Below are 144,179 nucleotides of genomic sequence, written 5' to 3'. Positions count from 1 at the left end.
TCTTTTTTTTTTTTTTTTTTGAATCGCAAGAAGAGGAACAAAGTGTTAAAAAGGAAGGCTGTCGGTCTGTTTCTTTTGGACTTGCCTTTCCTCATTTTTAACATTTCAGAAAGTACACTTTGTCTTGTCTTTATAGGTGGTTATTTAAATTGAAAGCAGCTGTGGAAGGCAAGAATCCTCTCTATTTGGTATGTCTACTGCCATGAAACAGTAATTTTTTAATATACTGTTGTTTTAGCCAGATACAGAGTTTATTGGTATGTTGCAGAATAATTCAGGAAAACTTTATACCATATAATTCCAGGCATGGTATAATAAGTGCCTTTTGCTGGAATGAGTGCACATACAGAAGCTGAAACTGTTTAGAAATAATTTTTAGAAGTCATTTAGGAGTGAGTTGATGGTATATGGATCCTATATGGTGATTCTCTGTGGTCAGTCTATATGATAACATGGATATAGTTCCTTAATCTTTCATATTCATGTGAAACTTCCCCAAAGCACCTGAGATTCCTAGGGAAAGCAGAGAACAGATAGGACAGTTTTAGGCACAGGTGAGAAGCTCTCCTGGTTTTTCCTGTCATTGGAGACAGGTGACCACCCAAAAGACTACTATGATCACTCAACCTCACAGAGGCAAAGGGTCCTATCTTGGCATCCTTCCCTGTTGGCCTGTGGTTCTAAGGATAGAAGAGGATTAATCCCTAGTGATCAGTCGTATAGCTAGGCACAACCATCTGACTCACTCTCCCCAAACTCCCGTTGAAATGCTCAATGGGGGCATACACATGTATGTCCAGAAAGCAGTTATGATAAATGCCAAAGGGGAAGAAAATTAGAACTGATGGCATGATCCCAGTGGCTTGATCTCCTAATTTAAAAAAGTTTTTCTGTAATAAACAAGTGTTTGTTTGCTTTTGTAGGTAAAAAGGTGTTATTTTAAAAAGATAAAGAAGAGGCACCCGAGGCTACTTTTTGTCTTGCTTAGAATAAAAGAGTAGGCTCCTCTACCACAGTCTGCCCATCCACCCTGAAGCAGGCACCCTATTGGCCATGTAGAACTTTCCAGAGAAAGATAACCCTGGACACAGGCTAATGCTGGGGGTGTTCAGACATCTGCTGGGCAAGGGCTTTCTCCTCCTCAGCCAATCAGCACTGATGACTAGGAGTCTGTTGTTTTGCGGTCACCTTATAGGATCATTTGTTTCTCTTTGGTTCTTCTTCAAAGAAAATGTGGCAATACCTATTTCATCTTGACTTGTTCCTTTCCCCTCCTTAGCTTACTGAAAACTACCAGAAAGCTAAATGAGCAAATGATGTGTCTTATATACTTTTTAATTTTTTTTGTAAAGCAGATTTCTAAAGAGATTAATTTCGTTTGGAAAGCATTCCATAGAAAGGACAGTTTCCTGAAAGAACACATATATTTGAAACCATTAGCTCTTGTGTAGAAATTCTTGCTTCCTTAATAGGTGAATGGCAGGATTCACGTAGCTTCCTTGAGCTACTATTGACAAGAGCTTCCTTATTTTATAGGGTTAGCCACTGTTCTTAGGGTTGAGAGTCTCTCTACTTGCAGCATAGCCCACTTTACACAGAGAGACTTTCTGCCTGGGAAGGGGTCCTGGGTCACAACTTGGATTGGTGACTTTAGACATGTTACTAAGAGTCCTTCTGTGTCTTTCTGCTCCAACTCGGATCCTATCCAGATCAGGGAGAGGTTGAGGGGATCAAGACTGACATGTTCACTAAGGAACTCCAGTCACCCTGTCCATCCCATCTTAACTGCCCTTGTCTCCCACTCTGCCAACACAGACACACTTCCAGGTAACTCTTTGTTCCACCTTAGTATCTTCAGGCCATCGTCAAATTAGTCTTCCTCTTGCTCTACCTCCCTCGAGTAGGGAGCACCTGGCCCCTTGGAGAATGTTGATGTCTTAGAAGTGACCACTAAAGTTCCACCAAGAATACAGATCTTGTTGCATCCTACTATTTATTTTATTTTATGTTGCTTTTATTTATTTTAAAATGAAGCTTTTGAAGAATATCATAAAACAGAACTTTCTTTTTGACATTATGTTCCAACACAACGTTGGATTCTGTCCTTCTAAAATTTGAACAAACATGTTAAAACCCAGTACTTTTGTTTTAATAGAATTTGCTTGGACTATTTTATCATATTCTTGGTTGCAGAATCTGCTATACCTTATAGAAAGAGCATGACCTAATGAGAGAGTGGATATAAAGTGCTTAGCCTAGCATAAGGAAACCCATAGGAAACCCTCGGTAGGCTATACAGTTGTCATATGCAATATAAATGTGTGTTGTCATATGCAACATAATGAGTTCTCAGATGTCACCTATGCCCATCTTCTTTTCTCTTTGAGGGCTGATTTTGGCCAGAAGAGGGCACTGTTGGATGTGTGGTGTCCACCCCCCCCACCTTGAAGTGGCAGCCCCAGGGGGCCAAAGCTCTTGATTAAATGACAGGTATTTTTGGAATGCTTGACTTGATTCAGATTTTCCAGTGTATGCCTAAAATGGCCAGCGCAAGAAGGCTACAAAGGCAAAGGTGAGGTAGACCTTCAGAAGTCTGTGATCTGACAAGGGCAGTGAGCATGCCGCCAGTGCTGGTACTGGGTGTGTGCTGTGTGACTACCTCTGGAGTGCATGTGGACGTTATGCACAATTGGAGGCCTTGTGGAAAGTAGCTGGAGGCAGACCTGCAGAACATTATAGGATCAAGACCAGCCCTCCAGGAGGAAGGAAGAACATGGCAGAGGCTCAGAGATGAGAAAACAAACAAGGCAGCCAGGAGCCTGGTTGCTTTGGGCATGAAGTGTCTGAACAGAGGGATGAAAAAGATTGGTGACGTCATCTGGGTCCAATCACAGAGGTTAAGGACTTTAAGAGATCGAACTCTCTCTTAATAATGGCTAACATCTAGTGAATGAAGGAGTCTTAGTCTATTGGGAATGCTGTAACAAAAATCCCACAGACTAAGGGCTTGTAAACAACAGCAGTGTGTCTCTCTTGGTTGTGGAGGCTGAAGTCAGAGATCAGGGCCCAGTCAGGTGAGGAGCCTCTTCGGAGTCATACATTCATCATGTCCTCATGAGGCAGGGGTGAGGGAGCTCTCAGGCCACTTTTATAAGGACCTCAGTCCCATTCATGAGGCTCCTGTCCCCAAGACCTAATCACCCCCAAAGGCCCCACCTACCAGTACTATCACCTTGGGCATTAGGATTTCAACATAGGAATTTTGGAGAGGATACAAACATTGAAACCCTAGCATGGGTATGGTTCTCAGCACTTTCAAGGATTTCGGGGTTTTACTTGTAAACAACCCGATGAGCTTGGTACCGTGACCATCCCACTGCACACATGAGGACGGTAAGTGTTGCAGGCTGGGCTCCTTTGGCAAGCAGATTCTGAGCTGAGAGTAGTAGGTAGGAAGGTGTTTTTAGAGATTTTGTTGTTATTTTTTTTAATGCCTATTTATTATTTTTGAGAAAGAGAGAGACTGAGTGCAACTTGGGGGAGGGGCAGAGAGAGGGGGAGACACAGAACTCGAAGCAGCTCTAGGCTCCTTGTTGTCAGCACAGAGCCCATTGTGGGGCTTGAACCCATGAACTGCAAGATCATGACCTGAGCCAAAGTCAGATGCTTAACTGACTGAGCCACCCAGGCGCCCCTAGAGAAGATTCTTTTAGGTTGCTTCTGGGGCAGGGGCAGGGGCGGGAAGGAGTGGGAAGCACAGGTCCAGGCAGACAGAGCTCGACTGCAGTGGGTGGGGTGCTTTGAGGCAGAGTTCCCTCAGCCATGTTCCAGGTTGGGGTGTGCGTCCTGGCCTTCAAACCCTCTTGTCAACCAGGCATTGAATGTGGGTCCCCAGGAAGGAGGTGTGGCCTCAGGTACGGTGGCTTTTTTAAGGCAGCAGAGGGACTTTCTGGAGAGACTCAGTGGAAGGCTGTCAACCAGCAGCCCTCCAGGAAGCAGGGGAATTGGTCCCTCAGTCCCTAAGTGGCGTTGGCTGGTGTAGCCTTCTATCGCCGTCATAGTTCTCAGAATGAAGGTCCTTCTCCTAATTGGTTAAATGTATTTCTAAGTATTTTATTTTCTTTGATGCATTTGTAAGTGGGATTGTTTTATTTCCCTTTCTGCTCTTTCATTATTAGTGTACCAAAACACCACAAATTTCTGTGTATTGATTTTGTATCCTGCAACTTTACTGATTTATAAGATCTAATAGGTTTTAGGGGGAACTTTAAGGTTCTCTATAGTGTCATGTCATTTGCAAATAGTGATACTTCTTCTTTACCAATTTGGATACCTTTTGTTTTTCTTGTCTGACTGCTGTGGTTAGGATTTCCAGAACTATGATGAATTAAAGTTCCACTAGTGTGTTGAGAGTGGACATTGATCTCAGGGGAAAAACTTTCAGCTTTCACCATTGAGTTTGATGTTAATTATGTGTGGGTTATATATAGCCTTTACTGTGTTAAAGTATGTTATTTCTATACCTATGTTCTTGAGAGTTTTTATTATGAGGAACTGTTGAATTTTGTCAAATGCTTTTTCTGCATGTATTGAAATGATCATATGGTTTTATCCTGCATTTTGTTAATGCGATCTAGCGCATTGGTCAGTTTGGACTTATTGAACCATCTTTACATCCCTGAAATAAATCTCACATAATTATAGTTAATGATCCTTTTAAGGTATTGTTGAGTGTGGTTTGCTAATATTTTGTTGAAGGTTTCTGCATCTACGTTCATCAGAGATATTGGTCTGTGATTTTCTTGTTGTTGTTGTGTCTTTGTCTTGTTTAGGTATCAGGGTTAACTGGCTTCATGGAACGTATTTGGAAGCTTTTCTGCCTCTCCTACTTTCTGCAAGTTTGCAAAGGATAGGTATTAACTATCCTTTAAATGTTGCTAGACTTCACATGTGAAGCCATCTGGCCTGGAATTTGTTGGGAATTTTTTGATTACCCATTGAATTTTGTTTCTAGTAATTAGTCTGTTCAGATTTTCTGTTTCTTCCTGATTCAGTCTTGGAAGATTTTATGTTTCTTGGAATTTATCCCTTTTTTTCTAAGTTGTCCAATTTGTTGGCATAGAGTTTTTATACTGATCTCTTAGAATCCTTTGTATTTCTATGATAACAATTTGTAACTTCTTTTTCATTTCTGATTTTGAGTCCACTCTTTTTTTTTCTTGATTAGTCTGGCTAAAGGTTTATCAAGTTTGCCTTTGCACAAAACCAGCTCTTATTCTCACTGATATTTTCTATTTTATTTTTAGTCTTTCATTTATTTCTAGTCTAATCTGTATTATTTTCTTCCTTCCACTAACTTTGGCTTTGTTGTTGTTGTTCTTTTTTTCTGGCTCATTTAGGTGTAAGGTTAGATTTTTTGAGACTTCTCTTGCTTTTTGAGAAAGGCTTGTATCATTATAAACCTCCTTCCTAGAACTGCTTTTGCTATATTCCAAAGATTTGGGGACATTGGTTTTCATTTTGTCTCTAGGTGTTTCTTGATTTCATCTTTAATTTTTTTTAATTGACCCACTGATTGCTTAGTAGCGTGTTGTTTAGCCTCCATGTGTTTATGGTTTTTTCCAGTTTTTTTCCTTATGCAATTCATTTCTAGTTTCATCCCATGGTAGTCAGAAAAGATGTTTGATATGATATCAGTCTTCTTAAATTTATTGAGACTTGTTTTGTGGCCCTAACATGTGATCTATCTGGGAGAATCTTCCATGTGCATTTGAAATAATGTGTTTCAGTCATTTGGGGGGTGGAACATTCTACATAGATCTGTTAAGTCCATCTGGTTGAATGTATCATTCAAAGCCACTGATTTCTTACTGATATTCTGTCTGAATGATCTATCTATTGATGTAAGTGGGGGTGTTAAAGTGTTCTATTATTGTATTACTGTCAATTTCTCCCTTCATGTGTGTTATTATTTGCTTTATGTATTTGGGTGCTCCTATGTTGGACCCTTAGATATTTACAATGGTTATATTCTCTTGTTGGACTGATTTCTTTATCATTATGTAATGACCTTTTCTGTCTCTTGTTAGTTTTTGTTTTAAAATCTTGTTTTTCTCAATATAAATATTGCTATCCCTGTCTCTTTTTTTGCTTTCATTTATATGAAGTAGTTTTTTTCATTCACATTCAATCTGCATGTGTCTTTAGGTGTGAAGTTAGTTTCATGTAAGTAGCACATAGATGTTTTGTTTTTCTGGTTTTTTAAATCCATTTGGTTACATATGTCTTGATTGGAGCATTTAGTCCATTTACATTTAAAATAATAATTCTTCTTCTTCTTAAGGTTTGTTTATTTTTGAAAGAGAGAGAGGCAGAGAGACAGAGTGTGAGCAGGCTAGGGGCAGAGAGAAAGGAAGACACAGAATCCAAAGCAGTCTCCAGGCTCTGAGCTGACAGCACAAAGCCTGACACGGGACTCAAACTCATGAAGCCTGAGATCATGACCTGAGCCAAAGTCATATGCTTAACCGACTGAGCCACCCATATGCCCCAACATTTAAAGTAATTATTGATAGGTATATACTTATTGTCATTTTTGTTCATTGTTTTCTGGTTGTTTTATAGTTCTGTTTCTTTCTCTTTTGCTCTCTTGCCTTGTGGGTTGATGGTTTTCTTTAGAGTTATGTATGGATTCCTTTCTCTTTATTTATTTTTGTGTGTGTATCTATTACAGGTTTTTGTTTGTGGTTACCATGGAGTTCACATATAACATCTTATGTGTAGAGCAAACTTAAGTTTCTAGTCACTGAAGTTTGAACCCATTCTAAAAGCACTCAATTTTTACTGCCCCTTCCGTACTTTACATCTTTTTACTTTGTTTATCCCTTGACCAATTTTTGTAGATTTCATTTCATTAGTAAGTTTGTGTGTTAACCTCCATACTGCCTTTATAAGTGATTAATCTATTATTTTTACTATGTGTTTGCTTTAACCTATGAAATATTTTCATCTCATACCTTTTTTCTAGTTATGGTGTTCCCTCCCACGTCACTTAAATAAACTTGTCAAGTAGAGTATTCTTTGCTATAGGTTTTTGGCTTTCATTGAATATATTGTGCCGCTCCCTTCCGGCTTGCAAAGTTTCTGCTGATAAATCACATGATAGCTTCAAGGAGTTTCTCTTGTGTGTTACTATTTTTTCTTCTCCCTCCTTTTAAGTTTTTCTCTTTATATTTAATCTTTGTCATTTTAATTATTGTGTGTCTTGGTGTGGACCTCACTGAGTTCATCTTATTAGGGGTGGTCTGTGTTTCCTGGACCTGGATGTCTGTTTCCTACCCTTGATTAGGAAAATTTGTAGCTATTATTTCTTCAAATAGGTTTTCTGCTCCTTGGTCTCTCTTTATTCTCCTTGTGGGACCCCTAAAATGGGAATGTTACTATGCTTGCTGATGTCACAAGATGTCTCTTTAACCCGTCTTCATTTGTAATATTCTTTTACGCTTTTATTTTAATTCCAGTTAACATACAGTGTAATGTTAGTTTCTGGTATACAATATAGTGATACAACTTATCACAAGAAGTCCACTCCTTGATCCACATCACCTATTTTAACATATCCCAACCCCTCTACCCCTCACCTTCTCCCTGGTAATCATCAGTTTGTTTTCAGTAGTTAAGAGTCTGTTTCTTAGTTTGACTCTTCCTTTTTGCTTGTTTCTTTTCTTAAATTACACATGAGTAAAATCATATGGTACTTGCCTTTCTGTGACTGACTTATTTTGCTTAGCTTAATACTCTCTAGCTCCATCTATGTTGGTACAAATGGCAAGATTTCATTCCTTTTTATGGTGGAATAATATTCAATCGTATATGTATATATATCACATCTACTTTATTCATTAATCAATCGATAGACACATGGGCTGCTTCCAAATCTTGGCGTTTGCAAACAGTACTGCTATAAACACAGGGTGCACGTATCCCTTTGAACTGGTGTTCTTATATTGTTGTTGTTGTTTTTAATGTTTATTTTCGAGAGAGAGGGAGCGCAAGTGGAGGAGGGGTAGAGAGAAAGATGGACAGAAGATCCAAAGCAGGCTCTGCACTGACAGTGAGCCCAGTGCAGGACTCAAACTCACAATCTGTGAGATCATGACCTGAGCTGAAGTTGGATTCTCAACTGACCTAGCCACCCAGGTGCCCTCGCGTTCTTGTATTCTCTGGGTAAATACCCAGTAGTGTGATTACTGGATCATAAGGTAGTTCTATTTTCAACATTTTGAGGAACTTCCATACTGTTTTTCGCAGTGGCTGCACCGGTTTGCATTCTCAGCAATAGTGCAAGACGGTTCCTTTTTCCACATTCTCACCGATACCTGTTGTTTCTTGTGTTGTTAATTTTAGCCACTCTGGCAGGTGTGCAGTGATATTGTTTTGATTTGCATTTCCCTAATAAGTGATGGACATTTTTTCATGTGTCTTTTGGCCATCTGAATGTCGTCTTTGGAGAAATGTCTGTTCATGTCTCTTGCACGTTTTTAATTGAATTATTTGTTTTTGACGTGTTAAATTGTATCAGTTCTTCATATTTTTTGGATACTAACCCTTTATCGGATATGTCATTTGCAAATATCTTCTCCCATTCTGTAGGTTGCCTTTTAGTTTTGTTTTCCTTTGCTGTGTAGAAGCTTCTTATTTTGATGTAGTCCCAATAGTTTATTTTTGCTTTTGTTTCCCTTGCCGCAGGAGATCTATCTAAAAAAAGTTGCAGTGGCCAGTATCAGAGAAGTTACTGCCTGTGCTCCCTTCTAGGATTTTTATGGTTTCAGGTCTCACATTTAGGTCTTTCATCCATTTTGAACTTATTTTTGAGTATAGTATAAGAAAGTGGTCCAGTTTCATCCTTTTGCATGTTGTTGTCTAGTTTTCCCAGCACCATTTTTGAAGAGAGTTTTTTTCCCCTTTGGGTATTCTTTTGTACTTTGCAGAAGATTAATTAACCATGTAATTGTGTTTATGTTTGGTTTTCTTTTGTGTTCTGTTGATCTGTGTGTCTATTTTTGTGCCACTACCACACTGTTTTGATTTACTACAGCTTTATAATGAAACTGGAAGTCTGGAATTGTCATGTCTCTAGTTTTGCTTTTTCAATATTGCTTTGGCTGTTTGGGGTCTTATGTGGTTCCATACACATTTTAGGATTGTTTGTTCTGGCTCTGTGAAAAATGCTGGTGGCATTTTGATAGGCTTCCATTGAATATGTAGATTACTTTGGGTAGTATAGACATTTTAACAATAGTTGTTCTTCCAATCCATGAGCATAGACTATCTTCCCATTTCTTTGTGTCTTCAGTTTCTTTCATTAGTATTTTATAGTTTGCAGTGTACAGGTCTGTCACCTCTCTGGTTAGGTTTATTCCTAGGTATCTTATTGTTTCTGGTGCAATTGTAGTTGGCATTGATTCCTTAATTGTTCTTTCTGCTGCTTCATTATTGGTATATAGAAATGCAACAGATTTATGTACATTTATTTTGTATTCTGTAGCTTCACTGAATTCATTTATCAGTTCAGTAGTTTTTTGGTGGAGTCTTTGGGGTTTTCTATATGTAGTATAATGTCATATGCAAATAATGAAAGTTTTACTTCTTCCTTGCTGAATTGGATGTCCCTTATTTCTTTATGTTGTCTGATTGCTGTTTTGGGACTTTCAGTACTATGGATAAAAGTGATGAGAATCAACATCCTTGTCTTGTTCCTGACCTTTGGGTGAAAGCTGTCCCTTTTTTCCCATTTAGGATGGTATTAGTTATGGGATTTTGCTGTATGTTGAGGTATATTTCCTCTAAGCCTACTTTGTTGAAAGTTTTTATCATGAAAGGATGTACTTTGTCAAGTAATTTTTCTGCATTTATTGAAATGATCTTATCCTGTCTCTTACCTATGTAATGTATCATGTTGATTGATTTACGAGTATTGAACCAACCTTGCAACCCAGGGGTGAATTCCACTTGATCATGATGAATGGTTTTTATTAATGCATTGTATTCAGTTTGCTAGTATTTTGTTAAGGATTTTTCATCTATGTTCATCAGAGATATTGGCCTGTAGTTATCTTTTTTTAGTGAAGTCTTTATCTGGTTTTGGTACTGGGTTGATGCTGGCCTCAAGGAATTCAGAAGTTTTACTTCCATTTCTATTTTTTGAATAGTTTGAGAAGAGTAGATATTAACTCTTCTTTAAATATTTGGTGGAATTTTCCTGTGAAGCCATCTGGTTCTAGAATTTTGTTGGAAATTTTTTGATTCCTGATTGAATTTCTTTGCTGGTTATCAGTCTGTTCAAACTTTCTATATTTCTAGTAATTTATCCATTTCTTCTTGGTTGTCCAATTTGTTGGCATATGGTTTCTGATAATACTCTCTTATAACTGTTTGTATTTCTGTGGTGTTGATTGTTATTTCCTTTCTCTCTTTTATAATTACATTTATTTGAGTCCTTTCTATTTTTTTCCTGCTAAGTATGGCTTAAAGCTTTATCAATTTTATTGATTTTTTCAAAGAACGATCTCCTGGTTTCATTGATCTTTTATTTTTTTTAAAGTTTCTATTTCATTTATTTCTGCTCTAATCTTTATTATTTCCTGCCTTCTGTTCACTTTAGGCTTTGTTGTTCTTTCTCTAGCTCCTTTAGGTGTAACTTTAGATTGTTTGAGATTTTCCTTCTTCTTGAGGTAGGCTTGTATTGCTATAAACTTCCCTCTGCACTACTTTTGCTGCATATCAAAGGTGTGAACCATTTTGTTTTCATTGTCATTTGTTTCCATGTACTTTTTATTCTATTATTTACTGGCTGACTTATTCATTGTTTAATGAATGTAGCATTTATTTGTGGTCTTCCCAGAGTTTTTCATGTGGTTGGCTTGTAGTTTCATAACATTGTGGTCAGAAGAGATACATGGTATGATTTCAATCATCTTGAATTTGTTGAGGGTTGTTTTGAGGGCTAATATGTGGTCTCTTCTGGAGAATATTCCATATGTACTTGAATAGGATATACACTCTGTTTTAGGATGGAATGTTCTAAATATATCTGTTAAGCCCATCTGGTCCAGTGTGTCATTCAAAGCCATTGTGTCCTTACTGATTTTTTGTTTAGATGATCTATTAATTTAGGTTGGCTGTTAAGATTCCCTAATATTATTGTATTTTATTAGTCCCTTTGTTATTAACTGTTTTATGTATTTGGGTCCTTCTATGTTTGATGCATGATTATTTACAATTGTTTTATCTTCTTGTTGGAGTGTCCCCTTTATTATTATATACTGTCGTTCTTTGTTTCTTGGTATAGTCTTTGTTTTAAAGTCTGTTTGGACTGATGGAGTATTGCTGCTCTGGCTTTGATATCTCTTTGCATGATGGGCTTTCTCCATTTCCTCACTTTTAATTTGTAGGTGTCTTTAGGTCTAAAATGAGTCGCTTATAGTCAGCATATAGATGGGACTTTTATTTATTTTTAAATTTTTTAGTTTTTAATATTCATTCATTCATTCATTCATTCATTCATTCATTTAGAGTGAGAGAGTGAGCATGAGTGGGAGAAAGGCAGAGGGAGAGCAAGAGACAAAATCTTAAGCAAGGTCCAGCTTAGTGTGGGGCTTGATCTCATAGCTGTGAGATCATGACCTGAGTAGAAATAAAGTGTTGGATGCTTAACAACTGAGCCACTCAGGCGCTTCAAGATGGGTCTTTTATTTTTTGTCTTTTCTGTCAACCTATATCTTTTGATTGGAGCATTTAGTCCTTTTCATTCCAAGTCATTGTTGATAGATACGTATTTATGGCCATTTTATTACTTGTTTTGTGGTGGTTTCTGAGGATTTTCTCTGATCCTTTCTTTCTTCCTTTCATGGTTTGCTTGTTTTCTTTGGTGATATATCTGGATTTTCTTTATTCTTTGCATATCGATTAGTGGATTTTTATTTGTGGTTGCCATTGGGTTTTTATTTTTTTATAATTTGTTTTCATCTTTATTTATTGTTGAGACACAGAGACAGAATGTGAGCAGGGGAGGAACAGAGAGCAAGGGAGACACAATTTGAAGCAGGCTTCAGGCTCTCAGCTGTCAGCACAGAGCCCAACGCAGGGCTCAAACCCTCAAATCTTGAACTGCAAGATCACGCGTGAGACGAAGTTGGATGCTTAACTGACTGAGCCACCCAGGTGCCTAGCCATTAGGTTTTTATATAACATATTTGTATATAGCAGTCTATATTAAGTTTGAATTTTTCTTTGCTCCTCTCCTTTCCATCTTTTTGGCATATGGTATCACATTTTATGTCCTTTTATTTTGTGAGTTCCTTGATTGATTTTTTACAAAAATACTCATTTTTTCTGCTTTTGTTTTTCCTTTCCACCTAGAGTCCCCTTTAGTATATCTTGCAGGACTGATTTAATGGTCATGAACTCCTTTAGTTTTTGTTTGGGAAATTCTATCTCTCCTTCTATTCTGAGTGATAGTCTTGCTGGAAAGAATGTTCTTGGCTATTGATTTTTCCCATTCAGCACTTTGAATATATTGTGCTGCTTCCTTTTGCTTTGAAATTTTCTGTTGCAAAATCCCTTGCTAGCCTTATGGGGTTTCCCTTGTATGTTACTGTCTTCTTTTCATGCTTTTAATATTTTTTACCACTGTATTTTGCCCTTTTTGTTACAATATGTTTCAGTATGGATCTGCTTTTGTTGATTTTGTTGGGGGTTCTGTTTGTATCTTGGATCTAGATATGTTTCCTTCCCCAGATTAGGGAAGTATTCAGCTGTTATTTCTTCAAATAAACTCTGATTCCTTTTCTCTCTCTTCTTCTTCAGGGACTTCTATAATACGAATGAAAATGTATTTGATAGAGTCAGTCACTGACTTCCCTAAGTATTCTCATTTTACTTAATTCTTTTTTCTCTCTTTCGTTCAGCTTGATTATTTTCCATTACTCTGTCTTATAGGTCATTAACTTATTTCTCTGTTTCTTCCAGCCTGCTGTTCATTTCATCAAGCATTTTCCTCATTTTGTCTATTAAGCTCTTTTTCTCTGCTATGTTAATCCTTATCCCTATGTTAAGGGTCTCAGTGATGCCTTCTCCTCTTAAGCTCAGTCAGTATCTTTTTTATTGTTAGTTTAAATTCTCTATCCGGCATGTAACTTCTATCTGTTTCACTTAGGTTTCTGGCCATGGCCTTGTCCTGTTCTTTCGTTTGGGACAGCTTCCTCTGTCTTCTTATTTTGTCTGTTTCCTGTTCCTGAGGGTAATAGCTTTATGAAGAAGAAGTCCTGCAGTGCCTTACCATGTAGTGTCCCCTGTTCCACAAGGCCTGGAACTTCAGGGAACGTCTCTAATGTTTGCTTCATGCCCTCTGCTGTTGAGCCCTGGCCCTTTTATCTTTCAGGCCAGTCATCTGCAGAGGCTCTCTTTGCCTTTTGTAGGGAGTGTTTGGCCCCTGGTCTGGATGTGAACTAGGTGTGTTCTGGTCTGCTTGTGAAATGAGACCTTTCGTCACTACTGTCAGAACTGAGGTCCTGCAAAACTCCTGGGTCAGGTGAGGCAGTGTGGGTAAGGGTTTGGGCTGGGGGATGGGGATTGCCACTCTGGGGCTAAAACCATCATTACTGGGTAGAGCACTTCCACCAGAGCATGGAGGAGGGGGGGCCTTGGTGTAAGGAAGTTAGGCAGCCAGTATCTGCTCTGCACTGGTCCCTGCAGGTGATCCTGTGGTTATGGAGAAGGGCGGGAGAGGGAAATGGCACCTGCCAGTTCCTCTGTGCCTGTAGGGGGTCTCTCCATGAACACTGTCTCTCTGGGACATGCTCTGAGATGAACAAATAACTTCCCAATGGCGTGCCCCAGGCACTCTTCAGATCACTATTTCCATGCTTGTATGTCACGGGCTGTCTTCCCTGCCTTCTTTTCAAGAGCAATCCCAAGTCCACTGACGTTTAACTCCAGGCTTTAAGCCCCACTGATTGCCAAAGGTCATGAAATTTGTCCTCTCTCTCTTTATAAGCCAGTTGCTACAGGGATTCATTTCTCCCTATGCACTCCCCTGTGTGCTCGTCTGTCTTTCACCCTTCTCCATGACCTCACTGACCATGATGTTTCTTTCCTAAACCATGTCTCCACACTTTCTACCTTCTTCAATGTGGTCTCTTCTACCTTTACTTGTGGAGTTTGTTCTGACCATCTTCAGGTTGATTTCTGGGGTATTTAGTACCCAGATTTGATAGTTACCTAGTTCTGTTTGTGGGACAAGGTGACCTTAGGGGTCCTCTTACTCTGCTGCCATCTTCACCTCTTCTTTAATATACCTTTATCTTTTGGCTGCTCAGCTTGGTTAATTTCCATTACCCTGTCTTCCAGCTAGTTGATCTATTCTTCTGCATCCCGTAATCTGCTGTTGATTCCCTCTAGTGTATTTTTCATTTCAGTTAGTGTACTTCAACTCTATTTAAAATTTTTTGTCTCTCTGTTGAAGTTCTCACTGATTTTATTTTTCCTTCAAGTCCAGTACATTATGACCATCACTTTGAACTCTTTATCAACCATATTGCTTATATTTAATTTAGCTCTTTGTGCTTTTGTCTTTTTTTTTTTTTCCATTCAAGATATATGCCTCTGTCTCCTCATTTTGTCTAACTCTCCGTGCTTCTTTCTATTTATTAGGTAGACCAGCTACATCTCCCAAGTTTTCAAAGTAGTGGCTTTACGTAGATGGGATCCTGTAGTGCCCTGTAGTTTAATCCCCTCTGGTCACTAGAACCAGGTGCTCCAGGGGTGTCCTCTGTGTGGATTGTGTATGCCTTCTTGTGGCTGAACCATGATTGATGTGAGCATGCTGGTAAGTGGAGATGGCCCTCAGCTCAGCTGGCTGCAGTGACCCATTTTACATGCCACAGGCACACTGGTGTGTGGATCTTGCTCCCTATGTGATCAGTTTAGAGGCTGGGCTGGCAGGTGGGCAGGTTTAGCACTCAGCCTGGGTGTCTGCACTGACCACTAGGACAACTGTGGGTGCACTAATGAGTAGTGCTTGCTCCCTGGACAGTCAATGAAAGGCTTGGCTGCAGGAGCTGTGGGTGTGCTGGTGTGTGGGGTTAGCTCCCCCCTACCCCAGGGCAGGAGTCACTTCAGAGAGGTGTCACTCCCACCCTGGGCCTGCTTGCTGGGTGTGGTGGGGCGGGAGTCATTTTGGAGGACTCTCTGCCAGGGTGGGGTATGCATTGCTAGTAAGGTAGATGTGACAGCCACTGCTAATACTCTCCAGGTATTATCTAGATGGTGGGGGGGGGGGGGTTTGGCAAGGAAAATGTTACCTGTCAGCACTTCTGTTCTTAGAGAAGTCTCTTGCAGATTGCTGCCTTTCTGGCACTCATCCTAAAAGTAATCAACAGATCTCTTTCACATGTATCCTAGGTGCGTTTCAAACTGTATTTGGACAGAGATATTTAGAATGCTGGCTTTTTAGGCATGGAAACTCCATTTCCTATCACTCTTAGGGTCTCCTGGAGTTAAGAACCACTGATTTTCAATGCCAGGCATTATGGGGATTTGTTTTCCTAGTGGAAATCCCTAGGGCATCTGGTGGTGCCCTGTGTGGGGTCTGATCCCCTCTTGTTTCTATGTTTGTGATATCCCTCTCTTTTGCGATTGGTTGCACCAGAGGTTTGGTTCCTGACTGCATTTCTACCCCTTATTTCTCCTGTCAGTGTGACCTTAACTCTACCGTTAGTTGTGGAAGGACCTGCTCTACCAGTCTTCAAGTTGTTTTCAGGGAGATACATGTAGTTGTCTCATGTGTCTGTGGGACAGGTTGAGCTGAGGATCCTCCAACTCCATCATCTTCCCAGTTTACTGTGGGTGGTATTTTTTCATTTTGTTCATGGTTCCTTTGTTGTGCAGAAGTTTTTAAGTTTGATGGAGTCCCACTTGTTTACTTTTGGTTTTGTTGCTTTTTTGTTTTGGTGTTAAATCCGAAAATTCATTTCCAAGACCAGTGTCTAGGAGTTTATTTTGAGTTCTTGCATTTAAGTCTTCGTTTTGAATTAATTTTTGTGTATACTGTAAGATAGGGGTCTAGTTTTTCCAGCCCTTTATTGAGGAAACTCTTTTCTCCCTCATATATTCTTGCCTCCCTTGTAAACTAACAATATATGTGCATCGGTTTGTTTCTGGACTCTCTTCTGTTGATCTGTGTATCTGTTTTTATGCCAGTATCATACTGACCACCACAGATCTATTAGAGGAATCACTATCTGTGGCAGCTAAAGCTTTATAAAGTGTATTTTTTAGATAAGTCAGCTTGAAATATAAAATGACTTCTTGAGGGGCACCTGAGTGGTGGCTCATCTGACTCTCAATTTCAGCTCAGGTCATGATTTTGCAGTTCAGGATATAAATCCCCTCATTGGACTCCTAGTCCGAGATGGCATCTTCTTCCAATAGAGTGCTGTTTCATCTATATTGAAAATCTGTTTGGTGTAGCCACCTTTGTTAATTATCTTCTGGATAACTTTCTACAGCTTCTACGTCTGAACTTGCTGCTTCACCTTGTGCTTTGATGTTAGGGAGATGGTGTCTTAAACCTCATGAACCAACTTTTGCTAGCTTCACACTTTTCTTCTGTAGCTTCCTCGCCTCTCTCAGCCTTCAAAGAATTGAAGAGAGCTAGGACCTTTCTGTGGGCAAGGCTTTGGCTTAATCCTATGGCTGGTTTGATTCTCTTTCCAGACCACTAAAATTTTCTCCACATCAGCCATAAGGCTGTTTTGCTTTCTTATTGTTTGTGTGTTCACTGGAATGACACCTTTAATTTCCTTTAATAACTTTTACTTTGAACTCACAACTCAGTTAACTGGTATAAGAGGTTTGGCTTTCAGGCTGTCTCAGATTTTGCCACCCCTTCCTCACTAAGTTTAATTATTTCTAGCTTTTGATATAAACTGAGAGAGATGTTACTCTACCTTTCATCTGGAAACTTAAAGGTCATTGTATGGTTATAAAATGGCCTAATTTCACAATTGTTGTGTCTCAAGGAGTAGGGAGGCCCAAGGTGAGGGAAAGAGAATGGGGATGGCCAGTTGGTGGAGCAGTTAGAATATACACATTTAAGTTTACCTTCTTATGTGGGTGTGGTTGGTGGCAAGAGATTACTGATCACCATGGCATATAATAATGAAAAAGTTTAAAATATTTCAAGAATTACACCCTCAAGGTCCATCCATGTTGTAATTCTTGAAATATTTTAAACTTTTTCATTATTATATGGGTGTTATGCTGAGCGAAATAAGTCAGGCAGAGAAGGACAAATACCATATGTTTGCACGTATAGGAGGATTAGGAGGAACTTGACGGAGGAACAAGGGGGAGAAGAAGGGTGGAAATGGTGGGGGAGAGGGAGGGAGGCAAACCATGAGAGACTCTTGAATGCTGACAAAAACTGAGGACTGATGGATGTGGGGGGGAGGGGGGGATGGGCATGGAGGAGGGCACTTGTGGGGATGAGCACTGGGTGTTATGTGGAAACTAATTTGACAATAAACTATTTGTAAAAAAACAAAAAATAAATAAATAAAATATTTCAAGAATTACCAAAATGTAACCCAGACACAAAGTGAACAAATGTTGGGAAAATGGCACCAATAGACTTATACAACAAATTGCCACAAATCTTCAACTGGTAGAAAATGCAGTATTTGTAAAGCACAGCAAAACCAGGGATGTATGCATATATCATGCAAGTCTCTATCGGCTTGCAAAATTTCTGCTGAAATGCTGATAGTATTATGTTTGGGGGGAGTCTGTTATACATAACAAGTTTTTTGGTTTTTGCTGTTTTTATGATTTTCTACGTTAAATTTGATGATTTAATTATAATGTATCTCAGTGCTAATCTCTTGGGGTTTCATCTTATTTAGTATTCTGTGCTTCCTGGGTCTGCATGCCTGTTTCCTTCCCCAGGTTAGGGAACTTTTCAGCCATTATTCTCGAAGTATGTTCTCTGCCTCTTTCTCTCTTCTTCTTTTGGGAGCCCATAATGTGAACGTTGGTCTGCTTGATGTTGTCCCTTAAGTCCCTTAAACTACCTTCACTCTTTTCAAATCTCTTTTCTTTTTGCTGTTCTAATTGGATAAGTTCCTCTGCCCTGTCTGCGTTCATGGTTTCTTTTCCAGGTTTTTCTCCTTTTTAGATCAGTTGTTGTATTCTTCAGCTCTGTCATTTCTATTAAGTACTTTCTTATATTTTCTTTTTGTTGAAATTCTCACTTGATTCATGTGTTATTCTCCTGAACTCTGTGGACATCTTTATCACTGTTATTTTCAACTCATTGTCAGGTAAATCACTTACCTTCGTTAAGGTCCTTTTCTTGTTCTTTTGTTTGGAACATATTCTGCTGTTTATTCATTTGATCTCTGTACTGGTTTCTCTGTGTTAGATAAAATAGCCAAGTCTCCCAGTCTTGAAGGAATGGCCTCATGTAGGAGATAAACAATATTATTCTCCTCTGACTTAGCTCTTGGTTGTCTCTCAGTGTTTGTGATTGTCCAAGCAACCTACTTTATTCTTAGTGGCTCCCAGTAGTGGAAGCTACGCCAAAACCTGTCAGCATCTCAAAGGGGAGGATCTCAGTCAGCATCTGGATTCATGGTGATTGGAAGCCAGACCTTCTTCAAAGTTTGTAGATAGATTTCTTTCATGGGGCAGATGGGCATTTTTATCTGCTCACTCTATGCTGAGCTCTGTGGGGATAGACAGTTAAGAAGTGTTTCTTTGGTTGCTGCAGTCATGATGAAGCCATGAACATATGCCATGCTCTCCAGGGGTATGTCCTTATGTGTCAGACACAAAAGTCAGGGTGCCAGATGTGTACACCAGCTCCTTTCTTGGAGACTCTGGCAACCTGGAACAGAAGGAGAGCATGAAGGTGACTCCCACTGGCCTCTACTTGTTCTGAAGAGTCTAATCACTAGGCCTTTAGCTGTGTATTAAATTAGAAGCCTGCTTATTAGGCCAAAGCTTTAAGATAAGCAAATAGGCTCCTTTCAAAGAAGGATGGATGCTTTTCAGTCTGTTGCCTCTGCACTAGGGGGTCCTGGGGGGTGGTAGCCATGAGGCTTTAAGAACGATTTTAGGGGGCGCCTGGGTGGCTTAGTCGGTTAAGCGTCCGACTTTCGCTTAGGTCATGATCTCGCGGTTCGTGGGTTCGAGCCCCGCGTCGGGCTCTGTGCTGACTGCCGGCTCAGAGCCTGGAGCCTATTTCAGAGTCTGCGTCTCCCTCTCTCTCTGACCCTCCCCTGCTCACGCTGTCTCTCTCTCTCTCCTAGAAATAAATAAAAAATATTAAAAAAAAAAAAAAAGAACGATTTTAGTTTCGTATAGCCTGTGAGTCCTATGGATACAAGCCCTGGTGGCTTTCAAAGCTACCTGTTGCAGCGTCTCATCTCTCAGGTACACATCTTAAAAGTTGGAGTGCCAGATAGGGATTCAAATGCTTTGCTCCTCAAGGAGAAGCTCAGAGTTGTGAGTTCCCTCCCAATTGTGGGTGTGGCACTAGGGTTGGGGTGGATGGCAAGTGTGTCAGCCTCTCCTTCATATTTTAGTGTGGGTTTTTTGCTTGTTTGTGTAATATGTAGGAGTCACTCAACTATTTTTTGGATTTCTTTCAGAACAAAGTGTTCTTTAGGTGGCTGGCTGTATATTTGGTGTGTCCATGGGAGTAGAGGAGTTCAGGATCTTCTTACGTCACCATCTTGAACTGGTGCCTATCTCTTGTCTTTTTGATATTAGCTATTCTAGGTAGGAGGTGATATCTGACTATGGTTTGCATTTTCATTTCTCTAATGATTCGTGCTTATTCGCACCTTTTCATATACCTATGGGCCCTATTTATGTCTTCTTGAAAGAAATATATTGAGGTCCTCTGAGTGAGAGAGGCTGGAACTGTCTCATGGATTATGGAAGGGTGCCTAGGTAGAAATGAGGTATGTCTGCCTATTACCTGATACATGGGTGGCCAGTGCTTCTCCTTGGTCCCTTGGCCTTTTATGCTGGATCCCATAGCTCTCGCAAAGGCACTATTGCTTAGGGATGGATGCTCAATTTTTGTTGTTGGGTCAGAAGACAAAAATGAAGGATATCTTAGGACAGTATTATTTGTTGTATGTATATGTTTGTACATGGAATATTTTTTTAAGATATACTCTATTGTCAGGTTAGCTAACATACAGTGTATACAGTGTGCTTTTGGTTTTGGGGGGTAGATTTCTGTGATCCATCACTTACATACAACACCCAGTGCTCATCCCAGCAACTGCCCTGCTCAATGCCCATCACCCATTTTCCCCTCTCCCCTGCCCCACCCCCCTCCCACCATGAACCCTCAGTTTGTTCTGCTTAAGAGTCTCTTAAGGGGGAGTATTTCTAGGAGATGAAGTTCCAAAATAACTAGGTCACATGCAGTTTTCATTTTGGTAGATATAGCCAAATCACTTTTTATAGAGTGTTTTTATAGAGTGTACTATATTCATAGTACATGAATGCCTATTTCTGTAAACAGTGACTTTTTGATTTCACCAACCTGAAAAGTAGCAATTCATTATAGTTCTAATTTGCATGAATCTTATTTATATTTCCTTTCCAGTGAACTATCCATATTCTTTGTGTATTTTAAAGGTTTTAACTAATCTCTACATCTACATGGCAGACCCATGTAGTATGGGTTATGGAACCCGTAACCCTGAGATCGTCACATGCTCTACCGACTGAGCCAGCCAAGTGCCCCAGTTTTTGTATTTCTCTGGGGTTTTGATCTTTTACTTCTTGATTTACTGGAGCTCTTCCTTTTTTGATTGGAGTTAACAAAATTTAGAATATCTTTTCTGTAAAAAAAAAAAAAAAACCAGGGTGGCTTAGGTAAGAAACAAAACCTCAGTTTTAAAAAGTGCTGCCTACTCACCTGGGTGGCTCAGTCAGTTAAGCTTCTGACTTGGGCTCAAGTCATGATCTCACAACTGACAGCTGAGAGCCTGGAGCCTGCTTTGGATTGTGTCTCCCTCTCTCTCTGTCCCCTCTCCTGCTCGTGTGTGCCCTCTCTCTCAAATGTTAAAAAAAAAATTAAAAAGGGCCCCCTACTTCCAGCCCATCCTGCCATGAACAGAACAATTTCCAGAGTGGGGGTATCTGATGCTTACTGCAGGCATTGCCCTTTCAGTAAAAATACCCTGAAAGCCCTGTACAGATGGTCCACAAACTGACTTTACTGGAAAACGTTTTAAATCCAGGTTAGAATTGAACAGGCAAAGTTGCTGAATCAAAGCAAAATGTGAAAAGTCACGAGCCACCTCAGGGAATCAATAGTATACAAGTTAGACGTTAGTAAGCATTTAAAAAGACAACCCACGTCATTGCTTTTAAAAATTAAATTGTTGACGATACCCAAATACAGAAAGCAAAAGGGGGGGCTTTATATTTGCCATTAGGGCGGGGTTCCCAGGGGGAGACCAAGAAGGGGCCTTGCAGGTTGTCCTCATCCTGGGGTGGGGGCTGTTGGCTAGGTCAGGGTCTGTGTTGCTGGGTACGTGGCAGCCCCTAGGAAAACTGCCCCGGGAAGGTTATATGAGACTTACCTGCCTCTCCCATGGCATTTCCTTTCCCAGCTCATGTGTTCGTCAGTCCAGAAAGCCCTGTTTGAGGAGGAGGACCATGTTAAGAAGCTGCAGCAGAAGGTGGCCACCCTTGAGAAACGGAACAAGCAGCTTCGGGATCGGGTGAAGAAGGTCAAGAGATCGTTGAGGCAGGCCCGGAAAAATGGTCGCCACCTGGAGCTGGTGAACCAGAAGCTCAGCGAGAAGTTAGCAGCTGCGGCAGGTGCCATCCCACACATTAATGCCCTGGGGCAGGAGCCACCAGGTGCCACCTACCTGCGGGGGTAACAGGGACTGAGTAGTGGCCTTGCCTGGCCCTGCTGGAGCATGCCACCTCTTACCAGGGAATGTAAAGTGATGGCAGGTTTGTGCACATAGGTCAAAAAGTCTTGTAGATGATGTTTTTAATATGAATTTGGTAGCGCCTAGTTGCTTTAAGGGGCAAGTCTTGCTATTTCCTTGGTTGCTGGGCTCCTTCCCCTCCCTGCCTTGCTGCCAGGCTGGCTGCTCGCAAGGCCAGAACCAGCAAAATCCTAGAGTGTCATGTACTTGCCTGGAACCTGTCCTCAGCTTTCAGAAACACCCTGGAAAGCGTACTTACTGTGGAAGGAGCATTTTAGAATCTCTAGATGTATAAGAATCAAGAGGTTCAGCCTTAATTCGGAAGAGCAGCAGTATGATCTCAGCTCGGAGCTCCAGGACCACCAATAGTTTTGAGGAGGGGTCTGCAGCAAGTTGTGGAACCTCCTGGTGTCTTATTTGCCACAGTTTTGGAAGGAGGATTTCAGTCTTGCAAAGCACCCCAGGATGCCTGTAAATAAACATGTGCATAGTGCCCCTACTCCAGCCAGCATTTCCTCAGAGCTGAGGCATTGTAAGCCTTAATATAAGGTCATAACAGGTAGTGTATTGAGTTGGGGGGGGGGGTAGCAGTTAGTTGAACAAGATGAATTATAGCACCTAAAGAGGATACCTGTTGGTCACCTTAATCTAAAGGGGAATTGCTTTTACAGACTGGCCATGTTTGATCAAACCATGTACCAGAGTTGGAAGAGTCTGACCAATATCTCAGCCATTTGCTAAGTGCTAACATTGCTTGTTCATTAACTCCTTCCAGTGCCTCTGATTTGGAGGTGAGTTGACCCAGGACACTGTTAACGTCTATTCTGCAAAGACACCTTCTTACCTAATAGAATCACGTTTCCCATCCAGGCAGTTCTACAGAGTCTTGCCATAAGCATTTTCACTGCAAACATTTTTGCCATGTAACTCATTAGCTGTACGATAACGTTGCTGTAAGAGATAAAATAATTGATAATTTGGTTTCATTTCTCCATTGACAGACTTCCCATTTTTATATTCCATGAATCTTAGCCCTCCTACTAGTCAATACAGTGACCAATACACATGGTGGTCTTAAGATAGTGGATGATAACTACATATATAGACTTGATAGAAAGTACAGTAAGAAAACTAGCAGTGTGAAATGAAACCGTAAGGTCGGATTGCATACCGAACTATCATGCAGAATGGTAATTCATTAGGTAAAATAACTCAGCTAGAAAAGCATTACAACATCTATCAAGAAGGCTTCCATCATACAACACAAACCTCAGTTACAAATGTGCATCCCAGTATTTAGAAAACGGACACTTCTCTTAATGTGGTATAAAAATTATTTCTTCATTATGTCCTTCTTGAGGTCTCAGTTTTTGTTATTTTATCTTTTATGGCCAAATGGCCTACGGACCAGTGAGTTATGCAGTGAAAACTCTTGTGGCAAATATGCCTAGGGTGACATGGTTCCAGGCATTCCAAGCACTTTCACGGCCCAGGACTGCCCAGCCCTGGGAGGAATGTTTGCACATGAGTCTACATGCCAATGCATCTAGTTTTGTACATAATCAGAGCTCTTCACCCTCTTTGGAAAGAAAGCTTTAAGGACAGTACAAGCAAAAGGAGTATCCACTAGATCTAACATCTGAGCCCTTACTTTAGTAGCATTTGATCTAGTCCCAGTTGTGTTATTCAGAAGGAAGCGGAGTGGTCATCTTGTAAGTGTCTTCTGATGGACTTCCAACTCTACAAGTCTCCCTTCTGTGCTGTTCCAGATGGAACCTGCAAATTTCTCATTAGGAAATCTCCCCATAGGTCACCCCAGATACTTGAATGCCTGATGATGATGTCCTTTCCCTGGGAAATGGCTATTACACTGTCAGATTTCCCTTCCACGGCCTGTAGTTAATCCACGTTCTTCTTGCTCCGGCAGTTGGTTGGGAGGATGGACTTGTGTCACTTGAGAGGCAAGCTGATGCTCAAGGGGAGAAGTCTACACTCTGGACTGGATGGAAGGGCAGCTTTTGCTTCATTTCCAAGCTTCTTCCGCTCCTTGATTGATTAGCTATATTCTTTATAGTATGGTACAATGGTTTATTCTTTCTGGGGTCATTTCATTAAAGCACTTTTGCTTCCACCCAAGGGACTGACAAGCCTAAGGGTGATTTATAGCTAGTGTTTTGAGAACTGTGGAACTGGATCCCTACAGATGCATTATGTCCTACCTTTTTAATAAATATGAGCAGTATTTCAGCCACAACAGTATGGCAGTGTGTGTTTCTTTTGGGTCAGGGAGGTTTTAGGATTTCCAGCTTTGGCCTGGAGAAGTACTTTAGACCCTGGAGAAGCATCTATGAGTTAATACCTGGGGCATGTAGGAGACTGAGCTCAAATCTCCTTTGATGTTCTCCTGGGGATATGGCCTGAGCACCCCTCCCCCCACCTCCTTTCCCAGGGTTCCCATCCCAACGCACCTGCAGAAAAGCAGTGCTATCCAGGTCTGCTCCTCCTAAGGGACAAGTTGCTTCATTAATCAGTGTTTGCAAAAATACATTTAAAGCTCTTGCCAAAGGGAACTCCCCAGGTCCTGGTTATCTGCAGCATTGTCATCTTACTGTGGCCCTTGCAACTGTTTATGCAAAAGGAATCCAAGAATTGCTCCAACATTGATAGACTTAACCAACCTGTTGTAGCATTCTCTCTGAGATGCAGGCCATTGTTTAGTTCTACTTTGGAAAAGTCAGTTGGCCGCCTCAAACCCCAAAGTCACAAAATAAATGAGAGGCAGACAGAATCAAGAATCTTTTACTACAGACTCAGGAGTCACAGCTGCAGCATGTGAACCACAGCTAGTGTAGGGGTAGTTCCTTAGGTCTCCACAGTGTGTTTGAATGTGAATGCCCTTGTTGGACTCCAGACTAGTGTTTTTTTGTTTTTTTTTTTTTTTTTTGGATACCAGGCTATGTCACCCTTTTCACTGTAATACAAGTAACAGATTCTCACGTCTGTGTTGCAGGGTCCTATCTCCCCTAAGAAAGAGAACTCAGATCACAGTGACTTTGAATCAAATTGTTCATTCAGCAACAGTCCATATTCTAAAATGGTATTAAAAAAAAATCAAACACTCAGAGTATTTGGCTCTTTTACCCAAATTATTTACTATCTCTAACTTTATAAAATAGTGGTCCTGTTGCTCATTCTTAAAGAAGAATCTGGAGTTTCAAGAGATTAAGTAAATTGCCCAGTGACCACCACCAGTAAAGGTGGCCAAGCAAGGATTCAACTCCATCTTGATTTCACTATTATTATATTATCCTCGTTTTACAGATTAGCAAGTATAAACAGTACTACCTAAAAGGCTGTTCAGAAGTTTGAATAAAATTTTTCATTTAAATGCTTAGCTTGGTTCCTGACACATGCAAGCACTCAAAAGATATCACAAGAGTAATTTTTTGTTTCTAATATTCACTACAAAGGCCCAACGGATATCAGAAATAACAGCATATTTGGTGGGATTCCATATTAAACTCTACCCTTCTTCCCAGTCATAATACAGTATCTCCAGTTCTTTTTCATGTTCCTTTCCAAGCCACCTCCCTTTTTCTTACAATCAGTCATTCCTCCAAGTTTGTGGTTTCCTTGAATATCACTCACACTGTGTAGTTCTGCCATCCTCTCTTCTCCATTCCACTCCAAAGGCAGGCATATCCCTAGTGACCACATCCAGGGTCAAGCCCATTTCTGTTATCTTGAATTCATATTTCTCCTCTCAAAACTTAGCTCTCCCTCCCCCAATGCTTTCCTTTTATTGTAAATACTTTCCTTACTAAGGACTCCTGCCCATATAATCCATCCATGCTTAAGTCTCCCCATCCTAAGGGGATAAAAGCCCTCACAAACACAGTTTAGAAAGTATTGAGGCAGCTTTAAAGATGGCAACATGGAAGGCTCCTTACCTCCCCTCCTCCCAAAGTCACACTGAACAGTGACACATGGAACAATTCCCTCTGAAGGAAACCCGGAAATGAGCTGAGCGAGTCTTACACACTGGTCAACTAAAAGCACTCCCATCAAATTGAGTAGAAAAGGTTTAGGCACATTCTTAGCACAAGTGATGCCTACCCACTGCACAGCACAATATAATCAGGAGGGAATCTCCAAATACCAGCTTTTCTTTGAGAGAAGATTTTGGATGCCACATCTACAGCCCCAACTTTTAAGACCCTCATCTGAGAGACTAGCCCTCAAAACACCTGGTTCTGAAAGTCAATGGGATTTGTGTCCACACGCCCTACAAGGCTATAGCAAACAAAGGCAGTTACTAATGGGCACAGGTATACTCACTGCAGCTGTCACATCAGGACCAGCATGCAGGGAGCAGGAAAAGGACACCTACTAGCCTTTCCTGAATGGGGTCTATTTTGATACTTTTTAAAAATTGTTGCCAAGAGGAGGAAGTTCAATATGGTAGTATAGAGAGATCCTGTTCTCACATCCTTCCATTGACACAGTAAGTCCACAACTACACATGGAATAATTTCCTTTGAAGGGGTCTGAGAAACTGGATGAACAAACCCTCCACAGCAACGGACAGCACTGAGATAGGTAGAAAAGGCAGACAGATGGTCTCACCAAGGTGGGGGCGAGGAAGGAAACACACCCCAGGCTTGGAGTTCCATGGCTGGGAAGAATCTCAAAGGTACAGAACTTCTCCCTGAGGAGCAAAAAATTCAAGCTCCACATTATGCACCTTAGCCCTTAAGTACTCCACAGGACGGATGAGATCCCAAAACACACGGCTTTGAAAATGAAAGGGGAATATGTCCAGGGAAACTACAGAACCGGAGGGAAAGGAAAAGCCACTCTTAAAGGGCCTGTGCCCATACTCAACCAAGAAACCAGGGCAGAAACACCAAATCAAAGAGTGTGTAGACCATAGATGGAGTCGAGTTACTAACCTTCAAATGCCTGCCAGAGACACAAGCAGCAGCAGGACCTAACACCAGGGGCTGAGATATTGACAGCAGTCATTTTTGCTATCTAATTCTGACATGCTGATTCCAATGCTGGTGGTCACGATTTGGGAGTCCTTTCTCTAGACTGTTAATGCCAGGAAGTATGCCCTGCTGAGAGCCCCACACACCCATGCACCCTGGCTGGACTTCAGAGTCAACAGATTGACAGCTCCACCCACCAAAGTTCCAAAAGTAGCTATAGTTGGGGGCCATCCTCACCCACAAATGTGCCACAACAGATGCAATCAGGCATGGCAGCCAGCTGGGACTGGGACCACCTCACCCACCAATGTTCCTGAAGGAGTTGTAGCCCCACAACAGGAGAGTATATGCAGCACACACAGGAAACACCCTCACATTGCCTGGCTCTAGTAGTCAAGGAGGAGAGGGGGATTGTGCCTCTGGGTCCCACAGGACATCTACACTAGGTGACTCCTTCAAGAGGGAGACATAGCTGAACTAGATAATAAATAGAAATAAACAGAGAGGTTCAGGCAAAATGAGGAAACAGAAAAATATCCCAAATGAAAGAACAAGATAGAACCTCAGAAAAGAACTAAATGAGACAGAGATAAGCAATCTACCTGATATATATAAGACTTCAAAGTGATCGTCATAAAGTTGCTTCCTATATTTAGAAAACTGGATGAACATAGTAAAAATTTTCAACAAAGAGGAAATACAAAAGAGTACCAACCATGGGAATGCAAACTGGTGCAGCCACTCTGGAACACAGTATGGAGCGTCCTCAAAAAGTTAAAAATAGAACTACCCGATGATCTAGCAATTGCACTAGTAGGTATTTATTCAAATGATACAAAAATACTAATTTGAAGGGATACCTGCACCCCAATGTTTAGAGCAACATTATCTATAATCAAATTATGGAAAGAGCACAAACGTCCATATATATATATATATGTGGTATGTGTACCACACACACACAATGGAATATTACCAAACCATAAAAAATGAAATATTGACATTTGCAATGTTGTGAGTGAAGCTAGGGAATACTACACTGAGATAAGTCAGTCAGAGAAAGACAAATATATGCTTTCACTCATATGGGAAATTGAAGAAGCAAAACAAACAAATGGGGTGGGGGGAGAGGAAAACCAAGAAGCAGACTCTTGATTACAGAGAACAAATTGATGGTTGCTAGAGGGGAAATGGGTTAGTTTGGGCGGGGGGGATTGGTTAAACAGGAGATGGGAATTAAGGAGGGCACTTGTTGTGTTAAGCACAGGGTGATGTATGGAAGTGTTGAATCACTAAATTCTACACTGGAAACCAATATTACACTGTATTGCATTTAAATAAAAATTTGGACAGAAAAAAACCAGCACTGAAGAATACCTTAGAGATGAAAAATACTAAAATTACTAGAGGGAATAAATAGGACACTAGATGATAAAGAAAAATAGGATCAGTGTTCTGGAAGATAGAGTCATAGAACTAACCCAAAGTGAACAGCAAAATGAGAAGGAATTTTTTTAAATGAAGATAATTTAAGGGACCTCTGAGACAACATCCAGCATATAATGTTAGCTTTATATGGGTCCGAGAAAGAGACGCAGAAAATGTATTTACAGAAATAGTAGCTGAAAATTTCCCTGACCTTGGGAAGGAAAGAGATACCCAGATCCAGGAAGCACAGAGACCCAACAAGATAAACCCAAAGAGAAGTGCACAGACACATTATAACTATGGTATAAATTAAAGAGATAATCTTAAAAGGAGCAAGAGGAAAGCAATTAGTTATGTATAAGGCAACTTCCACAGAACTATAAGCTGATTTTGCATCAAAAATTTTATAGGCGAGAAAAGAGTGGCAAAACATATTCAAGGTGCTGAGAGGAAAAACTTAAAACTAAGAATACTCCACCTGGCAAAGTTATCATTTGGAATTCAAGGGGAGTTAGTTTCCAAAACAAGTAAAAACCAAAGGAGTTCATTACCACTAAATTGGTTTTGCAAGCAATATTAAAGGGACTTTTTAGGCAGAAAAAAATCTCACTGGTAAAGGCAAGCATATACTAAAGATAGTGAATCAACACTTAGAAAGTTAATACAAAAGTTGAAAGACAACTGTAAAATCAACTATATCTATAATAATTCATTAAGGGATACACAAAATAAAAATATATACTGTATGACAAATACATAAAATTGAGTGTGTTAGAAAGTGTTAGAGTTTAAGTGACTGCCAACTTAAAATAGACTCCTGATAACCACAAATCTACAGCCTATAAAGGACACACAAAAAATAAAGATCATAATTCAAACATAACACTAAAGAAAGTCATCAAAGCACAAGGGAAAAGAGAAAGAGACAAGAAAGAAACAGAGAAGAATTACAAAAACAATCGGACAAAAAATATTTTAAATGGCAACAGATACATACCAATAATTACTTTAAATGTAAATGGACTATATGCCTCAATCAAAAGAAAAAAACATGGCTGAAGGGATTAAAAAAGGGTCATCTATATGGTGCCTACAGGACTCACTTCACATCTGAAGAACACATAGAAGACACACACATAAAGGATTGAAAAGATACTCCATACAAATGGAAACTAAAAGAAAGCCAGAAGAGCAATACTTGTATCAGACAAAATTGACTTTAAAACAAAGTTTGGAACAAGAGACAAAGAGGGTGTTATGTAATGAAAATGGGATCAATCCAACAAGATAAAACATTTGTAAATACTTATGCACCTAATAGAAGCACGTAAATACATAACACAAATATTATCATATACACAAAAAGAAATTGAGAGAAATACAATAACAGTAGGGGAATTTAACACCTACTTAGAGATAGATAGATAGATAGATATAAAATTATTAAAGCAGTGACCTTAAATGACACATTAGACCACATGGCGTTGATACATATAAAGACACTCCATTCAAAAGAGCGGAATACACATTCTTCTCAAGTGCACATGGCACATTCTGCATGTTAGGCCAGAAAACAATTCTCAACAAATTAAGATGGATAAAATCATATTAAAGAGCTTTTCTAATCTCAATGATATGAAAGTAGAAATCAATTACAGGAATAAACCTAGAAAATATACAAATGTGTGGAGGCTAAACAACACGCTACCTAACAATCAATGGGGCAATTAAAAAATCAAAGAGGACATTTAAAGAATACCATAAGAAAAATGAAAATGAAAATACAATTTTCCAAATCTATGGGGCATGGCAAAAGCAGTTAAGTCATTTTTAGTGATACAAACCCACCTCGAAAAACAAAAATATCCCAAATAAATGTCTAACCCACACCTAAAGCAGTTAGAGAAAGAACAAAGCCCCAAATTAATAGAAGAAATGAAATAACTAGAAGAGTGGAAATAAATAAAATAGAAATTTAAAAAAAAACAAACGATCAATAAACTAAGAAGGAGTTCTTTGAAAAGATAAACAAAACTGATGAATCTCTGGGCAGACTCATCAAGGAAAAAAAGAGGAGAGCACTTAAAAACAAAATTAGAGAGGTGCCTGGGTGGCTTCATTGATTAAGCATCTGACTTCAGCTCAGGTAAGGATCTATCTTATGGTATGGGCTCCCTGCTGTCACTGCAGAGCCTGCTTCAGATCCTGTCTCCCTCTCTCTCTGCCCCTCCCCGGCTCTCTCTCAAAAATAAACATTAAAAAAATCAGAAATGAGAGAGAAGTTACAACTGATACCACAGAAAGACAAATGATCATAAAACATTACTATGAAAAACTATATGCAAACATATTGGAAAACCTAGAGGTTTTCCTCTAGGAAAATGGATAAATTCCTAGAAACATCAAATCTTCCAAGACTGAATAGGGAAGAAACAGAAAATCTCAACAGACTGATTACTAGTAATGAAAGTGAATTGGTAATAATAATAATAATAAACCCTCAACAAATTTCAGACCAGATGGCTTCACAGGTGCCTTCTCCAAAACATTTAAAGAAGACTTAATAACTATCCTACTTTTTTTTTCATAACAAAAAATAGAAGAGGAAGGAATGCTTCCAACTCATTCCTTGAGGCCAGCATTACCCTGATAGAAAAACCTGACAAAGACAAGCCAAAAAAGAAAACAACAGGATAATATCCATGATTAAATCCCTGGATATAAAATCCTCTACAAATTATTACCAAACATAATTCAACAATACTTTAAAAGGATCAAACAACACAATCAACTGGAATTTATTTGAGGGATGCAAGGATGGCCACAAATCAATGTGATACATTACATTAATACAATGAAGGATAAAAATCCTATGATCATTTCAACAGATGCAGTAAAAGCATTTGACCAATTTCATTATCTATTTATGATAAAACTCTCAACAGAGTGGGTATAGAGGAAATGTACCTCAATGGAATAAAGGCCATATATGACAAACCCACATCTAACATTATACTAAACATTAAAAGCTGAAGGCTTCAGTTCCTCCTCCCATCCTAGTTGTTGAGGAGCTAAGACGCCTGAAGTCAGATTTCCCCACCAACGTTTCAGAGTAACACAAGTGATACATACTCCTGAAAATCCTTGTAAGATATTTATTTACCGGTTTTAAGGCAAGATGGCAGAGAAATAGGGAGTTCCGCACTTCCCACCTGCATCTATCAAACAAAGAAGGGCTGAAGCCAAAAGACACTGAACGACAAGAGTCTGGGAGGAAAAGAGACAGAGTCCACTAAAAAGACATCCTCATAGGGCTATCACAAGAAACAAGCCAAAGTACACATGGTGGAGAGTCCCAAACATAACTATGTGTAGGGAAATAAAATAACCAAAGGCACAACAAGAGAGACCAAGGGACACAATTCAAAGAACACTTCCTGAATGGACAGGCCCTGGACAGTCAAAGAGCCTTCTTGAATACAGCAGTACTCGCAGGTGCAGAGTGCATAACAAGATTTTAAAACTAACAAGAGACAGAAAGCTAACCAAAATGACGAAACAGAAGAACTCTCCTCTAAAGAAATTCCAGGAAGAAATGACAGCTAAAGAACTGCTCAAAACAGATATAAGCAACATAACTGACCAAGAATTTAGAACAACAGTCATAAAATTAATCGCTGGGCTTGAAAAAGGCATGGAAGACATCAGAGAAGCTATTGCTACAAAGACTATGGACCTTAAAAATAGTTGTGATGAATTAAAAAATGCTATAAATGAGGTGCAAAATAAAATGGAGGTGGCCAATGCACAGATTGAAGAGGCAGAGAGGAGAATAGGTGAATTAGAAGACACAATTATAGAAAAAGAGGAAGCCGAGAAAAAGAGAGAGAAATTGGGGCACCTGGGTGGCTCAGTCGGTTAAGCGTCCGACTTTGGCTCAGGTAATGATCTCGCAGTTCGTGGGTTAGAGTCCTGCATCAAGTTCTCTGCTGGCAGCTCAGAGCCTGGAGCCTGTTTCAGATTCTGTGTCTCCCTTTCTCTCTGCCCCTCCCCTGCTCATGCGCTGTCTCTCTCTGTCTCAAAAATAAATAAGCTATAAAAATTTTAAAAAAAGAAAAAGAAAAAGAGAGAGAAATTGATCCAGGAGCATGAAAGGAGAATTCGAGAACTGAGCGATACAATCAAATGGAACAATATCCATATCATAGGAATTCCTGAAGAAGAAGAAAGAGAGAAACGGGCTGAAGGGGTATTTGAACAAATTATAGCTGATAACTTCCCCAATCTGGGGAAGGAAACAGATACTGAAATCCAAGAGGCACAGAGAACTCCCCTCAGACGTAACTTGAATTGATCTTCTGCATGACATATCATAGTGAAATTGGCAAAATAAAAGGACAAAGAGAGAATTCTGAAAGCAGCTAGGGAGAAAAGGGCACTAACACACCAAGGGATACCTATCAGAGTAGTTGCAGACCTACCTACTGAAACTTGGCAGGCCAGAAAGGAATGTCAGGAGACCTTCAATGTGATGAACAGAAAAGATATGCAGCCAAGAATCCTTTATCCAGCAAACCTGTCATTCAGAATAGAAGGAGAGACAAAAGTTTTCCCAAACAAAAACTGAAGGAAGTCATCACCACTAACCCAGCCCTACAAGAAATCCTAAGACAGACTCTATGAGGAAAATGTTGCAAGGAACACAATGTACCAGAGACACCACCACAAGCATGAATCCTAAGGAGAACACAATGACTCTAAACCCATATTTTTCAATAATAACACTGAATGTAGACTAAATGCTCTAATCAAAAGACATAGGGTAGCAGAATGGATTTTAAAAAAACCCAAAATCCATCTATTTGCTGTCTACAAGAGGCTCATTTTAGACCTGAGGACACCTTCAGATTCAAAGTGAGGGGATGGAGACAGATCTGTCATGCGACTGGAAGTCAAAAGAAAGCCGGAGTAGCTATACTTATATCAGACAAGCTGGACTTTAAAGTAAAGACAGTAACAAGGGATGAAGAAGGGCATTATATAATAATTATAGTGTCTATCCATCAGGAAGAGAACAATTATAAACGTCTATGCACCGAATATGGAAGCACCCAAATACATAAAACAATTAACACAAACAGAAACAATCTTATGGATAAGAATGTGCTAATAGTAGGGGACTTTAATACTCCACTTATAGCAATGGATAGATCAACTAGGCAGAAAATCACTAAGGAAACAATGGACTTGAACGACACAATGGACCAGATGGATCTGACGGATCTATTTAGAACTCTACATCCTGAGGCTATGGAATTCACTTTCTTCTCAAGTGCGCATGACACATTCTCCAAGACAGATCACATACTGGGACATAAAGTAGCCCTCAATAAATATAAAAGAATTGAGATCATACCATGCACACTTTCAGATCACAATGCTATGAAACTTGAAATCAATCACAGGAAGTAGTCTGGAAAACCTCCAAAAACATGGAGGTTAAAGAACACCCTACTAAAGAACGAATGGGCCAATCAGGCAATTAGAGCAGAAATTTAAAAATATATGGAAACATTTTAGCCACTCTGACTGGCATGAGGTGATATCTCAGTGTGGTTTTGATTTGTATTTCCCTGATGAGGAGGGATGCTGATCATCTTTTCATGTGTCTGTTGGCCATCTGTATGTCCTCTTTGGAGAAGTGTCTGTTCATATCTTCTGCCCATTTCTTCACTGGGTTGTTTGTTTTTCGGGTGTGGAGTTTCGTGAGTTCCTTATAGATTCTGGATATTAACCCTTTATCTGATATGTCATTTGCAACTGGGGGAAAGGGAGAGAGGCAAACCATGAGAGACTCTTGAATGCTGACAAAAACTGAGGACTGATGGATGTCGGGGGGAGGGGGGGTAGGCATGGAGGAGGACACTTGTGATGAGCACTGGGTGTTATATGGAAACTAATTTGACAATAAACTATTTGTAAAATATATATATATATGGAAACAAATGAAAATGAAAATGCAACTATCCAAACTCTATGGGATGCAGCAAAGGCAGTCCTGAGAGGAAAGTACATCGCACTCAAGTCCTATTTCAAGAAATTAGAAAAAGCGCAAGTACAAAATCTAACAGTGCACCTAAAGGAACTAGAAGGAGAGCAACAAGGGCACCCCAAACCCAGTAGGAGAAGAAAAATAATAAAAATCAGGGCAGACATAAACAATATAGAATCCAGAAACAAACAAACAAACAAACACAGTGGAACAGATTAATGAAAGAGTTAATCTCTTCATTAACCAAGAGTTAACCAGAGTTAACCAAGAGTTGGTTTTTTGAAAAAATAAACAAAATTGATAAACCTCTAACCAGGCTTCTCAAGAAGAAAAGAGAGAGCACCCAAGTAGACAAAATCACGAACGAAAATGGATCTATTACAACCACTCAGAAATATAAGCAATTATCAAGGGATACTATGAAAAATTATATGCCAACAAACTGGACAACCTAGAAGAAATGGACAAATTCCTAAACACACATGCACTACCAAAATTCAAACAGGAAGAGATAGAAAATCTGAAAGACCCATAATCAGTGAAGAAACTGAATCAATTATCAAAAAATCTCCCAACAAATAAGAGCCCTGGGCCAGATGGCCTCCCCGGGGAATTCTACCAGACATTTAAATTAGAGTTAATACCCATTCTTCTCAAGCTATTCCAAAAAATAGAAACAGAAGGAAAACTTCCAGACACATTCTATGAAGCCAGCATCACTTTGACTCCCAAACCAGACAGAGACCCAGCAAAAAAAGAGAACTATAGGCCAATATCCTTGATGAACACAGATGCAAAAATACTCAACAAGATACTAGCAAATCGAATTTAACAGCATATAAAAAGAATTATCCACCAGGATCAAGTGGGATTCATTCCTGGGTTACAGGGCTGGTTCAATATTTGCAAATCAATCAATGTGATACATCACATTAACAAAAGAAAAGATAAAAACCATATGATCCTGGCTATAGATGTAGAAAAAAGCATTTGACAAAATACAGCGTCCCTTCTTAATAAAGACCCTCGAGAAAGTCGGGATAGAAGGAACTTACCTAAATATCGTAAAAGCCATTTATGAAAAGCCCTCAGCTAACATCATCCTCAACGGGGAAAAACTGAGAGCTTTCCCCCTGAGATCAGGAACACGACAGGGATGTCCACTCTCACCACTATGGTTTAACGTAGTGCTGGAAGTCCTAGCGTCAGCCATCAGACAACAAAAGGAAATAAAAAGATCAGAATTGGCAAAGAAGAAGTGAAACTTTCACTTTTCGCAGATGACATCATACTCTACATAGAAAACCCGACAGACTCCACCAAAAGCCTACTAGAGCTGATCCCTGAATTCAGCAAAGTTGCAGGATACAAAGTCAATGTACAGAAATCGGTTGCATTTTTATACACCAACAATGAAGCAACAGAAAGAGAAATCAAGAAACTGATCCCATTCACAATTGCACAAAAAACCATAAAATACCTAGGAATAAACCTAACCAAAGATATAAGAGATCTGTATGATGAAAACCATAGAAAACTTATGAAGGAAATTGAAGAAGACACAAAGAAATGGAAAACCATTCCATGCTCATGGACTGGAAGAATAAATATAGTTATTTTGTCATTACTACCCAAAGCAATCTACACATTCAATGCAATCCCAATTAAAACTACACCAGCATTCTTCTCAAAACTAGAACAAACTATCCTAAAATGTGTATGGAACCACAAAAGACCCCGAATAGCCAAAGTAATATTGAAGAAGAAAACCTAAATGGGAGGCCTCACCATCCTGGACTTTAGCCTCTACTACAAAACTGTCATCATCAAGACAGTATGGGACTGGCACAAAAACAGACACGTAGACCAATGGAATAGAATTGAGAACTCAGAATTGGACCCAAAAGTATACAGCCAACTAATCTTTGACAAAGCAGGAAAGAGTATCCAATGGAAAAAAGTGAGCATCTTTAACAGATGGTGCTGGGAGAACTGGACAGCAACATGCAGAAGAATGAAACTAGATCATTTTCTCACACCATACACAAAAATAAACTCAAAATGGATACACGACCTGAACGTGAGACAGGAAACCATCAAAACCCTAGAAGAGAAAGCTAGAAACAACCTCCTGGACCTCAATCGCAGAAATTTCTTACTTGACACATCCCCAAAGGCAAGGGAATCAAGAGCAAAAATGAACTATTGGGGCCTCATCAAGATTAAAAGCTTCTGCACGGCAAAAGATACAATCCATAAAACTAATAGGCAACCGGCAGAATGGGACAAGATGGTTGCAAATGACATATCAGATAAAGGGCTAGTATCCAATATCTATAAGGAACTCATCAAACTCCACACCTGAAAAACAAACAATCCAGTGAAGACATGGGCAGAAGACTTGAACAGACACTTCTCCCAAGAGGACATCCAGATGGCCAACAGACACACGGAACGATGCTCAGCATCTCTCATCATCAGGGAAATACAAATCAAAACCACACTGAGGTACCACCTCATGTCAGTCAGAGTGGCTAATAAAATGAGCAAATGAGAGAACTCTAGATGCTGGCGAGGATGTGGAAAAACGGGCACCCTCCTACACTGTTGGTGGGAATGTAAACTGGTACAGCCCCTCTGGAAAACAGTGTGGAGGTTCCTCAGGAAACTAACACTAGAACTCCCCTAGGACCCAGCAATAGCACTGCTAGGAATTTACCCAAGAGATACAGGGGCGCTGATGCATAGGGGCACATGGACCCCAATGTTCATAGCAGCACTCTCAACAATAGTGGTTGCCAGGCTCTGAGGCGAATGGAAAGTAAGTAAAGGTTTCTTCTAAAGTGATAAAAATAATCTGGAATTAGATTGTGATGATGTTTCACAACATTGTGAATACACTGCTTAATTATGCACCTCACTATTTTTTTTGTTATACAAACTTTATCTCAATAAAAAGAAATCATCATTTCAGTTCCTCCTGCCTTTTCCCTTTTATTATGCTCCCTCATCCTAAGTCACATGAATGAAATTTGCTCAGCCCCCAGTAACTTTGTTTATACTACACCCCTGCCTTTTTATCTTGTTCTTTGTCCCCTCCATCTCAGGAAAGCTTATTTAAGTTTCAAAATCTGCTCCACGTCTACCATGACTCTCCTTCTCTATAGCAACACTTGAAATTTTCTAACATTCTGTAGTTTACAAGTGGGTAACTACTGAGAAGCCTTGGGTGATTGTCTAATCTAAACTGCCACATTTTACTGAGAATAATTTTTTTAATTCAACAAAAAAAAAACCTAAAATTTCCCATCTTAGCCATTTTTAAGCATACAGTTCAGAAGTGTTAGTTATATTAACCTGCACAAGCACCAAGACACATTTAAACCCTGATTTGTGAAGCCTTCCCTCACCCCCTAACTGGAATCAATTACTCCCTCCTCTGTGATCCCATAGCATTTTGGGCACACTTCCATTTTAGTGTGAATTACATTTCTTTCTGGTTAGTTTTGTTTGTCTCCCTTACTAATTTGTGGGCTCCCTCAGGGCAGGGCTTGCAGCTAATGCTGCTCTGGATTCTCAGTGGTGAGCACAGCCAGGCAACACTAAGTGAATGCTCATCAAGCCAAAAATAAATGGGAGAAGAATGCCTCCCTCACATACTGAGCTTCCCAGAAGTGTGACAGCTGAAGATTTCGAGTGGGAGAATCAAAAATGACTTTATCAGCCCAGGCTTTCTCCTCTTCCTCTGTCCTGATCTGATATCTTGCCTCAGCCCTGGCCAACCACAGGGGCCACGGGGATTACTCCATGGGTTCCGGAGTCCTCAGCTGTTAAACTCGAGGAACATCCTACCTCCTGAAGAGTTTCTGCCATGGCTACTGTCCTAGAGCAGCTGAATTGCCAGTATTCAAAGCTGTCTGTTTTGTGTATAAATATTTACCCTCCTCGTTTCCAGTTCTCGGGGAGTACAGCACCATAGGAAACAGTCTTGAGTAGTTTCATCTGCTTGCTACCTCATACAACCAACACAAGAAAATAATTACGTGGCAAAATCACTTTTTGGTTAGTTAGACACCATCTCTCCAGGGAGAAAATTAGAAAGCCCCTTGCTTTTCTCTTCCCTCTTAGCCCTGCCTGACAACCCCCCCCCCCTCATGTCTACAGAGTTTATTGTCTTTGATGCTAAAGGCTGAACAGAGTGAAGGGGTAAAACTCTAAGTTTGCCACTTTTTTTCAGCCTTTGCTGAAGGCTCAGAGAGAAGGCTGAGCAAAGGAACGAAAATGAATCTTTGATGGTCTGGGTTTTTCCAATTAATCCTGCACCCCATTAAAAGATCATGAGTTGGCTGTACCATTCTGTCCCTTTGAGATGAATCTCCATTTGCCAGATGGCTGAGCGTGAACTGGGTGGCCTGGCATTTCATTTCTTCCTGTCCAGTAAAATGAACAAATTCAAACCAGGCACTGAAATGTCCTTTTCTTTTATGAAAAACAACTTTTAATTGTGTCGTTGCGAACTTTGAGAGTGAGCCTCAACGTTTCTAAATCTTTGAATCCTGGAAATGGAGATTAAACTGCCATTCTAAAAGTGCCATACAGTTACATAATGAGACTCTACACTGGTAGCTCTCAACCCTGGCAGCCCTTAGGAACAATGGAGGAAATGTAAGTAGAAGGCTGCCTGCCAATCCACTCCAGTGCTACCTCAATGGGGCTCTGGCATCATGGCATTTAAAAACAAAACCAGTCCAATCAAAAAGCAAAACAGAATACCTTCCACATGATGATAACATGCAGCAGGGACTGAGAAGTCACTCTGAGGTAAAATAGGTTATCATCTTCACAAGAAACACTTTATTCTAGGAGAAATTATTTTGGGGAGGCCCCTTGGTTAAGATGATAAAAGTTCAAATAATTGGAGCACCTCTAAATATTGATAAGCTGGTCCAAATGCAAATACTCTTAGCCTGGTATCTATTCCTGTGTAACAAATCAGCACAAGGTGAGTAGTTACTGTGTCAGTAGTAATAATTGTGTGAAGCTATAAGATAATAATAGGTATGTTTTATTGGCTTAAAGCCACCCACATTTATCATCTTCTGGTTAGTTTTGTTTCTGTCTCCTTTACTAATTTGTGGGTTCCCTCAGGGCAGGGCTTGCAGCTAATTCTGCACTGAATTCTCAGTGGTGAGAATTCTCTACTTAGCGGGGTTCTCTGCTTCAGGGTTTGTCCCTAGGCGGCAGCTGAGTCATGCTATGGCAGCGGCCATGGCCGGAGTCTTAGCTGAAGGCTGGACTGGATTTCCAAGCTCACATGATTGTTGACAGGATTGGTTCCTTGTGATGCTCAAGTGATGCCCTTACTTCCTAGCAGCTTGTTTGCTGGAAGGGGCTCTCAGACTCATCAAAGTGCACATGCCAAGAGAGCAACAGAGAAAGTCTGCAAGCAAGATGTAAGTTACAGTCTTCGTAACTTCATCAAGAATAACATCCAACCATCTTGGTAACATTCTATCGGTTAGAAGCAAGTCACAGGCTACATATATACCCAAAGTGAGGAAAATACACAAGGACATGAATATCGGGATTTGGGGATCTGTGAGAGCCATCTCAGAGCTTGCCTGCCACAACCTGGCTTTATTAATTCAATTTAATGGATACAAACATGTCCTTTCATCTAGAGGGTATACCCCTACTGATATTTTTCCAAGTTTTATTGAGATATAATTGGCAGAAGATTTTATATATTTAAAGTATACAACATATTTTGATAGGTTTATATACACAGAAATGTTTACCACAATCAAGCTTGTTAACGTATTCATTAGCTCACAGTTTTGTTTTTTGTTTGTTTTTTTTTCTTTTTTGTTTAGTAAGAACGATTGAGGTCTATTTTCTTGGTAAATCTCAACTATATAATATAGTATTATTAGCTATAGTCAACCTCCCCTATGTTAAATATTCAGAACTTAATCATCTTGCATATATATTTTTTCTTGCTTCCTCCCTTCCTTCCTCCTTTCCTCCTTTCCTTCTTTCCTTCCTTCCTTTAGAGAAGGGCAGAGAGAGAGAATCTTAAGGAGGCTCCATGTTCAGTGAGGAGCCTGATATGTGGCTCAATCCCACAAACCCAGGCATCATGACCTGAGCTGAAATCAAGAGACACTCAACCAACTGAGTCACCCAGGACCCCTCAACCTACATATATTAAACATTTTACACATTGATCAATATTTCCCCATTTCCCCTACGCTACAGCCTCTGGTAACCACCATTCTACTCTCTGCTGACTTTTTTAGATTCTATGTATGAGTGTCATCATGCATATTTGACTTTTTGTTTCTGGCTCATTTTAGCTAGCATAATATCCTCCAGGTTGAACCATGTTGTCACAAATGACAAGATTTCCTTTTCTTTAAGGGTGAATAATCCATACCACATCTTCTTTATTTATTGATACATCAGTGGACACTTAGGTTGTTTCCATATCTTGGCTATTGTAAATGCTGCAATGAGTGTGGGAATCTTTTTGAGACACTGATTTCATTTCCTTTGGATATATACCCAGGAGTGGGATTGATGGATCATACAGTAGTTCTGTTTTTAATTTTTTTATTATATGAGTTTCAGGCACACAGCTTTATAATTTAACATCTGCATACACTACAAAGTGATAACCACCACAAGACTAGTTATCATCCATTACTATATTTTTGATCCCATTCATCTATTTCCCATACTCCCCAGCCCCCTCCCCTCTGGTAGCTACTAGACTACTCTCAGTATCTATGTATTTTTAAAAAATATTTCTCATAAGAGTGAAATCATATGGTTCTTGTCTTTCACAGTCTGACTTATTTTGCTTACCACAATATCCTCAAGGTGCATCCGTGTTGTTGCAAATGGTATAATTTCATTTATTTATGGCTGAGTAGTATTGCATTGTATAAATATACCACATCTTTATTCATTCATCTATTGTTGGACCTTTAGGTTATTTCCATGTCTTTTCTATTATAAATAATGCTGCAATCAACATAGAGGTGCATATATCTTTTTGAATTAGTGTTTTGTATTCATCAGATAAGTACTCAGAAATTGAATAGCGGTATACTTTTTTGAGGAACCTTCATACTGCTTTCCACGGGGGCTGCACCAATTTGCAATTCCACTTACAGTGTATGAATGTTTCCTTTTCACCACATCCTTTTCAACACTAATTTCTTGTCTTTTTGATAATAGCCATTCTAATATCACAGATGTTAGGTGATATCTCGTTGTGGCTGATTTACATTTCCCTAATAACCAGTGATGTTTAGCATCTTTTCACATGCTTGCTGTACATCCATATGTCTTCTTTGGAGAAATGTCTATCCAGATTCCTGCACATTTTTAAGGTAGATTGTTTGCTTTTGTTGTTGAACTACAGGCGTTCTTTATGTATTTTGGATATTAATATCTTATTGGATATATGGTTTGCAATCATCTCCCATTCAGCTGCCTTTTCATTTGGATGATGGCTTCCTCGAGGTAGGCCTTTTCTGAAGGTAGGCCTGTATTGCCAAGAACTTCCCTCTTAAACCCACTTTTGCTGCATCGCATACATTTTGGTAGATATTTTCATTCTCATTTCTCTCTGGGTCTTTATTTCCTCTTTGATGACCCATAAGTTGTTTAGTAGCATGCTGCTTAACCTTCACATTTTTGCTGTTTCTCCCATTTTCTTTTTGTAACTAATTTCTAGTTTCAGCCATTGTGGTCAGAAAAGATGCTTGATAGGACTACAATCTTCTTAAATTTATTGAGACTCATTTTGTGGCTCAACATGTGATCTATCCCAGAAAATGTTCCATTTACACTTGAAAAGAATGTGTATTCTGCTGCCTTTGGATGGAATGTTCTGTATATGTCTGTTAAGTCCATTTGGTTTAATGTGTTATGTAAAGCCAATGTTTTCCTATTGATTTTTTTTTGTCTGGATGATCTAACCATTGATGAAAGGAGGACATTAAAAGCGTTCTACTATTATTGTATTGCTGTCAGTTTCTCCCTTTTGGTTTGTTAATGTTTGCTGTATATATTTTGGTGTTCTATGTTAGGTGCATACATATTTATAAATGTTATATCTTCTTGCTGGGTTGATCCTTTTATCATTATATAATGTTCTTTGTCTTTTATTACATTCTTTGTTTTAAAGTCTATTTTATCTGATAGGAATATAGCAACTCCAGCTTCCTTTTCATTTCCATTTGTGTGGAATATGTTTTTCCATATTTTCACTTTCATTTTATGTGTGTCCTTAATTCTAAAGAGAGTCTCTTGTAGGCAGCATACAGATGGGGTCTTGTTTTTACCCATTTGGCCACTTGATGTCTTTACATTGGTAAATTCAGTCTATTTACATTTAGGTAATTATTGGTAAGTACCTACTTACTGTCATGCTGTTAATTTTTTCTGGCTGTTTTTCTAGTTCCCCTCTGTTCCTTTCTTCCCTCTTTCTCTCTTCCCTTGTGGTTTGATGACTTTCTTTAGTGTTATGTTTACATTTCTTTGTCATTTCTTTTGTGATTTCACCATAAATTTGTTCCTTGTGGTTACTATGAGATTCACATCATATACAACATTCTTATGTAAATAGCAGTTTGTCTTAAATTGATAACAATTTAAACACATTTCAGAGTTTTACCTTTTTATTCCTACCCAATGTTATTTTATATTTTTGGTGACATATTTTACATGTTTTTATTTTATGTTATTTTAATTATTTTAATTTTTGTTATTTTTACTACTTTCATTTTTTAGCGTTCGTGCTTGGTTTATATGTGATTCATCAATTACCTTTGTAATTACCTTTGTTACGTATTTGTTTTCCAGTAAATTTTTACTTTTGTATATTTTCTTACAAGGGCCATTTCTTTTTGGCTTAAAGAATTCCTTTTAGCATTTCTCGTACAACAGTTTTACTGGTGATGAATTCCTTTACCTTTGGCTTATCTGGAAAGCTCTCAATCTCTCCTTCAATTCTGAGTAATAACCTTGCTGAGGAGAGAATTCTTGGTTGTAAGTTGCTTTCTTCTAGCATTTTGAATATGTCAAGCCACTCCCTTCTGGCCTGTAAAGTTACTGCTGAAAAATCTGAGAGCTTTATGAGGTTTTTCTTGTATGTAGCAAGTTATTTTTCTGTTGCTGCTTTTAGGATTCTCTCTTTATCCTTAATTTTTGCCATTTTAATTATAATGTATCTTGGTGTGGATCTCTTCGGGCTTCTTGGGCCTGGATGTTTGATTCCTTCCCCAGATTAGGAATGTTTTCATCAATTATTTCTTGAAAAAAAAATTCTGGCCCTTTCTTTCCTGTTCTTCTGGGACTTCTGTAACTCAAATGTTATTTTGCTTGACGTTGTTCCCAAGACCTCTTATCTTCACTTAATTTTTTTCATTTTGCTGCTCTCTGGATGAGTTCCATTGCTTCACCTTCTAGCTCACTAATGTGTTCTTAGACTTTATCCAGTCTGCTATTCAACCCTAAAATGTATGTTTCAGTTTAGTTATAACTTTTCTTTGGCATTATATTTTCTACAACTTTGTTTTTACTATGTTCATCCATTCTTCTCTGCAGTTCAGTAAGCATCTTTATGACCATTACTTGAACTATTTATTAGGTTGATTGCTTATCATCATTCCATTTAGTTCTTTCTTTTAAATGAGGTTTTGTCTCATTCTTTTGTTTGGAATATATTCCTCTGTTTCCTCTTTTTGGTTTTCTCTGTTCTTTCTAGGTACTAGGTGGGTCAGCTACCCATTCTAGTTTTGAAGGAGTAGCATTATGTAGGAGATGGCCTATGGGGCCCAGAAGCACAATATCACCTGGTCACTAGAGCCAGGGACCTAAGGCATATGCCTGTGTGGGTTGTATAAACTTTCTGTTGTGGCAGGTCTGTTGGGTGGGGCTGGTCCTTGGTCCAGCTGTGGGATGTGGCTGTCACTACTGCAATGCATTGGTGGGTGGTGTTGTGTATCTACTCCTCTTTCCTGTCTTAATGCTGTTTTTTTATTCTTTGTTGTGGGGGTTCTGTTTGTTCAATTTTCAGGTCCATTTCAGAGGCAATCATTACATATGCAGTCATAAATTTGTTGTGTCCATAGGAGGAGGTGAGTTCAGGATTGTGCTATGCCACCATTTTCATCCAAAATCTTTTAAAATTTTTGAGGATCTTCCATACAGTTTCTCTTTAATAGTTGTATTAATTTATATTCCCACCAGCATTGTTAAGGGTTCCCTTTTTGTCCACATCCTTGCCAACATCTGTTATCTTCTCTCTTTTTGATATTAGCCATTCTAGCAGGTATGAACTGATATATCATTAAGTTTTTCACTGGCATTTCCTGATGATTAGTGATGTTGAATGCCTTCTCATATACCTGTTGGTCATTTGTCAGTCTTCTTTTGAGAAATGTCTAATTCAGATCCTTTGCCTATTTTTAAACTGGGTTGTTTTCTTGCTTTTCAGTTATTTGGGCTCCTTATTGATTTGTACATTAACCTCTTTAGACATACGATTTTCAAATATTTTTTCCTATTCCATAGGTTGCTTCTTCACTCTATTAACTGGTTCTTTTACTGTGCAGAAGCGTTTAATTTTGATGCAACCCATCGCCCATATTGCTTCTGTTGTCTGCTTTTGGGGTTATAGCCAAATAATTATTGCCCAAACCAATGTCAGAGAAGATTTTACCTTGTTTTCTAGTAGTTTTCTAGTTTTGGGTCTATCATTTATTTTGAGTTAATTTCTGTATATGGTACAAGGGTCCATTATCATTCTTCTGCATGTAAATCCAGTTTATATAACACCATTTATTAAAGAAACTATCCTTTACCCATTAAGTGTTCTTGGCATCTTTGTTGAAGATCAGTGAACAATAAATGTATGAATATACTTCTGGGCTCTTAAGTTTATTCCATTGGTCTAAATGTCTGTTTTTGTGCTAGAGCCATACTGTTTGGATTACTGTAGCTTTGTATTTTATTTTGAAATCAGGCAGTGTGATGTTTCCAGCTTTGTTCTTGTTCAAGATTACTTTGGCTACTTGGGATTCCTTGTGGGTTCATAAAAATTTTAGACCTCTTTTCTATTTCTGTGAAAAATGTCATTGGAATTTTGATAGAGATTGCACAGATTCTGTAAATGGCGTTAGGTACTATGGAAATTTAAACAATATTATTTCTTCCAATCCATGAACATGAGCTATCTTTCCATTTACATATGCCTTCCTCAATTTTTTCTTCAATGTCTTATACTTCTCAGTATACTCATCTTTTACCTCCTGCGTTAAATTTTTTTCTCTTCTAAGATTTTATTTAAATTAAAATTTATGAGAAATTATACACCAATAAAATGTGCAACCTGGAAGAAATAGACAAATTCCTAGAAACATATAAACTACCAAAACTTAGACAGGAAGAAATAGAAAATTTGAACAGACCCGTAATTAGCAAAGAAATCGAATTAGTAATCAAAAATATCCCCAAAAAACAAGAGTCCAGGGCCAGATTGCTTTCCTGGGGAATCCTACCAAACATGTAAGGAAGAGTTAACACCTATTCTCTTGAAGCTCTTCCAAAAAAATAGAAACAAAAAAATAGAAGGAAAACTTCCAAACTCTTTCTATGAAGCCAGCATTACCTTGATTCCAAAACCAGACAGACTCCACTAAAAAGGAGAATTATAGACCAATTTCCCTGATGAACATGGATGCAAACATTCTTCACAAGAGATTAGCCAACCGGATCCAACAATACATTAAATAATTATTCACCACGAACAAGTGGGATTTATACCTGGGATGCAGGGCTGGTTCAATATCTGCAAAACAATCAGTGTGATTCATCACGTCAATAAAAGAAAGGACAAGGACCACATGATCTTCTCAATAGATACAGAGAAAGTATTTGACAAAATATGGTATCCTTTCTTAATAAAATCGCTCAAGAAAGTAGGGATAGAAGGATCATACCTCAAGATCATAAAAGCCATCTGTGAAAGACCCAATGCTAATATCATCCTCAATAGGGAAAACTGAGAGCTTTCCCCCTAAGATCAGGAAAAAGACAGGGATGTCCACTCTCCCCACTGTTATTCAACATAGTATTGGAAGTCTTAGCTTCAGCAATCGGACAACACAAAGAAATAAAAGACATCCCAATCAGCCAGGAGGAGGTCAAACTTTCACTCTTCGTAGGTGACATGATACTCTATATGGAAAACCCAAAAGATTCCACCAAAAAACTGCTAGAACTGACCATGAATTCTGCAAAGTTGCAGGATATAAAATCAATGCACAGAAATCGGTTGCACTATTATACACCAACAATGAAGCAACAGAAAGGAAATCAAGGAATCGATCCTATTTACAATTGCAACAAAACCCATAAAATACCTAGAAATAAATCTCACCAAAGGGGTGAAAAGTCTATACACTGAAAACTATAGAAAGCTTGTGAAAGAAATGAAGAAGACACACACACACACAAATGGAAAAGTATTCCATGCTCCTGGACAGGAAGAACATATATTGTTAAAGTGTCAATATTACCCAAAGTAATCTACAAATTCAATATAATACCCATCAAAATAACATCAGCATTCTTCACAGAGCTAGAACAAACAATCCTAAGATTTGTAAGGAACCTGAAAAGATCCCAAATAGCCAAAGCAATCTTGAAAAAGGAAACCAAAGCTGAAGGCATCACAATCCCAGACTTGAAGCTGTATTACAAAGATGCAACCATCAAGACAGTCTGGTAGGCACAAGAACAGACACTCACATCAATGGAACAGAATAGAGGACCCAGAAATGGACCCACAAATGTATAGCCAACTAATCTTTGACGAAGCAGGAAAGAATATCCAATGGAATAAAGACAGTCTCTTCAGGAGGTGGTGCTGGGAAAACTGGACAGCGACATGCAGAAGAAAAGAACCTGGACCACTTTCTTACACCATACACAAAAATAAATTCAAAATGGATAAAAGACCTAAATGTAAGACAGGAAGCCATCAAAATCCTCAAGGAGAAAGCAGGCAAAAACCTTTTTGACCCTGGCCTCAGCAACTTCTTACTCAACAGGTATTCGGAGGCAAGGGAAACCAAAGCAGAAATGAACTATTGGTACCTATTCAAAATAAAAATCTTCTGCACAGCAAAGGAAACAATCAGCAAAACTAAAAGGCAACTGACAGAATGGGAGAAGATATTTGCAAATGACATATCACATAAAGGGTTAGTATCCAAAATCTATAAAGAACTTATCAAACTCAACACCCAAAAATCAAATACCCCAGTGAAGAAATGGGCAAAAGACATGAATAGACACTTCTCCAAAGAAGACATCTAGATGGCCAACTGACACATGAACAAAAAGTTCAATATCACTCATCATCAGGAAAATACAAATCAAAACCACAATGAGATACCACCTCACACCTGTTAATGACCGACATTAATAACTTAGGCAACAACAGATGTTGGTGAGGTTCCTCAAAAAATTAAAAATAGAACTACCCTTACCCAAGGGATACAGATATGCTGTTTCAAAAGGGCATGTGCACCCCAATGTTTATAGCAGCATTATCAACAATAGCCAAAGTATGAAAAGAGCTCAAATTTTCATCAATGGATGAATGGATAAAGAGGCGGTGTACACACACCCACACCCACACCCACCCACACCCACACTCACACACACACAGAGTATTACTCGGCAGTCATAAAGAATGAATCTTGCCATTTGCAACTACGTGGATGCAACTAGAGGGTATTATACTAAGTGAAATTAGTCAGAGAAAGACAAATATATGATTTCACTCATGTGAAGACTTTAAGATACAAAATAGATGAACATAAGGGAAGGGAAGCAAAAATAATATAAAAACAGGGAGGGGGACAAAAACATAAGAGACTCAAATATGGAGAACAAACAGACGGTTACTGGAGGAGTTGTGGGAGGGGGGATGGTGTAAACAGGTAAGAGGCATTAAGAATCTACTCCTGAAATCATTGCTGCACTATATGCTGGGTAACTTGGATGTAAACTTAAGAAATAAATTTTTAAAAAATCAAAGAAGAAAAAGAGAAAATGAAAAAATAAAAGTTGTTAACATATAGTGTAGTATTAGTTTTAGGAGCATTTAATGATGCGTGTAACACCAGTGCTCATCTCAGGTGCCCTCCTTAATGTCCATCATCTATTTAGCCCACTCCCACCTCCTCTCCAGTAACTCTCATTTGCTCTCAATATTTCAGAGTCTCTTATGGTTTGCTTCTCTCTCCAGTTTTTATCTTATTTAGGTTTTCCTTGTCCTGGCAACTCTTTATCTCACCTTTTGTTCTGAATGACAGCCTTACTAGATAAAGTGTTCTTGGTTACATATTTTTATCCTTTAGCACGTTGAATATATCATGCCACTTCCTTCCGGCCTGCCAAGTTTCTGTGGTAGGTCTGCTGCTAACCTTATGTGTCTACCCTTTTAGATTAAGGACCATTTGTCCCTAGCTGCTTTCACAATTCCCTCTTTATCTTTGTATTTTGCAAGTTTCAGCATGGTATGTCTTGATGTTAATCTGTTTTTTATTGATTTTGAGGGGACTTCTTTGTGCCCCTTGGACTTGAATGCCTATTCCCCCCCACCCCCGCCAGATTATAGAAGTTCTCAGCTATAAGTTGTTCAAATAAGCCTCCTGTCCCTTTTTCCTGCTCTTCTTGGACTCTTATGATCAGGATATCATTGTGCTTTACACATTTGCTGAATTCCCTAAGTCTATATTCATGATGTAATAGTTTTCTTTCCCTCCCCTTTTCAGATTCATTATTTTCCATAATTTCATCTTCCATAGCACCTATTGGGTCTCCTGCTTCTTTTATCTTTGTTGTGATTACCTTCAGTTGGTCTTGCATCTCAGTTATAACATTTTAATTTCAGTCTGACTAGTTTTTATGTCTTGTCTTATTTCTGCAGCAAATGTTTCTCTGGTGTTTTCATTGCTTTTTTTTTTTTTAAAGCCCGGCTAGTATTCTTATGACTGTTATTCTAAATTCTTGTTCAGATATATTATTTATATATGTTTTGAGCAAATCCCTGGTTGTGATTTCTTCTTCGTATTTCTTTTGAGGAGAATTCCTCTGCCTTGTCATTTTGTATAGATTTCTGTCTTTTGTGTGTCATGAAAGCTTGTTATATTTCCTGCTCCTGAGAGTAGTGCTATATTAAGAAGAGTTTATACACTGCCCAGGGCCTTATGCTTCAGGAAGTGTTTCTGATGTATGCTGTGTGTACTCTGCTGTTGTGGTTTCGCCACCCAACCCCTGCCCAGGTGAGTCTTCTGCAGAGCTCCTTCTTGCTTGCAGTGGGTAGTGTCTGGACCTTTAACTAGGTATGCTTTGATTTGTTTGTTAAAATAAGCTTGATTAAAAAAAATCCTGATCCAAAAAAAGAGAAAAGGGAAAGGAAAAACATAAACAAAAACTTATAAACCTGATTCCAAAGAAAAAGTAAGCAAAAAAGAAGAAAAAATATGAAGACTGATTGGAAAAATGAGAAAAGGAAATGAAAAAGCAAATGAACAAAAGACTATAAAAAAGCCTGATTAAAAAAAGAAAAAGAAAAAGAAAAAATTCCTGATCCTATTTCCATAATAACAGCTCTCCTGTGTTTTATCTTGGCACATGACAGAGATTCAAACTCCAAGTCTTAAAGGACCCAGCAAAGTGTGGAGCAAGGCTCTTCCTCTGAAGAGCCTCATAGTGCTGTGCCTAATGTCATTCTGTCCCAGAAAAGCAGTCACATAGCTGTGCAGGTGCCTGGAGCTTATGGTGATGCATGGCAAAAAGCTGTGACCACTTTATCTGCCCTCTGCATGTGCCTCTGTCCCTGTTGTTGAATGGCCACTCAAAGGTGCCAGCAGGGTCTTTTGTCCTTGGAGAGGTAATATGCCCTCTTTCAACTGCATTCAAGGAAAAGGAATGTTCTCTCCCATTGTGACCCATAGAATCCCTATACCAGACAGTCTGCTATCCATTCCCAGGCCTCCCTTTCTTCTCCCCAGGAACACTGCTGCCTTCTCAAATATACTCTAGCAAATGGCACAGACTTCCAAAAACTCAGAATTTCAGCTCCACTGTTTGCAAAAACCTGCAATAGTCAGTTCTTCATGATTCCCACCCCATCAATGATTTTGGGGAAGTGCTTTTCTTGCACAAACCCAATGTCCTGCTCTCTCTCCTCCTCTCTCTCCACTCTGTAAAATGGGCTCATGCCCCTTTGCAGGACCAGGGCATTTTCTCTCCCCCAGTTTCCCTCTCCACATGGCCTACCTTCCATGTTCTCTCCCTCAAATTGTACAGATTGTTCCCTTAATCCTCTGATTGATTTCCTAGGTGTTCAAAACAATTTGATGTTGATCTGTGTTCAAGGGACAAGACAAGCCCAGGTTTCCTCTACTACTCCTCCCTCTTAACTCTGGTTAAATTTATTCTTAACTATTTTATTGTTTTTGATGCTATTGTAAAGGGTTTTATTTTAGTTTCTTTTTTGGATAGTTTGTTAGTATATAGAAACAACTTATTTTTGTATGTTGATTTTGTATTCAGCAACTTTACTGAATTTGTTAGTTCTAATTGTATTTTTGGTGGAGTCATTAGGGTTTTCTCTATATAAGGTCATGTTATGTGCAAAAAGATTATCTTCATCTTCTCCTATTTGTATATCTTTTATTTCTTTTTCCTGCCTAATTGCTATGGCTAGGACTTCTAATATAATGTTAAATAGAAGTAGTGAAAGGTAGCATCCTTGTCTTATTTCTGATCTAATTCTAAGCTTTTCATCATTGAGTATAATGTTAGTTGAGGATTCCTATAAACCTAATTTTTTTTTAATCACTATCTCCACCATTTCCACAGCTAGATACTTTTATGAAGGATCATTGGCAACCTTGGAGGTAGCTGAGAATCACGAAACACTGATAAGTCACCTATTACCTCCTTGATGTACTCCAACATCAGAGGGAGGGAGGGAGGGAGAGAGAGAGAGAGAGAGAGAGATTGATTCAATTAAAAATTTCACATAGAAATCCAGAGTGAAAAGGAACTAAGGACTCTGTAGCCAGCTTTATTATTCAAATCTCTTCTTTAACACTCCAACTTAGTTTGAGCTATTAGAGCAGAATACCACAGATTGGGTGGCTTAAACAGCATTCTTCCTTTTCTTTTTAAAACAGTATTATAAGTTAACAAGTCCAAGATCAAGTTGCCTGCAGATTGGTGTCTGGTGAGGGCCCTTTTCCTCATTTCAGCTGGCTGTCTTCTACCCACACATGGTGGAGAACACGGAGAGAAGAAGCAAGCTATCTGTGAAACTTCTTATTAGGAAACTAAATGCCTACTAAGAAACCCTCATGACTTAATAAGTTCCCTAATGAACCCCATCTTCAAATACCATCACATTGGGGATTAGTTTTAACGTATGAATTTTGGAGGGGGGAGAGTCACAAACATGCAGTCAATAGCCCGTTCTCGCTCTGTCTTTCTCTCTGTTGGCTGTTTAGGATCCATGGGGAAACTTCCAATAATAAACAGAATGCTTCCCAAGAAGAAGGCCATCCCTGCAAAAGTAAATCCACAATGCTGATTTTTATTCTTGTTCCTAGTAAATGTTTTCTCTATGATATTGTGGAGCTTCTCTGTACTAGTTTCCCCATAAATAAATGTAAAAAACCTATTTATCATCTTTGTATATTTGTTTTCCAACATAGCCCCTAAAAGTAGATGAAGAAGAATGGAAACAAAGAGAGCACGAACATGAGCTGGGGAGAGGGGCAGACGGAGAGAGAGAGAGAGAGAGAGAATCTTAAGCAGCTTTCAAATCCAGTGCAGTGCTCGACACTGAGCTTGATCCCACGACCCTGGGATCATGACCTGAGCCAAAATCAAGAGTCAGATACTCAACCAACTGAGCCAGGTGCCTCAGAGGATTGATTTTTTTTTTTTTTACATTTGTTCAAATACATGGATGTCTTCCAAAGATCAGCTCTGTCTACACCTTGTTGTTTGCATGCAGTGTTTAAAGTTGGCTTTCTTTGTTAGGTTTGATTTTGCTTTGAGTTCCCCAAAGCAGTTTTTTACTTAGAGTTAATAACTCAGATACAAAAGATTAGCTGAGAAGGTGAAGGCTGTAGCCAATCTCTGGATTACCTAATCCAAGGCCAAATGGAAAGTTTTTCTAAGTATCAACTAGAGGGAAGGGCTAGCTGAGCCCTTCCATGGCTCTCCTCCAGGTAACCCCTGTCAATATCCCACAGGCATAAGCCTATCACATCCACCCAGTCTGCCTGATTGCCAAGCATTACACACCCTGGAGAATTCTGAGAGCAAATCAACACATCAGTTTGAGAGACATGATTTTTTAAACATTTCCCTGATTTTTTTTTCTTGTTTTGATCATGACCATCAGTGATGATGGTAGAGCATCTATCCTGCCATCACTACAGGATTTTCATCCCAGCCACCTTCCACCCCAGCAAGCAGGATAGGGTGGGTCTCCAGCAGCCCTGCCTAATCTGTACACCATGACCAATGGCGCCCCAGTGGCATGCAGTGAGGTCACTCATGGGGGGTGGGAGTCATTGGGGATCGGATGCTCAGGAATAGCAGACCAGAATGGGAGAGATTCTCCCACAGTCCTAATTCCTATCACACAGAACCTGTTTCTGCTTAAAAATCACATGTTGGTCATGGGTATACATATTTTCAACCCACGCCATTGGTTATTTTTTCATTTTACTTTTGCACTGGGGCTTTCATTTCAAAGAAGGGATTGTCGTCCTTTATATTTTTGAGGGTGGTAGTGGTGAAAAACAGAACTTTAAAAGCAGAGTACACAAAAAATGAATAAACAGCATTTCACAAGAAACAATTCTTTTATCTTTGAAGAAGAGCCTTTACTCTCAACTTGTTTTCATCATTTTGATGTCAGACAACAAGTACCAACAAGCCAATAGTTGTACAAATTATGTGCTTTCCATTTTCTGGCTCTCAAATCATCCAACATCAGCAAGGTTTTGGCTAGTAGAGCGACCAGTTGCTTCTTACTGAAAATTCAGGCTGCAAAGATTTAAATCCTCCCTTTTCTGTTTTCCCGTTACAAAACACTGTGATTGATACACCCAGATGTTTCAGCACTTTACCACACTGTTTAGTGAGAAAGAGGCAACTTTTCATTGAAGAAAGGTATAAACAATATTTCAAAAGAAAAACAAATGCTAACAACTTCCTGCATGCATCATGATTTCTCTCAACTCATGAACTCTGATCTCCTCTAGAATGATGGGAATTTTTGCCAAGTTTGCCCTTTGCCTTCGTGCCTCCCTATTGGCTGATGGACATGTATATATCAATACTCTTCAGAATGGCATGAGGCCCTTCATTCAGATTAGTAAAAGTCCACCACTTCAACATCCCTTTACAATTTTTCTGCCACTTTATGGTCTACTCTCTTAATCCCTTTACAATTTTTCTGCCACTTTATGGTCTACTCTCTTAATCGGACCATGTCCCTTCTTATTATCTCGCAAAATACCTGGAAAGCAGACCTTGCTGAGAAACAGAGACCTCTGCAATATTTTCAGCTTGAGAACTAGCACTTATCTTCTCCTTTCAGTCTCTCTCAAAGAAGTTGGATCCATGCTGCATTCCCAGAACTCTCCAGTGTGTTGGCTTGGAACGTAAAAATAGCCTTCCCTGCAGGGGATAGATCCTGATTAGAAATCTTGAAATATTTTCTCAATTTCATTTTCCATAGAAGGGACTAGATTTTAAGCCAGGCAGCTGGCAAATAGCCACATGGTTTTTCAGCTTGCTGGCCGTGACATCCCATGAGAACAACTCAAAGTACATTTAAAAATCTTTTGTTTGAGAAGCTTAGCAGGGAGTTGGAGTAGATCCATCCATCTCTGGCCTGTGATCCTGCTAAAAAGGATGCATATGCCATGGTACTCAGTAATTGATGTAAATGGTGCCCAGCACTCAAGGGCCTTGGAAACCTGCCATGTTGTTTGCCTCTACATTAACTCATTATTATTCCCTGTGCTATTATTAAAAATCGGTGTCTTAGTCCATATTCATCTTACATAACTCTAAGTTTGTACGTATTGAATACCATATCCCCATTTCCCTCTTATCCCTGGCAACTACCATTATACTCTCGGTGTCTATGAATTTGGCTGTTTTGTTAAGCAAGTAAATCATATGTTAAATGTTACTACAATAAAAAAGCAAAACCTATTCCCTGTCTTGGCCTGAGGGCTTGGTAATCTGGAGTAAGGTATTCCAGAATATGCTTTGAGGGCTTATGAATTCATTCATAGTATCTCAGTCAGGAGAAGCTCATTCACTTTATCAACAGGTATTTACTGAGTACCTACTGTGTGCTAGGCAATGTGCTATTTCTGGCTGACAGTGATGACCAAGACTGGCAGTTTCCCTTTTGTCATGTGGTCTAATTCTCTCACCAACGGAGATGAAAAAAAAGAAAAACATAAATTGATAAATGAATAATATGAATGAAATTATATGTTAAATGTAGAAATGGTGCTGAAGGGGGTAGAAACCAAGAAAGGAGACATATTTTATGTAGGATGGTTATAGAAGATCTTTCTGAGAAGGTGACATTGAATATGAGACTTGAAGGAGTTAGGAGTCTGCCAATATATGTGATCTTTCCGGAAAGGGAAATATTCATGGGAATGTGGTCATTGGTTATCACTTGCCTATTGAAAACCACTTCTGTGTTTGCTTTCCTTTCCTGCCTCCACACTTCTGCTCCCTGTTAGGCTTACAGGAGACCTAATTGTACCTTAGAGGGAGACAGGAGAGATGGTGGCTACTGTAACCCAAGAAGTGATAGCAATACACTTTCACTGCTATGGACATTTCTTTGTATATTTAGCCTCCACCCTGTCCCTGAGCTCCAGACTCTCCTATTTGTGTGCTCAGCACCTTCATAGGGTTGTCTGATACACATTTCAAATTTCTTTTTTTTTTTTTTTCTTTTTTTAAAATTTGAATTCAGGTTAGTTAACATATAGTGTAGTATTAGTTTCAGGAGTAGAACCCAATGATTCATTGCTTACCTATAACACCGAGTGCTCATCCCAACAAGTGCTCTCCTTAATGCCCATCACCCATTTAGCCCATCCTTCCACCCACCTCTCCTCCAACAACCCTCAGTTTGTCCTCTGTATTTAAGGGTCTCCTATGTATTGCCTCCCTCTCAGTTTTTAATCTTATTTGCCTTCCCCTAGGTTCATCTATTATATTTCTTAAATTTCACATGAGTGAAATCATATGATATTTATCTTTCTCTGACTGACTTATTTCACTTATCAAAATACAGTCAAGCTCCATCCACGTTGCTGATTGGATTTCGTTCAAATGGCAAGATTTCGTTCTTTTTGATCAAGTAATATTCCATTGTATGTATATAGCACATCTTTTTTACCCATTCATTGGCTAATGAACATTTGGGCTCTTTCCATAATTTGGCTATTGTTGAAAGTGCTGCTTAAACATTGGGGTGCATGTGCCATTGGGGTGCATGTGCCTCTTTGACTCAGCATTTTCGTAACTTTTAGATAAATACATAGTAGTGCAATTGCTGTGTCATAGGGTATTTCTATTTTTAATTTTTTGAGGCCCCTCCCTACAGTTTTCCAGAGCGGCTGCACCAGTTCGCATTCCCACCAACAGTGCAAAAGGCTTCCTCTTTCTCTGCATCCCTACCAACATCTATTGTTTCCTGAGTTGTTCATTTTAGCCATTCTGACAGCTGTGAGGTTGTATCTCATCATTGTTTTGACTTGTATTTCCCTGAGGATAAGTGATGTTGAGCATCCTTCCGTGTGTCTGTGAGCTACCTGGATGCCTTCTTTGGAAAAAGTATCTATCTGTGTCTTCTGCTCATTTCTTAACTGGCTTATTGGTTTTTTTGGGTGTTGAATTTGATAAGTTCTTTATAGATTTTGGAGACTAACCCTTTATCTAATATGTCATTTGCAAGTATCTTTTCCCATTCCGTTAGTTGCCGTTTAGTTTTGTTGATTGTTTCTTTCACTTTACAGAAGATTTTTATCTTGATGAGGTCCTAGTAGCTCAGTAGTAGTTTGTTTCTGTTTCCCTTGCCTCTGGAGATGTGTCTAGTAAGAAGTTGCTGCAGCTGAGGTCAAAGAGGTTGGTGCCTGTTTTCTCCTGTAGGATTTTGATGGTTTCCTCTCTCACTTTTAGGTGTTTCATCTGTTGTGAATTTATTTTTGTGTATGGTATAAGTTTCATTCTTCTTCATGTCACTATCCAGTTTTCTCAATACCATTTGCTGAAGAGACTCTTTTTTCCACTGAATATTCTTTTCTGCTTTGTCAAAGACTAGTTGGCCATAGGTTTGTGGGTCCATTTCTGGGTTCTCTATTCTGTTCCATTGATCGCAGTGTCTGTTTTTGTGCCAGTACCATACTGTCTTGATGATTATAGCTTTGTAATGCAGCTTGACATCCAGAATTGTAATGCCTCCAGTTTTTGTCTTCCTTTTCAACATTACTTTGGCTATTCAGGGTCTTTTCTGGTTCCATACAAATTTTAGAATTATTTGTTCTAGCTCTGTGAAGAATGCTGGTGTTATTCTGATAGGGATTGCATTGAATATGAATGCATATGAGTATGTAGATTGCTTTGGGTAGTAGAGACATTTTAATAATATGTGTTCCTCCAATCCATAAGCATGGAATGTTTTTCCATTTATTTTTGCCTTCAATTTCTTACATAAGTTAGTGGGTCTAAAACAGAACTCTTGATTTTCTGCCTGAGAGATGAAATAACTTGATCAAAATCACACAATTTGTAATGATGCTAGGTCATTCTGGTTATCTATTTTCTTCTTAATAGCAAGATTATACTTTTTCTTTTAAAAATGTTAATAATTTTTGTATAGCATCTCAGTGGCTCAGTCAGTTGAGCAATGTGACTCTTGATTTCAGTTCAGGTCCATGATCTCATGGTTTGTGGGTTTGAGTTCTGCATCAAGCTCTATGCTGACAATGCAGAGCCTGTTGAGATTCTCTCTCTCCCTCCCTTTCTGCCCCTCCCTAGATCATGCTCATTCTCTCCCTCAAAATAAATATTTAAAAATAACTAAAAAATAAAAATTTTAATCATTTTTGAGTCATGAATTACCTATGATAAAGTATACCCATTTGAAGCATATAGTTAAAGGGGTCTCAAAAAATATATACAGCCATGAAATCAAAAATTTCCCTGTGTCCCTTTGCAGCCAATACCCACTGACTTGTTACCAGGAAACTACTGATTTTTCATTGGTGTCTGTACTTTACTGGGTTTTTTCATTTTTGAGATTTTTTTTGGCACCTGAACTACTTTTTAGCACTAAGGTATAGGACCTTGGCTTCTCATTTGTATTATGTAGATAATGATAATGTATTATCTTTCTCATAGGTATACAGCTGATCCTTGAATATAACTCAGGTTTGAGTTATATGGGGACATTTTTTTTTAAGGATTGAAAGCAAAAGTCACATGGCATTTATTTACAACTGCTATTTCCAGTCTCCACAGGACCAAACTGAAGATGATTGTCACAGAATATGCACCTGTTCCCTGCTGAGTGCCTGAGGAAGGTCAGCTAGGCATTCCTAGCCCCTTGGGGTCCTGGGACTGGCTGCCCCATGTGCTGACAGGGTGATTGAGTGGATGGCCTGGGGTAGGCAGGCAAGTGGCTACTTTGAGTGTGGAGTGGAGGAATGTGCCCAGAAGACAGGGACAGTGCTGCACAGCAAATTTTGTTCCCTGGCACCCATATTTCTGTGTGCTGAGCTTTGGGGCTGCACAAGGCCAGCCAACTGTCTCATGACTCTACAAGGCCAGATGCAGACCCTTCCCCACCACAGACACCCAGCTTTGTGGCCTTCCAGAGCTCAGTGTGGCTCTCTCTCTCTCTCAATAAGAATAGGCTCGAGAATTTTCCAAATCTTCAAGCTCTGATTCCTTTTTGCTTACCAATTCCTTTAGTTTATCTCTGGCCTCACATTTCTCTGTAAGTGGTAAGGAGAGGCTAAGTTGTTCTTTTAACACTTTGCTTAAAAACTTCATCACTTATGTCCTTTATACCTCAATAAAGCTGAAATATTAAAATCTCCTCAAATATCCAGCTTTATCCCTCATAAGTTCCACCTTCCACTAAACACTAGAACACAATTCAGCCAAATTCTTTGCTACCTTTTAACAAAAATAGTCTTTCCTCCAGTTTCCAAAACCATACTCATTTCTATCTGAGAGCTCACCAGAAACTCCTTAATGTTCATTTTTCTACCCATAGTTTCTTCAAAGCAATCCAACCTCTACCCATTACCTAATTCCAAAATCACTTCCGCATTTTTAGGTATGTTACAGCAGCATCTCACTTTTCAGTACCAAAATCACAATTAGTCTCCTTGGGCTATAATAACAAAGTACCACAGACTGGGGCTTAAACAATAATTTATCACATATCTGGAAGTCCCAGATCAAGGTGCCAGAAGAGTTCCTAGATGATGTTTGGTTCCTGATGAGAGCTCTCTCTCTGCCAGTGGATGGCCAACTTGTTGCTATGTTCTCTCATGGGCTTTCCTCTGTGCATGTGCAGACATAAAGCAAATGAGAAAGCTCTTAGGTGCCTTCATTTCCTTTTTTAAGCACATCAATACATGAGATTAGGGTCTTGCCTTTGTGACTTCATTTGACTCTAATTACTTCCCAAAGGTCCCATCTCTGGATACCATCATGTTAGAAATTAGACCTTTAACATATGAATTCAGCAAAGTCACAATTCAGTCCATGGTAGCTATTATTATCATAAAGTTATTCAACTAGTAAACATCAGAGTTGAGACTTTCCCCCAAGACCCTTGGGGACATGCTTATTCCATTGTTCTAGTCTTCCTCCCTCCTTACTAAAGCCTTTAGAATGATATTAATAATGATAATGGGAAGCTGCATGCTATTTCTTTATAGAATTGTCATAATAGCCCATTATGACAGTTGTCTCGTCTCAATTCCAGAGGGGAGAAAGACTACAGTAGTAGAAAGGGCAAAGCTATTGGGTCAGACAGTTCTAGAATGGAATCTGTGAAATGGAGATAATGACAGTCACCCATAGAATTGAATCAAGTACTCATGAGATTATGTAGGTAAAGAAACTTCCATATGCCTGACTTTAAGTAGGTGTTCCGCCCATGGTTTCAATGTATTCAATAATGTATTTAAAGGACCGTACACTATGATCAAGTGGGATTTATTCTAGGGATGTAAATATGGTTTAACATCTGCAAATCAGCGTGATATACTGCAGTAACAAGTACAAGATAATAATACGATCATCTCAATAGATGCAGAAATAGCATTTGACAAAATTCAACATCGAGTCATGATAGAAACTCTCAACAAAGTGGGTATAGAGAGAATGTACCTCCCATAACAAAAGCTGCATATGCCAAGCTCACAGCTAACATTAAGTCAATTGTAAAAAGTCATGGCAAAAAGCTGAAAGGTTTCCCATACAATCAAGAACAAGACAAGGATGCCCATTCTTGCCACCTTTATTCAAAATGGCACTGGAAGGGGCGCCTGGGTGGCTTAGTCAGTTAAGCGTCCGACTTTCGCTTAGGTCATGATCTCGCGGTTCATGGGTTTGAGCCCCGCGTCGGGCTCTGTGCTGACTGCCAGCTCTGAGCCTGGAGCCTGTTTCAGAGTCTGTGACTCCCTCTCTCTCTGACCCTCCCCTGCTCACGCTGTCTCTCTCTCTCTCCTACAAATAAAATAAAACATTAAAAAATTTAAAAAAAAAAACCACACACACAAAATGGCACTGGAAGTCCTAACCAGAACAATTAGAGAAGAAAAGATAAAAGGCATTCAAATAGGAAAAGATGAAGTTAAATAGTCCCCATTTAAAGATGACAAGATCTTATACATAAAATCCTACAGACTCCACCAAAAAACAGTTAAATAAATTCAATGAAGTTGCAAGATACACAATCAACATTAAAAATCCATTGTATTTCTATATATTAAACAACAAATGGTCTAAAGGAGAAGTGTAATAAACAATCTCATTTACAATACCATTAGAATAAAACATTTAGGAATAGGGGTGCCTGGCTGGCTCAGTTGTTTGAGTGTCTGACTCTTGATTTTGGCTCAGGTCATGATCCCAGGGTCATGGGATCCAGCTTTTGTTGGGTTCTGGGCTGAGCATGAAGCCTGCTTAAGATTTTCCTTCCCTCCGTCCCTCTCTCTTTCTCTCTCTGCCCCTCTCCCCTGCTCATGCTTTCTCTAAAATTAAAAAAAGATAATTAGGGATAAATTTAATCAAGGAGGTGAAAGACCTATACTGACAACTATAAAAGAGTGATGAAAGAATTTAAAGACTCAAATAAATGGAATGATAATCTGTGCTTATGAATTAGAAAAATTAATATTGTTAAAATGTCCATTCTACCCACAGTGACCTCTAGATTCAATGAAATCCTTATCAGAATTTCAATGGCAGTCCCCTTGACCCCCACCTCTCCTGGCTGCAGTGGGGGAGGACAAGTCTAGGGACATAAATAAATAATTCCGTTCATGTGGTGACAGTGAGGCGAACTGGCTAGGGGGAGGGGCGCTGGGGAACGAATCGCTGCAGCGCCCACCCTGCGTCAGAGACTGGGTAAAGGCACATTACAAGTTTGGAATTTTCAAGGTCCTTGTTGCCAGAAGACAGAGATGTGAATGACCTGAAATTGTTGTAGGAAAATTCAGAGTCTGCTGTATCTCTCTCCCTTTGCATTACCTTCACATACCGCCTCAAGGAATACTGAGTAGGCTTAAAAGTTCCACGAATAATCCAAAAAATCTGTTCAATTTGGCATCTATCAACAGGTTACTTAAATTTCAAATAGAGGAGCAGAAATGCCACAAACAGCAGGTGCCCCACTACATCCACCTACTGGGACACAGCAAAAGCAGTTCTAAGTGGGAAATTTTATGGTGATACAGGCCTACCTCAAGAAATAAGAAAAACCTTAATATAATCATACACCTAAACAAACTGGAAAAAGAGGAACAAACAAAGCTCAATATTAGAAGGAAATAAATATCAGAGTAGAAGTAAATGAAATAAAGACTAAAAAGAAGTAAAGGTCAATGAAACCAAGAGCTGGTTCTTTGAAAAGATAAGCAAAATTAATAAGCCTTTAGTAAGACTTAATAAGAAAAAGAGAAAAAACTCATAAATATCATAAATGAAAGAGAAGTAACAACCAATTAACAGAAATACAAATACAAAGGATTATGAGAGACTACTATGAAAAATTATATGCTATCAAATTGGACAAACTGAAAGAAATGACTAAATTCCTAGAAACATATAATCTTCCAAACCAAATCAGGAATAAATAGAAAATCTCGACCAACCAATTACAAGTAATTAAATTGAACAGCTAATCAAAAAGCTCTCAAAATACAAAAGTCTAGAACTGGATGGATTCACAGGTGCATTCTACCAAACATTTAAAGAATACCTGTTCTCTGCAAACTATTGTAAAAAATAGAAGAGGAGGGGAAAGCTTCCAAATAAATTGTATGAGGTCAGCATTACTCTGATGAAAAAAACAAGACAAAGACACTACAAAAACAGAAATAACAAGACAATATCTCAGATGAACATAAATGCAAATTTTTTCAACAAAATATTAGCAAGCTGTATTAAACAATACATTAAGAGGATCATTCATCATGATCCTGTGGGACTTCTCCCAGGGATACAAGGATGGTTCAGTATTTACAAATCATTGTGATACACCACATAAATAAAACGAAGGGTAAAAATCATATGATTATCTTGGGGTACCTGGGTGGCTCATTCCTTTAAGCATCTGACTTTGGCTCAGGTCACTTTGTGAGGTCAAGCCCCATGTCAGGCTCTGTGCTGACAGCTCAGAGCCTGAAGCCTACTTCAGATTCTGTGTCTCTTTTTCCCAGGCTCATGCTCTATCTCTCTCTGTCTCTCAATAATAAATAAATGTTAAAGAATTTTTAAAATTCATATGATTATCTCAATAGAAGGCAGGAAAAAATTAGACAAGATTTGACATCTTATGATTTAAAAAAAACTTGCAACAAAGGGGGTTTAGAGGAAACCTAACTCAACATACTAAAGGCCATATATGAAAACTCCACAGATATCATACTCAATGGTGAAAACCAGGGGGCTTTTCCTCTAAGATCAAGAAAAAGACAAGGATGGCCACTCTCACAGATTTTATTTACCACAGTACAGCAAGTCTTAGCCTTGCAATCAGTCAAGAAAAAGAAATAAAAAGCATTCAAATTGGTCACTATTTGCAGATGACATGGTGCTATACATAGAAAATCCTAATGATTCCACCAAAAACCATTAGAAGAAATAAATGAATTTAGTAAAATTGTAGGTTACAAAGTTAATTCAAAGAAATTGGTTGCATTTCTAAACACTAATGATAAAGTGGAAGAAAAGGAAATTGAGTAAACAATTCCATTTGCAACAGTACTAAGAAGAATAAAATACCTTGGAATAAACCCAGCAAAGGAGGTGAAAAATATATATTTTAAAAACTATGAAAGAAATTAAAGGTGACAAAGTAAATGGAAAGATATTTCATATTCATGAATTGGAATAATTATTATTATTAAAATGTTAATCCTGTTATGAATACGTGCATATTGTTTAAAGCAAGTTACAGATTCAATGCAATCTCTATCAAAATACCAACAGCATTTTTCATAAAACTTCGACAAATAATCTTAATTTATATGGACCCACACAAGACCTGGAATAGACAAAGCATACTGAGAAAGAAGAACTAAGCTGGAGGTATCACAATCCCACATCCCAAGTGATACTACAAAGCTGTAATAATCAAAAAGTATTGTAATGACACAAAAATAGATCAATGGAAAAGAATTGACAGCCCAGAAATGAATCCATGCTTTCATGGTCAATTCATTTATGACATAGGAGACAAGAATATACAGTGGGGAAAAGGCAGTCTCCCCCATAAATGGTGCTGGGAAAACTAGAGAGCTATGTGCAAAAGAATGAAACTGGAACACTTTCTAAAACTGTACACGAAAATAAACTCAAAATGGAATAAAGATCTAGATGTGAGACCTGAAACTGTAAAACTCCTAAAAGAAAAAACATAGGCAGTAATTTCTTTGATATCAGCCATAGCAACATTTTTCTAGATATGACTCCTCAGACAAGGGAAACAAAAGCAAAAATAACCTATTGGGACTAAATCAAAATAGATTTTTCACAGGGAAGAGACCCTCAGTAAAATGAAAAGGCACTCGGGGTGCCTGGGTGGCTTAGTCGGTTAAGCGTCCGACTTTCGCTTAGGTCATGATCTCGCGGTTCGTGGGTTCGAGCCCCGCGTCGGGCTCTGTGCTGACTGCCAGCTCAGAGCCTGGAGCCTGTTTCAGAGTCTGTGACTCCCTCTCTCTCTCTGACCCTCCCCTACTCACGCTGTCTCTCTCTCTCTCTCTCTCTCTCCTAGAATAAAAATATTTAAAAAAAAATGAAAAGGCAGTCAAATGAATGGGAAAAGATATTGGCAAATGATATATCCCACAAGCAGTTAATATCCAAAACACATAAAGATTTCTCCAAAGAAGACAGGTAGCTGGTCAATAGACACATGAAAAGATGCTCAACATCACTAATCATCAGGGAAATTCAAATGAAAACCACCAGGAAATACCACCTTATACCTGTTTGAATGCTATTATCAAAAAGAAAGGAAATAACAAGTTTTGGTGAAGATGTAGAGAAAGAGGAACCTTGTGTACTGTGATCTGAATGTACATTAGTACAGCCACTATGGAAATCAGTATGGAAGTTCCTCAAAAAATTAAAAATAGAAATACCAGGGGTGCCTGGGGGGCTCAGTTGGTTAAGCATCTGACTCCAGCTCAGGTCATGATTTCACACTCGTGAGTTCGAGCCCCATGTCAGGCTCTGTGCTGACAGCTGAAAGCCTGGAGCCTGCTTCACATTCTGTCTCCCTCTCTCTCTGTCCCTCCCCAACTCGCATTTGTCTCTCTTTCTCTCTCAAAAATAAACAAACATTAAAAAATAGAAATACCGTATCAGCAAGGAATTCCACTATGGGGTATTATCTCAAAGAGAACAAAACACTCATTTGAAAAAATATGTGCACTCCTATGTTTATTGCAGCATTATTTACGAGCCAAGATATGGGGGCAACGTAAGTGTCTATCAATAGACGAATGGATAAAGAAGATGTGGTACATTTACAATGTCATATTGTCCATAAAAAATACATATAGGGTATTATGCTAAGTGAAGTAAGTCAGCTTGAGAAAGACAAATACCATATAATTTCACTTAAATGTGGAATCCAAAAAACAAATGAAGAAACAAATAAAAAGCAAATACAGATGCATAAATACAGAGAACAAATTAATGGCTGCCAGAGTGGAGGGGCTTGGTGGGATGGGCAAAATAGGTGATTGGAGTGGGGGACACAGGATTCCAGTCATGGAATAAGTAAGTCACAGGGACAAAAAGTACAGCTCAGGTAATATAGTCAATAGTAGTGTAATAGCACTATGTGGTGATAGATGGTAGCTATGCTTTTGGTGAGTATAGCATAATGTATATACCAGTTGACTTACTATACTTTACTCCTAAATGTAACATTGTATATCAACTATATTTCTATTAAGAAGTCCCAGATGTAGAGATACACAGAACAGACTGTTGGTAGCCAGAGGCCGGGTATAGAGGGTAGGCAAAATGGGTGAAGATGGTCAGAAGGTACAATCTTTCAGTTGTAGACCTGGGAATATAACATACAACATGATGACTATTGTTAACAATACTGTATTGTACATTTGGAAGTTATAAATAGACTAGATCCTAAAAGTCTTTTCATAGTATGAAAAATTATATTTCTGTGCCTTCGATGTTAACTAAACCTATTATGGCAAATATTCTGCAGTATGTACATATATTACATCATTACGTTTTACACCTAACACTAAAAAAGTGCTATAATTTAAATTATATCTCAGTATAGAGGGGTGGGAAGGAGAGAGAGAGGAAGCGAGAAAGAAGGTATAGGAGGATGTTTTACCATTGAGATAGAGCCTAATTTAATTCTTGAACCCAAAAATGCAGTGCTTTCTGAATAGCCAACTTCAGGGAACTGAGAGAACAAAATGGTGTATTTCCCCAAAAAATACTCTTCTCAGATCTCTTGGGAGACATTTAGTCCTCTTCAAAGTAGAACCAAATTAAATGCTTAAAAACTTAATTTAGGGCAAGTGGCCTTGTTTGATATTGCCAAATAGTTCTTTCCTTTTATCATATTACAAGATGGAGAAAGCAAAGGCCACAGTAAGGACAGGATGTTATTAAAAAGATGTTCAGCACCACTGAAGAGCTTCACTCTGATTGGCAGACAACTGTCGCTGAATCGCAACTATGGCTAATGGTCCATATGAAGAGCCTCACCATGTGAGGGCGGGTCTGTTATTGACTCTGCAGCTGGTTCTGGGTTAAGTGTTTTTCAAGCTGTGTCATCTCACTGAATCCACACAACCATCCTGGAGCGAGTATTGTACAAATATAAAATAGAGCCTCATTTTACAGATGAAAAAAGGAAAAAGCAGAAAGGCTAATTTCCTCCCAGTCACATAGCTAGTAGGTGATGGAACTAGGCTTGGGAACTATCTCCTTCCCAAGGACTCTCTTAGCCACCCTATTTGCAAAGAAGGAGTACTAGCGAGAGCTTCTATGTTGGGAGCCCTTGCTCAATGTTAAGGGATTACAATACACACTCTAGGTAAGCAAAGATTCCCACAAGGTGGATGGTTATGGAGATGAAGTAACTTGGGAAGAGGGCAGGAACTGGAATATGCTATTAAGGGGATTTCCTGGGAAGACTTCAATTTTAACTACTTTGCTTTTGGACTTGGAAGAGAGTAATATTTAGCACACAACTACAAGGTCTCTCTACCCCCATGATCAAATTCCATTTAACTACTCAAATTCTTCAGTACAGGGCCCAAGGGAGCAAGTGGAAACACAGAGAAATCCACACAGAACTCATTAAGGAAGCAAAAAGAAATAAGTTAACATTGAGAATTTCATATGTGAGAAACAGACATTTGCCTCATAGCTGGAATCAAACCAAATATACATATAGCAGTAAAGATATCTCAGTCACAACTCCTCTGTTGCAAAGCATAGAAAACCCCTCAAACTATGTTAAGTAAAAACTGAGAACTTCACTTTTAATTTTTGAGTGGGTAATACATTCACATGATTCCAAACTCAAAAGGTAGCAAAGGATACATACAGAGATGTCCTACCTGAATCTCTCAGCCATTCTGGGATTCCTCTTCACAACAGCCAAAAGTATTGGTTTCTTGTATATTCTTTCACACACACAGAGACACACTCACATAATGTACTATTACATTTACCTTTTTACTTAAAAATATGTATTGGAGATTGCTCCATATTAGTACATGAAGAAATACCTCATTCTTAAAGCAGATAATTCATTGTCCATGTAGGGTTAAATTCTGGGACACTTTTTCTGTAAACTTTGAGGAAAGTCTTATTTGGTGGTTCTTTCCCATGTTGTCATGTCAAACTTAAAGAGGTGTTGTGTGCAGACTTCGTTTTGTATGGTGCTGGTATGGACCCTAATGTGAGGCAGAGAGGGTCTGTGGTAGGTCTCACATCCCTCCTTCCACTGGTAGCCAGGAGCAGGAAATGGAATCCTATTAAGTGGGATCCTGGAGGGATGGGAGAGCTTTCAGACTCTGGAAATATGGCCAAAAATTCTATATAAAGCTAACACCTACACCTTTACCATATGTACCAGGAGGAAGGTAGCCTTGAAAGAGAGAGAGGCTGATGCTTGAGTTCGACACATAACTAAAATTTAATTTTACCCTATCTCTATTCTTCATTTGAGAATATCCAAAAGACACTTCCATATGATAACGCCAGCATCTCTCCACTATAGAAAATTGTAGAAGTTAACGTAGGAGTCCCACACAGCCCATGGGGCCCTCTTCCAACACGGTTCTCAGGAATGTCTACTACAAACATGAATTCCGTTCCTAGGAGATGGTCAGAGCTGTGCTGACTTCAGTGACTGGGGACAGGAAACAGTTGCTTCTCAGGGGGAAATACCTAAAGGGCAAAATGCTGTTGGTGTTTTTTAAAAAATGGAAGGAAAAGGGTGTGGGAGGGCAGTAGGGAGGTTATCCTAGTTACGATAACTTGGTTTCCATCTTTGATGACCCTAGCCATTCAAAATCCACCAAGACCTTTCTTTTCTTAGCATTATAGGACAAGGCAGAGGAGAAAAAGCTTTATTTGAATGGCCACAATTTTAAACAATAGCCACTTATCTCTCATCCTTCAGTTCTTTTGTAATTTAGCTCAAAACCAACTACCAGAAATGGACCCCTTCTGGGGATTCTCTCTCCCTGGTGACTTTATGGTTACTGCGTCTTCTGTATTTGAGGAGGGAATGTGCAAAAGAAACCCCTACAGTTTTATCAAGTGTTGTGCAATTTTGCCTCTTAGAGAGCTTAGTGTCAGGCATGGTTTTTCTTTTATCCATGGAACTTAGACTCGGAGACCTGGCATTGAGTTCTGTCGGTTTCGTTCAGTCTGATTTTGAAGCAAATGCTGCATTGTGGTCAGAACCTAATTTTTCTCCTTCCCACAATGCTACTTCTTGCCATTCTACCACAGCAAAAATAATGAGGTATAATGATGTATTCTACACTGGTGAGCTGATATACACTCCTAACCCATCCAGAACAATCCATTCTGAGCTCTTCCCTCCTGTGTCATTCAGGGGCAGGGCCTCTGTTTTTAACTCTAATAGCTCCACCTTTGAGGGGCATCCAACTATAGTTGGAAACACACACCCCTACACACACAGCGCTCAGTTAGAGAGTCAGCAGAACTAGAGTCTTGCTTTAGCTTCTTCAAGAACACTTCCTGGGATCATGGATAAGTGACTTTATCATCTTGAGCTTTAGTTTCCTTATCTTGAAATGAATGGATTGACATAGAAGACTCCTAAAATTTTCTCTAGCTTGAGGAATGTTTGATTTGGTGTAAATTTTCATGTGAGAGGTAGTTTCAGATTCCCTAAATCCCACAGACAATCAGGGAAGATACTAATATTAGAACAAGGGAAGGTGACTTAGTTTTCAAAAGCATTCCCAAACACCTACTGCAAAAATATGGATGCCCAAAATTACCCCTTCTACCCCTCTCTAGTAGAGTAGTGAATGTGGCTTGTCCAAAAGACTTCAGTTTGGTCTCAAATGTTTGCTCCCAACCCATGCTGTGTTGAGGCCGGATCGTACAGACATTTTGTGAGAGCCAACTGTGTGCATTTCTTCCCAACTCAGTGCTCAGTGACTTCATATTGGTAGCTGGAAACTGGTAATGATCAGAATATTTATACCACAGAAATCAGCAAATGATACAAATTAGGGGTATTTCTTCCCATGGAAAACTGGTTTACAGCTCATGATGGCTCCTAATACATTATTCATTATGATGGTTAATTTTGTATGTCGATTTGACTGAGATGTGAGTGGACAGCTGGTTAAATATTATTTCTAGGTGTGTCCGTGAGGATGTTTCTGAAAGGGATTAGCACTTGGATAGGTGGACTGAGTAAAGCAGATGGCCCTTCCCAATGCGGGTGATCATCACTCAATTCATGGAGGGCCTGAGTAGAAAAAAAGGCAGAGGAAAGTTGAATTCACTCTCTGCCTAACTGAATGAACTCAGACATTAATCTTCTCTTGCCTTTGGTATTTCTGGTTCCCAGTCCTTCAGGTTTGGACTGGAATCTACACTATTGGCCTTGGAAATACAGGACTAGATTTCCTGGGTCTCCAACTTACAGGTGACAGAGCATGGACTTTTCTGGCTCCTTAACAGAGCCAATACCTTATGATAACTAAGCATATATAGATATAGATATATGGATATAGCCAGTATCTTATGGCAAAACTCTTTTTAGATCTATCTCTCTATCTCTCTATCTCTCTATCTATCCATCCATCCATCCATCCATCCATCCATCCATGCATTCTATTGGTTCTGTTTCTCTAAAGAACTCTGAGTAATACAGTCATAAAAACCCCAATGCCCACTTCTTAGTCATCTTCATACCCTAGTGGAACCCTTATTGCCAAGAAAAGAAAAAATTTGCCAATTTATAAATCTTTTTCTACCAAACATAATTTAAATAAAACCCAAAAGAAAAAAATCAGAGAAAAAAAGCAAAGAATACCAAATTTTTCATTCTGGATCAACCCTGATTTCCCTAATATTCTGGCCACAAAGTGCTTTCCCCTGGGATCACTTCTCCATAAATGAAACAAAGTTGCACCCCAGACTCAAATTTTTACCTCAGAGTCACCAGAACTTTACTACAGCCTCACATTCCATTAAAAGAGCTTTGTGTCTCCCTATAATTCAGATGAAGAATCATGGCTCTTTTCCACCACAAACCTTATCTGATGTTTCATTCATTTAGGTAAACAGATTTCTAGCTGGGCATGCCAGCAATACTGAGTGCTGGCCAAGTTTGGCAGACGTTAAGGGTTCTTTTCCATGTTTTCGGCTCCAAACTAGCCATAAAGTCTCTCTACTCCCCTAAATCCACCAGGCACACAGCCATTCCTGCCATGCCCCTGGGCTTGTTGATGCAACATCTTCCCTGCTATAGGTCCTGTGCCCATTTTGCACCTGCCTGCCCTGGTTCAAACCAGGGCATCATTTGTGTCAGCCATCTGAATATCCTCATGGCTCATTTCAGACCCTGCTTCCCACATATTGCTCAAGTAGGGAGAGCCTTCATTCCTCAATTCAATTCCTAGAAAAAAAAATGGCAATTGAGGGGGATGGCAAAGATCACGTATCAGTGTCAAAAAGTGTTGGTGGAGACTTTTCCTGTCACAGAATTTCAGTTAAAGGCCAAATCTGGGAGATAAAATCCCCCCAAAAGCTATGCTAGGTACTCCTCATACTAAAGAGATCTATCCATGGTTAGGCATCATGGACTGGGATCAGCCATTCTTTGACATCATTAACTAAAACATGATCTTCCCTGAGAACGGGAGCCAACCAGCAGGTATCCAAACCGAAGCTCAGCTGGAAATAGAAATGCTAGTCTCTAATCTCTGCCACTTGGCCTCTGTGAAGGGAAGACATATCTTTTCACCCCTACAGACAATTTACCACTGTGAACATGGCATTGCCCACCAAGGTAACTACAACTTCCATTTCCCCCTTTTCATTTCTTGTTTGATGGTGACAAGCTGAAGGTTAAGATGATGAAGTGGTATTTTGTATCAAAGCCTCAAGCATTGGAGGATTTCCTTGGCCAACTCTCTGTTGAAGGTAGAGGTACTTATTTAGAATCTTTTGTTTTAACTTTGGGCCTCAGTTGAACTCCTCAGAGAAGTTGCAAAGTTGCACTTGGCATTCTGTTATACACAGTGACCTCAGGACAATGATGGGCCAAATTATGGAGTAGAGATGCCTCCTCATTTTCTCTCTTGGTGCCCAAAGGCCTCCCACCACACTCTGCCACGTTACTCGATGTCCTTGTTCTGCCTTCCTCAGCAAGCGTTCTATTGCTCTTCTTTGGTTCAGATCCTTCTTAAAATATCCATATTCTATTCTCCCAGGGCTCTGAGCCCTGGTACTAAGGTGTTCTTGGGGTTTAGCTCTGTAAGCTCTGGTATTTGCATTTTAACAGAAATCTGCTCCCAAATGTAACAGAACAGCCCTGAAGGAAAGAATTTTAGGCATAGTAACAGGTTAAGGGGCAGATATATTTGCAGGAAAGTTGGACTTCCAGTGCTTTCCCAATGAGACCATGCAGGCAGTAATGACAGGTAGAGACAAACCTCCTTCTCATTTACAGAGAACTTATATTGCAAAGAAAGCATCATCCTTGTCCATCTCCTTGCATCCTGTGAAGACTTATTAAAGGCTCTTTAAACTTATTGAGGGAATTTCTCTATGATGATTCATATATAACTCACAAGATACAAAGAGTTTATGAAAAAAATCACTGGATTAGATCCCTGAGGTAAAAAATGTATTTGAATTAGATGAAAAGTTTCTCTGGCCTCTCATGAAATCACTGTGACTGCTTATTACGAGATCTGGAGTGAGGAGTGGTCATGCATTGTGAACGTGGATCAAGTAGGGTGACCATATAATTTATTGTCCAAACTGGAATGCTGCTGAGAAAGGAGAACTCTAACATACTTAGGCTGACACAAGACTTTTAAACTGAGACCGTCTCGGACAAACCAAGATGTAGGTCATCCTACATCCTATGTGTTGCAACTATAATGCAATAAGAACCTGTATGTCATGAGGGTAATCATTCTACCCATACTGCTTTAGCAGCTCCAGTGTCTACTTTAGCAAATGAAAGGGGGCTGGTAATGGGAAATAGCATGCAAAGCTCAAAATAACCCACTTGGATTTTGCAGCAATGTCAACTTACTAAAACTTTTCTAGATGCTTACACTTACTTTCTGTTTTTTTTTTCTCTTCTCATGGACTACATTTTGAGTCCTGCATGTAGTATTTGAGGGTCCTTGTTATGCAAAAGAAAAGTGAAATCTCTTCTTAGTAGAGATTATAATAAGAGAAGAGCTGAGCCCTGGTCTGTTGGGTATGAAGTGAGTGTAAGGAGGCAGATACGTTGCTTTCAGAATGGTAGAAGGATAAATAAGAACAAAGCCTCAGAAGCCAAACATGGAGATGATTTTTAGTGGCTACACCAGTCAACGGAGATATGGAGTTGGCATGGAAAGAACAAAGGGGAAAATCCAAAATGTCAAGGAGAAAAAAGGTAGGTGTTGGGAGTACACATGTTCAGCGGGGGTAGAGTCTGTGGAGGTCCCCCTCTTCTCAATGTACCAATCACCCTTCAAAGATGACTGCTCTCACATGTGATTATTCACTTTCTAAAAGGAGGGACACAGAAGAGAGGATTTGGAAATGGGAACTACTTCAGGGCAGTCAAGTCCCTCTACAGATCAGCCCCCAATTCTCCAGCTGCCCGCTTGTCCCCTACTGCTGGTAACAATGTCAGGGCAATGGATGTGGCCCTGAGGAAAAGAGAAGCTGCTAAGAGAGAGCAGAGGGAAAGCTGACAGATGTAGCAAGTCAAATAAGAATCAGATTCACTGCTGTGCTTCTCATTTCCAGGTAACTGGTTTATCACATATTCTGGTTTCTGTCTAATAACCTGAATGGTCTTTTATGGTTCACAAACATTTGTAGAAGGCTTCTAGAGCATGAAGATATCATTCTGAGTTGCTAGAGTTGAGACACAGTCACTGATGTGTTACAGGTACCCTTGCCATCCCTATCTACCAGCTTTGCAGTTGAGTTTACAAAGTGGAGATGTTTTCTCTCTCTATAAACTTAAGTTGGTGGCTCTTAGCCTTGGTGGTAACTTGAAGCTCTCTGAGTGACCATAACCTTAAGAACCATTGTAATGCACCCCCCTTCTCTAGTCTGTCTTCCTTTTCCCCAAGCAGCTTCATTTTCCTAGGCCAAACCCCAAATACTGGGAAAATGAAAATTAGAGTGTTTATCACTTATCAAGCAACCAAAGGACTATTGGTACGATCTGCCTCAAGGTAATCCTTAGGGTTTCCACAGTTCCTACTTTATAGAGCCATGTGGGCTCTGAAAGAATTTGTCTGAACTACTTATGAAGGCCTGATATCTCAATGGCGCAGAAGAACACGAGAAGGGGATAAAATTCCTTATAGTGTAAAGTGAGACCAGAGATAGAGGCAGGAGTAAGTCATTTCCCTGGGTCTCAGGATGTTGTGACCAGGCAGCCTGATTGAAGACTTGTGGAAAAGACACTTGACTCTCCACAGATCTTCTCCCCTTTTTGTTACTAGACACATGAAGTTTTGGCTCCTCAGTGAAAGACTTCAATTCCCAGGCTTCCTTGCAACTAGGTGTGACTCTACATCTATGTTTTGCTCAATTAAGTGAGTGGAAGTGATATATGTAATTCTGGTTGGACACTGAAATGGGAGTCACTTGCCCATCACTTCTCCCTTCTCATTGGCTGGGGCAAGTAGATGTCTTTAGTTTTTCCTGGTCATGCAGATAGGGAGAACATCAGCAGGATGGTAGCCAAAAAATGGGATCTGTGCCTTTATAAACACCAGAGAGCTCTCTTGCCCCTTCTACAATATAAAGACACAGGGAGAAGACAGTTGTCTATGGGGTGGACTCTCACTAGATAACCTCTATTGGTGCCTTGATCTTGGCCTTTCCAGCCTCCAGAATTGTGAGAAATAAACGTTTGGTGTTTTTAAGCCACGTAGTCTATGGCACTTTGTTACAGCAGCCTGAGAAGAGCAAACCATTTGTCTTTTGATTACATAGTATTCTTTGCTTCTTTTTTTCTCTTCTCTGTTATGTATTAATGGAAACTTAGCAAATGTAGAAAGGGTGTTTGGGATAGGCTATCTCCCAGTGTACTGTGCTGAGTTACAGACCCAAGAGAATGAAATACACTAGCTAGACAGACTGGACCCAAGGTATTAAAAAATATTTGAGGCAGGAGAGTACAGAATCCTATGCACAACCCAAGCAGAATTTTCTCTCCATTGTCCTGGTCTCTTTAAGACTCAGAGAAACAGAATCTCTTTACTCCATTTATCAATTACAGCTCATGATCAAGAGAAATGAAATGATTCCTGAAGGTTAAAGTCTATCAGGCAAAATTCATGCACAGATCATAGTAAATGGAAAGTCTGTATTAATCTGCCCACATTAACCACTAAAAAGGTATTTCTGTTAATGGCATAGCAATTATGGTAACAAACTTCAGGAGCAGATCAGAAAGAAAGAGGAAGATTTATAGAATTACTTATACTAGAATATCCAGAATATATCAAAAATTGTGAAAGTCAGTAGCAGAAAGAGTAAAAAAAATGGCAAGACTTTAACAAGTACTTTACAAAAGGAAACATTCAAACTTCAGGAAAGATATTCAACCTAATCAGAAATCAGGAAAATGCAACTTAAAACAATAATGATGTGTAAGTATACAACCACCATTTGGGCAAAAGTTTAAAAGTCTGACAATACCAGGGGATGGCAAGGATATTGAGTAGTATCTCAACAAAACTGCCGAGGTTCTACGTAATTTGGTACAAACATTTTGGAAACTTATTTGACATTATTAACTAAAGTTGAACATGTGCATACCTTATGACTTAATCTTCCTCTGGGGAGTGGGGATATCCTATCCTTTAGAAATGTATCTACCAGTACATATGTGAGAGAATGTTCATAGGCAAAAACTAGAAACACACCAAATGCCCATTATAGTATATGTGGTAGCATGATGGCAGGTGTTAACAGGAAGAGAAAGCTCTGATTTGTAGCACTTGCCAATTTCTAGGATATAAATATTCTTACCCATGGCCAACATGGTATCAGCTGGCTTCCAAAATTCCTTATCATTTACTCATCAGATGTATCTGCCAGTTCTAGTACATTATTGAATAGATTCATACTTTGGAATACTATTCAGTAATAAAATTCAGTGAACTATAGCTACATGCACCAACATGGGCAAATCTCACAAATGTAATGTTAAGCGAAATAAAGCACCAAAAAATACATAAGTACAATTCCATTTATACAAAGCTCGAAATAGGCCAAATTAAACCAGAATGTTTAGGGATAGACACGTAAGTTAAAAGCATCAAGAATAGCAGGGTACGATGGAATACTACATGGCAATGAGAAAGAATGAAATCTGGCCATGTGTAGCAACATGGATGGACCTTGAGGGTGTTATGCTGAGCGAAATAAGTCAGGCAGAGGACAGCTACCATATGTTTGCACGTATAGGAGGATTAAGAGAAACTTAACGGATGACCATGGGGGAGAAGAAGGGGGGAAATAGCAGGGGAGAGGGAGAGAGGCAAACCATGAGAGATTCTTGAATGCTGAGAACAAACTGAGGACTGATGGGGGTGGGCGAGGGAGAGGGGAGATGGGCATGGAGGAGGGCACTTGTGGGGATGAGCACTGGGTGTTATATGGAAACTAACTTGACAATAAACTATTTGTAAAAAAAAAAAAAAAAATATATATATATATATATATATATCTCACAGGAAATTTTTAAAAACCTGAATAAGCCATGAACAATTGTATTCCTTTTCTATTGTGGGGTAAAAACTTGCCACTCTTTTAGTCACTTGAAATAGCACTGATTAGCTCACAGCTCTGCAGGTCAGAAGTCAGGGCGCGGTGCAGCTGTGTGCTCTGATGAGGGTCTCACAAGGCTGAGATCAAGGTGTCAGCCAGCTGCACCTTCACCTGGAGGCTAACCTAGGGCAAGTCCTGCTTCCCAGCCGCTTCACAGGGAAAGGGGTCCCGCTGTCTTGCTGTCAGCTGGGGGCTTCTCTGAGCTCCTGGAGACGGCTCGGGTCCTTGCCACCCGGCCTTCAACAGTCCCTCACATTTCTAAACTCTCTGATTTGGGGAAGGACCCTGTCCCTTTAAAAGGATCACCTAATTAGGAGGGGTACTTTTTGGTTAACTCACAGTCAACTGATTATAAACTAACCATGGCAGTGATATCTTATCATATCCACGGTCTTTCCCACACTGAAGGGGAGATGGCCAGAGGCAGGGATGGAAGCCTTGGAAGTCACCTTGGAGTCCTGCCTACCACAGCNAACTAACTTGACAATAAACTATTTGTAAAAAAAAAAAAAAAAAAGAATAGGAGGGTAGAGATCACCATGGAAATGAGCATATTGTTAATTCTAATCATAGATGGGAAAGATTATGTGGTGGACACCTAGGGTTCTGGCCTTGTTCTATTTCTTGACCTTGGTTATGCAGGTATTTTTATTACAGGTATTTGTTAAATTACGTGTACAGGTGGTATACATCTTTATGTGCACGTTAATATCAGTGGTGTGCTGGAACCAATTTGTGAGAGGGTGCTGTGGGGTCTCTCCCCACCTCCACACTTGGTGATACATGTTGGTAGCTTGAAATCAGCTTAGAGGGAATATTTACACCACTGTGATGAGCCAATACAACAAATCAGGACTTTTTCTTTTCCTGAAGAATTGGGTTAACAGCAAACCACTGCTTAAAAGTAACAATAAATTTTTAAAAACATGATCTCAAAATTGGCCTATGTATATAGAGATGTTTTCAAGGCTGAATGCTATCAATGATTTCAAGGCACAGCTGCATTTAAGAACAATTAAACATGACCAGATTCCCGCAATAAAAAAAGGCTTGGGAGTTAAAAGAAGATAAAGTCTTGAAAGAACTATAAAGTGTTCAGGACTCCTAATTATTTGATGTATAACAAAAATCATTACACTGATGGTAAAATAATGAACCTATATAAGGGCCCATCATCTCTGCTTACAGCATTTTTGGGGGGGGTGATTGATTTATTTAGTGGCCTGGGCTTAAGAAATGGGGGACATCTTGGGAGGTGTATGAGGGGACTCAAGTCCCCAAACGCAGAAAAATTTTTTTAATTTAAATTTTAATTAACATACAGTGCAATATGGTTTCAGGAGTAGAATTCAGTGATTCATCATTTACAGACAACAGCCATCTCTCATCACAAGTGTCCTTCTTAAGGGGGGAAATAGTGGGGGAGAGGGAGAGAGGCAAACCATGAAAGACTCTTGAATACTGAGAACAAACTGAGGACTGATGGATGAGGGGGGGAGGGGGAGATGGGCGTGGAGGAGGGCACTTGTGGGGATGAGCACTGGGTGTTATATGGAAACCAACTTGACAATAAACTATTTGTAAAAAAAAAAAAAAAAAAAAGTGTCCTTCTTAGTAACCATTATGCATCTAGCCCATCTCCCACTGTCCTCCCTTTATCAACCCATAGTTTGTTCTCTATCATTAAGAGTCTCTTGTGGTCTGTTTCCCTGTCTTCTCTTACCCCCTTCCGATATGTTTATGTTTTGTTTCTTAAATTTCACACATGGGTGAAATTGTATGGTGTTTGTCTTTCTGACTTATTTTGCTTAGTTGTATCCATATACACTAATTCCATCTGCATTGTTGCAAATGGCAAGGTATCATTTGATGGCTGAGTAATAGGAAATTTAGGCTCTCTCCATAGTTTGGCTATTGTTGATTATACTGCTATAAGTATTGGGGTTCATGTACCCCTTTGAATCTGTATTTTTGTATCCTTTGGGTAAATATCTAATAGTGCAATTGATGGATTATGGATTATAGGGTAGTTCTATTTTTAGTTTCTTGAAGAACCTCTATACTATTCTCCAGAGTGGCTGCACCAGTTTGCATTCCCACCAACAGTGAAAGAGGGTACCCCTTTCTCCACATCTTTGCCAACACCCATTGTTTCTTGTGTTGTTAATTTTAGCCATTCTAACAGCTGTGAGGTGGTATCTCATCGTGCTTTTGATTTGTAACTCTGATGATGAGTGATGTGGAACATCGTTTTATGTGCCTATTGGCCATTTGGACATCTTCTAGTCATCCCATTTCTTAACTAGCTTGTTTGTTTTTTGGGTGTAGAGTTTGATAAGTTCTTTATAGATTTTGGATACTAACCCTTAATCGGATATGTCATTTGAGAATATCTTCTCCCATTCTGTAGGCTGCCTTTTAGTTTTGTTTTAGTTTAGTTTAGTTTTAGTTTTAGTTTCCTTCACTGTGCAGAAGCTTTTTATCTTGATGAAGTCCCAATAGTCCATATTTGCATTTGTTTCCCTTGCCCTTGGTGACATGTCTAGTAAGAAATTGCTCTGGCTGAGGTCAAAGAGGTTGCTGCCAGTGTTCTCTAGGATTTTGATGGTTTCCTGTCTCACATTTAGGCTGGCAGAAAATGTTCTTGCTCAAGACGTTGCAAGATGGTTTAAGATATATTAGATCAAGAACTCTTTCAGTCTACCATTCAACTTAATGGTCTCAGGAAATCTATATCCAAAATGACCCAAATATTATACAAGACCAACTCTTCAGCAATATCCTGAGCAACTTTCTTAGTAATTACTTTTCATAACGTATAAGGCAGTGAAAAATCTTAATTATATATTTGTCTGAGTCTGTGATCTAAAATTTTTATAATCCTAACATAGGGCTATATGGTATCCTTATGTTTAATTCAATTTTCCCAACAAGTAGTTAAAATTTTTATTTTACATTAAAATAATCCCACATATATTATGATGTAGAATAAGAAGAATTTCAGTGGTGTTCAAGGTATATATATTTTCAGACAAATTTTAGGCCTGTGAATGTCTCTTTAGAAAGTGAGTTGAGATCCCATTGAAGGCCATAGGGAAGTATATAGTCATATTTCACTGGAAAATTTTCCAGTTCTAGAGAAGGAACTCAATGGAGATTTTTAAAATTATAAATCATTATCATTTCAGTTAAAATAGGAATCTGAATACATATTTGGTTGGATGTTAATATCCTCATATATAAACTTGAAATGTGGAAACTTTGGAAAATACTGCTTTCGTTTGAGGCGGGGGGAGGTTGTGAAGAGCTGGGGTAGAGGAGGTCCCTTTGTGAATTGTTTTTTTTTTTTTTTTGTGAATTGTTTTTAATGTTTAATTTTGAAAGACAGACAGACAGACCACAAACAAGGGAGGGGCAGAGAGAGAGAGAGGGAGACACAGAATCTGAAGCAGGCTCCAGGCTCTGAGCTGTCAGCACAGAGCCTGACGTTAGGCTCAAACTCACAAACTGAACCATGAGATCATGACCTGAGCTGAAGTTGGATGCTTAACCGACTGAGCCACCCAGGTGCTCCTGGGAATGGTTTTGATTTGTTTTTTTTTAAGACTTAAGGACTGGGCCATCAGAGGATCTATACAATATAGTCATAGAGTTTTGTTATTTTTCCATTGGCTCTTGAGAAGAGGGATTTACCTGAAGTTTAGTGGGATGGGCATACAAGAGACCCATGTATAGGAAAGCTTCTATAGTTGCTGGTCATTGGGACACTAGAGTTAAGCAGGTGGCATCTACATCACAGTCAGAGACTCTGGTTGTGGGATTCTCTCCAAGCTCTCACTTGTCCTTTCCTATTTTACCAGCCTGACGATCCCATACTGCTATCACTTGGCTCTATGCTTCTCAGCTCCCCGTTACTTTTGGCTTTTTTGGGCAGAATCAGAGTCTTATTTATTGTAATGTGAGATAAAACAATGATTGCATTCGTTCATCACCATATTTAATATCCATGTTGCCGATGGCAGATCTACCCCAAGATAATCATGGGGATTACTGTCACATGTTTTCCAAGAGTTAGGAGAGAAAGAGAGGGGAATTCCACCACCAAGCTGTGTCAGAACGATACTTCAGCCAACCTAAGAGGAACGACCTCCCCTCATTAAGGAATTTTTTTTTCTAGAAATCTTTTCTCGTGTTTTCATGAAAGTAACTCTAAATATAAAACTAGAGTTGGTTAGCAGCATGCAACTTTAGGTTGGCTCACATTTCTTTCAAATTATTTCCATCACAACTGTGGTAGACCATAGTGTGAGGATGTGTTGAAATCAAACCACAGGAATTGTTGTTCTAGATTTAGTTCTGATATTCCAAGCAATTGAAGAGAATCAAGCTCAAACTATTTTCATCTGAAAGTGGTTTGTGGCAAGAAGAGAGTTTATCAGAATTACTGGTGGAGCTCTTCAAAAACCAAAATATACATTCCAATCCAACCCTACATCTCAATCTTCTCAATCAGAATTTCTTGCAATATGTGATAGGCGATTTCATTTTTAAAAGTTGATTCTTAGATGCACCTCTTGTGGAGAGGTATGTTAAATAGGAATGCTGATTTACAAGAGCTGGGGACAAGGGGATAAAGGAGACTCTTCCCCATTGTTCTAGTAACTTAAAACATTCCACTAAGCCCCATTGTGAACTCCATGAAAGAATCAAGAATTCCTACCTGCAAGAAGCTTATGCTGTGGTGCAATAGTCAAGTATTCAAACATGAGACACACGAGCAGAAACTTCACAGCACGAAGAAGAATGTGGCCACTCCTATATATCTCTTGCTCTCTCAGAAGCATAACCACCCATCTGCCCCTGGAGTCAGTGAATTTTCAGGTGTCACCTTGGTGACGTTACTGGGAGCAGACTGGGTCAAGAGCAAATATGAGTCATTCAGGCATCAGAAGCCACTATTTTCAACCACAGAAGATCTAGACGTTTCTCCCACTTTCACAGTTGGAGAGGTACACAGAGCCTCAAAGAAGGCTTCCTTTGAGCACAGCACTGTCTCTCTAGCCCCTTAAATGATATACTAGGGACTGTCATCATTTCTTCTCCATGTATGAGTCCTTCCTGGACAGCAGAGCCTGAGACCAGGTGTTATGTACTCTCACTTTAGATCTACTGAGCACCTGTGCAGTTCATTTAGAGACCATTAGTAGGGAATTGCCTCCTCTCTGACCTCACAGCCATCCTAAATAATTTACATTCTCCGTTCTTTAGGTAGTAAAGCTCACATTTTGGGGATAGGCAAGAAATACATTTCCTCTTTGAATGGAGTACACATATGTTTGTTCAAAATTCTTTCCCTTGGAAAACTCCCCATACCCTGTCTATTGTAAAGCGGAGCAGCCCCTGTGATTTGGGTGGGGAGTGACCACGCTCTGGTCCTAAGGGTGGGCATGTGGTAAGCACTGGAGCAAAGTGAGTATTCACCTTCCTTGGCTGCAGTGATTCACTGACAGACCTGTGGTTCAAATCGGAATAATCTGCCTTCTTTGTTTCTGAAGTTCTCACAGAGACTTTCTGCCAGTGGGATCATAAGCCATTAGGGGGCCTTCTTTCCTTCTCTTTAGAAAGAGCTAGATGGAGAAAAGAAGAGCAAAGAAATATGGAGAGAGGTCTCTGGATACATCTGAATACAGCCCAAACACATGGACTTTTTAGTTATATAAATCCATTACTGGCTTTTAATTTTTTTGCTTGAATTACTTAGAGTTAGGTATTGTCATCCATAACAAAAAGTTCTGATTAACGTATCTATTACAGTCACCAGATTTATCAAGTAAAAGTACAGGATGCCCAGTGGAATTTAATTCCTTAGTGTAGGCAAATCCTGGACATTGCAGAAGATACCCTTAGACAAACAAACAAACAAACAAACACAATGGCATTGTTTTCTGAAACTCAAATTTAACTGAGTGTTCCCTATTTTGTATGTCACCATAACTTGGGATATAGAATTTGGGTCAAAAGTGTTTTAAATCCTTTGCTCAAAAGGGACAGGATTGATCACCTCATGGATTTGCTTTTAAAGAACATAGAAGACAAGAAACATTCCTATAGAAGCCACAGACAGAAGCATCCTAGTTGAATCTTTGTTCTCCAAGTCACCCTTGCTTTGTATACACCAGACAAGGGCAGTAAGAAGTTTCAGGATCAGGCTATTTAATCCTTATCAGACCCAGAAATGCTTCAGCTTCACCAGTGAGTCCCACTTTCCCTTACACTAGAATCATCTGAGGAAGCTTTGAGAATTCCGACAGCACAGGTCACAGCCCAGACCAATTACAACAGAACCAGCAAAGACTCACACGAGTGATTTCAATGCACAGCCAGGCTCAGAACCACTGAGTGAGGCCCATGAGAAGATTCAGGCAAAATGCAAAAATTCAGACAAGTGAGAAAAGTGATCTTCAAGCCTCCCATCTTCATTCTGAAGAGCTACCAGGAGTGAGCAAGTCACCACTAGATGGAAATTAAGTGAAATGCAGCCTGCCTTGGACACTGCTGGCCACAGAGCTCTGAGTCCTTATTTCAGGCTTGCCCATGCGCGGCCATGTGGCCGGCAGGTGTTTGGGCCACAGGGAAGCAGACACGGAGTCCCAACCTTGACTATGGTCTGCTCCGGAATGAATATAGCATCAAACAGAGAGGATGAGTTTTCATGCCTACATACAGTTCAGTGCCGTGTGCCCAGAGCAGAGATAAATCACATTCTCAAGCTGAGGGGAGGGAAGGGATAGGCATGACAGGGTGGGGTCAAGTGGCCGAGATGAGTTTCTGTCATAACCAACAACAGCATTTCTTTCCTGCTCCCTTCCTGGCTCCAGGTTCTGGTTCATGGCTTTCTTTTCCTGTACCTCATTCTTAGAGGAGAACCTCTTCAGAATCACAAGGCACCTGGGGAGGGTGCTCCCCAACTACCCCCAAGTATGCCTCACCCAGTTTTCTGCCTGCCAACACATCATACCCTTCCACCTTTGAGGGAGGAAATCAGGCTTATTCTCTAAGACTTTATTTTCTAGAGAAGTTTTAGGTTCGCAGAAAAATTAAGAGGAAAGTACAGAGATCTCCCACATCCCTTGTCCCCACACATGCACAGCCTCCCTCATTACCAACATCCCTCAATAGAGGGGAACATTTGAGGCAACTGGTGATCCCACATGGACACATTATCATCACCCCAAAGTCCACAGTGGACACTAGGTTTCACTCTTGGCGTTGTACACTCTGTGTACAAATACATTATGACATCATTATGATATCACACAGACCATTTTCACCGCCCTGAAAAAAGTCCTCTGTGCTCCACCTGTTCATTCCTCCCCCCCACCTAACCTCTGGCAATCACTGCCTAGCCATGTCTATTCTTAGTTAGGTCCTCAAAGTTCCTGGCATCTTTCTAGCCATCCTGAATGCATCAGATACACACAGTTGGCCAACTGTAAGGAAACATCTGGAACTGTCTCTGATTAAATTGACTTGGAACACAGCCCCTTCTAGCTGTTATGAATATCACTAGTGGGCCAGGCATGGTTAAAACTGAATACTTTGTCAACATCCATCCTAGTGGTGGGATGACATTATGCTGACCCTAAGATGACACTTTGGCTGACACTGGGCAAGGTCCAGGGCAGGCTAGTAGACTCATGTCCCTAGTGACTCCAACTGGGACATTTCCCAGAAGTCATTTCTGCCCTTCTATGCCAGGCTGGGATGCTCGGTTCTTAACCAAGAAGAAGTTGAGTTTTCAAGTTTTCTTTTTAATGTGTATTTTTACTTTGAGAGACAGAGAGACAGAATGACAGCAGGGGAGGGAGGGAGAGGGAGACACAGAGTCTGAAGTAGGCTTCAGGCTCTGAACAGTCAACACAGAGCCCGACACAGGGCGCAAACCCACGAACAGTGAGATCGTGACCTGAGCCGAAGTCGGACACTTAACCAACTGAGCCACACAGGCACCCATACCTTTGAAGTTTTAAAGCCCCTCTTCCCGGAAAAACAGGATAAGGCAGTAGAAGAAAGGTTTTAAACTCTACCCCAGTTGGGTCTCAAGGTAAATGTGGCAAAGCTCTACCTTTTGGGAACCCCATCTCTCACAACCCTCATGAGCAGGTTCACACAGACATGAGGCTGGTGATAACATGCTTGGTGAGAGATCTGTGACAAGGCTCCTCCTACCTGTCCTCTGTAAGCAGGGGAGCAGAGCAAGTGTCCAGGCAGTACTTAAGAGGGTCCTCAATCTAGCAGGCTAATGACTGGCCAGAGGGAAAGCAGAGTGAGGACAAAGGGCAAATGAACCAGGACAGCAGAGACGGGCCACTCCCAAACGTGTGTGCTCCAGGGAGTGAGCCGAGTGAGCGACATTACGGGATCGCATTCATTCAGCACATGGAATTGGCAGAGGCTGACCTGCTAAGAGACACAGAAGACGTTCCACTCACTGGCCCCGTGATTTGGTGGTTCATTAACTCCTCCGACAAACAGCTGTACAGCGCTGCCCAGTGTGTGCTGGAGATAGAAGGATGAGCAGACGAGTCGCGGCCCTGGCCCTCATTCATTCGTATCCACTCTCTGCTATTGTCATTTTCAACAAAATAGGGGTTATGTAAGGAGAAACCAGGGACTCCCGAAGCTCACCCTCCGTAGGGAAATTAATCTGGGGGCTTCCTAAAATGATTCACCAGCAAGTCTGCTCAAAGTGTGAATCTGTGGGTGGATGTTTTCAAGAGCATTGTAAGCTAATTCACTGTCACTTTAAAACTTTTCAAAACCATCTCATTTTCTGTGAGAAAAAGAGGACTGCACGCATTTCCTTGGGTGGGGTGTTTCGATTCCCTTTAACCAGGTCTAACAGCTTTTCTCACTGTTATAGAGGGGAAACTCACCCCTCCCCAGAGCACAGATTCATTTTCATCCTGTCTCCTTTTAAAGACAAGAGAAGTTTTCAGTCACTTCACAGTAGTGTGGGGGCTAGGGTATCACCGTGGAATCAGAAGATAGTTTCCCTTGGGAAAGTAGACAATGGGAAGAGCCATGTGGTCCTGAAAGAGAAATGGCTGCCCCTGTGGCCCCTGAGTCTTCAAGTTCAGGGTGCTGGAATCAGTCCTGCTCTGCACTCCAGAGCCAGCTTATTCCTCCTGTGACTGTGACACTGGTGGCTCAGGTCACAGAGGACTTTCTATGAAGAGTAGCAGTGGAAGGGTTGTGCACTGACACTCAAGGGCTTCATCCGCCTTTAGCCTTCAACTTCAGCCACTCAGCCACTGCTTGTTCCCTAAAGTGTGGCTGGTCTTCCATTGGAGTTCCTTCTAAGCAGCAAGGTGCCTTCTTTGCTTTACTGCTGCATTCTCACTTTGGAGGGGATGGGATTGGAATTTAAAGGGGTTTATCCCAAAAGTGCCATCTAATTTGGCTGGAGGCAATTCTGAGGACTTGTTACTCGTGTGTGGGCAGCCACCCTTCTGATAATGAGTTACTACCTATAGCTTCTGTGCTTCATAGAGAGCTGCCCTGGGCCAGCCTCTATAGGATTCCCACCTGTTGGTTGCTCCCAGCAAATTTAGATAGACTCAAGAAAGACTGTCAAAGACACATATATTCTAGGGACTGGTCATTCACAGTATAGTCTTGACCAGTAGCACCTGCATCTCTTGGGATCTTGTTAGCAATGCAGAAGATCAGTCCATCCTGGTCCTGTTGAATCATAGCCTGCAGCTCAACAAGGTGCCCCAGTGTTCCATGCGACCAGTTCACTTTAAGAACTACTGCACAAGGGGACGTCTTTGTGACTCAATTCTAGCACAGATGGTTCTTATTCTGTGCAAGTGCTTTATCTCTGTCCCTCTCTTTTCTCTCTTCATTTTCCTTTTGGCTCCATTAGGTCACACGTATCAATCAGCACAATGCCTGCTTTACTCTAAGGTCCTTCGGTTAGAAGGTTTGTCACAATGCAATAGGTTTGAGTTTTGAAGACAAACATTCAGAAGTCTAGATATTTATTCCTAAGTACTTGCCCTCCCAAGAAATGTGATCAAAGGGTTTTGGCTATGGTCAAGGATAGCAGACTGGTTGCAAGCATTGCTTAATTTCTATATCCTCCAAGCTTTGCCTCCAGATTGATTAAACAGGTCTCCTACATGTATTTATATTGCTTAATAGACATGGGTGCCTCTGAGTCATAAAATACAAATTCATTTTTTACAGCTTTATTAGGGTATAATTCATGTACAAAGAGTGGCACATTTGAGTGTGTACAATGTGATGAGTCTGGACTTTTGTGAATACCTGTGATACTATCACCACAATCAAAGATCAGACATTCAACATCTCCCAGAGTTTTCTTGGGTCCCTTTGGGGGGACCCAAAGGGTCTTATTTTAGTTTTGTTTTATTTTATTATTTTATTTTTGTTTTAATAAGAACACTTAGTATGAGATCTACTCTCAACACATTTTGAGGTGCCTAAGATCTTTTTTAACATCTATTTATGAGAGACTGAGAGAGATGGAGCATGAGCAGGGGAGGGGCAGAGAGAGAGGGAGGCACAGAATCTGAAGTAGGCTCCCAGCTCTGGGCTGTCTGCACAGAACCTGACGTGGGGCTTGAACCCATGAACCATGAGATCATGACCTGAGCTGAAGTTGGACACCCAGCCAACTAAGCCACCCAGGCACCCCCAAGATGCACAAGATCTACTGTTAACAGCACAATGTTATACAACACATCTCTAGAATATATTCATCTTGCTGGACTTAAAGTTTATACTCATTGAATAACTTGCTATTCCCCCAAGCCCTGACAACCACGACCAAGTTTTCTGCTTTTGTGAATTTGTCTATTTTAGATACCTCATATAGATAGAGTCCTGTGGTATCTGTCCTTCTGCAACTAGCTCATTTCACTTAGCATAATGTCCTCCATGTTGTCACAAAAGGCGGGATTTCTTTCTAAGACTGGGTAAAATTCATCGAATGTATATTTCACCTTTTCTTTACATACTCTTTTTTTTTGAGAGAAAGGGAGAGTGAGCGAGCACATGCATGAGTGGGGGAGGGGAAGAGAGACAGGGAGAGAGAATCTTACGCAGGCTCCACACTTAGATTGGAGTCCAACTTGGGACTCGATCCCACAACCCTGAGATCATGACCTAAGCTGAAATCAAGAGTCAGATGCTCAACCGAATGAGCCACCCAGCCAGCCAGGCACCCCTACACATTCATTTTTGTAAGATTTTGCATTGTGTCTTTTCTTAGCCAATTCCATTTGCTAGTATGCAGAGTTGCATGAAAAGTGGCAATATTCTTCAAGGGTTTGAGGACCACTGTTCTAAATACCCTGAACCCCCAAGCTCCCTGGAGCATCTTAATCAAGAGATGGGCATTAGTACATATTTTTATTCAGTTGTGACTTTTCAAACGATTTACGTGTTTATTAAAAGTTAAAATATATAGGGTCACCTGGGTTAGTTAAGTGTCTGACTTTGGCTTGGGTCCTGATCTCACAGTTCGTGGGTTGGAGCCCCACAACGGGATCTGTGCTGACAGCTAAGAGCCTGGAGCCTGCTTTATATTCTGTGTCTCCCTCTATCTCTCTCTGTCCCTTCCCCACTCACACTCTGTCTCTCTCTCCAAAATAAATAAACATGAAAAAAACCTTTTTTTAAGTTACAATATAAACATTGACCCATCATTTTACAGAGAAGTAAGGTCTTTGGGGAACTTTTTGCACCTGGATTATAGTGATGTTTGTGTAACCTGACTTAGAGGGGTTCTAGGGTCATTGGCAAGAAGGTTACAATGCTGATTGACTGTACTGTCATTACTTGGGATCATGTACATTTCCAATTTGGATTTTGCCAAGTCCCCAATAACAACCACCCCATCAGTAATTCTCTCCCATTTAGAGCCGTGTATTTTTGAATTGCAACTTTTCAGTTACAACGATACTTAGAAACCAAGAATTTGGATAAACTGGACTTAAAGTCAGGTTTTCATATTGCATTACAAAAATGCAATATGATCTGACAAAGAAACACTTTCTTCTGTTGAAAATGTTTCTTTGCTTTGATTTTGCCTTTTTGATTTTTCCCTTTGTGTAAGTTTTATAGGTTCATAGGTACATATAATACTACATGCCTCTAATTTCCAAATATATAAATATTTATATATTTGGAGTGCTTGCATGGTCAAAAACATTTTATCACAAGGGTGCACAATCAAAACTGCTTAGAGATCACAGAACTAGATTAATGATACCTTGCTGTCTTTTGTCAACAAATGGGTCAGAAAAGTTCTTTTGCTGCCATTATTTAAAGCCATTTCATGCTACCACATTCTCCAGGCCTGAGTCATCTTTGTTAACATTCATATTTGAGCTTGTTAGTTTAACACCAGACTTGGAAAGAAATGGCAGGAAATGTGGGTTTCATAAGTCCTAGAAACAATTCTACCTCACACTCTTCCTTGCCTCTGGGCTGGGATCCAAGTTTGGAAAAGCCTGAAATTCACAGATTCATCTGAGATCCTTCTCCAGGTCTTTCAGGAAGCAAATGGGGTACACTTGACATGGTAACACCCTTTTCCAGGCAAAGAGAAAAACCCAGAGAGAGACACCAGAATCCAGTGGAATCATGACATGAAGATTCAAAGGTGTCTGAGTGTCAAAGAGTTTCAGAGCTTGAGGTGCCTTTGGGATACATCTGTATAATTGAGGACACAGAAGGCCAAAGATTGGAATGATTCACCCAAGATTATACAGCTTGTTAGTGGCATGCCTGAGACCATGAAAAAGTCTTTGGGCTCCACCTGAACTCTCAAACCATCTGATGTTCCCTCATGTTTAATGCAGGGTATGGGGCACCATGAGAAACATGGGGATATGTTGGCTTATGATGCCGTGTAATGTCTGGTGCTCCCTGATCCCAGCCGGTGATTTGATAGGAATTTCCCATGCACACCGGCTCACTGCATCTATGTGGGATTCATTACAAGGGAATCATGGAGCCCACCTGCCTGGGAAAGTTTGCTTGGCATAGCCCGGTCTCTGCAGAGTAAGAAGCTTACTTGCTACTTCCTCCAGACTGAGTGACAGACACACACTCCAGCTCTCTGATCACACTTGCAGCTCCAGCACACACTGAAGGGTTGGCAAGACCAGCAATGAAAGGGGCTGGGGGTGGGGGGGAAGCATAGTGCTCAGGGAGGGCCAAGGTCTGTGGGTATGTTGCTCACTGCCATATCTTCAGTGCCTAGAATGGCATCTACCACACAGGAGGTGCTCAGGAAATTTTTGTTGAGTAAAAAAGGCCTCACCCAAGATGGTGGGACAAGTGGAAACAAGCAAGTTTTCAGCCTTCATTGTGCCGGGCTTGTGGGTGGCCCCAGAAGCAAGAATGGAAGTCCAACGAAGAGAGGTCAGGAAGGACCCAAGAAACAGCCCAGTCATGACCCATTCAGGGAAGCATTATATTAACTGTTGGCCCAGGACACCTTAGTGAAAACTACTTATATATTTTTTTCTAAAGCCATTACCCTCCACTTAAATACTGCCTTTCCTAATTTGCTCAGTTGAAGGAGAGAGAGACTGGACGGATCTGTGTAGAGCAGGTCTGCACCCCAAGCTTCTTTCTGGCCCTTGTGCAAGTAAGTCACTCCCTCGCTTTGACACTCAGTTTCCTTGTGTACAAAACAGAAATAATGATGTATGCCATTTCCACTCACCTTATGGCTGTGTGAGGAGTGAATGAAAATTGTCTTCAGACACTGGAAACCCCTCTGCACATGTGTGTTGGCACTAGAGGCAGGGGCCACACCTGCTTGAGCCAGGGGTGGATTTTTGCCTGGAGCTTATTCCTGCTCCTCCAGAGGGATCCATTTTTAACTGGTCCAGGAGAAAACCTCTTTTCAGCTAGTCTCTGCGCATGTGTTTAATCTTAGCTAGGAGGACCAGCTGCTTTAGGGCACGACTTCATTTCCTGTCTCCACGTAGAGCATCAGAACTCATGAGTTCTTTAAAAAGGAACTTGTTGACATCATTTGGTAGATAGGGTATGCCTGTGGATTTGAGGTGCTTGGCCAAAGCTCATTTTTCCTCTGAGGAATTAAAAGCTCCTTGTTAGCACAAGTAGGAAATGCTGTGTCTTGTAGCTGGAAGCTTCTTCTTAGGGCAGTTTGCTAATGCTTTGGTATGTTGTCCTATATATTTTTTACAACAAATAAAAGGCTTGAAAGACATTAATTGTAGGCATATTGCTTTGAGAACACCATGGCACTTTCCAACACCAAATGAGTCTGTCCCCATACTGGCTTTCCCTTACTGCTCATACTTGTACCCCAAATCTGAGTCCAGGCCCCACCCCATCTCCTGGTCAGCAAGAGTGACTGAGCAGTTGTGAGTGGGCTCCCAGAGGGAGGATGGTATGGCAGGGAGCCTTCTAGAGGGCCCTAGTGATCCCCACATCCTGGCACTCACACTCTTGGGTAATCCTTGCTTCTAATGAATAGACTATGGCAGAAGCAGTGGGGTATCATATCCAAGATTAGGTTATAACAAGACTGGTTTCCATCCTGGGTACTTGCCCTCTCTCATGGATCACTCATGTTATGGGCAGTCCAGTAAAGAGACCCACATGGTATGGCTGGGAGAGAGGTCCCCAAACCAACAGTCTGTGAGGCATCAAACCTGTTACAACCACATGAGTGAGCTTAAAAGCAGATCCCTCAGTCCCCGCCAGGATCTGAGGTGTTCCAGCTCCAGCCGACAGCAGCTAGATGGCACCTCATGAGCAACCTGGAACCACAGCACCCAGCTAGGCTGTGCCCCAAACTCGTGTGTGCTGTTGGAAGTCTTCGTTTGCACTATTTTGTTGCACAGTCAATAGATAACTAACACAGGTGGCAAGAATTAAAAGCAGAGGTGGTATCTCAGTGTGGTTTCGATTTTATTTCCCTGATGAGGAGGGATGCTGAGCATCGTTTCATGTGGAGAAACGGGTACCCTCCTACACTGTTGGTGGGAATGTAAACTGGTGCACCCCCTCTGGAAAACTGTGGAGGTTCCTCAAAAAATTAACAACAGAACTCCCCTATGAGCCAGCAATAGCACTGCTAGGAATTCACCCAAGGGATACAGAAATGCTGAGGCATAGGAGCACATGTACCCCAATGTTCATAGCAACGCTCTCCACAATAGCCAAAACATGGAAAGAGCCTAAGTGTCCATCATCGGACAAATGGATCAAAAAGATGTGGTTTATCTATACCATGGAATACTACACGGCAATGAGAAAGAATGAAATCTGGCCATGTGTAGCAACATGGATGGACCTTGAGGGTGTTATGCTGAGCGAAATACGTCAGGCAGAGAAGGACAGATACCATATGTTTGCACGTATAGGAGGATTAGGAGGAACTTAACGGAGGACCATGGGGGAGAAGAAGGGGGGAAATGGTGGGGGAAAGGGAGGGAGGCAAACCATGAGAGACTCTTGAATGCTGAGAAACAAACTGAGGACTGATGGATGTGGGGGGGGGGGATATGGGCATGGAGGAGGGCACTTGTTGGGATGAGCACTGGGTGTTATATGGAAACCAACTTGACAACAAACTATTTGTAAAAAAAAAAAAGATAATTCATGTAAAAAAAAAGGATGGGAAGAAGAATGGGAAAATTATTGTGATGGTAGGAAAAACAGTGCATCTCGACGGGGAAAATATTAAATGTCTTGTTTATAAAAAAAGAATTAAAAGCAGAAATGATAGAGCTGGAGAAAGTAAAGGGAAGAGGGAAAGATAAGGGAGCAAAGGAAGAAAGATGAAGAATGGAGATGTCTCTGCAGGACAGAACACCCCCACTGCCACCATGCAGAGTGGTAAGAGCTTGGGTCCTGGAACCAGATCGCCTGCATTTAAATCCCGGCTCTGTCACTGTATGAGTCTCCTTGGGCTGCCGTAACAAAGACCCACACACCAGGTGACTTCGACCACAGAAATCTATTGTCTCACAGTTCCAGAGGCAAGAAGTCTGAGATGAAGGTGTTGGTAGGTTTGGTTCCTTCCAAGGGTTGTGAGGTCAAAAATCTGTTCATACCTCTCCCCTAACTTCTGGGGATTTTCTGGCAATCTTGGCATCCTTGCCTTATAGGTCTCTATTTTCATCTTCACATGGCATTCTCCTGTGTGTTTGTCTGTCTTTGTTCAAATTTCCCTTTTAAAAAGATCAAGACGTCAGTCCTATTGGATTAAGACCCACCCTACAGATCCTCTTTTCAAATCAGGTCATGTTTTGAGGTACTGAGGGTTGGTACCTCAATATATAAATTTGGGGGGGACACAATTCAGCCCATAACAGTCACTTGCTAGAGGTGTGTCTGGGAGAAGTCACCTAAGCCACCTCAGTTTCCTCATCTGTAAAGTTTAGATAATTATAGCACCTGTATAATAGAGTTGGTATAAGGATTGAACAACTTAATATTTGATGAGTGTTTGAAACAGTAACTGGCACTCACTGCTTTATGTGATTGTTGTATGAATTAACCAATCACTTAAATTATGTGATAGTAAGCACAAGAGATGGGTGGCTGTTTAGTTTACAGCAATTCCTTCAATGGCCGGGTCTGTGGGTGCCTTTCTGCTGTGTGTAGAAATGGTTCCTTGTTCCTCTTCACCTACATGTAGAATATAATGGATTTTACTGATGAGAGGCAGTGAGTTCTGGAAAGCACAGTGAGAGTGCCTCAGAGTGGTGGGAAGAACAGAGGTTCATTCAGACAAGAGGAGGCACCATGTGCTTATGGAAGCTATACTTGGAAGGTTGGGGCTAGAGTTAACCCTGCGCCGTCAGGGGAAGGTGAGTTATCACTTATGGTCCGGAAGTGTTTCACTGCAAGCTATTGAGTTTCTCAGCTCAAGGTGGGATGATGACTAGGCTGCCTTGGTTCTGCACTTGACAATCACCAACCACACCACCAACCACCACCACACCAACCCAGAGATCCTGGTTCAGGTGGCCTGGGCATTAGTATTTTCGAATGGTCCCCAAGGTGATTCAAATATGCAGGCAGTCATGAGAACCTTGAAGAGGCTCCTTCAAGTCCCTCACTCCTTAAAGTGGGGTCAAGGGATCATCAGCAGTGGGAGTACTTGGGAACTTATTAGAAATGCAGACGCTCAGGCCACAGCCCAGACCTGCTGGATCAGAGTCTGCATCTTAGCCAGATTCCCCAGGAGAATGAGTGAGACGTGCTGGGATGCAGCTTTTTGAGAAGTGGCAGGCTGGAGGTCTCTAGCCAGGAGCAGAGCTGAGGAAGACAGGCTCTCCCTAGGACAGTCCGACTCACCTGAGCCAGAGGTGATGCCGTTTCCCCCCACTTGCTGTGCCCTTGAGACATTCCTTCCTGGTGGAGATTACTGTCCAGATACAAGACAATTAATTTTATTTTATTTATTTTTTAAATGTTTTTATTTATTTCTAGGAGAGAGAGAGAGACAGCATGAGCAGGGGAGGGCCAGAGAGAGAGGGAGGGAGTCACAGACTGAAACAGGCTCCAGGCTCTGAGCTGGCTGTCAGCACAGAGCCCGACGTGGGGCTCGAACCCACGAACCGCGAGATCAAGACCTAAGCGAAAGTCGGATGCTTAACCGACTAAGCCACCCAGGCACCCCAAGACAATTAATTTTAAAGACTTACTTCTGAGTAAGCTTTTTTTCTGCCTCCAGGGTGTCACGTGACAAGCACCTTGGGCTAGGTGAGTATAGAAGTCAGCTGTTTTCCAGGTCCGTGCTGGAGAACAAACAGCTGGCCCTCATTAGAGGGGTCGGTAGGTATGCTCTCCTGTGTGATCACAGCCAGGCTGGGCTGGTGGCTCAGCATCTCAAGTGAATTTCTCCATGAGCTGACATAAACAGTAAAGCTCACATAAATAGATCTTGATGCACTCAAGAGAGATGTAGTGCTGAAGCTACGGAAATGTTATAGGGAGGGGAAAAGCGGGACAAAGAAGTAGGCAAGAGGAAAGGGGTTAATAAATTGGCCACAAGCTGCATTTTCTTGGCCCACTGTCTTTCTGGAAAGAGTCCCCTTGCTGATGGAAACATATTAGGTGGATGAGCTCATGCTAAATACAGTTCCTCTCAAGGGAGGCTGGAAGAAGACAAGAGATCTGAGACACTTTCTTGAAAATAAATCAGGAGCTTTGAAGATGATCTGCAGGAGAATAGCAGATGACAGGGAAGTCTGCACGTGAGGGATGAAACTCTACGCGTGAAAACAGAACTTTCCAGAGATAATAATCAGAACAGGAGGATAGACTAATTTTAAAAAATCCAGAAATGTTATTTTTATTGTTTCATCTCTGATTCTAGATCAAATCCAGCTTCTATGACATGTCTTCTTGAGACACGGAACAACACAACAGCAGAAAACAGCCTTTGGTCTCAGTCTCAGTTGAGCGAATCGGCTGACCTCAGGGAAATCACTGAAACTTTCTGAACCCATTTGTGCACTAAGGACACCTTCTTTGTCAGGCTGATGGTTCAATGAGATGTTGAGGGGAGTGCACTTAGCACAGTATCTGGAGCTCAGTAAATGATGGATACATGACATCATCATTACTATTTATTATTGTTGATGATACTAATAACAAGCTTCCTCTGACCTGCCTTTCTCTCCCTGTGGCTTGCCCACACCCAAGGCTTGTGCCCAGGGAGATATGTATGATTCCATCTGCATACTGTGTGTCCAGACTCCATGCTCTTGCTCACACTGTTCCTACTAACTTCTTCCCGTCCAAAACTACCCTTCCCTCCAGGCTCATTCCAGAACTCCCTTTTCATGCAGCCTTTGAGGGTAGGGTCCATGTCAGACTTACCTTGTCTTTTTCAGTATGCATGAAAACCCTAGAATAGAGTAGGTGTTCAAAACACGTTGAATGAATGAATGAATGAAAGTTTATCACAGGATCCACTTGAAAGGCCTTGCGGTGAATGGATGAGGGAAGGTTTGAGGGTTCTGTGGATACTGCAGTCTAATTTTTCTGCTCAAGGAGGTAAACTTCTTGAGCCCCTTGAATGTAACAAAGGAGGCTAACACATTTCCTACAGTTATGAAGCCAACTCATGTCTGTAAAGTGCTTTTGCATGTACCAACTCTCTGCGATAGCCTCTCGAAGGCTCACACTCTTCTCCTCTCACATCTCTGGATGAGCTCCCCACCGAGCCTATGCCAGGTCCTGAGCTCTCAGATGGCAGCTCTCCTCAGCCTTGGAAACCTGATGAAAGTTCTGGAGGTCCCACCACTCAGTCCCATGCTCCGCGGTCTACTGGGAACACGCAAGCCAGCAGGCACCTGGATGGCACCCTTGTGTGGATTGGGTGGATAAACAAGCACCCTTTCCCCTGCGCCAGGGTGCAGGGCCTGGTGTGGAGGGTGTGGACCAGCAACCCGCCCCACCTACTTACTCCCTCAACTGGAAGACCCTGTATGGTGGGTCCAAGAGTGTGTGTGCATGCCCACACAGACACTCTCTTTTTTTTTATGAACAGCTACTATAACAGGGGTGCTTTTTGGAAATTATACACTCTAGGGGCTCAGCATACATTTTGAAACCAAATATGTAAAGAAAAAATATGGAACTCATCACAACTTTTCTTCCTTGGTCTTTCTCAACTAGAGAGCACTGTCATAGCCAAGTACATACATACCCCCAAGACTACAACTAGCTCAGCCAAATGGCTCAGCATGTGTGTTAACTGAAGATATTCTGTTTTCAGAACCTTTCTCTGTGAAATAGTTTTGTTTCAGTCGTCATCCTTGGGGGCATGGAGGATCAGGAGGATTTGGGTGTATACAATTTGTACCCCCTTTTTGCCATTAAGCTCTGTGCCTGCTGTGATCAGGCATGGCCTTTCCTGGATGCACAATCCTGTAACTATGTAAGAAGTCTTTCCTCTCCTTGTACTGTTGGCTCCTAAGTGCATTATGATCAATGATAGATCTTCACAAAAGAATGTGTCAGACCAAGTGTTATCTGGAAAACATAGGAAATTTGGGATGAATTTCAGTGCCCAGAGGCTAGGTAGATCTAGGAAGGACAGAGAAGCTTGCCTGGTCAATGTGCCTGAAGCCAAGTACAAAAAAAGTTTGACCTTAAACATTTCAATTCTAAGGCATTTATAAACACCAGCTTTCTATCAGGATTCGTTTTATACTTCAGCGCATTTGCTTTGACTACATTTTCAGTCACACTTGGTGAATCCTCTTTAATAAATCCTTACAAAGGATTTTCAAACTTGGTTAGGTTACCAAAGTTCTTTTGTTCCAAACATTTGCATCAACAATGTCACCTATGAATCCTCCGAATGATTGCTTTGCTTCGATATACTTCATAATTAGGGTCTGGACTAAGAGACACCATAATCAAATCAGAAAAGACTAGACGTTTGATGGTGCGCACAGTATGTCTTCAGGGGTCACTCATTTCTGCAAAGGCTCATGCCATTTTCACCTGATATGGCTGCTGGGACAGTGTTAGTTCTACGTATCTCTAACACACGTTCGGTTCATTTCCCCCTGAAAATAGCCACTTACTATTTGGATAGGAGGATACTATTTGTCTGGTCATCAGACCTAGTCCCCACTACATGTTTGATGACCTATGAAATGCAGCAACCCCCTACCTCACAAGAAAGAAAGATAGCAGGCAGCCTTCTGCTCAGAATGTATCTTTTTTGGGGGCGTGGAGAACTCCAAAGCTGTGCTGAGCAAAATGATGGGTATAGGCATGCACCTGCTCACCCCCTACTCAGAGTGGGGTTCTTGGATATCGGTTTTTGCTCTAAGTAACTCATGAATATTTAGCTAGTGCAGTTTAAGTTAATGGGCGGACACCAGCCATTTTCTGCAGCAGCAATGAAAAGGAGAGCTTCCGACTAGCAGGGTGGTAAAGTGGGGCACCCTCCACAGGTCCCAAAGCCAAGACCTGCCCACCCCTTCCTGTCTCTGGCACTTTGGGCTGATTGGGCAGGTGACATAAAATATTTAGGGAACCCAATGAGTTTCCAGGGGCTCAAACTCCCTTCCAATCTAAACTTTAGAAAGAGGAGAAGAGAGCTTTTGGAACACCCCCTCCTGCTCTTTATGAAGGAAACAAACCACATACATCTGAAGGTGATTAATTGTCTTTATTGGAGGAAAACAAGAAGTCATCAATCTCGTTGTCATTATGATAGAAATCTTGATATGTGTACATGATTGTCAAGGCAGAGAATCATTTGCTACATAGGCCCATGAACAATTTTGCAGTGCCGCAAACCTAGGTGGGTTAAACTTCTTGCAGAGTGTTACATGCATGGAATAAATGCACAATTTCCCTTCTCTGGGATGAACGTTTTTTTAATGGAAAAATTGAACCAATCACAAGCCTCATAGTAATAGACGCGGGGACATTCCTGGATTCGCCGCTGTAAGCTTTTGGAAAACATGCTCGCTTGCTGGTGGGAGGGCTCTGAGAAGGGCAGTGACATTATGTGTAGTGACTAATGCCAATTTAGAAATTGTTCCAAATTTTATTTTGGACAGAATGTGCCTTTTATGTCATCCAACCTGAATGTGGCACTCAGCTAAGTGTTCCCTGAAACATGCCACCCGTCTTTCAAAACAAAGATTCTGTAGTCTCTCTGCTGTCATTGGATGGCATGTCATCCACTCTGATGCCAGGGCCCCAGAAGGAGGGAGCAGGTCACTGTGTGTACGACCAGTGTCCAAGCAAGCGATGCATCAGTTCCTTCCTTCCATCTCTGGAAAGCCTGGCTGCCCGCCCTGTCCCAGCCCCTGTGCCTCAAGTGTAAGGCTGGTATGAGGGCCTGATAACCTCAGTCTGTCCAGATGAAGGTTTCCCTTTGAGGAGTAACTTATTTAGTGTTTGGGGTTTTGGGGTCCCTGGTGATGACTCATCTCTATGACCGAAGCCTCACACACTCCTCTCTCTCTTTTTTTCCTGTCCATAAGAAAATAAAATCACCTCTAAGTAAAATAATTCAGTAAATAATCAGAAGACATAATCACTGTAGGAGAAGTTCCCTGGGGACCCAAAGGTTTAAAAATAGATATGGCAAATGCAGAAGCAGCATTAGTACAAAGGGTGAACGGAACAGTTTGTCCCTTTGGTGTAGAAAGATACAGACACCAAGAAGCCATTCCACACTTTGTCCACGAAACCAGACCTGGCAGCCACATGCTGTGGGGTTGGCTGCCGAATGCACAGCCTTTGGGTTTGCAGAAGCGGAGTGCTCCCCCCCCACCCCAGAGCCAGAAGCCGAGCCGCTCCAGCTCCAGCCGCAGGTGGTGGGAAGGCTGGGAAGGGCTGCTGCTCCTTCGGGTCTGGGTCAGCACGGAGCAGGCGGCGGGCCAGGCCTTGGCCGGCATGCGGGGCCGACTTCACAGTGGGGCCGGGCTCTTGTGCCCTGGCCCAGGCTGCAGACTGTGATGCACTTGGGGCCACAAGGACACTGGGGGAGGAGAGGGCATGGGCTTTGGTCTTCCTCCTTCTCCTCCTTAATAGAGCTCTTCAAGCTAGCTCATCTGCAGGCTGGCTTTCTTGGGGTCTTCAGAAAATAAGCCTGCCCCCCTTTCGGACTCTGTTTATCCAATTCACCTTTTCTATCTCAACATTTGCAATTCTAAAAACCAAAGGGTTGGAACCCTTGGGTGCAAATGTCAGGCACGCTTGCAGCCCCAACCTATAGGAACAGGCGCCCCCTCCCAAAAGAATGGTGGGTTCCATACAGGTATACACTTTTTTTTTTTTTTTTTTGAAACAAACTGAACAGTGTTTGGTCTGGAATGTGTTTAAGGAAAAGGCAAAGTTTGCCGAGGGAGGGTGGACAGACCGCGGAAGTAGTACTGGTTCAGAAGAACATGCAAAGGTTTCGTGCATCGGTTGAATCAGAGGACCTTCGTTTCATTTGCCGGAAGTGAGTGTGTGACCCTGGGAAAGAGTACATCTTAGTTCTGCTTATGAAATGGGAGGACCTGCCCTTTGCTAGCCCTTGCTTTCCTCTTGCACATCCAAAGGAAACCTTAGGAATCACACGGAGTAGGGGGTGTTGTTGGCCACACCGCAGAGCCAGTAACTCTAGCTCTCCTGTCTCCAGCCCTGGAGCCATGGTTCGTGCCTGGCCTTCCCAGTGCGAGGGAGCAACACTGGCTGAAGCTCTGGGTGGCACACAGAGCCCTGGGGGCCAGAGCCTTAACATGCTGTGTCATCTCCACTGCCTCTGGTCTTTTCTTTCTGTTTAACATGACTTGTAGCATGTCAAATCCCAGTGGGTTAATCGGATGAAGCTGTTGCTCCGAGAGAGAGAGAGAGAGGGAGAGAGAGAGAGAGAGAGAGAGAGAGAGTCAACTCCCTATCAGAAGAGTCACTTGGGCTCCCTCCCCTTTGTCCCTGTTGTTCTTGACCTTTGCTGTAAAGGAGAGTTCCCCTCTCCCAACCACAATCCATCCAGGATATGCTGGACACCAAGGTAGGTAAATGAACAGGGCAGGTAAACAGAGTCTGAGGGTCATATGTCAAGTCCCTGCCATCAGACAGCCTATGCTTCCTAAGTGTCGGAGCCTTGCTGTTGAGCCAAAGCCATCTTGCCTTGCCCCATGCTGGACTGCTGAGTTCCTCGGATATTATGCTAACTGCTGGTTGGAGAGTGGGACCCTCTCAAAGGGGACAGGCTCCTGGGTGGGGATGTGAAGCTGCTCCCTGCTTGTAAGGTGGGATTTGAGAAGTGACCAGAATCACTGCCATAGTCAACAGCACTAAGCCACGCCTGCTTTTTGGTTTTTTGTTTGCTTATTCATTTGTTTTTTGGTATGCTTTCTGCATGGCTCTTTTCTTTAAAAAGGAGACACGAAGGGGGACATCATTCTTGCTGCTCTCTTATGGGGACAGAGGCAGGAGGAGATGGTAAAACCTGCTGCTGTGATGGGCATATGCTGCCCTGGACTAGATGTCAATCTATCTGGGCACTTTTTTCTTTTCTCAAGGGCTTTTCATGGTCCGGTGTGCTCCCCGTAGGCATTCCCTGTCCTCTCGGCTCCAGCTGCCTTTGCCCCACACCAACCCAACATCCCAGGCCCTGGTGTGCTCACCGAGGGAGAACAGTGAGCAGTCCAGACCCCAGGGGACCCTGCTTAAGGGTGATAAGCAGCTGATCGTGTGGGGGCCCCGTGTGGGTGAGCACTGACTGCTCATTTCAGACCAGTGCTGGCTTTGCCTACCACCTCACTAATGAGATAAAAAGTAGGGAAGAGAAGGAGGGACAGACAGACCACTCAAGGATATTTCAAAATGTCATACTCAAGTGAAAAAAATAATCCACTAGCTCTGAGAAGTTGAGGAGACCAACGTAGGGGGTGTTGCTGGGGTTGAAAAGAAGCCTGTGATGGAGCTGGTGGCTGTCTGTTAGCCTTAGCCACATGCTGGCTTCCACAGCGAGTGGAAGCCCGGGGCTCAGCTATGACTGGTAGAATCTGACATCAGCGAGGGTCCCGGCACTTAGCCGGTCTTAACAAAAGGCACATTCTGGGTTCTCTTGCCGTGTGGCAATAAAGCATAAATAATACCAAATGCAGTTGAAAGAGAACTGTTCTTATGCCACAAAAGCTCTCTCAAAGAGCAAAAGTCCTTCCATATGGTATCTGTTTTCTCCTCTTCCTACAATGATAGGAAATAACCAAGTCCAGTGGCACTGAGACAGAATGGATTTGCCTGATGTCAAGTTCAACAGAGTTGGCTTTTGGGCTGAAACTGGTCCCCATCGCCTCACACTGTGTTGTTGACGTGCTCCAGGCCAAGCGTGGCCATGGGCTCACCCACGCCATGAAGAGGATGCTTGCAACAGGGCCTCATCTCTCACCTGTTCTGCACTTCTTGGTGAGACATGCTTTCAAACTAATTGAATAGAACGTGCACCCCTGATATTAGCTCTAGGAAATAATCTAATCACCCTTAAGAGAATTTGGCTTCAGAAGTTGCCCTCCAAATGCAACTGATTGCACATAGGACATGATGTTAGGCACATATCATAGGTACCAGATTTGGGCACATTATCACCCCATTACATCTAATTCCTTGTTTTATTGTACTGTAGAAATAGGATTGTTCCATTATACTTGTTAGGAAGCAACACCATAACAAAGCCCCTGGAGAGAGACCTCAGTTTTCTGATACTTTATAACATTCATGCCATTTTCCTTCTGTGGTGATGGAATAGATACTAATGCAACTCACACAACACTTGCTTCTCAACTGGGTCTGTGGTCATTTAACAGATTTTCCAGGCTTTTTATAAATCATGAAGAGTGACAGCCTGATTTTCACTCTGGATGAATGTGTGGCAGATGCCAAGGGGCTGGGTGCCTATGATATGTGTTGGCAACAGGGTAGACCAGTTGCCAGTCTTCCTAGATGCTCTTATACATACCTGCACTACCATACTAATGGAGGCGGGATGGAGCTGCTGAGCCTAGTAATATGGTAGGTGTGTGTGTGTTGAGGGGCTGTCACTAAACATATGGCATAGGTGGGGAAGTGACAAAGACAGCTTGACCAACAGGACCTGCTGAGTCCAGCTAGCTCTAGGAGAAGTAGGAGGACCACAGCCAGCAGAGTTGCTGGGCCATCAGGCAGACCTACAGGGATTCATGGCAGGCTCGAGGCTGATGGTGTGAAACGCAGACTCATGGTGTTACGGTGGGCATGGTGGCCTAGGGAAAGCTTTTACAAAGCTAGCATTTGGAGCTGCCTACATGCTTCTGCAAGAGAGCATCCTCAAAGCCCTCTTGGGAAGTGGTTTGCCCTGGGTTTCACGCCATGGTCTACCCTGCACACCTGTGCATCACGTGGGTGAACAACGCTGCCCAGGTGGCCTGGGACATTGCCAGTTTTAGCAATGAAAGTCCTACATCCCAAGAAATTCTTAAGTGACACCACCACTACAGGTCTTTGGTTTTTAGACTGCCCAGGTCAGAGGGAGGGCTGCAAGTGCCAGCTGGCTGTCACCACACTGGCCAATGTCCTGCTTGCCTGGCGGGTCTCCTCCCTTACCAACCCAGATAAATGGACTCTTTTCCAAGGTCACTTCCTTCTCCTCGCCTGGGTAACATTCATAGAAGAACAGGGTAAAAATCTGCAGAAACGACTTGTGTCAGTTGGAGGCCATTTTAAGTGTAATATTAGAAATGCATTTTTAAAAAACACAGAGAGAGAGAGAGAGAGAGAGAGATTAACTTTAAAACTGCATAGCTGAGAGCAGAGTTTTCTGTGTTACCCTCATGAGAAATGTAAGCCATGTGAGACGTTCCCTTTAACCAAAATGGTATCTGCTTCCTTCTGGAAGGGAGGCTCTTATATCTTTGTTGGGTGGGCATCTCTTTCACAGCAAGTGAAGCCTCTGGAGTTTAGCCTTAGTCTTGGGGGCGCAGGCTTCTTATTTCTGACCACTGATGGCGAAGACCCCTGGAGTCTCCCATTGGCCAGGGGCGTGCTGGAGGGGGTGTTGGAAAAGGTCTTCTGCAAACTCCCTCCCAAGGCGGCCCTGGAGACAAGGCAGCCTCACTAGACTGCTGAGTTGTTTTCTTAGAGAGCCGCCTCTCCAGAGAAGGAGAGAGAAGGAGGAAAAAATAGAAGTAAAGTGCACTCTTCGCCTTGGAGACAGATTCTCGATCCTCTTATTAGAATTTTAAAAAATACCTTTACATTCCCCTTGGAGGGGAAAAAAAAAAAACACATCTCTTAAAGGTTAACATAAAACTCAACTACTGATAAGCAAAAGATACAGGTCATGTGACTAAGAAGTAAAGATCAGAAGGGCATATTTCCTAAAAGGTAAAAAATAAAACCCTAATGCGCAATATTTACCAAGACTTAAATAATCCAGTTGAAACCTTTTTTGTCATTAATGAAAAAATACAACATAGATGGTTCCCCATACCGAGAAGAGCAGAAGTGACGAGGGTTGGGGGAGAGGATGAGGGAGGTCCGTTCTATCAGAGCTTTGCAAGATTCATATGTACAGCACCAGATCCTATTACGTCAGCTCCCTTGAGTCAGTACAGTTTGTGAGAAATGGACACTTCAGAATTGCAGTATAAAATATGGCCATAAAAAACTTCTGTCTTCCAGTCCTGTGCAGGAAGGCGCACCATGCAAGGTGGGATCACTCTGGAGTGGCTGGTGGTGCTGGCGGCCCTGCGGGGGTGGTGGGAGCCCCCTTCCCTGGCCCCGCCCCTGGGCCCCACCTCCAGAGCCAGTCACTTGCTCCCGGAGTGCACTGTGGTCACAGTGGTGGGCCTCGGTCTCCGCTCCGCCCCCACTCCTGAGACCCCCGATGAAGACGAAATGAAACTACAGAGCGTGGAGGGTGCCAGACCTGCAAAGGGGACAGTGGACACAAGGGGGTCAAAGTTTCAGAAGAAAGTACTCGCTCCCTTTCCCACTGCAGGGTTTGCGCAGGGCAGGGGGATGGCGAACTCTTACGCACTTGCCTCTAAGTGTTAACTACCTGTAGGAAAACATTTGCAATGTGTCCATGAAATGCTGTCTTCCTAGACCCAACTCTTCCCTCCTGTTCTAGCTCTAGTGATCCTGACTGCTTTGTATTTGAACATGACATGGTTTAGCCCCCATAACAGGGTACCACTCACTGAGCACTTACGATGTACTAGGCTTCAGGCTAGGTGTTGAATACATAAGAACTGTTCTTACAACAGCCCCTTTAGGAGAGGTTTGAAGAGTGAAGACAGAATGTGATCCCCCTGCCGACCCCTGTTTGGTGTGTGGTCTGTACTCCTGGCTAAGAATCACCTGTGACACACAGCACATCAAAATGGGGCCGTTCTCATGATCTCACGGTTCTTGGGTTCGAGCCCCACGTTGGGCTCAGTGCTGACAGCTCAGAGCCTGGAGCCTGTTTCGGATTCTGTGTCTCCCTCTCTCTCTGCCCCTTCCCCGATCACATTGTCTCTCTCTCAAGAATAAATAAACATTAAAAAAAAAAAAAAGAAATGGGGCCATTCTCCTATTCTTCCTATTCCAGCAGCCCTGGCCTAGAAAAATTGCTCACACGCTGCAGGGCCATGCTCCCTGAGAGCATGTGTTGGCATCAGGAAATCCTGATGCAGCTCGGCTCCAGTAGCGTGTTTCCCCGTGACCTTTGGAGGCCCTGCCATGGGGAGATCCATTACATGTGGGTCTACCACAGCATGTTGGGTCAGGGGATGCTCATGGTGATTTCTGGGGAAAACTAAAGGGCTCACATTCCCAAATGAGATGGGAAGACTATTTAGAGAGGAAGGGAACCCTTTTCTGAGGGTAATGGGATGGAATGTGATGCCCAGAATGGGACCAAACTGAAGGGTCTCAATGGTCAGGGAGATGAGGGGCAACAGAGACCATGAAGGTAACTGTCCCGAGGGAGACAGAAGCCCCTCAGATGGCCTAATGTGGGACTAGGGTAAGTAGCCCAGGGAGCACTGGGGAGTTGGGGAGAAAAACAGAGTATAAGCATGCCCCCAACGATGGGACAGTCCAACACAAAAGATGAAAGAGTGAAATATTCTTACTACTACTCTGACTGCAAAGCCAAGCCCATAATATAATTCAACTCCAATCATCATCATCCTCATCAAAAATTAGGTATTAAAAGCCAATGAGATCAGGCTGTCATGAGTCTCTGCCACCCCTTCCTCAACCCCTGAGAATGATGCACAACGACAAGGGAGCCTCAGGGGGAGGAGACGGATCTGAAAGCATCTGGGCTTTTGTCCAGGCAGACATGGCTGTGCGGGACTTGAGGCGCAGATTTCTCATCTAAAAATGGAAATCGTCATACCTACGATTGTGTGCAGATTGAATAATTAAACACTTAGAAAACATTCTTTAAAATTAAATAATGTCCCAGGGTTGTTGGGGACATTCAACAAGATGAATTAAATCAGAAGTGCCTGACAAACACCAGGAGCTCACAAAGGACCACTCCCACCTCCCCCGCCCCAGATCCGTCAGACCCGCCACATGGAAAGTTCTGTCTTTGCTACATACGCACAATCTTTTTGGCTGGCCAAACTGAGGCTGCTTGAAACGCTTGCATTTGAACTGTCCAGGCTGCTGCCAAGATGGAGTTTCCTCATATGTCTCACGACGGCCGTGGCATTAAACGCTTGCTGAAATTTAAGAAAGGGAAAAAAGGCAGACACAAGAGTCCAACTAATCAGAAAAGACTCAGACTCTGTCCGATTGTTTCTCCTCCTACCCCAGCCATTTCCAACTTCTTTTTTTTTTTTTAAATTTTTTTTTTTTTTTTATTTCTAGGAGAGAGAGAGAGACAGCGTGAGCAGGGGAGGGTCAGAGAGAGAGAGGGAGCCACAGACTGAAACAGGCTCCAGGCTCTGAGCTGGCAGTCAGCACAGAGCCCGACGCGGGGCTCGAACCCATGAACCGCGAGATCATGACCCAAGCAAAAGTCGGACGCTTAACCGACTAAGCCACCCAGGCGCCCCATCATTTCCAACTTCTTAAAAACGTTCTCACGATACTTTAAAAAGGAAGCTTGTCTTGCCCCGTCTTCCAAAACGATGCTAAAGTTTTGCACCCCTTGTCTCCAGCAAAATGTATTTTGGAGATTTAAACAAATACGGGGGAGAGGGGAAGGGGGGTGGTGGGCATGGAGGAGGGCACTTGTAGGGATGAGCACTGGGTGTTATATGGAAACCAACTTGACAATGAACTATTAAAAAATAAACAAATACTTCTCTTCTGACATAGTAAACATCGAGAATAAATGTGAACCTGTTCTCTCCGTCGTTTAAGGGAAGTGGCTTTTAGAATAAAAGTCTTATTATACTAAGGCAGTATCTTCAAAGCTGATGCTTTAAGTAGTTTTAATTTTCCTATTATTGGTCCTTGGGTCCTAACTAATAGCATTGCCTCCGAATGAAGCAGGTCATTGGAATTAATTTTGTTTCCCTGCACTGATTAGAACATAGGGTTTAGGTAACCAGTCAATGATCAGGAGAGCTCAGTGGTATAACTCCATCACATTTTTAGCAGAAAATACTGATGAGTTCAACTCAGACCCCTGTATTTCCACACCCCTCTTTCCTATCACTTTAATAAAGGTCAGCTATTCAAAGACCCAGCAACAGAAGGGAAGACAACAGAAATTATGTTCTTAAGAAACAGCAAATGAGTAAGGGCTGACACTATTGCTATTTTTAAATCACAGAGGGGAAATATTAAATCCATACTTTATCTCTCCCACACCATGACATTCCTTTGAGTCTTAATCGTTATCAGTTAAAATTAGCAACATTATTTGGGTGAGGTTCTGGGGATTTTCATCAAACTCGGGTGATAGTAACCTTGAGAAATAATAAATGTTCCAGCTGTAGGGCAAGTTTCATGGGGGTGGTTCAATTCATTACAAAAAATTTTTTTTTGGGGGGGACAGAGAGAGAGAGAGAGAGAGAGAGAGAGAGAGAATCCTAAGCAGTCTCTGGTGCTGTCAGCTCAGAGCCCGACACAGGGCTTGATCCTATGACCCTGGGATCATGACCTGAGCTGAAACCAGGAGTTGGATGCTCAACTGACTGAGCCAACCACGTGCCCCTCATTGCAAATTTAATGAGCACAAGACTTACCCTCCATTTGCTTTTTGCGAAGTTCTTCCGGATCTGGGCACTGACAGACTCATGGATGTTTTTGTTGAGGGCTGTGTCACCAGCAATCCTGAAACAGAGGCGAAGATGCTTCCTCAAAAGGGTTTCTTGGGAGGGGGTGGTGCTCTGAAACTGGGTCACATGCTGCTTTCCCAGGGAAGTCTCAATCCTGTCCCTGTGCTGGGGTCCACCGAGAGGGTGGCTTGTTGCTGCCCTTCCAGGCTGTGTGGCTACTACTGTCTGAACACGCACAATCTACCACCACTGCTAAGTCCTGTCTCCCTTCTATACTCTGCAGCCTCCCAGAGATTCGCTGACCTCTCTGCCTCGTTCCCACTTCTTCCCTTTTGGCCCCAATTCCTGCAACATCAGAAGCCACAAGGCAACTTGAATCCAGTGTTCCCCCCTTTCCCTCCGTCCCTGTCTCTACCAGCTCTCTACCTGTAGTTCTTTCCCTCTGAAGTCCCACATGTGTTTCCTGCCTGGTCTGACCACCAGATCCCTACCCAGGACCATCTTCTCCTGCTAGAGGCGCCTTCTTTCTACCCCCTGCAGACCCTCTGCATCATGGACCTGCTCACATCGCAGGCCCAGAGCATCCCTCTGGTCCATTTCAGCAGAATTAAGCTCCACCATGTTCTCCTTGCCTACACCTCCTCCATGCTCAGTGAGAGGGTGCCCAGCCTTGGCTCAGCCCTGCTTCCCAAATCTTCTTCCCTTGCATTTCCCAGGAGAATTCTCTGAACTGCCAGGACAAATCCACTCTGCATTCAGCCGGGTCCCTGATACTACTGGGCGTTAGTCCTTGCTTGCTCCATAGCCTTTTACTAGCAGGGAAGAAGGTGAGTTGCTCTTCATCTCTGTCCTTAGAGACTATGTAGGAATTACTCCCCCCACTTCCTATGACTTCTTCCTTCTGCTTTACTATCTCTCCTTCTCCCCTACCTCCTCACTCTTCTCCCTTGGGCTTACAGTCTCCAGGTACATTGGTCACCTGGAGGTCACTCACAGCTCATTCTTCTCCCACACACCCCACTCAACCTCAACACCATCCCTGCTCTACATTTTTTTAAGGTTTATTTATTTATTTTTGAGAGAGAAAGAGTGCGAGTGGGGGGGGGGGCAGAGAGAGAGAGGGAGACAGAGAATCTGAAGCAGGCTCCAGGCTCTGAGCTGTCAGCACACAGCCTGACGCGGGGCTCGAACTCACCAACTGTGAGATCATGACCTGAACCAAAGTCAGATGCCTAACCAACTGAGCCACTCAGGCGCCCCATCCCTGCTCTACATTTAATCACCTGGCCTTCTTCCCTAGGTTCAGAGGAAGCTGTGTTTTGCTCTCATTCTTTTCTGCACTTAGAACCTTCCAAATCTTCCCTTTCATTTAAAAAAAATTTTAATGTTTGTTTTTGGAGGAGAGAGAGACAAAGCATGAGCAGGAAAGGGCAGAGAGAGAGGGAGACATAGAATCTGAAGCAGGCTCCAGGCTCTGAGCTGTCAGCACAGAGCCTGACACAGGGCTTGCACTTAATGAGTCTTGAGATCATGACCTGAGCTGAAGTCAGATGCTTAACCAACTGAGCTACCCAGGTGCCCCATCTTCCCTTCCATTTAACACAAAACTTAAATTCTAGGCTGATATATTTTCATATACCTATGAAATCATGTTTTGCATCTGAAAGGTTGAGGGACAGAGATGTGCCAAGAACACTGACCATCCTTTCCGGATGGAAGGTGACTGGTTAGTGAGGAAGTGAGGAAACCTGTCATCTCCCAGACCCTGATGGCCCTGGACCCCAAACAGCCTGGATGCCACAGTATTATGTCCAGCTGTTTTGGGAACATGAAAAGAATAAGCTTAGGACTTATTCAAATTATCCCTGAGGAAAAATCCATCCCTACCCACCCAGTCTTTCACTTTAAAATTGAAAACATGGTTGATGGATGTGATGTTTAGTCTGTGCCAGGCAGGGCCCAAGTTTGGAATGCTATCTGATATTCCTGCCCCTCCAACCATAGATTCTTTTTCCCAGGAGGGGACACTCAGAAACTAACTCAAGGGAACCAGGTTTCCATTTCCAACAACTGCCAATTGCCTCCTTTCCCCAGACACACATCAATGAAATAGAAACAGACTAGCAGGCAAATCCATCTGACACAAGAGAAACAAGGTTAGGGGATGGCAGACATCCTTATTAAGCTCTTCCTTCTAGACAATTCATGTGAATGTTTCCTCCTGCACCATTTTTAAAAGCTACACGCTCAGAAAAGAAGGCCAACTCCAACTCCTTGGTGGCCAGTGCTTTCTTGGAAATGAGCAGGCAGAAGTGGTAGCAATACGGGGTTCCTTGGGCTGAGCACCACCGCAGGGCAGAGCAATGCTCCAAACCAAACAGATCCACGAGGGGGTCAGGGAGACTCCCTTCTCTGTGGGTTAGTATGGGCTGAGATGTAAGGAAAATGCAAACTTCCAATTATGTTAGGAATGTTCCATGCTCACTTCCCACAGTCCTGGGGTGTGCTGTAGCTGAGTAAGACCAGGCAGGGCAGACGTGGCCCAGAGGCCCTGCTGAGGCCCTCTCCTTGGAGAAGTGAGGCCACCTTGACCCCTGACCATGATCTTCCTGAAACGGGCACCGCCATGGAAATGGTTCCTGCTGTTCATGAGCCAGGGAGTTTACAATGACAACGTGTGACACTCGCAATGCTCGGTGCTACTAACTTTAGCGTTATTCGTCAGCAATACCGGAGGCACAGAATCCTAGAATTTAGAATGGGAGGGACTCTAGAACCTCGATGGTCCTAGGAACTGAATGATGCCTCCAACACAGAGGAATTTCTTTATACATCTGTGTACACACACATGTAAAGCTATGGTCACCCACATTCCATTCCTGTCTCCTTTGCTTTCTACTTTTTTTTAATATTTGATTTTCAAGTAATCCCCACATTCAGCATGGACTTGAACTCACACATCCAAGATCAAGCGTTGCATGCTCTACTGATTAAGCCAGCCAGGCACCCCACCTTGCTTTCCGGTTTCAACCTCATGCTAACAATGCAGATGGCATTCATATAAATCACACATTGTGGGTCTGTCTCGCTCTCTTTCTCCACACACAAGTCACTGAACTCATCTCTCCTTGCCTTCTGGTGTTTTTGTTTTGTACGTGGTCTGCTGTACCTCCACACCTCTGATTTTGCATTTTTCTAGCCACTTTCTCATGACGGGCTTGGTGATGCCCGTGTACACCTCCAGAAACCAGTTTCCCAGACTCCTGGGCTGCTTCCCGATTCCTATGGTCGACCATAGCTGGGCTGGCTGGAGCCCAGAAGAGAGGAGGGGTCCCAGTGAACATTGATGAGAGGGCTGTGGATGCCACCCTGGCCTGGCCAACATACAATGTCCCCCTCAGGTGGGCACATTGCCAAGTGTTGCCTGAGGTGTCAATGCAACTAGAGACAGGTTCAGAACTATCCGAACCAGATGAACAAACCCATCAAGATGTTTCCCTGTGAGGAGGAACAGGCTCCCATCCTGTCACTTGCCAGTTCCTACCTTTGGCCTGCAGGCTGCTGGTTCCTTACCACGTGCTGTCATGAGAAAGACATAGCCTCTCATGACAGGGTCTTGGGAGGGGCACCTGGGTTGCTCAGTCAGTTAAGCGTCTGACTTCAGCTCAGGTCATGATCTCATGGCTCATGAGTTCGACCCTCACATCAGGGTCTGTGCTGACAGCTCAGAGTTTGGAGTCTGCTTTGCATTCAATGTGTCTCTCTCTCTGCCCCCCCCGCCCCTTACTCACAAAAGCAGGTCTCTGTCTTTCAAAAATGAATAAACATTTAAAAATTTTTAAAAAAATGCTCCATGTAGACAGCTCTAGAAGGAACCTTATTCTATCTGGTGTGGTCTGTTTTGAGGCTGAGGAAAGGGGTTCGGGACTTCCAGAGCCCCTCCTGGCTCTCAGAAGCCTTGATTAAGCCAGAAGAGCAAGTGCAGAATAAGAGATCAAGTTCTCTGGATACAACCGATGTGCCAAGAGCACAGCTTCCAGAATGGTAGTGTTGATGAAGCTGTGCTCCCTGGAATAATTACCCCACTTTCCACCAGCTCTCCGCTGAAGCTGGCGGTGCTGTCAGCCCGAGCAATTTTACATAAAAGAAACAGGCATATCAAAAATGCAGGCAGTGGGGCATTTCAATGAGGTCTGACTCAAGGGCATTCATTTTTACCATTTTCTAATATTTGACTTCCTGGGACTTCTGAAACGCACGATAAAAATTATAAAGTGCTGGCAAAAACCCAGCTCTACGGTACAAAGGCATTAATTTGTACAGCTCACACGTGAATACATCCTACTGTGACCCAGGCAGATGACCGTGAAGTCTCTGTCTCCAGCCCAACCTCGTTCCTGGGCTCCAGACTCACTCGGCAAAGGGCCTCCGCCTCCAGCACCTGGACGACTCCTGGGCCCTCCCTCCTGCTCCTCACGGTGGAGGCGTCTCACCCACCCAGGCCCTCCAACTGGCGCCTTGGGGATGACCTCAGACCCCTGGGCCGCGGCAGCGCTCTGCCCCAAGCTGCGGCTCCCCACCCCTGGCGTGTCCTCCATCCTCTTCCTTCCTGTGGCCCTGGTCAGGCCCCCTCCACCCTGCTCTGGGCCAACCCCCGCCCCACCTCCAGTCTGCTCTTCCCTGCCAGCCTCCCTTGCCCCATGGCCACCAATTTGGTCTCCCTCCTGACACCAGTGGAGCTTTCTGAAATGCAAATCTGATCGCCTGGCTTAAAACCTGTCAGGGGGCCCAAGGGAAAAATACAAATTGCTTAACATGGTCATAAATGAAGGGCAACTCCTATAGATCAGACATTTGTTAGGTGCTAGGTCCTCTTCTTACTATTAGTGTATCGTATCTCATGAATCCCTTGAAAAGCCCTGAAGGATGTGTACTGCTGTTATTTATGATCTCAGTTGGACACAGGGGCCCACAGAGCTCAGGAGCTCACAGATGCAGGGACACAGGGCGGAGCTGGGACCCGCCCTTGAGCAGGCTGCCCTGGAGAACTATGGCGATCCTGTCCGTCTCATCCCCTCCTGCCTCGCTCCTGTGCCCACGCCCCCTCCAGGAACACCGAGAGTGGTGGCTCCAGGATAGAGGCACGGTTTAGGCCCCTGAGCATGGCCCAGGGTGCTCGCTTCGCCTGGAACACCTCCCCTCCTGGACAGTCTGGGAAGGCCTTCTTTCAGTGAGGCTTGGCCCCTTGGGGAAGTCCTCTGAGGCCAGACTTTACCCTTTGTTCATTTGTCAAAAATATCTGGTGAAGGAGAGACCACGTTTCAGCTGGGATCCTTCCTGTCTTCTGCACAGTAAGGGCAGATTAGTGGACAAGTCCTTCTTTAGAGGTCTCTTTCCTCTTCTGTCAGATCATCTCCAACGTCTCATGCGTACAAAATAAGCATGTGCTGCAATGTCATATACGACATGATGGCTATGGTTCTAAGAGAGTAACTCCTAAAACGTCTCATCACAGGGAAAAAAGTTGGGGCAGGGTACCTATATAAGGGATGGGTGTTAATTAAACTTATTGTGGTAATCACTTTATAATACATACACATGCCAAATCGTTACGCTATATGATGTACACCTTCCTTAAACTTATACAGTGTCTGTCAACTATATCTCAGTAAAACTGGAGGAAAACAAAATCTCATATAGCTTTAAAGGCTGTTATGACTTCAGGAGAAATTCCCCTAAAAAGCACGTGAGAAAATGGCCCTGCCCCTACTCTCATCGGTAGCATTTCTTCTAATTGTTGATAAAGAACAAGCTTTACTAACTTTATTGTCACATACTTTGACCTATATTGTCCCATGTAACTTATCAAAAAAATCATTTATTTTAAGCTTATAAAAATATATACAATAAAATCTGCCTCCTTATTCAGAAATATCTTTCCCACCCCTGTGACCATTCCTGTTTTCCTTTTACTTCTCTTTACAGGGTGGTGGTGGAGAGCATTTATTTTGAAATCAGTTCTGGCTGGGAACCATTCTGGCTTCACCATTAGGTAGTGGTTGTGCCATCTTGACTAAGGCTACGTTACTTTGTAACAATTCTCTTATCTCTGAAATGGAGATAAAACCTACCTTACAAGGGTCATTGTACAGAAAAACATGAGATAATCTGTTAATGCAATGAGAACATGAACCAGAATTCCTGCTCAATAAGTGACAACTGTTGTTATAAGTTAAAATACAGATCTTCCTTGATTTACAATGGGGTTAAGTCCCAATAAATCCACAGATGTTGAAAATATCATAGATCAAATGTGCATTTAATACACCTCACTCACCAAACATCAGAGCTCAGCCCAGCCTACCCTAACTGAGCTCCAATCACTCACTTTAGCCTGTAGTTGGGCAAAATCATCTAACACATAGCTTATCTTATGATAAAGTGCTGAGTGGCTCATGTAACATACTGGTTGTCTGGGGACAGAATGACTTGCCTGGGGACAGAATGGTTGTCAGCATACAGGTTGTTGACCCTCATGATCATGTGGCTGACAGAGCATCACAAAAGAAGATGGTACCTAATGCTGCTAGCCCAAGATCAAAATTCAAAACTGGATGTACAGTTTCTACTGAATGTGTATCTCTTTTACACCACTGTCAAGTCAAAAACATCATTGGGCTGGGGACTGTCTGTACTATGAACCAGGTCACAATGCTCCCCTGAGCAGGTCCTCTTCTGAAAACTAACCAACATGTGAGACTCTGGAGGAAATGCTACCGATGAGGGTTGAACAGACAAGGGGGCAGTTGTCTTGAGTGCTTTTTAGGGGAATTTCTCTCGAAGTCAAACTCTATCCATTTGTTTTCATCAGATCTCATATTTTACCATTGCTGGTCTTTGTTTCTAGATGGATTCTCTTGGCAGTTTAATGAAAATAGCTTAATGAAACATTTACTACGTACAAGACATTGTGTTAAACCCTTTACAGACATAACCTCAATTATTTCTTACATCAGCCCTGTAAACTGGGTAACTCAGTTCTCATTTTAAGGATAAGAAAATGGAGGCTCAGAGAAGTTAAGTATAAATGCAGAATAACAGCTAGTGGTTCATGAAGCTGAGTTCAAAGCTGGTTAAGTGGCTTCAAGGGCACTGCGGAGAACTGTAGTCATACAGAATACCACACGCTATCAATAAGTGCCTCTGGGGTTAAAGGCACATGAAGGTGAAAAGCATCTTAAAAGGAGAATAAATAACATCAATTCACTTACCTATTGAACAGTAAGCTCAAGGAATCAAACTCCAATCTGAATGACTCCTTGGAGAATTACCTTCAGTAAAAATGATCCTAAAATACTTGATGTAACATGAAAACTCTACAGCTATCTTTTGCACACTTCACTTGTCATCTATGCATTCAGAAGACTGTGTCCTGAGGGAACAGAGTAGTTCAAGTGTTGCCTCGGGGACATGGTCAAAGCCACCGGTCAGTAGGAGATGTAATCGTTCCACAATTAAGAATGGCTAAGAGGGACTTTACTCTGGGAAGGCATGAGATGGCATGGTCTTTCTAGTGGGTGATTTTTCTTACCATGGATGCCGAGCGGCTTGCTCACATGTGTATCTTTTATTTGGATCTTTCTCCATCAGATTCCGAATGAAGTCTTTTGCTGTTCAAAGAAAGCACAAGGTGTGGAATCAGTCTTTGGTTTGTGATGCGACAATTTGATGCCACCAGGCCCTTGGGAATATTGCATGGCGTGTGAAAAACAGACCAGCCCCCTACCCCTCCCATTGACCCTCTTGTGTACCTTGGACACAGGCGGGAATCAGCGTCTGGGGGAAAGCGAAGCCAAGACTTGGCACTCTTGAGAGGTGACACAGTGAATGAGGAGGCAGCCAAGCCAGGCTTGGGACCCTGCCTTCCCAACTCAAAGCCCTTCTCTTTGGCAGCTAGTGACATCTTTGGTTCAGAGATCAAATATCTTTGTCATCATGTGCCTCTCGCTGAGCTCACCGCTGCCGAGGCAGCTGCTTTGTGGATGTCCTCTCTGTGTTTCAGACATCACTGATTCAACAAAACACCCTCGGCCTCTACCAAAGTCACCAGGCTCTGGGCAGGCATTGTGGACATGCAGCCTTCAAGGAGCCCCCTCGCAGCCCACTTAGCCGATCACAATGAGCAGGTAATTTTGATGAGGAATAAAGCAGGTGTTTCCAGTTAGGAGGAAATAACTCAAATAATAAGTAACTCAAATAATAAAATGTGCTATCTGAACACCTTGCCAGTAAGGGCAGGGCTCTGTCCCGTTTAGTATTTTATTTAATCCTTGCACCACCCACTTTGGCGGGGAGGAGTGTTATTATCATCCTGACTTCCTCAGGAGGACACTGAGGCTCGAGAGACTCATCAGTTTACATGAGCCTTGGTTTTGACCTTTATCCCTGAGGAGGAAATGGTGAACAGCTCTGGGACGTTTCATTGTGGCATAGTAGCGGAGACGTGGGCCCCGGCATGAGGGCTTGGGTTCAAATCCCAGGTCTGCCACTTACCAGCTGTGTGGCTTCAGTCAAGGCATCTCACCTTCTGGGGCCTCAGTTAATTCACCTGTCAAGTGGGGATAATAATAACACCTATCCAATAGGCTGTCCTGAGGACCAACTAAGCTAGCAGATGCTCGGAGCTCATAGTGCTCAGCACACAGTAAGCACTCAATAAATGGTAGCTAATATTGTTTCAGTACTGGAGTGCCCAGATCAGCACATGGCTAAGAGTGGTGGAGAGGTCAGTCCAGTCCCTCGGCCTGGCTCGGGCCAGACGTCCCGAGCCTATCTTCCACTTTGCAAGTCAAGTCCAAGTGCGAAGCTAGGGGAACTTCCTTGGGAGCCTCAGAACCACTCTGAACCCCCCAGGCCTGTCACGGGCAGGTGGTCTGGATGTAAGGGTCCCAGGGGCCACTCGTAGGGAACCGAGAGACTTACCAGACTCAGAGATGTCATCCCAGTAGGGGGAGTCAAACTCATATTCTGCCTTGAGGATCTGCTCAAAGAGCTTGGAGTCATTTTCATCGTAAAAAGGGGGGTAGCCACAGAGCCTGGAAGACAAGACAGTGTAAAGATCTGTTGTGGTTGCATATCCACTGTGGTGGCTGGACATTCTGCATGGAAGGAAGTCACTGCCACCCAAAGTGAGACAACCTGTTCCATGTGTGTGACAAGTGCCATCTGAGCAAAGAAATCACACATCCTACAGGCAGGGGTGGCACAGAGCTAAAATTGTGATTTGATAAATAGCAAAAAGGTGATGATCTGAAGTTAACACATATGTTAAGTCCACCTTTCCATGTTATTAACCAGAGCCCCATATACTCCCAAACCAACCCCCAAACCTTGTGTCAAGTGCCACTCATCTTATTGTCTGTAACACTGTCCCCAAGAGATGATGGGTTGGTAACCAACCTGCCACAAGTTGCCCTAAAATGCACATTACCAACCTACCATGCCTAAACTGGGTTTTGGGAAGGTCACAGTTTGGGCCATTAACGTACAATAAATATAAAGGCAGATGTTGGCGCAAATCATAATGCTATCAACCCTCTTCCCAAAACCCTTTCAAAATAGAATTTTACAAGATGATACTAGAATGTTGGTACAAGCCATGTGCAGTTCTGGAGGTAGCAACAGTCAGCTGAGCAACATAACAGGAGGGAAACTGTTTATTAAATACCCTAAATACAATTCATCCCATAAGACTATGGGTTCTCACGCCAGTCCTGCTTTCTTCTCTGATGTGCATTAGCAGGTCACGGATGCATTTTCTGTACCAAGATTTCCTCATTTGAAAATAAGGAGGCCAGACTAGAAATTCCTAGTATTCTTTGTGGCTTTAAGATGCTGCGGCTCTATGGTCCTCCTGTTTCAATTTGTTTGCATGGCGAGGACACCCAGGGAAGGATCTAGTACATGTCTAAGCCCACAGGGGTCAGGGGCAGGCTCTCTGCCAGGACTGGATATCCAGGAAGGGGTAAGATGGAGTCTGGAGCTGCAAGGATGGGCAGAGCAGGAGGCAGAGCTGGATTCTAGAAGTCTGGATGCAGAGCCATGTGGCTGGTTCTGGGCTCACATCAGCCCCCGGAGAGGGGCAGCTGCAGTGGGAGCTCCGCCCCCAGACGAGCCCTGAACCTGCCCATGTTGCCGAGCTTTGTTCAGAACACGGCTCCAGCATAAAGATCCATTTAATGAGAACAAATGAACAGGGCTCAGCAGGCCTGTGAGGGATTAGGTTGTCGGCAAATCAGAAACTTAATAAAGGTTCAAAACGCAGCGTTGGTACATTCATTCTTCAGCTGCTTGGGCTGTGACACATGGTGTCACTGGTGACACTGCCCAGGGTGAAGGCTGATGACATTTTTAAAGGCTGTGAGACATTTTGTGGGCCGATAAGATTCAAAACTCATCTATCCCCACAAGGTTGATTTAGGGGCTAAGTGCCTGGAAAATTTCACTTTTAAAGATTTGCTGCTTTTGGCAAAATGAATAAGAACCAGGGCTCTGAAACCATGGAGCACATATTCCAGCCCAGGAAACGCTGGAGCCGTGAGATGGACATGTAAATGCTTCCCGTAATGAGGATTTGGGCTAAATGAAATGTGCATATTAGGAAAAGCAGACAGAGCAAAATGTTAGTTCATCTTGGAAAATGACTGAATTTTAGATATGTGAGGTTTTTGTTTATTAACAACTGAGTGTGTTTTACTTTACAGTTTGGCTTTCTTTTCAAGGAAAAAAAAACCTTTAAGAAAATTCCAGGAAAGATTTATTCGTCTTGTGCCAATTTTGTTAATGTATATCCCAATTTCTTCTGGTTTTTAAGCTCTTTTGGATGGAGAATAGAATACCACTTATGTGGCTATATTGAGGATGGAAGAAAAGGATGTGGGTATAGCTTGGAGACGAAGTTAACATTAAGAAGGAGGATTTTAAAATAAGGATTGTAAAAGAAGAGAAGAACAGATAGAAGTTGTTGAATCTTCTTCAGATCTAGAAATTTCACAGAGCTCCCTGGCTGGGCTATTTCATTAGTAGGTTTGTATGGAGGGTCCAAAGAGAGCAAACAACTCTGAGTGGTTTATCTCCACATACAAGACAAAGGCTTCTGCAGTCTAGACCTACTGGCAAGTAGAATCCTTGTGTTATTTTATATATCATACCATTTAAATAATGTACAAATTATCTTACCATGCATACTCAAAGACGATAAAGCTATTTCCAGTGTTCTAGGCCTAAAAGTCTGTGGTTCAGAGTAACATCTGGGGCACCTGGGTGGGTCAGTATGCTGAGTCTGACTCTTGGTTTCAGCTCAGGTCATGATTTCATGGCTCATGAATGGAGCCCCGCATTGGGCTCTGCATTGATGTCATGGAGACTGCTTGGGATTTTCTCTCTCCCTCCCCCTCTGTCTCTTCCCTGCTCACTCACGCTCTCTCTCAAAATAAAAAAATAAACTAAAAAAAAGAAAGAAAGGAATGACATCTAAAGTTACAAACCCAATGACTGATGGTCATGCCCATTTACAGGCAACATACCTTTCCAGGGCTCATCAATTGCTTGCACCCCACCTCAGGATGGTCATCCAAGGGGAACCCTGATACCTTCAGTCTTTCTCACTTTGCCGTCTTATCTACCTGTAGCATGTTCATGCAAATGTACTGCTAGATTCTCATTTAGCCTTGACTGAGCACTTGTTTTAGGTAAAAAATGCCTCTAAGAGCTTTGCTGTATGATTTCATTTGAACTTCAATTCCCCCAGGATATGTGTGTCCCTGACACCTTTGCTCACCCTTTAGAGCCACTTTCCAGTCTGCTCTGTGCCCTGGGAGGGCGATCTATATGGATACCTGAACGAGGGGTGAACTCTGACATCTGACAGGGGTTGGCCAATGGCAGATGGTAAAGGAACAGGGGAGTCAGGGATGGGATATGTGTTGGCCTGGCTGCTCTCATTCAGCACTCAGGTTGGCTACACCCATTGACTGAAGGCCACTGCTCCCTCTCAGGGAGCAAACTCTACCAGGCACTCCTCTTTGGATTCCTTCTCCACCTCCCTTTACTACCTTGGTCTAGGGGTGTTTATATCTCAGTCATTAAGAATCCCAGGGTCACAGTCCTTTGTAAAATTCTTATTTTAAAGGCAAAGAAACTAATATGCAGCAGTCAGGACTAGAGGCCTATCCATCCAATACCAGCTTTGTGTTCTTAAATATTTTGCTTTTTCACTCAAGGGAAGAAAATTAAGAATTGAACCTTATGCTTCAGTCTTGACTTTGAATTCTCTCTGGAGGTCATTTAGTTTGCCTACTACCCCACCCCTTCTTCTGCAAGTAGAACCTGGTGATTGGAGCCTATCTTTCCAACCCTATTTCCTACATTCTGGGTGTTGTGTACTAAGGTGCTCAGAATTGGTTCCCCAGTGGGCACTATTTATTTCCCATGTACTTTTCCTGGGCTACCTTCCTCCTTCACTTGCCTCTGGTACACCCTTGAAGGCCACTGGGGCTGTTACTAGGAAGACCCAGCTCCTTTCTGCCAGGTGGGGTAGGTGCTCTGCTCTGTGCCCCAGTGACAGTAGGCTACACTCCCCAGTGACACTTCCCACACTGCAGGCTGCCCTGACCTGTCCTTAAGGCAGGATCATGTCTTAGGTCTCACTCTTGTCTTTGGATTCCTGGTGGCTAGCCCCGGTCTACTCATAGCAGATGCTGAGTAAATGCTTGGATGAAGAAACATGCTCTCGAACAAGAGGCTTCATCGTGCTTATTGAGCCCCCTGGGTGGGCTCTAAAACAGAGAAAAGGATCTAAGATGTAGGACAGCTCCCTACACCTCCGGTTCAGAGAGCCCTCAGAGATCCCACCTTCCCTGACTCCTGTCTCCTGTACCTTCCCCCAGGGGAGGCAGTATGCTCTGCATCATTGACAGACATTCCAGAAGATCTCAATGTGCAAGGCCCGGTGTTGGGAGCAACCTGGACCATCTCTGTAGAGAGAATGCAATGTGGTTTGGTTGACCTGAAATGCCCCAGTTGGGCGTGGACACAGCTCATAAGGGAGAAGATTTTCTATGAAGAAAGGGGCTTTTAACATAAACAAATGTGGAAATCGGCAATGGCCAACCATGGCTGATTCGGCAGTGCACAATTTTTCTTGGAAACCTGAAATAGCTTAAGAGCTCCTGCTGAGAGGCCCTCTGGGTTTAATGGGGCAGTCATGCTACATATATGGTCCTTTGATTGTCTACCCTTGGCCATGTATCTGTGTCCCTCTGCAAATGGGTGCCTACTTAAAAGGATTCCCACGAAACAATCAGTTGTTACCTCTGTACCCTTTTATGTAATTTTATTTCCATAATTCACCTCAACATATCGGGGGAAAACGGTATGGAGGTTCCTCAAAACATTAAAGATAGGACAACTATATTATTTAGCAATATCTCCCCTGGATATATTCCCAAAGGAAATGAAATCAGTACCTTGAAGAGAGATATATGTTCCTAAGTTCACTGCAGTGTTAATCACAAGAGTCAAGACATGGAAACGGCCCCAGTGTCCACTGACATATAATGGGTAAATTGCGGCACATATATAAAATGGTATATTTTCAGCCTTAAAGAGAAGGTGATCCTGTCATTTGCAACAATATGAATGGAAGTGGAGGACATGACGCTGAGTGAAATAAGCCAGGCACAGAAGGAAAAACAAACTGCACAACCCCACATACACCTGGAATCTAAAAACGTCAAATACACAGAAGCAGGTGGTGGTGACCAGGGCTTGGGGGAGGGGTGGTGGTGAGGGAAATGGGGAGATGGTGGTCAAAGGTCAAAGTCACAGATCTGTAGGGCAAATAAGTTAGAGATTAAGGTACAATGTGAAAACGATAGTTACTACTGTAGTGAATACTAGACATTGGTTAAGAGAGTAGATCTCAGGTACTCTCATCACAAGAAAGCATAGTAACATGTCAGAATATATGTTAATTAGCTTGACTAGCAATTGTTCCACTATGTATATTAAATCATCATGTTATATACCCTAAGTATATACAATTTTTATTTTAAAATGACATGTAGACAATGTTTAACATTAGGCAGTGCCTTTGAAAAAGGTCACTTTTTGAAGTTTAAAAGAAAACTTAACATGAGATCTACCCTCTTTTAAAAAACTTAACATGAGATCTACCTTAACAAGTTTTAAGCGTAGAGTCAAGTACTGTTTATGACAAGCACAATGTCACCAGATCTCTAGAGCTTACTCGCTTTACATCTGTTGCTTCCCCATTTCTCCCTCCTTCCAGCCTGTCAGTCACCATTTCAGTCTTTGATTCTATGAATTGGACTATTTTAGACACTTCATATGAGTAGAATCACAGAGTATTTGTCTTCCTGTGATGACCTAATTTCACTTCCTGTAACGTCCTAAAGGTTTATCTGTGTTGTTGCATACTGTAGAGTTTCCATCTTTCAAAAGGCTGAATAATATTAATATTCTATTGTATGTATATTCTACATTTTCTTAAAAAAATTTTTAATGTTTATTTAGTTTTGAGAAAGACAGAGTGCAAGTCTGGGAGCGGCAGAGACAGAGAGAAGGAGACACAGAATCCAAAGCAGACTTCAGGCTCTGAGCTGTCAGCACAGAGCCTGACATGGGGTTTGAACTCACAAACTGTGAGATCGTGACCTGGACTGAAGTTGGATGCTTCACCGACTGAGCCATCCAGGCACCCCTACATTTCCTTTATCCAGTCATCTATCAATGGACATTTACACTTGGCTCCTGTGAATGATACTGTAGTGAACATGGGGGAGCTAAGAACTCTTTGAGATCCTAATTTCAATTCTTTTCGATATATAACCAGAAGTGGGATTGCTGGATCATACAGTAAGTTCTATTTCTAATTTTCTGAGGAACCTCCATTCTGTTTTCCATGGTGGCTACACCATTTTGCATTCCCGCCAATAGTGCATGAGGGTTCCCTTTTCTCCACATTCCCACCAACACGTTCTCTCTTTTTTTTTTTCCTCCAGAGAAGACACAGACATGGCTAACAGGTACATGAAAAAAAAATACTCACCATTACTAATTATCAGGGAAATGCAAACTGAAACCACAAGGAGATATCACCTCACACCTGTCAGGGTGGCTCTCTATGATCAGGCAATGACTTCCACAAAGTACTTCCACATGGACATTATCCTACGTCACCATCAATTTTTATCAGCCAGCATACACATACTCACTTAGTCCCTTACATATACCTAGCACTCATGCATTCATCAAGTACTGATTTTGCACCTACTGCATACCAGGTCCTGGGTTTGATACTAGAGTTATGATGGTACAGAACACCATGGACATTGCCCCCATGGAGATATGATGATACATAAGAACACGGACGTCTCCCCAAACACTTTTGGCAAGGTAGAAGCAGCAGATGCCTACACTGTATCTCAGAAGGTGAGCAGGAGCTTTACAGGAGAAACAGGGCCTACTGGCAGGTGCAGCTAATCAGGAATAAAGACATTGGGGCAGAAAAGAGCAGCATGTTTGAAAGCCTCAGAGCAGTCTGCTGTCGCTACGGTGTGAAATGGAAGCCAACGAGTAGTGGGAGATGAAGCTGGCAAAACGCATGGTGGCCAGACCCCATGCCGCTGGGCTCCGCACTAAGGCAGGTAGGCTAGAGGAAGTCCCCCAAAAGGCCCAGCCACAGGAGCCACTACGGCAAGTGGCTTTGCAGCTGGAGTGGGGTGGATGGAGTTAAGGCAACAGGACAAGCTGGCATTTAGGCAAAGGAAGAACAAGAGGGCGCAGGTGGTGGAGTTGGATCAGCAGGACAGGCAGATTCCAGAAGGAGTTGGGAGAGAGGATCAGGGGGTCTGGAGTCTGGGAGCGTGGCTCGTGCAGGCCAGTATGATGCCCAGCCCTGGAGCAGGACTCCTGGAGCTGTTGTGTGGACCGTGACCGTGGCAAAGAGTGCCGGGGGGGGGAGCAGGCCCGGGAGGCAGCCGGACACCAGTGCAATCACCCCAGGTCTCGCCTCGGTTTGGACTGAAGACTAGAGGCTAGTAAGTGCGGGGCTGACGGTGGACAGGGAGAGAGGAGCAGAGATGCTGGGAGGGAAGGACCAGCCCAGTAGGTGGGCTTCCCTAAGAAGCCCCTTCTGGGGGCGTCTGGGTGGCTTAGTCGGTTAAGCGTCCGACTTTCGCTTAGGTCGTGATCTCGCGGTTCGTGGGTTTGAGCCCTGCGTCGGGCTCTGTGCTGACTGCCAGCTCAGAGCCTGGAGCTTATTTCAGAGTCTGTGTCTCCCTCTCTCTCTCTGACCCTCCCCTGCTCATGCTGTCTCTCTCTCTCCTAGAAATAAAAAAAAAAAAAAAAAAAAAGAAGCCCCTTCTGGTCCCCACTGAGGAGAGCGGATGAAAAACCACCCATCAGGGAGTCCTCTGACTGTCCCTAGATGCTGACTGGAGATGGTGAGTCCCACTCTCAGGGCTTTTACATACTATTTGGGGGATGGGGTGGGAGGGAACAAACACTCAACACTAAGCTTCCAAATAAACAGGAAATTTAAAAAAGAAACAGGATGCATAAAAATAGACAAGAAAGGTAATGGGAAGGGTTGAGAGTATTCCTTTTCATACACTGCTCCCTGTGCCTGGAATGCTCTTCTTCCCATGTGCACTGTTGTGGCTCCTCCTTGCTCCCAGAGCTCCACGTGCATTATTCTGTGATACCTTTTCTGACCCCCACCCCCCGCCAAGCAGCACCCTTCCTCGGAGCTCCCCAGCCTCTAAGACACCCATTGTGGCGCACATGTGGGTTGATATTTGTGACCCACTGTCTCTTCTGTTAGACTCTGAGCTTCCTGAGGGAGGCGACAGTGCCTCATTCATCTTTGTGATCCCAGTACCCTGCCCAGTATGTGCTCAGCAAAAATCTGCTGGATGAATGAGCCCATATACTGTGTCCCGATATTTCAGGGACTACCACTCCCATGCACTCAACCCCTCTCTGGACACTTACCATACTTCCTACTCTACTTCAATCCCATCTCTTTCTTGAGTCCTCTCAAAGAATTTAAAAAGGATCTCTTCGTAGTTATTACACGTATCTCGCCATCTTGATTGTGAGTTCTTAGAGGAGAGAGATTATGTCATATATTGCACTTCTTTTGTATCTTTCATTGGGATTCAGTAATAATAAATATTTGTTGACTGATTATTCTTTGATAAATGGGAGATATTTACATGACAGATGCTTCTGCATGTTTGTGCGTACAGTGGCATACTCTTCAGTTGACTTCTGAAGTAGCGTTGATCACCCTGAAATGGATGTTTACCCTGGAGAAAATAATTCAACTAAGCTTTCTCAGGTGTCACAACTTTTCCGTTATTTTTGCAGTGAAACCTCCTCATGCCCAGTAGCATCTTCAAAGCAGACTGGAATTAGCACAACTAATCAACAATCATTTAGCTCCCGTTGATCCCGTGCCCTGAAGTTTTCCTCCATGTATCAGTCTCCCGGGTCTGTTTCTTCCAACCAGGAAATGCCCACGAGAGGACATAACCCACAGACTATACCCCTTGTTTATTCCTAGCCTGAAACCTCAAACCAGCAGCTGAAATGGATGCCTAGAGAAGGCCTTTGCATAGTAGGGGGATTGGCACAGACACAGAATTTTATTTTGGGGTCCAGCAATCATCGCCTGGCCCAGCACCTCACTTAGGAGCCTGGGAAAGTGGGCCTCAGAGAGAGAGGCGGTCTCAACCACAGCAGGTGGCAGGCTTGGGCACCCATCTGCCTAGGGCTCTGGTTTAGAGAAACAAGCCACTTCTACAGAGATTTATGGGGCACCAATGTTTGAGCCAAATGCTGATCATGTCATGTTAAAGAAGACCAGCCTTGGGGCGCCTGGGTGGCTTAGTCGGTTAAGCGTCCAACTTTCGCTTTGGTCATGATCTCGTGGTTTGTGGGTTTGAGCCCCGTTTCTGGCTCTGTGCTGACTGCCAGCTCTGAGCCTGGAGCCTATTTCAGAGTCTGTATCTCCCTCTCTCTCTGACCCTCCCCTGCTCACGCTCTCTCTCTCTCTCTCTCCTAGAAATAAATTAAAAAAAAAAAAAAAAAAAAAAAGAAGAAGACCAGCCTTGTTTGTGTTCTTTGGAGTTCAGAGTCTGGCCATATGTGTATAAGAGAAGTAGGACACTGACTTTTCTATACAAGAGGGACTATGTGTAAAGTTAAAATCAATAGCCACCATGTGTTGAGTATTTACTGTGTATCAGACATTAGACTATGCAACTTACACATTATGTCTCATTTGTGAGACGTGCACTTAGGATGTAAGCATATCCATCTTCCATTTCCAGATGAGGAAATGCCTGCAAGATTAGGTAACTTTCTCACACCTAAGGGGCAGAACAGAATTTTAACTTTGCTCATCCAATTCCAGAGCCAAGTCGTCTTAACCTTTAATACGAGTCCTGAGCTGGATAGGTCATGACAAAGATGAGTAAATGCCACACATGTCCTCTTCCTAAAGCTGCCTCTGAAGTCAGGGTGCTGTGTTTTTGTACATGATGAAACAGAGCCAGAAACAAAGCTCTACGACCTGCCAGAGAAATATAGAACAGCTCCGAGTCCTTGCCCTCAGTAAATCAACACCTAACCATCTACCCAGCCTGTTTTCTGGAAAGACAGAGGGAGGGGAATGGCTGGGACCATTATGCCTGTCTGTGGGAGACAGGGATTGGAGAAAAATGAATCTGAGTCTTTATTGAACCAAATTCCAATATGATCACGTCCAGTAGCCTCATTGAGCACTTAGCTCCCACGTGGAGCCTAGAAAGGAAGTAGAGTTTGGAAATCCTTCTGTCAAGACATCATGGAGCCCTGCAGCACTGGGCAGGAGTTCAGGCATTCCTCACTAAGCCAGGGCACTTGGGAAATCAAATAACATACATAAGTGAATTTTCTAGGCACTTGAAATATGCTTAAGTGCCAAAATTTATTTTCAATACTTTATGCAAAAAGCATTTGGGTGCAACAGTCCACATTGACAATAGTCACCAGAATAGTCACCAGAAAATGGCAACCCAGAATTTGCCATTTAGTCCAACTGGATAAAAGGGCTCTGAAGGAGAATAGAAGGTTTGGTGGTGTCCTCTGTGGGCTCACTGTCACTTACGTTGTTTTCAGAGAGGTTTCATGGTCTGGTTTCCTCAACGTGTGATTTAGAGAAACAAAGACGCAGATTCTGGGGGCACCTGGGTGGCTCAGTTGGTTAAGCGTCCAACTTCGGCTCAGGTCATGATCTCGCAGTTTGTGGGTTCCAGCCCCGTGTCTGGCTCTGTGCTGACAAGCTCAGAGCCTGGAGCCTGCTTTGGATTCCGTGTCTCCCTCTTTCTCCATCCCTTCCATTCTCATACTCTGTCTGTCTGTCTGTCTGTCTCTTTCTCTCTCTCTCAAAAATAAAAAATAAAAATAAAAGACACAGATTCCAATCTCAGCTCCAACAAGTACTGGTTGAGTGACCTTGGGGAAATGACATTATCCACTCTGAGGCTTAGTTTCTTCTGTGAAATGAGAATAATAACGCCCACCTTAGAGAGAGATATAACATATATAACACATAGTGTATAATAATATGTATTACATCCAGACACATGCATAGATGGATAGACAGATGGGTACAGACATACAGGTAACAGGTGTCCCACCAGAAAGTGCTGTCACACAGTGATTACTAAGTGTGGGCTCCCTTTCCTTTACCCCTCTTGTCTTTTCCATCCCACTAATGCTCAGACTAATCCCTTTGAGGCTCCTTCAGAAAAGGAGGAAGAGCAATGATCAAATTCTGGTCATAACTTCGTGCCCCGTGTCGTGAAGATGAGGGTGGAGGGTTATCAGAGATCAGGGTTTCACTCTGCTCTTCGTATCCCACGATTTCGAAGCATTTAGCCCGGGAGCCCTCAATTCCAGGAAGAGCTCAAGATTTCCAGAGAACATTTACGCAAAGGCATATTTGTGAAGAGTATTTTGACGGAGTGAGACCAGGGCACCATGGAAACGGTCCAAACAACAAACCCCCGTGTATATTACTGCAAACTAGGTAAGCCACAGAAGGTCAACCCAGGCCCACAGAGTCTGGAAAACATTCACAAAACCAATCAAATCTGGGTGTCCTCATGTCCTCCACCGGAAACCAAGGTCCGTCTGAGATGCAATAGCGCTGGTAAGCCCCCATTTGCCTTTCTGCCTTGGCTGCTGGTGGGTATTTATGAATGTCTGGGTCCTGTGCTAAGGAATCTGAGTTTTATTCTCCTTACTCTGGGTAATATAACTTTCATAAAATAAAGCAAAGCTTTTTAAGCTGATAAACCTCTCGTACTTAGCGGCAAGGCCCACTCAGCGAACAAAACAGGTTTCAGCATATTATGCAGGTTTATAAAAGAATGACCAATGAGACCTGAATCATTGCAAAGATGTAATCCAATTATTTCGGTGGCCATATGTTTGATTGTGCACACTCCAGAACTTTCTCCTCACAAACTTGGAAGACATCAGGCTGGAGTGACCAGGAATGGTTTCACGTATTAAAACCACGTGCCAGGCTGACTTCAGCAAAGCACTGTTGATGAAAATGTAACGGACAAGTGTCCCATGTCATCCCCGGAGATTTGAATAAGGCCTTGAAAGCTGAGAATGTATAAGCAGATCAGGGAAAGATCTAGGGGAGAAAGGAAACACATTTCTTGGACAGTTTATACACAAGCGGAGCTGAGTATTGGGAGCCGGGAAGTGGGGGAGAAGGAGACTCAGCACTTTCCCAACCCTGAGAAGTGTGTAGCCTACTTCATTTGGAATAAAGTGTTTTTAAAGGAGCGGACCAGACAATGCAGCATCCACAGCTGTTGGGTCATGATCCACCGTCCTGCTTCCAAGTGTATCACTTTTTGATTCGTGCGTTAGCCAGATGGACAGCACCTTGAGGATGTGTGGGGGACGAGCACAGAGGCACTGGGCCCTCTCTGGCAGTGAAACACAGCCAAAGGAAGCCCAGGCAAAGCCAGTTTGCACTCTGCTCACGCTAACCGTGGAAGATGAGCAGGGAGAGCTTCACACAGCCAGGAGGGTTGTGTTCGTTAAAACCTAGCGAAAGTTCCAGCAGCTAAAATTAGTTCTCACGAGTAATGGATATCATCCCAAAGCTCTGCGGGGTGCAGACATCCAGTCTGGAGGTGATTAACACCAGCGCTAACTGATGATTCTCAACCCGGGCGGATTTCCAATTCGACTTCTGCATCTTGACTTTTTTTTTTTTTTTTTTTGGTTGCAGGGCTCTCGATTCCTCCCTCCTTCTCGGCTTGTTTCCTTCCTCGTCCCTCTCCCGTTCTGATCAGTACAATGCTGTGCAGACCAGCAGCCGCACCTGGGGAAGGGCTCGGTACCGCCGAGCCACCAGCTGTCCACTGGTCCCCTGGGCTCTTCCTACTTGTATAAAAAGCACTGCTGAGGATGCCTCCCTGGCAAGCCCCCGGAGCACAGCAAGGGGGTCAGAGGGCTGAACACAGTCCCTGGGCGCTGTCTCGCCAGCGCAGAGCGTGCTGTTTGGCGCAGAGTCACAGGCTTCAGTGTGTCCTTCTGCGTGTCCTCTTACTATCTCCACGAGCATTTCCTCACTTGCTCGTGTAAATCAGGGACTCTCCCCTTCTCGCCTCCATCACATGCACCTCCTGGTCACAAACCCTGCTCGGAGTAAGTGGCCCAAACTCATGACTTGCTACTACACCCCCCCATGCACCTTCTGCTGCTTTAAGCTAGCTGTGTGCCACCCCCTTCCTGCCTCTGGGCTGCTTGCTACTTTCCAGATGGTCAACATGCTGAAACATAATAAAGGCCTCTTCTGGTCTTCCGTTTGCTCAGTATGGTGATAGGTGAGTTAAAAATCCTGATTCAGGGGCGCCTGGGTGGCTCACTCAGTTAAGTGTCCAACGCTTGGTTTCGGTTCAGGTCATGATCTCATGGTTCATGAGTTTGAGCGCCACTTTGGGGTCTGTGCTGACAGTGCAGAGCCTGCTTGGAGATTCGTTCTCTCCCTCTCTCTCTGCCCCTTCCCCACTTCTATGCTCTCTCTCTCTCTCTCTCAAATAAATAAAACTTGAAAAAATCCTGATAATTCAAAGACTGTATTTTCTCCATCATCAAGTTTTAGACATCAGAAGGTCAAAGTTGGATCACATCTTTCAAGTTCTATTTGAAAAATTATGTTTCAGATTGAATGGTACATCTTCTCTCAAATATGGTCTGTCCCAAGCCAGTCACCATCACCTTGTGGAGACTTCCTCAAGGCCAGGGCACGGTTCCTGGCTCTGCCCTGGGAGCTCTTGTCTCTCATTTTGGTGACAGGCACCAAGACTGGATTTTAACTGATCTGTTTACTGTCTGTCCCCTTCAGCAGATGGTGAGCACCTCCAAGGCTGCGTTGGTAATGAATTCATCTCTGCAACCTCGTCATATTGCCTGACACATATTCGGCTCAATAATAAGTGAATAAATGTCAGTCCTCTGCCTTCCATTCTCCAGGAGAAATATCCTGAAGCGTTAAATGACAGTTTCCAGGAGAGGATACTGAGGCTGCTGATGTGAACAGAACAGAAGAGAGCGGAGGAAGTGAAATGTTTTTCCATCTGGCCTGAAGCCATGCCATTGAGTGTAAAGGTGATACAGGTGAGACATTCCCTCCCAGCTTCTCCCTGCAGGTGTCCTCTTTGCCCCAGGGCCTTTGCCAGACAAAGACATTAGTGGATTCCACCTTCCCTGAAGTGACTGGCAGGAAGTTGCTCCCCATCCCCCAACTAAAGTGCAAAATTTCTTTACCTCGATGGCACTGCTTGTAAAATTTTCTCCAACAGTTCTGTGCACACCACTCCACCCACTTTCTGAAACCAGACAATATTTGTTTGACTATTTCCTAACAGGTTAGAGGTGAACCAGTGGTCAACAGACAACTAATAAAGTCTTTCCCCAGAAGCAGCAGGGAGAGGGAGGGTCACAGGCCCACAAACAAAGCAGGAATATGGTGAAGCAGTATTTGCGTCTGAGACTAAATGTAACCAAACACACAGCATCCATTCAGTGTAGACTATAGAGGTGAGGTGAAGTAGCTTTCTGGAAATCCTTGGAAAGCAACATACTGAAATGCAGCCAGTGAAATAAAATCAGTAAACCTGTGAATTAGGACAACCAAAGCCTGCTGAAATACCAATGATAATGCCTGAATGATAGAGAGAGCAGAGGAGGCTGATCTTTAGGGCAGGAGGGAGGAGAAGGAGGCATAAGCCCTGGCCAGTCTATGGCCACTCTGACTAGACACCAGGGACAGCTGTGTCATAGAGGGACAGAAATACTCTCCAGTAGAGAAGAACCCTGGAGATGACTCTGGTCTTTGTGAAAACATTTAAGTCCGTCCAGCTTTAGGCTCTGATTCCTTGTTTGTGAAGGAAACTTCTGCTTTTAATCTGCTTTTTCATGAAGCATTTCCTCTTGTGGGGAGAACATGCTAGTTTGATGACATGCGTATCCCATTACCCCGTGGGGCACGGATCTCATGATTTGGTAAACTGACACTCCAGGTTTTTTGTTTTTTTAAAATCTCTTTTGAGTCTGGATAGTGTGAACCAATTCACTGGGATCGTCTGAGCAAGATGAATAAACAGATTAATTTAGTTCCTGAACTTCGAGAGCCAAAGTGCCGCCCATGGGCCCAGGGCAGCCTGAACAATGCAATGTGTCCCATCCCACAAAGTTTATGAATATAACAAGATGATTGCTGCCTGCTGGCAATGCCAGTTAATTATTCTTATTAGTGCTAACACTCTTCATACTGAGGGTGGTAATCACCATCATAATGCCCCATGCCTGGTTCTTTCCCTGAGGCTGAGTAATTACACTACATTCTCTCCTACTGGAGTTTGGGTTCTGGCTTTCTCTTTGGGACATGTGTATCCACAAAGCAGCAGCTGTTAGTAGTTTCAAATGATGGTGACTACCTTGACAAGGAACATTCTTTGTCTCCAAAAATGGACCTACCCTACACCTTAGGCACTCTAACTAAGCACAAGCCTTTACAAAGCCAATGAACGCTGGGTACCAGTTGGCTGATTGATATTTATGTGACCTCGTTTTAAAGACTGAACAATGTAGAAGGCCAGTCAAAAAGTAAGGAGATGACTGTATTTTGCCTGGAGTTTCTGCTAGGCAGGAGCACAGCAAAGGTGAAGTGCCCTCCCCACCCATGGCAGACCCACTCTAACCCTGCAGCCTTCCCAAAGGCCCTAATGCCCAAACTCTGTAAGGCCTCGCTTGTTCTTATACTGGCAAACATCCACTGTGTTTCTGCATAGCACGTAGCATGTCGTATCCCTGAGCATAACTTAGGCAAGCCATCATTAACTCATCTCCTTGAAATTTCGAGAAGAAAGGCAGCATACACGTGATGGCAAAATTCAGCCTTGTCAGTGAAATGTTGATTCTCGTCTCCAACGGGCACATTTATTTCTTGGAACTTGCGCTATCTTGGCTGGACCACACCTCCAGGCTGGACATCGACATGCCCACCAGGGTGTCCAGCACATTCTCCCCATTCGTCTCAGGAGCTGAGGCAATGCAGGCAGAGATGTTTTTTGTAAGTCCTGATCTCCAGAGGGAACTCTGATAGGATAAGGACCCATTAAATGTATTTTTAAAGATGAGTATCCCTCATAGGAAAAGATATTTCTGCTTCCAACATGATGGATGACACAGAAATGAGTGCAGAGATCAAAAGAGAAGGAATGCATCAAGCATCTGCACTGACAAAATACAGAATGTCTGCTTGACATGCGGAGGGGATATACCTGGTATGTCACAGCTGCTTTCGCTGTGATCTGATATCTCAGTGGGACAGGCTTAGCAAATGAAAATAATGCTCACTTCAAAAAAGTGCAGAGGCTAACCTTTTTTCCATTACAGGTGAAATGAAGAATGGGGGTTCAGCAAGGACCCTCATGGGAGAGCTGGCTTCCCTGGGGCGCTGCCTGTGGGTCACGGCCCCCTCAGCAGTCTTGCTCATTGGTCTCCAGATGGCGGATGAGTGCAGTGGGAAGGTCAAAGGTCACAACATGGGTAGGGGGCCTCTCCACCCACGGCAGACCCTCCAGCCAGTCAGTGGGAAGTAGCAGGAGTCTGAGATGGAGACTCATGAGTTCTAATTTCTAACCCTAGTTCAACCTGGAGCCAGCCTTGTGCCAGGAACCCCAACCAAGGCCATGGGCCTTTGACAGAGTATCTTCATCAGACTCAAATGTGCCCAGGCAACCTCGATCCTGTGCCTCCGTGCATCCCTCTTCCCTCTCTGAAATGCTAGTCTTATCCAGCCTCCTACACACACCTGGCATGGTACCTCCTCCTTCCTGAACATCCTTGTTCTCAACAGTGGCTTCAGCCCGGGAATTCCTACAGCTGCACATAAGAGCCCTCCCCTCCCCCCCCCCCGCCACATGTCATTTAATCTGCTGAAGAATCTTCTTGTCCCACCATATACACTGTTAATATTCTCATGGGAGGCCACATGCCTTTGTCACCTCGATGTCTTTAGCACCCAACACAGTGCCTGGAATAGAGAAAGTACTCAAGAAATGCTGGTTGTTGACACTAACAATGATAAATTTGTAGTTAGTGGTTCTCCAAGCATAACCATATTATGTAGAAAAACTGTATCTAGACTGTGGCCTATCACCCATAAGGATCTGAACATCTTGGAAGGTACAACAGAGAAGTCCAAAGTCTCCATTCATTCTCTGCTTGAGACTCTCAGAGCTCTGAAAGGCACCAAGGAAAACAGGATCCTACCTGCCATTTTGAAATCTGACCTGGCCATTAAATCAACTGAAGACGAAACCCTGGAGCAAAACTAGTGGTGACCAGGTGATCACCAAGTTTAAGCTTATCAATTTATACTTAAAATAGCCATGAAGAAATACAGTATTGCTTTACTTAATACTGTATTTTAACCCAGCCAAGTATTGTATGTATACTGTAATTATAAGGTTTTGGATATACTATGTTCAAACCATACCTAGATATATATGCCAAGTACCTCTCCTCCAGACTTCTGACCTCCACATGCACATACACTATGGCATGGATGTCTGTCTCAAAGTTTATCTCAAGTTTAACATGCCCCAAACGAAATTCTTGATCTCACTAATCCCCCTAAACTTGCTCCTTCACCAGCTCCCATTCTTTTTTCTTAGCCATCTACATGATTGTTTATGCCAAAAACTTGGGTTTACACCTGCAACTTCCCTCTCCTTTATCCCCCACATCCAAAATACACCTGCCACTCAACCCCCATCACTGCCTCCCTGGTTGAAGCAGTTCTCACTGCTCCCCTGACAGAGCCTCCCAACAGTCTCCACACTCCATTCCTGTCCTGTCTAACCCCCGTTCACAGAGCAGCTGGAATAACACTTGAGTGAAAATTAGATCAGTTCATATCTTTGGCCGAAATCCTTCTTTGGCTTCCCACTACATTTGTTAAACCTAAACTTTCTGCCAAGTCTCTCCTTCTCCAGGCTTTTGAATATAACTTTCTGATATCCTGTCTTAATACCATACTCTAACCATGCTGGCCTTTAAAAAAATTTTTTTTTAACATTTATTGATTGATTGATTGATTTTTTAAATGTCTTTTTATTTATTTCTAGGAGAGAGAGAGCGAGACAGCGTGAACAGGGGAGGGTCAGAGAGAGAGGGAGTCACAGACTGAAACAGGCTCTAGGCTCTGAGCTGGCAGTCAGCACAGAGCCTGACGCGGGGCCCGAACCCACGAACCGTGAGATCATGACCTAAGCGAAAGTCAGACGCTCAACCGACTAAGCCACCCAGGCGCCCCTTAACATTTATTTATTTTTGAGAGAGGGACACAGCATGAGCAGGGGAGGGGCAGAAAGAGAGAGGGAGACACAGAATCAGAAGCAGGCTTCAGACTTTGGGCTCTCAGCATAGTTGCTGATACGGGGCTCGATCCCATGAGCCTTGAGATCATGACATGAGTCGAAGTTGGACACTTAAACAACTGAGCCACCCAGGCACCCTCTTGCTGTCCTTCCTGATGTTTTTCTACCTATGGGCCATGGCAGACACATTCTTTACCTACTGCAAATCCATTTCCTGACTTCCTATTTCCCCAGCAGAACTGTGATCTTCCCCTTCTCCACGTGGTCACCCGCTTCACTTGGCCAACCAGTGATAATTCCACCTTCTCTGACAGGGACTCTTTTAGAAACGAGCATGGGAGGCATTTCTGGCCAATGAGACAAGAGGCAAAGTTGGCTGAGGGACTTCTGGGGAAGTTACTCTAGCTCTTACAGGCATGTGGGGATAAACATCACCTCTTCTTCCACCAGTCAATGCCGTGTCTGTCCACGATACCTGACGCTGCGGTGGCCATCTTGTCTGGTTGGGTAGGGCGCAAGGAAAAACTAATGTACTGAGGATGGCAAAGAGCAAAGATGGATACAATCTGGGATTGACATTCTGACCTAGGCAGTCTTGGGGCTTTCTTAGCTATGTGCTTGTTATTATGTGAAGTATGACTTTGTTTTAAATGTTTAAGGCAGGTTTTTCTGTTACTTGCAGCTGAAAGTGTCCTCTGTTCATGCTATTCACTCTGCCTGAAATAGTTTCCCCTCACTCTTTATCTGCTGAACAGCTATGCATTATTTAGGCTTTGTGTTGGGGCCCTTTCTCAGAGAAGTCCTCCTGAGCCATTTTCCCGTGGAAATGAGGTGACCTCTGTTCCACTTTACTAGGGCACCTCATGCTCTTCATTTAAAGCACTTGGCACATTTTAATGTGTTTTTTTTTTTTTTTCTGAGAGAGAGAGAGACAGCGTGAGCAGGGGAGGGTCAGAGAGAGAGGGAGACACAGGATCTGAAACAGGCTTTGCATATTTTAAAATTACATGTTCATTTATGAGGTTTTTTTTGAATGACTGTCTCTTCCAGAGACTGTGAGCCAGCTTCACAAACCCAGGGACTGTGTATGTTTTGTTTAGTGCTCATTCCTAGTATCTAGCATAGTGATAGGTACACGGTGCATACTCAGTAAGTATTTGCAGAAAGAAAGAAATAAACACAAGCTGGATGTCACAGGGAAAGAAACGTCCTCTCTTAACTCACTGACATGGCCACGTCTGCATGTGAAGGGCATATGGAATAGCAGAAAGAGTTGGACTGGAAGTCAGAGCTGGGCGTGGGTTCAAATGTCAATTTTGACATGAAGTTATAGTATTTAGTGTCCTTGAACTGAAGTTTCCTCTCCCCTCAGTAGGCTTAATATGAACCACATCTATGTTGTAGGGTTGCAGGGAGGGTGAAGGGAGATAAAACTAGTGAGAATATTTATATCCTTGCACTGTTATACAGATGTTTGATATCATCAATATTATAAAGTAATAACAATGTCCATCCTTATGTATGTCCATCAGTATGTCCATCCTGAAATGTCCTTGTTTTAAGATTCTGCTGTAATAATTTTATCAAGCACAACACAACCAAACCATTTACTATGGACTGAATAGCATTCCCCTCAAATGTATATGTTGAAGCCCTAACCCCCACTGTGATGGTATTCAGAAATAGGACCTTTGAGAGGTAATTAGGTTAGGGTGAGGTCAAAAGGATGGGGCCTCCATAATGGGATTAGTGCCTTTATGAGAAGACACATGAAACTTGAGAGAGCTTGAACACTCTCCTGTGCCTTGTGAGGACACAACAGGAAGGTGGTAACCTAGGCAGAAAGAAGGTCCTCACCAGGAACCGCATAAGCAGGCAGTGGGACTTCCCCAGTGGACTTGGGACTTCTGAACTGTGAGATGTGAATGTCTGCCAATTAAGTCACCCAGTCCATGGTGTTTTGTTATAGCAGCCAGAGCTGGCTAATACACCACTGCCCATCCCAGTAAAGCTGTAGGCACCTCTAGCTAGCTGAGCAGATATCCTACCCCAATGCCAAGACTTGAGGGAAAGCGAATCTATGGACAGTGTAGATCAGACTGGTGATTCAAGATTCAGAAGAGGTGTGAAGGCACAAACAAGCAGAAGCCCAGATGAAGGGACACTTTTTGCCTAACCCCAGATTTCTCCAGGTGACACCAGCTTTGATCCTCTACAGGAAGGACAGTGGCCCATCATTCATTTCTTTCGATCTTTCTTGTCAAGTTTGGTGAGGCAGGACCTCTGATAAGAATTTCAGTTGAGGGTTTAGGGAGCCAAAGTAAATAACACATGGCCTGTGTCTGATATCTACCTATGCAGGAAGCCCCCTAATGAGGTATGCAAAAGTGTATGGTGTGTGTGTGTGTGTGTGTGTCTGTGAATTCATTAGGGGAGCAGGTCCACAGCTTTCACCAGATTCTCAAAAGAGTCTGTAACTCCCTCAGGCACACACACTAAAAAGGATGAAACTACTATAGAAGATGGTTGATGCTTTAAAGGTGAAAGCACTATGTTAATGCAATATGTTAGTTTTATAGCTCAGATGAATCTGCCTTTTCCCTACTTCCAAAAGTGGGAGCCCTATGGGCCAAGGCTATCATAATGGACAAATCCTGTGATAATGGCAGGAAACTGCAGGAGGTGTCAACTGAATCCAAATTAAACTACAAAAGCTGCCCTGATGAATGTACCTGTAGAAAGATAACGCTTTCTGCTTGCTTTCCAGATAACGAGACAAAGCCAACACCACAGGGATGTTTCCAGCAGTCCCTGAGGAAGCCACATACTGTCAGACCTTCCTCTGATCACAATCCCCCATGGTCTTTCATTGTGTGTAGCAGGCTCTGTCTGCTAGAAAGCCTTCCCTTCCTTGGGAAGAAATTCATTTCCTATCAATTACAGACACCAGTTGGCCTAAACCCAGCCTAGCAGTGTGCTCCATAGTGTTTGAAAGTGTCACTGCCAAAAGAAATTGTAATTAAAAAACAACTTTACAGTGGACGTAAGCAAAACAAAGTAATAACAATAATAGTAACCCAAACTGATCATCGTGAAATAACTGCAACAACCCTATGCCAGTGATGGCCTTTCCTGGGTTGTGGAGATGAGGCACCTGAAAAGAAATGAGGTATCTAAAGGCTAAGGTTTCGTCTTCATCATGTTTTTCTCATTTTGATTTCTTTTGAAGATATCCTAATATTTTCATAGTCATTTGTATCCCCAGGAAAGCCAAGCTGGCACATGGAAAGATGCTCGGCATCATTAGCCATAAGACAAATGCACTGAGGCATTATTTGTAACAGCCAAGATGTGGAAGCAATCCAAGTGTCCAGTGATAAAGCAAATGTGATACACACACACACACACACACACAAATATTACTCAGCTATAAAAAAGGATGAGATCTTGTCACTTCCAACAACATGGATGGACCTAGAGGGTATTTTGCTAAATGAAATAAATCAGACCTAGAAAGACAAATATCATAGGAACTCACTCATATGTGAAATATAAAGAACAAATGAATAAATAAACAAACAAAAAACCAGAATCAGACCTGTAAACACAGAGAACAAACTGACGGTTTGCCAGAAGGGGGAGGGGTAAAATGGGTGAAGAGGGGTGGGAGATAGAGTGATGGAATGAATATGTCACAGGAATAAAAGGCACAGCATGGGGAATATAGCCAATGGTATTATAATAGTGTAATAGCATCATGTGGTGACAGAGGGTAGCTACACATGTGGTGAGCACAGCCCAACATACAGAGTTATCAAATCACTATGTTATATGCCTGAATCTAACATAACATTGTATGTAAACTGTACTCAAATAAAAACATTAGAAATACATTTTAAGAAAGAAAAATGTAAATCAAACCCACAATGAAAGTGCTTCATACCGGTTAGGGTGGCTGTTACGAAAACTGGAAAATAAGTGTTGGAAGGATGTGGAGAGACTGGAACGCTTGTGCGTTGCTGTTGGGAATGTAAAGTGAGGACGCTGCTTTGGAAAACAGTGTGGAGCTTCCTCAAAATGTTAAGCGTAGAACTACCATATGATCCAGGCATCCCACGTCTGGGTATACACCCAAAGGCAAACATCTGAATACCCATGTTCATAGCAACATTATGCACGACAGCCACAAGGTAGAAACCGCCTGGAGTCCACTGAGGGATGAATGGATAAACAAAATGTATCATATGCAGATAACGGTCTGTTGGTCAGCCTTAAAAAGAATGAAATTCTGGCACCTGCTCCCACATGGATGAACCTTGAGGACATTATAAACAGACAGCCAGTCATGAAAGGACAAATGCTGTGTGATTCTATTTACATGAGAAACCTAAAATGGCCGACTTAACAAAGACAGGAAGTAGAATGGAGTGAGTCTGGGACCACGGTGGGGGGGTGAGGAGGGACCATAGGGAGGCAGTGTTTAATTGGGACAGAGTTTCAGTTTGGGAAGATGGAAACGTTCTGGAGATGGGTGGTGATGATCGTCTGCGCAACAGCGTGAATGTATTTGACGCCACTGACCTGTGCATTTAAGAGGGGTTAAAACGGTAAATTCCGTGTTATGCATATTTTGCCACAATAAAAAAAAGAAAGTGCGAAAAGAAGCCGAGGTAGCAAGCAATACTTACAAGATATAGGCAATCACCCCAATGGACCAGCAGTCAACTGCTTTGCTGTACGGTTTCTGGGCCAGGACCTCAGGAGCTGTGAAATGACAAAGGAGAGATACAAACCTGACAACTCAAAAGCTTAAGACATAAAACATTTCTTAGATATTTCTTTTTTTTTTTTTTTTTGTTTACTCCTTGGGCTGAACTTTCTGTCTAAAAACTGAGTAGAGATAGAGGACCTATTTTAGGTGTTGGGTTTCTTAGCCAGAAAAAACATGAGAGCATTTCTGTGTGTGTGTGTGTAACTGGAGATTACCAATCAAATTCAATCCATCAATCAATCAACAAATAGGAACAGGTGGCTATGTCATGTCAGTGCTGTGCTAAGTACTGCAGCTCAGACGAGACTGAGTCAGAGAAAGGTATACTTCACTTGGAGCCTGGGGTATGACTCCGCCGGAAATTAACTCAGGGAAGCATCTCCGGCCCCAGAACAGGGCCTTCCTGGGGGGTGTGGGGCGTGAACATGAAGACTCTCCATAATGCCTTCATGGAGCTCACAATCCAGTGCAGCGAAGACCTGAAATCTGGTGCCTGGGGAGCCTGCCTTAGACCTGCTCTCAGCTCATTCTCTAAGGTTTTGGGTAGGTCATCCATCAACACTGATATTTTGTCCTCTCATCTGTCAAACAGCAAAAATGCTCCTTAATCCCAATTCCTCGCTTCTAACCTGAGAGTCCTCCGCGCCAGGGGTCTCATCTTATTCTGTCCCTGTTCTCACACTCTCTGTTCCTGGTCTTGTGCCTCCAGCCCTGTGCTGGGCACCCACCCAGCCGCTGGCAACCAGCTGCCATATATATTTGTACACAGAGTAAATACATGCTAGAAAAGATGGTGAATCTCCACAAGAAAAATCCCCTTGTCACCCAAGTATATATGATCAGCATGTCTTTCTAGAAAACTTAAGAGAGTAGACAAACTCAAAGAGCTGTAAGTGTCCCAGGCACTGGCTATATGCTGACTGCGTGTTCTGTGGGTTTGGGATGCATTAACGCACTTACCCCACCTGGTCTTGGTTGGGGAGAGCGCTCATAATGTTATCATTATCATGATGACTCCCAAGTTACAGGGGGGCGGAGAGGCCCAGTAACCTGCCCAAAGGGATCCGCTAGAAAGTGGCCTCTCCACCAACTTCCTCTCTAAGGGACTAACCTGAATTAAGTGCGTGCCGTGATCTGGGTCTCAGGCAGCACTCATAAATGTTTTCTACTCTATCCCTTTCAGCAACCCTCACAATGACCTTTCTCTGCACCTGAGAGGAGGAAAATGAACCTCAGCGAAGTTCTTTTACTGACGCCACACGGCAGATACAGGTCAGCTGGAACCTGAACCAGGTCAATCTCACCCTTGTCCAAGTTCCTCCCCCTGGAAAATGCTCACTGCCCAGGTGAGTGCTCCTCCAGTCTGTAAGGAAAGTCCCTTTGCAAAAAGACTAACAGAGGGGAACCCCTCTCTTCTATTCGTTAAGCTTTCCTAAGCAGGACTTGGGGTGCATAAAAACTATTGTTCAATGCTTCTGGTTACGACCATAAGAAATACGATCCACAGATAACCCCCAAATCTGCTTGTAGGTTTCGTCCCCAGTTCCTCCAAACTTCTGATTTGACTTTATTGTTTTCATTTTTACCAAGAGCAAAATACATAGGGTTGTATGTCCTTTATTTGCTACATTTAGCCTCGATACAGTAAGGGAAAGGAGAAAGAGAACTATAATGCCAGGAAACTCACAAATGGAAGAAGCGGCCCCTGGATAACTGAGCTGGCCGCATCCATACTTCCTGGCCCCCGTGACTGCTAGGAGCATTTTTCTCAGATGCGTCTAATATGGCAACTGGCCACAGGGAGCCGTTTACCACAGTAAATGTCTTGCTGATTTAGGAGGCATACTCTCTCTGAGCTCATGTTCTGTATGAGTGTCAGATGGTGGGAGATAGTGGGACCAGGGGACAGATGGTGGGAGGTGACTGCATTTGCAAGGAGCTTATTTCTAAGCCTCCAGGGCCATCCACGTGGGCTGATGGCAAGTTCAAAGGAGGCAGAGAAGGCTCACCAGTGATGCCCGACCCAGTGTCACCTCCCAGCAGAACAGACAGCAGAATATCCCGTGCCCAGAGCCAGGCTGGTGGGCAAGAGCCCTGGCCTCCAGGTCGCGGGGCCGCGCGGCTCTTAAGGGAGATGGCAAGCCAGCCTGGCCTAGCCACTCAGTGGCACCAGATGTCAAACAGCAGTGTAGGGGCAGCTAGAGCTCAGGGCAGGATCAGGGGCACAAGCTGTTGGGGCACACCAGGTGTGACATGGCGAAAGACATGCAGAAGGAGCCCTGAGAAGGTGAGAGGGGACTTCCAATAGCTGCTTCCACAGTTTATAAGCAAAGATTGAGCCGATGCCCTGAGCCATGATGTGCGGAGGGTAAGCATCACAGCACCTGCAAAGTACGCTTCACTCCTAGGAAGAGCTGATATTGTGTTATTTTGCATTCCCCACCCTCAGTGGGAGGGTGGGTGTGGGAGGAAGGACTCCTTAGGAGAACCCCTCCTCCCTCCCTCTCCTTCTTCTGCCTTCTTTCTCCCCCTCCTTCCCCTTCGTCTCTTCCTCCCCCTCCTTCCCTGTTAGAAAGAGGGAAATTCTGGCCACTATCCATTATTCAGAAAACAAAAGAATAAAGAACATGATGTCCCTCCAGAAATCCGTACGTCCAAGGGCACCTGCACATTCAGCAGCTCTGCCCTCAGCCTGGCACACAGACCTATGTTTTGGAGGACTGTGCGAGACACTGCATGCACTCGAAAAGCAAGTGGCTGATTTTGAGGCAGCCTGGAACTGGGATGTTACTTGAGATGTTTAGATTCTTGAAGCCACAGATGACATATATACAATTTTCAAAATCGGAGATTTTGTTTAAGTGGGAAAAGTTATAAGATCAAATATATGGTTAAAAAAAAAAAGAAAAGAAACAGTGTCTGGATCTTTCTCAGATGCTTCTATTCTCACAACTGACCAAAGGGAGTCACCAACAGATGCCAGGATCGGTTGCATGGGTGTTGGGGGAAAGTTCTAAATGATTAACAAGTGAATATCAAGGTAGCAATACTGGGGGTGGAGGTCTGTGTATTTGTGCCAAACATTTCTTGTTCTTCCTGGTGTTGTGTCTTACCCAGGTTCTATCAACAATAATGCAATGAACACTTTTTAACCAATTGTTGGCAGGTAAATCACTTGCCTTGAGGTGAGGTTCTGAACTACACTTAAAACACACAGAGAGTGAAGTCCTTGGATGTGTAATGTAACAATAAACAAGAGAAAGTAGGTTGATTTGGAAATGATATTCTCACCAACCTAAAATAAAGAATTATGCAATGGCAACATGTACTAATGTGTGTTGATTCCAAATGCTCTTTTGATTTGATTCGTGAAACCAAATGTTCTCAGGACATTGTTTGAACAAGCCTGCCTACATCCCTATAAATAGCTACTGTTAATCTCAAAGTGATTCTTGGAAAACACCAATTCTCAGGCAATATTCAAAACTCTCCTGACAATTTGATATGGTCATCCAGATCATGACGAACCCCTGGGATCCGCTGGGATGTTTTCTCTCCTGCTCTCCTCTGGGTGCTGCAGTGGGCTCCCCTTGTTTGGCCAACCTGTTGAGTTCTCCTCACCTCCTACCCTTTCCCTGATGCTTTCAGCCTGTAGCTCTGCAAGAGTCCACTCTTGCTCTGGTCTTGTGACAGGCCAGGTTTCACTTTGAGAACCAGCCACATCCCTTGTATTATGTTATTAATCTTATACCATAGGCAAGAATTTGGTTGTAACTTTTTTTTTTAATGTTTGTTTATTTTTGAGAGAGAGAAAGAGCAAGTGAGCACAAGTTGGGGAGGGGCAGAGAGAGGAAGACACAGAATTCGAACCAGGTTCCAGGCTCTGAGCTGTCAGCACAGAGCCTGATGTGGGACTCAAACTCACGAACTACGAGATCATGACCTGAGCCAAAGCTGGACATTTAACCGACTGAGCCACTCAGGCGCCCCTCGGCTGTAATTCTAAAAAGTCATAGCATCCAATGTACAAACTCTGACAACAAATGCGCACAGTCCCCACGCGGCCTTGGAGAGAGAGTGGGAAGGGTTCTCTGAGTCCCACCCACCACAAACCCATCTCTCTCCCAACACCAGACAGATGCTAAAGAACTTCCTAATGAAGGAGAAAAAATTTTCGCTCCTGACTGTACCCAGCACGATTCATGTGTAGTGGGAGGGTGACAATGACTCTCGCCACCCCCTACATTTCCTTACAGAGGGAGGCTCTGCACTGAAATAAGTTAGTTGGTGCCACTGACACTTGACAAAGAGAGCCGTCATTGAAGGGCACTGCGGCTCCTTGGTGATGCCATCTGCCCCCAAGCAGAGTGGGAAAGGGCTCAGTCTCCTGGCACAGTGGAGATAGAAGGACAAGACTCCAGGCCAGAGGACACAGATGTTCCTCTAGTGCCTCTCTAGGCAGAGTCCTGGGGGCTGTCAGTGGCAACAGACCCACGTGGCGGTGCTGAAAAGGACACACACAAGATAGGCAGTAACTGAGTGGGAGCAGACCTAGTTGGGTGCCACGTCTTGGGTTCCCAGGTTTAATGACCAAATGCCCATAACACGCCAGCCTCCAGGACCTTCTACCCTCCCTTCTGCATCTCCGCCCTCCTGTGTGAATCACACTGTTGAACAACCCCACGCTTCATGCCACTGGATGGCAGGGACATCTCTCTGGTCTGTATTTTCAGGGCTTAGACCATTCTGTTTGGTTAACAAAAGGTTATTCCTCACATGAAGCTGGGGGAGGAAACAGGCAGAATTAGCCCTAATCCTCTGTATGTGGCTGACTGTCATTCACACCACTCTCCTTTTAAAACCTTTTCTCAAAGGGATCTCAGAATGACTACTTTCAGGGCTAGTGGGCAGAAAAGACCTTCTGTTAAGTGATCTCTCAGAACCTCCTTCCCAGTCAGATCTTGGGGGTTAACAATTCTGTTTTCTTAGCTTTCCCTGATAGAAAGAGCATCCCATAGGATGGTTTGGTTACTCCAGCAAATGAAGTCAATCACGTGAACCACGCGGCCTCAGCAGGGCACCCCCAGGCTGCTGGAGATCTGTGTGGACAGACAGGGCCCCCCTTCTGAGCCCCACGCTCATCGCATCCTGTTCAGTGAAGCAGTTGGTTCAAAATTTAAAATAATTGAATTCACTGCTGTGAGACTCACTACCACCCCACTGTGGAAAATTCCACTTGGTGGGAAGAGTCCTACAAGCCAAGCTGTTTTATATTGGTTGAGAGCAAGGGTTCCTGGTAAAGGGAAGGACTCCAGAGATTTCAAAAAGGAAAAAAAAAATTCAGAAACCTTTCATCTTGTTTTTAAAACAATTCAATTGCCCATTTTCCTTCCTGAAAGAGGGAGAAGAAAAAGGCTTAACCAAGTCTAACCGGAAGCAGGAAGAGGGGCTGTCTGTTGAAGTAGGGGTGACACTCAATCCCCAGGCTCAAATAAAACAAAAAGAACTCATGAGAGACTCTTGAATGCTGACAAAGACTGAGGACTGATGGGTGTGGGGGGGAGGGGGGGATGGGCATGGAGGAGGACACTTGTGGGGATGAGCACTG

At 42.3% G+C, this 144,179-nt stretch overlaps 2 protein-coding genes across 2 annotated transcripts; one reads left to right on the top strand and one right to left on the bottom strand.

Moving 5' to 3' along the window:
• Nucleotides 1–14,897: 14,897 nt before the first annotated feature.
• On the top strand, nt 14,898–24,285 carry LOC120226589 (coiled-coil domain-containing protein 3-like). Its single transcript, XM_039224764.1, has 3 exons — nt 14,898–15,003; nt 18,888–18,970; nt 21,702–24,285. Exons 1-3 carry the CDS (start codon nt 14,898–14,900, stop codon nt 21,975–21,977), a joined length of 465 nt encoding a protein of 154 aa, XP_039080695.1. The 3' UTR covers nt 21,978–24,285.
• Nucleotides 24,286–97,187: 72,902 nt separating this feature from the next.
• Nucleotides 97,188–138,564, bottom strand: CAMK1D (calcium/calmodulin dependent protein kinase ID; the record flags this gene model as incomplete). Its single annotated transcript, XM_039224763.1, has 6 exons — nt 97,188–103,449; nt 105,124–105,241; nt 106,718–106,805; nt 114,342–114,420; nt 115,733–115,845; nt 138,489–138,564. Coding segments are annotated over 6 exons (593 nt in total), but the record flags the coding sequence as incomplete, so codon positions are not given.
• Between the last annotated feature and the right edge of the window lie 5,615 nt (nt 138,565–144,179).

The sequence above is a fragment of the Hyaena hyaena genome, unplaced genomic scaffold (assembly GCF_003009895.1).
Source record: "Hyaena hyaena isolate Hyena2069 unplaced genomic scaffold, ASM300989v1 scaffold_1767, whole genome shotgun sequence".
NCBI classification, from domain to species: Eukaryota; Metazoa; Chordata; class Mammalia; order Carnivora; family Hyaenidae; genus Hyaena; species Hyaena hyaena.
This window is presented reverse-complemented; position numbering and strand designations above follow the sequence as displayed.

What these genes read in the sequence shown, in the direction of transcription:
- LOC120226589 (XM_039224764.1), top strand. Translation starts at nt 14,898, where the DNA reads ATGGCCCTCAGCTCAGCTGGCTGCAGTGACCCATTTTACATGCCACAG. An exon ending in TTTAGAGGCTGGGCTGGCAG is followed by an intron (nt 15,004 to 18,887) that starts GTGGGCAGGTTT and finishes CTTATGTGTCAG; the next exon opens with ACACAAAAGTCAGGGTGCCA. An exon ending in AACAGAAGGAGAGCATGAAG is followed by an intron (nt 18,971 to 21,701) that starts GTGACTCCCACT and finishes TTCCTTTCCCAG; the next exon opens with CTCATGTGTTCGTCAGTCCA.